Consider the following 144,179-nt stretch of genomic DNA (forward strand, 5'->3'; position numbering starts at 1 on the left):
TACTGACGTTGTGCCAGGTTGTTGCTGCGGCACCATTTCACTAGTTGGCATACCTCACTCCTGTACACCCTCTCGTCACTACCTGAGATTCTACCAACAATGGCTGTATTGTCAGCAAACTTATAGATGGTTTTCGAGCTACGCCTGGCAACACGGTCATGTGTATACAGAGAGCAGAGCAGTGGGCTAAGCACATACCCAAGCTGCGCCAGTGTTGATTGTCAGTGAGGAGGATATATTATCACTAATCGGCACAGACTGTGGTCTTCCGGTTAGGAAGCCAAGGATCCAATTGCAGGGGCCCAGGTTTTGCAACTTCTCAATCAGGATTGTGGGAATGATGGTGTTAAATGCTGAGCTATAGTTGATGAACACCATCCTGACGTAGGTGTTTGTGTTGTCTAGGTGGTCTAAAGCTGTGTGGAGAGCCATAGAGATTGCGTCTGCCATTGACCTATTGTGGCAATAAGCAAATTGCAGTAGGTCCAGGTCCTTGCTGAGGCAGTTCAGTCTAGTCATAACCAACCTCTTAAAACATTTCGTCACTGCTGATGTGAGTTCTACTGGGCGATAGTCATTAAGGCAGCCCAGATTATTCTTCTTAGGCACTTATTTCTTATACTCTGTGCATTCAGATATAACACTTTAACTGTATTTGCTACCATTTTTGGTTCTGCATCCCTAATGTACTGATGATCATCCTGCTGGCTACCATTTTGTACTATCACCTGCCTGCCTTTCTTGATGGCCAGATTGCATACTATCTTTGGTTTTTCACCATCTGTCCTATCCTGACTCCTTTCACTCTGGCTCCCATTTCGTCAGCTTAGTTCAAACCCTCCCCAATCACTCTAACAAACCAGCCCGCTAGAGTATTGGCCCCCTTTGGGTTCAAGTGCAACCCGTCCCTTTTGTATAAGTCATCCCTCCCCCAGAGGAGATCCCAATGAAGAACCTGAAGTTCTGCCCCAGCTTCTCAGCCAGGCATTCATCTGCCAAATCATCCTGTTTTTACCCTCACTGGCACATTGAAATTACTACTCTGGAGGTCCTGCTTTCTGCCTAGCTCTCTGAATTCTCTTCAGGACCTCTTTGCTTTTCCTTCCCATGTCATTGATATGAATACATTTGGCTGATCTCCTCCACCCCCTCAAAATGCAGTGGATGCAAACCAAGACATCCCTAACCCTGGCACCTGGGAGGCAACATACCATCCAGGTATCCCGTTCACATCCACACAATCTTCTGTCTGTTCTTCTGACTATTGAGCCCCATCATCACTACTGCTCTTCTCCTCCCCATCTGCACCACAGACCCATGCTCAATGCCAGTAAACTGGTTTCCGTGGTATTCCCCTGGGAGGTCATTCCCCCACAACAGTATTATTATAACGTGGGAGGGGGAAAGTTTTAAGATGTGCAAAAAGAATGTGAGTCAATTGTAGTTTTAAGAGTGGGGGGAAGACAATAATCATGTACTTACAGAAGAAATTCAGTTGGTTCAGTAGAAAATGAAAATTTATTGAATTGCTAAGCAGTCAAAACTGGTATGTCTGTCACATTGCTCTTTTTTATGTTGGAAGCTTATGAGAAGGAGTAATTTTTGTGAAAAGGTGTGGGTGTAATGTGAAAGAGAAAGCAGAATCAGAGGATGAGCTATTACTGAAATACAAGTCATAGTGCCATACAAAAAAAAGTACAGAAAGGTATAGAGGCCTTAGGTCCCACACCAACTGGTTCAAGAACAAATATAAGCTTGCAACCACAAGGCTCCTGAACTGGTGTGGTTAACTTCACTCATCACAACCCAGAATCAATTCTACAACCTACTCACTTTCAAGTGATCTTCAAAATTCATGTTCCGAATATCTTTTTTATTATTTGCACAATGTCTTATTTTGCACATTGGTTGTCAGTATCTATGTATGGTTTTCATAAATTCTGCTGTATTTTTAATTTTCCTCTAAATGTTTGCAAAATAATCTCAAGGTATCTGGTAACATGTATGCACTTTGAACTTCAGTAATGAAAACAGCTTTAATGATGGATCATTTTGGGACAACTTTTTATGAAGAAAATTCAAGACAGTGAGAAAGTTTCAATGACTGCAATCCACTGAAAGGTAAACATCCATGTCAATCAAAAAAAATTCAAATAGTAATTGCTCTGACAAAGACCTCCAATGGTTTTTAGACCAAACAGGCATAAGTAGTCTTTAGACCATATTGAAATGCAGTTCTGATGAAGGATCTTTGATGTGAACCATAGACTGTTTCTCATTCCACAGATGTTGTCCGATCTGCTGAGGCTTTCCAGTATTTTCAGTTTTGAATTAGGATATTTTCCATTATTTCAATTTTTTTCTGTAGAGTAGAATTTTAAACATAAAACATAAGAGGTGACCAAAGTAAGAACAGAGAGCTTTAATCAGAGTATTTGAGAACAAGCTAATATAAGAAAAGCTCTGCGGTAAAGGTATTATAGTGACAAGGAAGACGCAATGATGGACAGACTAAAACTTCATAACAGCTAACATTTCAGATCATTGACTTTTCTGATCTCAGACCCCATGTCCAAGGAGGCAACTGTATTTTGTAGGAACTTCAGAAAGCACACCTTTAACATCCCAATATGATTGACCTCTAACCAGCTGATCATTCCTATACATCAATTTATTTCCCCACCCCAAAATAACGAGTTTCTATCACTCAACCATTTTCTCATCTCCTCTATTCCATTCTAGCTCAGACTTAATCTTTCGGACTTTCATTAGTACCATCCAAAGCCTCCAGAATATTCAAATTAGGAAGGTCAAAAATCAAAGCAATTGCTAGCACTCTGCTTTGACATCCTCCATTGTTTCAGTGGGTAAATTTATTATAAAAGCCACACTATTTTCTATAATTTTCTCATCCTATTCTTTCAAAGTGAATACACTGTTCTCAGCCTCGTTGTTCACCTAGAAATCAGGTCATTTTAAGGCTTGTCAGATCAAATTCATTTGTCATTACTTATTCTTTGTTCAAATATTTTGCATATTCATGTATAATACTTTTAGTTTTGACATTTTCCCTACTTTTGAGTCTATTTACAGCAGCATACTGTCACTTGCTTTATAAACACAAAATCGCAGACTCAGGGCGACACAGTAGTGTAGAGATTAGTATATTATTTTACAGTACCAGTGATCATTGATCAGGGTTCAATTCCTGCCACTGCCTGTAAGGAGTTTGTACTTTTTCTGCATAACAAGTTTCCTCCCACATTCCAAAGACGTAGACTTTGGGTTTGAGAGTTGTGGGCACACTATGTTGGCCCCACTTGTGAGCTGCCCAGCACAATCCTCGCTGATTTGATGCAAACACATTTCACTGAATGTTTCGATGTACATGAATTTTGTTATTACTTGAAAACACTCTTAATTCACATTTTGAAATATCAAGAGAGAAGACAGAATTAGTTAATTATGTGCAAAGTATGTTAATTTAAATTTAGCATTGCCATGTTTGTAATGTACTCTGTTGCTGCAAAAAGTTAATTCTTGTGGCATTTATGCTATGTATGTATATATAGCTCTGAAAATTAATTTGAATATCAAGAGAAACAGTTGAGTTTAATGGGAGCATAGGAATTGGTTTGCGACCACCTTGTGCACTACCAAGTATTTGACTCTAACTGTCTTGCTCATCACATTTTCATAAACACAAGAGGTTCTCCAGATGCTTGAAATATTGAACACAAGTTCCAAGTCTAATTGTCACAACCAGACACAAATACACATAAATCTAGAACACAGCCAAACAAAACAGTCTTCCTCCAGGGCCAAGGTGCAGAATACAGTAAGACCATAAAACATAGGAGCAGAATTAAACCACTTGGCCCATCAAGTCTGCTCTACAGTACCAACAGTCATACACAGCACATAACAGTGAACAGTCACACAGGGGGAAAAGAAAAGGAGGCAACTGTATTCCCAAGTCCATGAACATTGTCAGCAAGAACAGTGCAGCTCATCTTCAACCAAGCGAACACTGGAGGGCAGCACTGACAGCCCCCAATCCAGCATGGACACCGCTGTCACCTCTCCTAGGCGGCTGCAATAGATGACACTGCAGCCTGATCTGGGCTACAACTGAGGCTGTGTAGCTTGTATCTCATTGTACACACGCATGTGAAAATAAACTCTACTTCTGTACAAGTTGCAAATGTTGCATGGTGAACAAAGTGCCGCAACATTGGTATTTCCAAATACAGCGGATTCCGGTTAACTGGGACACATTTGGGCCACCATATTTTGGCCCAATTAGCCGAATTTCCATGGAAACAGTTTTTAAAAAAGTGTAGAACAAATAGAGTTACAAATTACGTATTTAATTACAGAACAAATGAGAATGCCCATCAATAGTACTATAGTGCTATAAAACTGTATTAATTCATAATAGTTATTGACCAAGGAATTCACCCAGTGTACGTTATGAACAAAATCAGTTCAGATAATGGTCTGCCTTCATTCAATTGATGATTGCATCCTCCAAATCTTCATTTTCATTGTAGCATTCAAAATGACTGTTGATACCTTCAAATTCCTTGTAGTTTCTAACTGGCTGAAGCAATGAAATAGTTTCATTTTCACTCCTGGCCATTTCTGGCATCCCCAAGCCTGAATGCCTGAAACTGCATTGGGCAAAACAGTTCTGAGCTGCCTTGCTGCTTAATTCTCACCAACCATCAATGACAAAAATCACTTTTTTTAAAACAGAAAGGCACGCAGCTGCAGCTATTTGAAAACAGTGCACTCTCAGCAGGTTGGTGTCCTGGCCACACAAGTGTGAACAATTGACAGTACAGCACAGTTAGAACCTGTCCAGCAACACTCTCCTGTCCCAATTAAGCCAAACAGTGTCCCAAATAGGGCAGTGGCAGTAGGACGCTCCTTCCCTCTACCAACCTGCAGGTTACCCTTGGGCAGGGTGTAGCACCCGCTTAGCCCCCAGATCAGGGTCACACGAAGACATGGGACCAGGTGGTGGATGGTCGTATGAGCAACTGGTACACATCACAAGTCCTGGTTAAACGACCACTGACACAGTCTCTGAAGGGTATTGGTCATGGCTGGGGTCACCCGTCTTGTAAAGACACTGGCCAGAAGGCAAATTGCCAACAACGATCACAGTCGAGGAAAGACCATGATGTCCCACGTGATACGACACATAACGACGAGTATCCCAAATAAACCCAAGGGAATCCCGGCAATCCACTCGTTCCGATGTTGTCCTAAATAAGCGGCTGATCCGGAATCCACGATATCGGACTTTAGCTGGGACAACCCGCTCCCCACGGACTATCGTACCTGCCCCGCTTGCAGCCGAGAAGGAGCAGAGTGAACTTTCTGGAAAGCGCCTCCTCGGCGACACTCCGGGGAGGGCGGCAGCCGCGCACCCCCCCCCCGTCACGTGGTACCGCGCTCCGGCTTCAGTTGGAGGGCAGCGTTGCCGGGGAAACCGGGTTAGATTACTTTTTAATCCCGCGGCTGAAACGGCCGTTTGCGATCATGAGACTGACGGAGCCACCTCTACAGAAGAGGCTGGCGGTGTTAAGGAGAAAAATTAATGGGTTATTAATTTTGAAGTTAATTTATAGGGGGCGGGACTGAGCGTTTACCCAGCATACCACGGGGCTGACGTTACTGGAAACCATGGTGGCGGCTGGCGGAGCGGCGGCGACGAGTTGGGCTGACAGCGCAGGTAAAGCTCCGCTGGGGAGGGACACAGCCTCGGGAACCGGTTAACCAGGTCGGTAGCCCGAGGATTAGTCTTCGATTTAATGACTGACATAGCAGGTGGTAGGGTCTCCCGTGACAGGTCACTGGCCTGCTGTACCTGGGGCGGAGGGGTCGCCTTGGACCCCCGGCTGTCACTGGGGCCCACCGGGCGAAGCCGTGACAGCGGCCGGTCTGACAGCACTTCACGACAACGGGGAAACGTGTAGCTGCTCCTCCTACTGTAGTTCCAGCCACCTGGGTGTCGGGGCAGTGATTTGATCCAGTCCTACTGTATTTAATTTTCAGTACCCCCACCTCCCTATTACAACTTTCAGCTACTGGTATTCCGCTGGTGACTGTAACGACTTTTGATTTTATCCCTTGTGTCCATCCTGTATAGGTGGGATTTTGGGAACTTAAAATACCTTGTTGAATTTCTGGACTGTGGCGAAGGAATCTATCTCCGTGGTTCATCTGATTATCTCATTTAGGAATAGGCAAAATTAACGATCTTCATGAAAACATTTCCTTGACTGTCATTTCTTACTTGTTATGTTTCAGGCGGTTAAACGCTTTCGACGTTATCAAGAACAAATAGCTACCATGGGCGACTTCAGGCTAGAACTTTTTCGGGAGGATCTTCAGGGGGATTGTGGAGATTTAGGAAAGAACTTGTAGATTGTTCAGTCTGCATGGTTGGAGGCATAATTCTCAGTTGTTGCCTGAAGAGATTGGGAGATATGCCAATTCGGAGCTGAATTTATGCAAGTTGTAGGATGTTGAAAAAAGATTCTGAAATCCAGTGGCATGAACATAGATCTGTACATAGTAGATTTTTTTTTGCTGTTTGCATAAATGCACCAAACCATAGATTGTTCTGTTTTATTTTAAGGCCAATAATTGAAGGACACTCTTCATTAACTAGTTAATCTTGCATTGACATTTTACTATTTTTGTTGCTCAGAGAATAAGCTCAAATTTTTGCAGTTCAAAAAAAAATTGTTGAAATTAAATGTGTAGCAATAAGGGTTAAAGGTTTGTAAAATTCTTTGAGTTTATTAATGAGCTTTTGTAAATAAATAGTCTTCCTATACTCAATAGTTAACAGCTTTTCAAAGTTGACCTGTAAGCTCCAGTGACTTAAAACTAAATTTAAAGTAGAATTTTTGAGCTAATCTAAAAAGCATTGTATATTGTGTCAAAATAAAAATTTTCAAAACCTGTCAACAATTTACTAAAAATTAAAATCAAGATTGTGAGCCTGAAAATGTATTAATTCTCTTAGTAATTACTGTGCCAATTTTCCTCAGGAGTAATATAATTTATTTTAACTTGTTCATGTAGAAATTTGGAGGAGCACTTAGATAAATGCCCCCTCATTCTGTAAGGTCCATCAGTATGGTAGATTTTCAACAGACCAAACCAACATGAAGACAGAAGAGCACTCTGTGAGGGAAATGATAACAGAGAAGGTCAAATCTGGGAAAGGGCACAAGACCATCTCAAAGGCACTGAACAGACTTCACAGCATCATGAAAACATGGAAAAAATATGAAGCCGCAGCCACATGGACCAGATCAGGCCACCCCTCTAAACTTGGTTGCTGGAGAAGAATGGCACTTGTAAGAGATGCTACTGTAACCCCAACAGTCACTGTGCATGAGCTGCAGAAGTCAGTGGCGGTAACTACAGATGACGTTCATGGCTCCACAATCTCTTGAGGCCTTGCACAAAAGTATATTTGTGGAGGAGTGCAAGGAAGAACCCTTGACTTTAAAAATAGTATGTCCTTGCCCTTTAAGATTTTGCAAAGCATCACTTAAAAGATACTGTAAAGATGTGAAAGAATGTCTTGTAGTTGGATAAGAGCAAAATGGAACTTTGGCTTCAACTATAAGTGGTATGTGTGACATAAATCTAATGCAGCACATCAGTCAGGTTTATACCATCCCTCTGGTAAAATATGGTGGAGGGGGTATCATGCTATGGAAATGCTTTCAGTAGCAGCGACTGGAAATCTGGTCAGAGAAGATGAATGCTGCTAAATACAGAGAGATCCTGGATAAAAACCTGCTGGACTCTGCCAGAAAACTTGAACTGGGGAGGAAGTTTATCTTTCTGTAGGACAACAACCCAAAGCGCACTGCCAGAGCAACTTTGGATTGACTTCTAATGAAGAAAATTGATGCCCTTGAGTGGCTAAGTCAAAGTCCTGACCTTGATCATCTCCTGCAAAACCACAAGATTGCTGTCCACCGCTGCTTTCCAACTTGTCTGGAAGAGCTTGAGCAATTTTGCAAGGAAGAATGAGCAAATCTTGCTCCATCATGTTGTGCAAAACTAATAGAAACTTACTCAAAAAGAATAAGTAGCAGTAGTTGCGAGATGTGGTTCAACGAAGTACTGAGCAAAGGGGAATGAATACTTTTAAACTGTTGACTTTCAGTATTTGAATTTTTAGTTTTTGATGCTTTACAATTTAACCTTTTTTTTGTGCTCTACTGTGGGGGGGGGTAGAGAAGCATGTGATTCTCAAGTAAAAATTCTCAGTTAAATTGATCAAAATGAGTAATACTCATTGATGTGAACAAAGGCTCAAAAGTTTGGGTGTTGTATACTTTTACAAGGCTCTGTATATCTAGTTGTATCAAATTGTTACAATGAAGAAGTGACTGCAGCTGTTCAAGTGACCCAATATAGCTGCCGGGGCAATTGGGAATATGCATTCAGTACAGGCTTTGTCAATGTAGCCTTTATCCTGAGAATGAGTAATGGAAAAAATACCTGAAATCTTGTTATTTGTATCAAGTAAACTATGACCACTTACTAATTTCTCATTAACAATTGCAGTTTAACAAGATTTTCATTAGGTTATATTTTAGCTTATAGAACATAATCACTTTGACTCAGAAACTTTGGTAATGTAAATTTGAGATGTTTGTATTTTCTTTGGCATTTTGTAAATTCCATTTGCCAAGTGAAGCTAATTTCTTGGCTCAGGTTGTGTCACACGAGATCTATACCATGTATTTAAGTACCAACTGATTCTGTCTTTAAATATTAATCATGGTTCAAAACTTGTTATGTGGCAGGCCTTTACATTTAGTGTTCTTTAAATTTAGCTAACCTAACTCATCAGATGTGTGTAAAATCCTATTTGTGTGTTTATAAGGAGACATTGATCAAATAATTCTCTTAGCGTTCATACGTTTGTTATGTGACGTAGTGATCATGGTCTTTATATGACCCTGATCGTTCTTGGCAACAATGCTTAGCACAGAGCAATAAATGGAAGTAAAGCATTTGTCTTTGGATTAGAAATGGGTACAGAAATCTCATGTGTTGGGATTACTGAATCATATTGTATTTTAAACAATTGTTCATTAATCAGGAGCATGTTTTATGAAATGTATGATTGAAAGCTTCCATAGTAATGTTTACAATGGCTCAAAAAATCCAAGTATGCAGTTCTTTGTCCTGATGAAGGATTTCGGCCCAAAACGTCAGCTGATTACTCTTTTCCATAGATGCCGCCTGGCCTACAGAGTTCCTCCAGCTTTCTGTGTCTGTTGCTTGGATTTCCTGCATTTTCAGACTTTCTCAAGTTTATACAATGCTTTGCTGTCCTTTTTCCCTCTTCTTTGCCATTAAAGTGCTGGTACTTGGATAGCTAAATCTTTTGGATGTCACTGCTCTCTTGTGTAGCACGAGATAGTCATTCTTCATAAATCAATCTGTGATATGAGGCATCGAACTAGTATATTTCTAGTGGGGAACTAAAGACCTTTTTTTCCCCTTTCAGCTCAGGGGTGTTGTAGGTAGCTGTGTGACCTGACTGTAATGTTTGTTGCAGTTTAATTGGATATCAGTTAACAACAATTCCTGTCAAACACAAACTGCTTAAACAGCAACACAAACAATCATACTGTTTCTTGTCAATGCTGATTACACATTTAAACAATCACAGCCTAGGTTCAAAAAAAGTATGTGAACCTCTAAGGTAATGCCTTCCACAAAAGCTATTTGGAGTCGGGCATTCCAATCAATAAGATGAGTTGTAGAGGTGCCTTGCCCTATACAAGAGACACATAAAGTCCTGTTATTGGCAGCACCTGATCTTTTTAAGAAAGATCTGTATATGTGCATCATGCCTTGATCAAAACAACTTTCAGAGGACCTTAGAAGAAGAACTGTAGAAATGCATGAAGCTGGATAAGGTTACAGAAGCATTTCTAAAGGTCTGAGTGTTCATCAGTCCGCAGTAAGATAAATTGTCTGCAAATGGAGGAAATTCAGTACTGTTGCTACATTCCTTGGGAGCGGGCATCCTGCAAAGATCACACCAACAGCACAATGTGCAATACTGAAGGAGCTGGAAAAGGAACTCAATCTCTAGAACTTTCTAAAATCTTTGCTCATGTGTGCGCTATAAGAAAAACACTGAACAAGAATGGTGTTTGTGGCAGGTCACCATGGTGGAAACCACTGCAGCACATCTCAAGTCTGCAAAAGACCAACTGGATGTTCTGTAGACAGATGAGACAAAAGTTGAACTTTATGGCAGAAATGCACACCACTATGTTTGGAGGAAAAAGGGAACTACGTATCAACATCAAAACTTCATCCCAACTCTGAAGCATGGTGGAAGGAGCATCGGGATTTGGGGCTGCTTTGCTGCAATTTTTGAGGGAACAATTAATTCAAAATTGTATCAAGAAATTTTACAGGAGAATGTCAGGGTAGCAATCTTTCACTTGAAGCTTAACAGAAGTTGGATGTTGCATCAAGACAATAATCAGAAACAGAAGAGGAAATCAACAAGAGAATGATTTAAAAAGAAGAAAATTTGTGTTTTGGAATGGTCAAATCAGAGTCTAGACCTTAACCCAATTTAGATGCTGTGGCATGACCTGAAGAGAGCTGTTCATGCAAGCTATCCCAGAAATATTGACTAACTGTAACAGTTTTGTATGGAGGAATGATCCAAAATTCTTCCTTACCGTTGTGCAAGTCTGATCAGCAACTCCGGGAAACATTCGATAGAGGTTTTGCTGCGAAAGGAGGTTCTACCATATATTACGTATAAGGATTCACACTCATTTTCCAGCCTGAACTGTGAATGATTAAACAATGTGTTCAATAAAGACATGAAAATTACAATTGTGTGTTATTAATTTAGGCAGATTGTGTTTGTCTATTATTGTGACTTGGATGAAGATCAGATCATATTTTATGAGGAATTAGTGCAGAAAACCAGGTGATTACAAAGAGTTCACAAACTTTTTCTTGAAACTGTGTAGTCCTTAGGAAATCAATGGTTTCACTTGAGCTTGTAGTGAACAGGATATATTAATTGTCATATTTTTACCTTACAGCAGTGACTAAGGTATTTCATTCACTATGAAATGCTATTTGATGAAATCTGTTACGTAAACCTCTTTAGCATTTAACTTTTTTTTGTTCTTTGTGCTACTTTTCTCTGCATTAACAATTCTCTTTATCTGTTTCATTACCATTCAGAAAATTCCATTATCCTGGCATAATCTAGAATACAACATGGGTGACAATGACCCAGGAAAAGGCAAACTTGTGTCTGAGAATAACAATATCACATTCTATGAAACAGAAGACGATGAAGAGGAAATGACTAGAGAAGACAAGATGGGATTTTCTGGTAAAAATGGGCTTGTGTCCTCTTCCTCTGGTACAGTTTATGATCGGACAACTGTATTAATAGAACAAGACCCTATTGGCTTAGATGATGAGGAAGAAGATGAAGAAGTAGGAGGCAACAATAACAACTTGGTGTCTTTTTTATCAGAGAGTGGAGAGGATAACTTTTATTTGATATCAGATCCTGATGGAATGTCACAGGGTTATGTGCATCATACTATTTCACCTGATCAAATTCAGTTCACTATCAATCCTGGATCTACCCCAATGCCCAGGAATATTGAGGGAGCAACACTCACTTTGCAATCGGAGTGTCCTGAGACCAAGGTTAGAGAGGTAAGTAATTCTACTAAAATAGAATGGCAGTTCTGCTTTAAAGTTCAGTAAATTGATTTTCACCTGCCAGTATTTTTTTCAGGGTTTTCATTCTGTGAGAGCTTAGAGTGCCGCTGACGTATCAATTTGGTAGCTTTAAAATAATATATTTTTTTTGCAATTGCCTTTAGACGTAAGGACCAACTTCCAAGTCTGCGGGAGCAATAGGAAGTGAGTGTTATAGGCATATGATTTACCATGTGGTTGACACAAATCTGCAAATATTTTAAACTGCTTTTGATAAAATATAATAACCAGTTATCATATTAAAGAAAATATACCCTCAACAATTGGTTTGCCATTATGAATCACGATGGAATTTAATATTGCAGGGAAAAAAGGGAATACTTTCATGCAAATGCTGCTTTTAAAGATAATCTATTGTTTGAAGGACAGCTTTGAAATTTGTTCATTTAAATTGCCCACCTAAATTTACAGGCAACAGTGGAAAACATCCTAAACAGTGCGTGAAAATAAATTGGAAGAGTTGCTATATAATCTGGTTGCAGGAGGGACAGAACTGGCAGCTCAATATTCCAGGGTTCCGTCGTTTTAGTCGTGACAGAGCAGGAGGGATTAAAGGGGAAAGGATGGAATTACCAGTCAGGGAAAATATCACAACCGTCAGTCCTGACTGGAGAACTCATTTAGTGAGGTTTTAATGGGTGGAACAGAGGAATAGGAAAGTTATGACCACATTAATGAGTTATAGATCACTCAACAGTCCACAAGATTTTAGAGGAACAAATTTGTAGAGGGACTGCAGACTGTTGTAAGAAATATTTGATTGTTATATTAGGTGATTTAAAGTTTTTATATTGACTGGGACTCCCATACTGTGAAAGGATTAGATAGGATAGAACATAGAAATTTACAGCACATTACAGGCCCTTTGGCCCATAATGTTGTGCCAACCATGTAACCTACTCCAGAGACTCCCCAGAATTTCTGTAGTGCATAGCCCTCTGTTTTTCTGAGCTCCATGTACCTATCTAAGGAGTTCTTTAAAGACCTTATTGTATCTGCTTCCATCATTGCAGCCGGCAGTGCATTCCATGCACCCACCACTCTGTGTGAAAAAACCTACCCCTGACATCCCCTTGGTACCTATTTCCAAGCACCTTAAAATTATGCTCACTCAAGTTAGCCATTTCAGCCCTGGGGAAAAAAAGTGTCTGGCTATCCTCATGACCAATGCCCCTCATCATCTTGTACACCTTGAGTTTATTAAGTGTGTTCAGAAAAGTTTCCTTTATCAGTACGTAGAAGTCCTAATGAGAGAGTGTGTGATACTTGATCTCCTATTAGGGAATGAGACGTGGCAGGTGACAGAAGTTTGTGTAGGGAAACACTTGGCATCCAATGATCATAATGTCATTAATTTCAAACTAAATATGGAAAAAATAAGTCTGGGTCACAGATTGAGATTCTAAAAATGGATAATGGACAATTTTGATAATATTAGAAAGGATCTGGGAAGTGTGGATTTGAACAGGCTGTTTTCTGGCATAGGTGTACTTGGTAGGTGGGAGGCTTTCAAAAGTGAAAATTTGAGAGTAAAAAGCTTGTATGTGCCTGTGAGAATAAAAGGTAAAGAGAACAGGTTAATGGAACCTTGATTTTCAAGAGATATTGAGGCCCTGGTTAAGAAAAACAAGGAGGTGAGTAGCAGGTACAGGCAGGTAGGAACAAATGGGGTGCTGATGGAGTATAAAAAATACAAGAGTACACTTAATAAAGAATTCAGGATGGCTAAAAGAAGGCTTGAGGTTGCCCTAGCAGACAAGGCGAAGGAGAATCTTTTTTTGGTAATTTATTTCTTATTGAAATTCATCATCAAACAAACATTTCTGTAGGATGTATTTCAGATATTGTACATGTATATCATATAGTCATATATGCCATAAATCTCCACATAATATTTATGAGTATACACATAGAAAAGAGAGAAAAGAAAGAACAAGTGGAAGGAGAAAACTATGTACAAGTAGGGAGTGATTTTTTTTTAACAACATTCATTGGTTTGAAAGGATAAAATCAGGCCTATAAGGTGTAATGTAGTTAAACCATTTTTCCCAGTATGAATCAAATTGTTCCAACTTATGATTAACAGATGCTGTCATCTTCATTTTGTAAATGTCCATTGTAATTTCCCTCCATGCATTTAAGGTTGGGCTCTCCTGTGATAACCATTTCCTAGTAAGAGTCTTTTTACCTGCCACCAGCAGTATATTAATTAAATAGACAATAGGTGCAGAAGTAGACCATTCGGCCCTTCGAGCCTGCACAACCATTTTGAGATCATGGCTGATCAACTACTATCAATACCCGGTTCCTGCCTTGTCCCCATATCCCTTGATTCCCCTATCCATAAGATACCTATCTAGCTCCTTCTTGAAAGCATCCAGAGAATTGGCCTCCACTACCTTCCGAGACAGTGCATTCCAGACCCCCACAACTCTCTGGGAGAAGAAGTTTTTCCTTAACTCTGTCCTAAATGACCTACCCCATATTCTCAAACCATGCCCTCTGGTACTGGACTCTCACAGCATCTGGAACATATTTCCTGCCTCTATCTTGTCCAATCCCTTAATAATCTTATATGTTTCAATCAGATCCCTTCTCAATCTCCTTAATTCCAGCGTGTACAAGCCCAGTCTCTCTAACCTCTCTGCGTAAGACAGTCCAGACATCCCAGGATTGCTATCTGTGCCACGTGCGAGTGAGGCAAGGAACAGAAAGATTATAAAGATTAATACGTGGCTGAGAGGATGGTGCAAGAGGGAGGGCTTCAGGTTTGTAGATAATTGGGCTTTGTTCCAGGGAAGGTGGGATCTGTTCCGAACTGGAGCGGTACTAACATTCTTGCAGGGAAGTTTGCTAGTGCTTCTTGGGGGGTGGGGGGGGGGTTTAAACTAAATTTGCAGGGGGCGGGGATCCAGAATGTGAGAGAGGATAGTGAGAGGAAGAATAAAGGACAGGTGGGGACTACACGGTTCCAGAATATTAAGTGTGTAGTAGAGAAAGGTGAGGCGGAACAAGTGATAAGGAGGACACATGTACAGAGGGATGATCTGACGGAACATGGAGTTAAATGTGTTGAAAGAATAAGTAAATTTAGGAAGGACAACAAAATTCTAGGGGCGTATAGCCCGATGGGAGTTCGGCGAGCTGGGTTAAGCACAATAGGCAGCGATTCAAACAGAGAGAGGAGAAATGGGCTAAAAATTCTATACTGAATGCACGAAGTGTCAGAAATAAGATGGATGAGCTTGAAGCCCAGGTGTGAATGGGTAACTGTGATGTTGTTGGGATAACGGAGACATGGCTGCAGGGAGATCAGACCTGGGAAATGAATGTACAAGGGTATACGTGCTATCGTAGGGACAGAAATGTGGGCAGGGGGGTGGGGTGGCCCTGTTGGTGAGGAATGAGATTCAGTCCTTTGCAAGGGTGGACATAGGGTCAGGAGAAGTAGAGTCTGTGTGGATAGAACTGAGGAACAGTAAGGGCAAAAGGACCCAAATGGGTGTTGTCTACAGGCCACCAAACAGTAGCATGGATATTGGGTGCAAGTTGAATAGGGAGTTAACATTGGCATGTGGCAAAGGTAATGTCGCAGTAGTTATGGGGGATTTCAACATGCAGGTGAACTGGGAGAATCAGGTTGGTGCTGGACCACAGGATAGGGAGTTTGTATAGTGCCTACGGGATGCATTCTTGGAACAACTTGTACGAGAGCCGACCAGGGACAAGACTATTCCGGATTTAGTGTTATGTAATGAACAGGATTTGATAAGCGATCTCGCAGTAAAGGAGCCATTAGGAGGTAGTGATCATAATATGATAAGTTTTTATCTGCAATTTGAGAAGGATAAGGGCAGCTCGGAAGTGTCAGTGTTGCAGTTGAATGGGAAACTATGGAGCCATGAGTGTGGAGCTGGCCAAAGTTGACTGGACGCATAGTCTAGCAGAAAAGACAGTGGAACAGCAATGGCAGGTATTCTTGGGAATAATGCACAAGGTGCAAAATCAGTTCATCCCCCAGAGAAGGAAGGATTCAAAGGTGGGAAAGGGGCCACAGTGGTTGACAAAGGAAGACAGAGATTGCATAGCATTAAAAAAAAAAGGAAGTATGATGAGCGGGAGGACAGATGATTGGGAAGTTTTTACGGAACAACAGAACTTAACTAAAAAGACAATACAGGGAGAAAAAATGAGGTACGAACGCAAGCTAGCCAGGAATATAAAGAAAGATAGCAAAAGCTTTTTTAGGTATATATGAAGAGAAAGAAGATAGTTAAGAACAATGTTGGGCCCTTGAAGAATGAATTGGGTGAAATTGTTATGGGAAACAGAGAAACGGCAGAAGAATTTAATGAGTACTTTAGATCTGTTTTCACTAAGGAAGACACAAGCAATCTCCCAGATGTATGGATGGGCCAAGGACATAGGGTAACAGAGGAAATGAAACAGATTGACATTAGGAAGGAAACGGTGATGAGAAGACTGATGGGACTGAAGGCTGACAAATCCCAGGTCCAGATGGTCTGCATCCTAGGGTACTAAAGGAGGTGGCCCTGGAAATTGTGGATGCATTGGTAATCATTTTCCAATGTTCCTTAGATTCAGGATCAGTTCCTGAGGATTGGAGAATGGCTAATGTTATCCCACTTTTTAAGAAAGGAGGGAGGGAGAAAACAGAACTATCGACCTGTCAGCCTGACATCGGTGGTGGGGAAAATGCTGGAGTCCATTATTAAGGATGAAATAGTGGCATATCTAGATAGCAGTGATAGGATTGGGCCGAGCCAGCGTGGATTTACCAAGGGTAAATCATGCTTGACTAATCTGTTGGAGTTTTTCGAGGATGTAACCAGGAAGTTAGACGGGGGAGATCCAGTGGATGTAGTGTACCTTGATTTTCAGAAGGCATTTGATAAGGTCCCACATAGGAGATTGGTGGGCAAAATCAAAGCTCAGGGCATCGGGGGGAAGACATTGACATGGATAGAAAACTGGTTGGCGGATAGAAAGCAAAGGGTAGCGGTGAATGGGTGTTTCTCGGAATGGCAGGTGGTGACTAGTGGGGTGCCACAGAGCTCGGTATTAGGACCACAGCTGTTTACCATTTATGTTAACGATTTGGATGAAGGCATTGAAAATAATATCAGCAAATTTGCTGATGATACTAAGCTGGGTGGCAGTGTGACGTGATGAGGATGTTAGGAGAATTCAGGGTGACTTGGATAGGCTGGGCGAGTGGGCAGATACTTGGCAGATGACGTTTATAATAAGTGTGAAGTTATCCACTTTGGGAGTAAGAACAGGAAGGTAGATTATTATCTGAACGGTGTAGAGTTAGGTAAGGGAGAAATACAAAGAGATCCAGGAGTCCTTGTTCATCAGTCACTGAAGGTGAATGAGCAAGTGCAGCAAGCAGTGAAGAAGGCTAATGGAATGTTGGCCTTTATTTATCTCTTTTCAACCATTCTTGAGGTATATATCCAAAATATATGGTCTTACTATCTAAGGTTATTTCACTTTTAAAGATGTCTTGTAGGGCATTGTGTATCCCCCTCCAATAGTCGTTGGGCATTCCCAGAAAATATGATGGTTTGCATTTTGATTTCCACAATTTCTCCGGCAAACAGGGAGGTTACTATCATAATGGGATTTCTGAGAGGGTGTAATAAAATATCTTATCAAGTTTTTCCATCCGAACTCCCTCCATTTCTGTGAACTGGTATACTTCCATTGATACCTCCATATTATTGTCCATTCTTCCATATAATTATCCCTCCTTCCTTCTCCTGTTTTGTTTTAATGTGTGAAGTCAAATGTGTTTTAAGATTTGACAAACCCTTATACATGCTTGAAATTATTCTACTACCGTTATCTGAATTACATGCTTTTCTAAAGAGCTTTATCAAACGTACTTGCCTTGGTTACATTTTTAACCGTCCTGTTAACATATTGTTGCATATGTAAATACCGATAAAAGTCTTGTTTTTCTAATAAGTGTTTCTCTTTAAGCATTTCAAACTGAACAGTGTTCCTTCTTTTATTATATTGCAAAGAACTGTTATTCCTTTAGCTGTCTAGTCCTTAAATCCAGCACCCAGTTTATTCGTTGTAAAATCTGAGTCATATGCCCACCATTTAAGAATTGCAATATCTCCCTCTAGTTTATATTCTTTTATAATAGTTTTCCCTATTTTAAGAGTCCATTTCACCCATGGGTTATCAATAGTATTCATGTACCTTTGTAGGTTGTTATCAACCAAAGATGCCTGTATGGGGATGTGGAATATCCCCCCCTCAATGTTTTTCATATGATGGGTTGCACCAACATATCACAGCTCTCAACTGTGCTGCAAAATAATAATCTCTAAGAGAAGGTAGGCCCCACCCCCCCCCCCCCTTTTACTTTGCTAATTGCAAAGTTTTGAGACGAACTCTAGGCCTTTTACCTTGCCAAGTATATTTTGATAACATTTTGTTCCATACATTGAATTGATTTTGATTAATCTCTATTGGTAGGGTCTGAAAGAGATATAATAGTCTGGGCAGTATATTCATTTTAATAGATTCAATCCTTGAACTGAGACTAAAAAAAGGAATTAGGTTCCATCTTGTTATATTTTCCTTAATTTGTTTATATATAGGCTGATAATTGCATTTTGATAATTTTGCCAAATCTTTTGGCATAATGATGCCCAAATGATGTTTCCAGTAGAAGTTGTAAAGGCAGGTTCGGTATTGTCAATTAAAGTAAAATTGGATAGGTATATGGACAGGAAAGGAATGGGGGGTTATGGGCTGTGTGCAGGCCAGTAGGACTAGTTGAGTGTAAGCGTCGGCACAGACTAGAAGGGCCGAGATGGCCTGTTTCCGTGCTGTAATTGTTATATGGTTATATATAGTTAAATATTTGAAAGACTCTGTTTGCCATGCCCAGGGGTATCTACTTTCAATTTCTCTTGGTGGGCTACAGTTATATGAAAGTAATGAAGTTCTGTCTGTGTTGATCTTGTATCCTGATAATTGACCATATTGTTCAAAGGATTGCATCAATTTAGGTAAAAGTATGATGGTTGCCCCAGATAGGTCAAAATGTCATCTGTGTACCAGGCCAATTTATGCTCTGTCCCTTTAATAGTAATTCCCCTGATATCTTCATGTTGTCTGATGTATTGAGCTAATAGTTTCAGATATAATGTGAAGAGTAGCAGTGACCATGCACAACCCTGTCTCGTGCCCCTTTCTAGGGAAAACTATTTGATAAATAGCCATTGATTTTAATCTTAGCAGTAGGGTTGTCATATAGTGCCTGTATAGTTTTAATAATTGTGTCATGGAAACCAAATCTATGTAAAACTCTGTAAAGAAAATTCCAATTAACCAAATCAAATGTCTTTTCAGCATCCACGCTTATCACTATTGCTTCAATTTTATTTTTTTCTATATAATCCATAATGTGAAATGTCCTTTGTATATTATCTTGTGTTTGGCGTTGTATAAAACCTGTCTTATCGTTATGTATCAGTATGGGTAGAAACTCTTCTAATCATTTGGCCATGATGGAGGCAAATAATCTATAATATACATTAAGAATAGATATTGGTCTAAATGACCCACATTCCATTTTATCCTTGCCTTTCGGTATAGTTGAGATTATCGCTTCCTTCCAGCTGGGTGGCATTTGTGCCTTTTTTAGAGCCCAGTTCAGTGTGAAGAGTAAGACAGGAATTAACTCATTTTAAAATTCTTTGTACAACTCTGCCGTATACCCATCTGATCCTGGTGACTTGCTTAATTTAAGCCTGCTAATTGCAGCTTTTAGTTCAACTTCAGTTATCGTTCTGTTTTGTTCTTTGCTTAAAGTGGGTAACTCTAGAAAATTCAGGAAGGTGTCAATTTGGGTTATGCTTCCAGCTGTATCTTTGGAATATAGAGTTCTGTAAAATACTTCAAAAGCTTCTTGAATTTCACTTAGCTTATTTTTTTTTATCATTTTTGTTCTTGGATCCCTAATTCTATGAATTGTATTTTCTGCTATCTTTTTTTTCAGTTTCCTCGCCAGTATTTTCATAGACTTAGATCCACTTTCATAATGCCTCTGTTTCAGAAACATTAAATTTTTCCTGATTTCTTGCATAGCCAAACTATTAATTTCATTCCTAATTTTTTAAATTTCCTCTTATGTATCCTGTGCCAAATTCAATTTGTTTTTTTCTAGTTCCTTCAGCCTATGTTGTAATTCCTCTAATGTTTTATTGCTTTTTTTTCTTATATGAAGATATTGCTATAATTTTCCCTCTTAAAACAGCCTTCAGAGTTTCCCATTGAATAGGAGGTAAAACCTCTCTGTTATCATTGAATTCTACCTAAAGTCCAATTTCTTTTTTAATTTGTTCCTTAAAGTAAGGATCATTGAGTAGACTTGAATTTAGTTTCCAAATAGTATTCTTTGGTTGTAGGTCAAAAATCAACAGGTAAATATATAGGTGTATGGTCACTTACATCTATTGTCCCAATTCCACAGGTGTTTATTTTGTCTTTGTCTTTTTCAAATGTTATGAAATAGTCTATTCTTGTACATACAGAATGGGGTCAGAATAATGAGTGTAATCCCTACTGTTGGGGGGAAAAGTCCCTCCATATATCATTTAGACCAACATACTCAAGAAGTGTATTAACTTTCTTATGTAAGGATTTTGTTTCATGGATTTTTCTATTGGAAGAGTCTAACTTTGGTTGTAATTGTAAATTTAACTCTCCCCCACATATCAGGAGACTTTCTGTTTCCGTTACCATAATATCAGTAATTTTCTAAAAGAAAATAATATCACTTCTTGGGGGTGCATATATATTAATTTCCTTCTATACCCCCCCTTAGCAGATGTTACCAGAATACATCTGCCCTCCTTGTCTCCCATTTTGAATACTTTTTCAAAATTTAGCTTGCTTGAGATAAGAATAGCAACTCCTCTCCTATGTCCTAATTTATATGAGGAGAAAATCTAATTAGTAAACCCCTCTTAGTTTTCTCTTTAGTTTTCCATGCTCATTATCACTTTAGTGAGTTTCCTATAAATATACTACATGGGCTTGTTCTTTTTTTCATTTTGGATAAAATTCTATTGTTTGATTGGATTTAACAGCCCATTGGCATTAAAAGAAATGAATTTTACTTTGTCCTCAGCCATGTGTATTCATCTGTCAATATATCATTAAAATTAGCAAAATAAAGCTTCATCGATCTACTCCCTGAACAAATAAGAACCAAGAAATGTAAATAATAAAAAGGTAACGAAGGTGTGATTCAAGGCTGAGGTCTCTAGTAGATGACCCTGGGTTGAGCTAGAGGAAACGTCTAGCTGTGGGGGATAGCCCCTCCTACCTGTGAGTTGAGGGCCCCCATTGCAGTACCCATAAAACTAAGTGAACAAATCTATGTCCATCAATCTAGGTCCCAAATGGGAGGTTGGTCAAGAAGGTTCAGTCGCTTAGCATTCAAGATGAGGTAGTGAATTGGATTAGACATTAGTTTTGTGAGAGTAGACAGATTGTTGCTATCTGACTGGAGGCCTGTGACTACAGTGGAGTGTTGCAGGGATTGGTGCTGGGTCTGTTGTTTATCATCCATATTAATGATCTGGATGATAATGTGGTTAGCTGAATCAGCAAATCTGTGGATGACACCAAAATTCAGAGTAGTGGACAGCAAGGAAGGCTATCAGAGCTTTCAGCGGGATCAGGATCTTCATAAATCAAAGTATTGTGTACAAGAGGTGGTATGTTATGTTGAAGTTATATAAGATGTTGTTGAGGCCTAATTTGGAGTATTGTGTGCAGTTTTGGTCACCTATCTATAGGAAAGATGTAAATAAGGTTGAAAGAATGCAGAGAAAATTTACAAGGAAGTTGCCAGGACTGGAAAACCTGAGCGACAAGGAACGACTGAATAGGTGAGTACTTTATTCCTTGTAACATAGAAGATTGAGAGGAGATTTGATAGAGGTATGCAAAATTAAGAGGAGTATAGATAAGGTAAATGCAAGTAGGCTTTTTTCACTGAGGTTGGATGGGACTACAGCTAGAGGTCATGGGTTAAGGTTGAAAAGTGAAAAGTTTAAAGGGAAGATGAGGGGAAACTTCACTTAGAGGGTGGTGAGAGTGTGCAACGAGCTGCCAGCGCAAGTGATCCATCCAAGCTCAATCTCAATGTTTAAGAGCAGTTTGGATTGGTACATGGATGTGGTAAGGGTATGGATGGCTATGGTCCCAAAGCAGGTCGATGGGAGTAGGCAGTTTAAATGGTTTGGCACAGATAAGATGGGCAGAAAGGCCTTTTTCAGTGCTGTATTTTTCTATGACTCTAAAAATATAAGTACTAAACCTATGATTAACAATTCAGAGCAAATATTGAACAGAAATGTCTAGAGTCTTCTCTGGCTGATTTCATTTGCTAACTATGTCTTGCTAGCTGTGCAGTGACTGTAATCTGTACTTGGTTATTTCTTTAATTTCCACATCTGTAGATGCTTGTTTTGTAAAACAATGTAGGATTTGCTTTTATAACCATACAACAGAAATACTTGTATTGTGATGAACTATTATTGTCAGTCTTTTTGCCAGACTTATAGAATGTTCTTTTAGTTCACTATCCTGCAGTTTGAAAGAAGCCTAATCTTGCATGTTTTTGATAGCTGTGTAACCCCCTGGGTCACCTCAGGCTCGCTCAGCTCGTTCTCGTCTGGGGGAGCAACCTTCGGCCCCGCCAAGCTGGGTAATCAGCTGGTGTGGATGCTGTGAGATGTCCCCGCCTCACCCAAAAACAGACAGTACACCATAAGCGATTAAATGAGTACAATTTATAAAGGTTACTATAACTAAGTGATTAATAACGATGCAGTATATATGAAGAGAAAAAATAAAGAAAAGACGCCAAACTTATTAAAGTCCAAACTACTTCGTGCACAACCGTTGGAGCTCAATTACTGAAGTCTTCTGGCCACCATTCAATCCCCTCCGAACTCCTCGACTCGCAGCTCAGGACCCTCTGAGTGGTCAACCAAGCACATCTAGCTTCATCCCCCCTCCTCGGAGTACCTCCTGGCCTCAGACCCCCGCTTGGGGTCCGTTCCTCGCCCAGCTTACAGCATTGCGTCCTCTCTCTCGACCCCCTCGCGCCGATCTGCCCGAAAGCCCGTCAACAAAAGCTTACAGACTCAGAAGAAAGAACATTAATCTCCATTTGGTTTACAAAGGAATACAATTCTCCCAGCACTCTCTTGCAACAAAGAAACATTCCTGCTAGTTAACAAAACAAAGCCCTTTTAATTACATACACAGTAACAAAGAAAAAGAAGAAACCCCCCTTTACACTTGTATAATTCAGAAAGCTTCTTTATATAATGTAGAGAGCCCACTGTCCAATATTGACATTCTTGGTGCTTTGAGTTGGGTTCCAGTTTGTCTTGTGAATGGGAGAGAATTGGCACTTTTAAACAATAGTAATACAAACTGAAAATTCTCAATAATGAAATGATAGACATGAAATTTTGAAAAATAGACCAATACCTTTAAATATGGATGAACAGATTTGTGTAGTTTGCTGACAGACTGAAAAGTAAGTCTCCAAAGCTATGAAATATAAGTACTTTGGGAATCAGTGAAACAATAGTACTTCAATGTCTGCTTGAGGAGATGCCTGTTTATGTTTGAACTATTTCAGTCTGGTATCTTTAACCAGAGATTAATATGTATGAGTAGCATTTGACCCTGTGGAAGGTTGTGCTTTTATAACTGAGACATTGCCAAGGACCTTTTAAAGGGTATTGCTATCTCTGTAGGTGACCTGGTAAGTGTAATAGCACTGCTATTTATTTTATTAATCAATACAGTGTGGAGTAGGTCCATCCAACCCTTCAAGCCACGCCACCCCACAACCCCAATTACCCTAACCTAGCTGCATGACAGTTTACAATGACCATTTAAACTACGTTTTTGGACTGTGACTATTGCCTAGTAGCACTCACATCTAGAGTAATGAAATGCTTTGAGGGGTTGGTCATTACTAGACTGAACTCCTGCCTCTGCAAGGACCTGGACCCATCGCAATTTGCCTGTCGCCACAATAGATCAATGGCAGATGCAATCTCAATGGCTCTCCACACAGCTTTCAACACCTGGACTACACAAACACCTATGTCAGGATGCTGTTCATCGACCATGGCTCGGCATTTAATACCATCATTCCCACAATCCTGATTGAGAAGTTACAGAACCTGGGCCTCCGTACCTCCCCTCTGCAATTGGATCCTCGATTTCCTAACCGGAAGACCACAATCTGTGTGGATTAGTGATAACATTTCCTCCTCACTGATGATCAACACTGGTGCACCACAGGAGTGTTTGTGCTTATTAGCCCACTGCTCTACTCTCTATATACATATGACTGTGTGGTTAGGCATAGCTCAAATACCATCTATAAATTGGCTGACAATACATCCGTTGTTGGTAGAATCTCAGGTGGTGACAAGAGGGCATACATGAGTGAGATATGCCAACTAGTGGAGTGGTGCCACAGCAACAACCTGACACTCAGCATCAGTAAGACGAAAGAGCTGATTGTGGACCTCCAGAAGAGTAAGACGAAGGAACACATACCAATCCTCACGGAGGGATCAGAAATAGAGAGAGTGAGCAGTTTCAAGTTCCCAGGTGTCAAGATCTCTGAGGATCTAACTTGGTTCCAACATATCGGTGTAGTCATAAAGAAGGCAAGACAGCAGCTATACTTCATTAGGAGTTTGAAGAGATTTGGTATGTCAACAAATACACTCAAGAACTTCTATAGATGTAGTGTAGAGAGCATTCTGACAGGCTGCATCACTGTCTGGTATGGTTGAGGCTACTGCGCAGGACCGAAAGAAGCTACAGGTTTTACATTTAGTCAGCTCCATCTTGGATACTAACCTACAAAGTACCCAGGACATCTTCAAGGAGCGGTGACTCAAAAAGGCAGCCTCCATTATTAAGGACCTCTAGCACCCAGGGCATGCCCTTTCCTCACTGTTACCATCAGGTAGGAGATACAGAAGCCTGAAGGCGCACACTCAGCGATTCAGGAGTAGCTTTTTCCCCTCTGCCATCCGATTCCTAAATGGACATTGAAGCTTTGGACACTGTCGCATCTTTTAATATATAGTATTTCTGTTTTTTGCACGATATTTAATCTATTCAATATACGTATACTATATAAAGTGTACTGAATAAGATTATTTAGTACACTTTATGAATAAGAAGTTAACAAGTTTCACATCACATGCCGGTGATAATAAACCTGATTCTGATTCTGAAGGAAACTACCCACACGTTCCACAGGGAGTACATACAGGGGCTCCTTACACAATGGCGCCAGACATGAACTCCAAACTCTGGGACACCCGAGCTAGAATAGCATTGCACTAACTGTGTATAATGTGATAATATATATTAGTGATTCCATTGAGGTCTCTTTTTATTTGAATAGAATGGTAGTTCACTATTATGCTTTATTTTTATTATTTAAAATAAATGTTTGGGCTTAGAATACTGTATAATAAAGGAACAAAAGACTTCAGTTGAAAGAATAAGCAGTGTTAGATCCACTCCTAGTCTGTTGTCATTCCAAGGGAGCTTGAAGCAGAGACAAAAAGTCATTAACTACAGTGCCTTGAAAAATTCAGTGAGCGGCAGTTCTGTGGGCAACTTGTTAATGAGGGAGGTCAGAGGAGTGGGCAAGACAACAGAGAAGGAGATCTTTTTTAAATAGTGAAAAGATTGGGTAGTGTTAATGTTGAAAGAACCAGAGGGTGTCCTCAAACACAAGTCACTGAAACCGAATACGTGTTTTATAATAAGTGATTGGGAAGGCAAAATGTATGTTGGCCTTTATTGTGAGAAAATTTGAGTCTTGCTACAATTGTATAGACCATAGATGAGGAGATATATGCCATAGGAGTGCAGTGAAGATTCACTAGATTACTTCCTATATTCTTAGTTTAGAAGAATACATTTCAATCAATTTTCATCTTGGAGATGTATTACAGGATAGAGTTTTCTCTTGATAATGAAATCTAAAAATTGGGGGTCACAGCCTTACACTGAGGAATAGTCATTTTGGACAGAATGGAAAAGTCCTTGGTGTAAAGGATGGTGAATCTTCTGATTTTTTTTTATCCACTGTAGCTTAGTCACTGAGTTTGATAGATTTTTAGATATTGCAGAAATTCAAGTATTTGGGTATTGTGTAGCAAAATGTCCTTGAGGTAGAAGATCAACTCAAAGTTAAGTGGCCTCCTCTGACTTCACAAGTCCTTAAGATGCTCAGAGTTTCTCTGTATCCTCTGGTGCAAAAGTATGCATCGTATGTGGTGGATACGACAATCATTTGGGTTTCATTTGGGTGGTTGTCAGTATACAGAGTCTTTTGTACTGCTGATTGCAGTCAAATGGTTTCCTGGAAATGATACCAGAGATTGGTTTCCAGAAGTTACAGCAGCTAGCTAATCAGTGAGTCATTGGATTTACACATCAAATGCACACATCATTAAGTTATTGTTAAAGTACATCACAAAGTAAAGAAACCTTCAGTGTTTGGTCTGGTGGTCTTGTTTGGAAAGATGTTCATTCCATATGTAGAATTCACTGTTTGCTACAAGAGTGATCCTACTGCTTGCTTTTTAAAACTTCGCCTTATCTCCTCCTACACTAATTTCACTTCCTAAATACTTGTGAAGTTTAAAGAATAAGGACACCACATGTAGGTCTTTGACCTTAGGAGTTCCCTTCATGTTACACACCATCCTGCCTTGAAACTGCAAACCTCATTTCTTTTTATCAGAATCAGAATTGGATTTAATATCGTTGGTATATGTTGTGAAATGTGTTATAAAAAATTTTAAGGTCCTTTACAAGACCATAAGATATAGGACCAGAATTACATCATTTGGTCCATCAAGCCTGCTCCCCCATTTCACCATGGCTGATCCAATTTTCCCCCTCAGCTCCAATCTAATGCTTTCTTCCTGCATCCCTTCATGTCCTGACTAATCAAGGACCTATCAACCTCTGTCTTAAATACATCTGATGACTTGGACCCCACAGCCACCTGTGGCAATGAATTCCACAGGTTCACCACTTTCTGACCACACTATCTCTGTTCTAAATGTCACCCATCTATTCTGAGGCTGTATCTTCTGGTCTTGGACTCTCCCACCATAGGAAACATCCTCTCCACATCCACCCTATTGAGGCCAGCACCAGGAATATATTGGCAATGTGGTGGGCTGAGGTATGAGGAGAGATGATGCATAATCACGTCAATGAATAAGTGGAAATGAGAGTATATGCATTTCCTTTATCAATATACTACATGATGTAGCAGAATGCAGATTTAAACCATATTTCATGAATTCTTTTTTGTGCCAAATTACCATCTATTAGTAGAATGTGTATTTATGAACCATGCTTTTGGACAGTCCCATAAGTGGTAACACTCTTTCTACACCTATGTGTCAGCTTGCAAGGCTGTACTTTTAAACTGATATGACATATATTGCAGGGTGACAGGAAGCTAACGAGCAATGACATAGGACTGATGGGATTGCTCTGCTGGCAGCTAGCATGGAAAATGGGCCAACTGGCCCCCTTCTGCAATATAATTAAGTAGATAGTTTTCTTGAATGAAATAAAAGATCCAACCTCAATTTGCCTTCAGCCATAGTAATTTTTCCCCCATTGATATTTATCTCTGTTGAGGTCACCAGTTGTTGAGAGATACAGGGCTGTTGGTCACAATAGAAATATTCTGCTAGTACTAGCTGTTTTTCACATCATTTATACATTAAAAAAAGTAAAAGGCTGTTTACCTATGTGGTAGCTTAGTGGGGCTTTTAATGCCTTGGAGCAGCAAAGTCCTTGTGGGTTTACTGTTAAAGAAACTTTTTTTTATTTCACTCAGTTCTACATGTTTTTAATCGATGTTTGTTTTGATTAAGAACCTACAGGCTCATTCTAGTCTTTCATACTACTGCTCTGAGAATAGGCAACTTAACACAGTTCAAGAATCTCGTCAGATACTGTTTTGATTAATTGTCAGTTCTATTTAAATAGCAAGTAATGGCTTTTGTAATAACATAGCTTGGTAAAATGTAGATGAGGAACCACCTGCTTCTTAATCATGTTGAAGTAACTCACAAAATGACTTCAGACCTATGCCTGAGGTGAGCACATTAGCAATAGGTAAAAAATCATCTAGGTAACCACATAGATGAGAGGTTTAGAGGGCCACGGGCCAAACAAGTGTGGATAGGATTGACTTGCTGAGCAACACAGTTGGAATGGACAAGTTGGACGGATAGGCCTCTTTCATGCTATATGAGTCTTGTGACTATATGCTGGCTGTGGGGGAGGGCATACTTCAGGACGTTTATTTAGTGAAATACCAAGCAATCTTCCAAGTACCCACTGATTGTGTCAAGGTTTATCTTTCCAACACCATTACCCTGCACTATTCTGTGTTGTCAAACAATTTGTATATAGTGCACTATTGAATGACCAGTTTTTGTCATCTCATCATTTTCCACTAAAACATTTTGTCATGGTCATTGATTTTGCCATGTTTTTTTTCTCAGTTGTCAGCCTTGGTTTAAACAGACTGTGGCCTACACAGCTATCTGGCAATGAATTCCACAGATTCACCACTCTCTGCCTAAAGAAGTCATTCATTACCTCTTTCCTAAATGGATATCCCTCTATCCTGAAGTTGTGTCTTCTGCTCCTAGACTCCTCCACTATAGGAAATATCCACTTTGTCTAGGCATTTCAATATTTGGTAGGTTTCAATGACATACACCCTCATTCTTCTAAAAAAGGCTCCTCGTATGTTAAACCTTCCATTCCTTGGATCATTCTCATGAACCTCCTCTAGACCTCTCCAATGCCAGCGTATCTTTTCTTGGATAAGGGGCCCAAAACTCTTCACAATACTCTTAAGTGTGGTCTGACCAATGCTTTATAAAGTCTCAGCATTACATCCTTGGTTTTGTATTCTAATCCTCTTGAAATAAATGCTAACATTGCATTTGCCATCCTTACCACTGACTCAACCTGCAAGTTAACCAAAAGGGAATCCTGCACATGGACACCAAAGTCTTTTGCACTTATAATTTTTGAATTTTCTCCCCATTTAGAAAATAATTCATGCCTTTATGAAAATTTATGACCATGTAGTTCCCTACACTATATTCCATCTGTCACTTCTTTGCCCATTCTCCTAATTTATTTGTCCTTCTGCAGATACCCTTTTTCCTCAACACTACCTGCCTCTCCATCTACTATCTGTAAAACTGAGCACAAAGCTATCAGATGCTTCATCCAATCTGTTGACATATAACGTGGGGGAAAAAGCGGTTCAAGCACCAACCCCTGCGGAACAGAACTAGTCACTGACAGCCGACCAGAAACCCTTCATTCCCACTCTTTGTTTCCTGCCAGTCAGCCTGTCTTTTGTCCATGACCATATCTTTCATGTAATACCATGGGCTTTTATGTTAAGCAGTGTCATGTGCAGTACGTGTTGCAAGAGCGAGGCTGAGGACGAACACAGGCGCGGAGGCAGAGTCATGAGGCATTAGCACCATCGCGAACGGGGAACTGGTATCCAGGAGAGTTTTGACACAGAGACAAGGTTTGCATAGAGTGTCCAGGAAATGATGTGGAGCTTAGAGCTGACAGTACTAAAGAATCAGGAAGTGAGGTTTACTCACACTAGAATCGACCAACGAACTGGCACAGCATGGCTGTGACGCCTGAGTTTTATCCTATGTTCACTAATCGGAACCAAGTGTGCAGTAATTAATGGGACTGGCAGTCAGAGGGAAGCAGCCGACAGGAATTAAGGCACAATCAATGAGCTAATGGCAAAATGGGGAATTGCCAGTCAGGACCATGACAGAACGTTGACAAAGGCTTTCTTGAAATCCGAATAAACAATATCCCACTAACACTCCTTTGTCCATCCTTCCTGTTGTTTCCTCAGAGAATTCCAACAGAATTGTCAGGCAAAATTTCCCACAAGCAAATCATGCTGACTCTGGACTACTTTGTTATGTCCCTCCAAATACCTTGAAACCTCATCCTTAATAATAGACTCCAACATCAACTGAAGTCAGGGGTAACTGGCCTATAATTTCCTTTTTTCTGCCTCCCTCCTTTCTTAAAGATTGGAGTGACATTTGCAATTTTCCAGTTCTCTAGAACCATTCCAGAATCTAGTGATTCCTGGAAGATCACTACTAATGCTTGCACAGTCTCTTTAGCTACCTCTTTCAGAATCCTGGGGTGTATTCCATATCATCCAGTGATTTCTCTACCTTCAGATGTTTCAGCTTCCCAAGCACCTTCTCCTCAGTAATAGCATTGGAATTCACTTCTGACCCCTGACAATCTCATATTTCTGGCACTCTTCTAGTTCCTTCCACAGTGAAAACTGATGCAAAATTCTTATTAAGTTTGTCCGCCATTTCTTTGTCCCCCCTCTCCAGCAGTCCAATAACCACCCTCATCTCTTTTATTCTTTATATATCAGAAAAAAAACCTACAGAATCCTCTTTTATATTATTGGCTAGTTTACCTTCATATTTCTTTCTTTGTGGCTTTTTAATTGCCTTCCCTTTTTAAGAGCTTCCTAATCCTCTACTTTTCCTCTCATATTTGCTATGTCTTCTCATTTGCTTTTACGCTGTCTTTGGCTCCCTTGTTATCTACAGTTGCCTCATTCTCACTTTTAGAATACTTTTTCATCTTTGAGATATATCTCTCCTGTGTCTTTCAAATTTCATCCAGAAACTCCAGCCATTGCTGTTCTGCCACATACCTGCTTTTGTCCCCTTTCAGTTAACTTTGGCCAGCTCCTCTTTCATTCCTCTGTAATTCTCTTTACCCCACTGTAACACTGATGCATACGATTTTAGCTTTTCAAATTGCAGCATGAATTCACTGTCTCCCAAGGGTTCCTTTACCTTAAGCTCCCTAAACTAATCTGGGTCAATACCTAATACCCAATCTAGAATTGCTGTTGCCCTAGTAGGCTCTAAAAAGCCATGTTGTAGGCATTCTACAAATTCACTCTCTTTGGGGAAAGTCAAGTTGGTGCTGAGTCCCATCTACCTGCATACTGAAATCTCCCATGACTTTTTCAACATTTCCCTTTTTCTATCTCCTGTTGTAATTTGTATCCCACATCCTGGCCACTGTTCGGAGGCCTGTATATTACTTCCATCAGGGTCAGGGTCTTTTTACCCTTATAGTTTCTTAACTCTACCCATAAGGATATACCTCCTGTCCTATGTCACCTTCCTAAGGAATTAATTTAATGTTTTTACCAACAGTACCACCCCATACCCTCTGCCATTTGCCTATCCTTTCAAAATGGTGTATCCTTGGAAGTTAAGCTCCCAACTATGACCACCTTTCAGCCGCGACTCAGCGATGCCCACAACGTCATACCTTCCCATCTCTAACTGCGCTACAAGATCATCTACCATATTCTATGTACTGTATTCATCATCCTTTCAATTTTGGCCTCTGTTAAACTTTTAACTCGTTCCACCGATTGTAGTTTTGCACTGTCATATGAATATCCTGCCTCACAGTCTCAATACACACTGCACTTTTATTAAGAGACTATACGTTCGCCAGCAGGATAGTCGGGAGTGTGGGGTCTAACGGCTCTGTAATTCATTTCTGTCTGTAGCCCAGCAAGCCTTCCATGCTTCCTTTTTCCCAAAGGGGAACTGCACTCATAACCAGAGTCTGTTGTCCAGTGTCTGCTGATTTTCAGAATCAGGTTTATTATCACCGGCATGTGCCATGAAATTTTTTAACTTAGTAGCAGTTCAATGCAATGCATAATCTAGCAGAGAGAGAAAAATAAAATAAAACATAATAAATAAGTAAATCAGTTAGGTGTATTGAATAGATTTTAAAAAGTGCAAAAATCAAAAATACTGTATATTCTTAAAAAAAGTGAGGTAGTGTCCAAAGCTTCAATGTCCATTGAGGAATCGGATAGCAGAGGGGAAGAAGCTGTTACTGAATCACTGAGTGTGTGCCTTCAGGCTTCTGTATCTCCCACCTGATGGTAACAGTGAGAAAAGGGCATGCTCTGGGTGCTTGAGGTCCTTAATAATGGACACTGCCTTTCTGAGATACTGCTCCCTAAAGATGTCTGTAGGATAGTGCCCAAGACGGATCTGACTCAATTTATAACCTTCTGCAGCTTCGTTCAGTCCTGTGCAGTAGCCCCTCCATACCAGACAGTGATGCAGCCTATAGAAGTTGTTGAATGCATTCGTTGACATGCCGAATGTCTTCAAACTCCTATTGAAGTATAGCCGCTGTCTTGCCTTCTTTATAACTACATCGATATGTTTGGACCAGGTTAGATTCTCAAAGATCTTGACACCCATGAACTTGAAGCTGCTCACTCTCTCCACTTCTGATCCCTCTATGAGGATTGGTATGTGTTCCTTCATCTTACCCTTCCTGAAGTCCACAATCAACCCTTTCATCTTGCTGACGTTGAGTGTCAGCTTGTTGCTGCGGCAGCACTCCACAAGTTGGCATATCTCACTCCTGTACGCCATCTCGTCACCACCTGAAATTTTATCAACAATGGTTGTATCGTCAGCAAATTTGTAGATGGTATTTGAGCTATGCCTAGCCACACAGTTATATATACAGAGAGTAGAGCAGTAGGCTAAGCACACACCCCTGAGATGCACCAGTGATCTTTCGGTTAAGAAGTCGAGGATCCAATTGCAGAACGAGGTACAGAAACCCAGGTTCTACAACTTCTCATTCAGGTTTGTGGGAATGATGGTATTAAATGCTGAGCTATAGTCTAGGTGGTCTAAAGCTGTTTGGAGAGCCATTGAGATTGCATCTGCTGTTGACCTATTGTGGCGATAGGCAAAATGCAGTGGGTCCAGGTCCTTGCTAAGACAGGAGTTCCGTCTAGTCATAACCAATCTCTCAAAGCATTTCATCACTATCAATGTGAGTGCTATTGGGCGATAGCCATTATGGTAGCTCACATTATTCTTCCTAGGCACTGGTATAATTGTTGCCTTTTTGAAGCAAGTGGAACTTCTGCCTGTAGCAGTGAGAGGTTGAAAATGACCTTGAATACTCCCGCTAGCTGGTTGGCACAGGTTTTCAGAGCCTTACCTGGTACTAACTCCATCAGGACCTTCTGCCTTGCTCTCCCTTTAAAGACAGTCTAACATCGGCCTCTGAGACAGAGATCACAGAGTCTGTAGATTCATGATTTATAGATTTTTAACCACCTTTCAACAATGTTGCTTACTAAAATACCCATGGCTATTACTGGATTTCAGCTTTAGTAGTCCTAAATGGGAATATTTGATGATTCCCTTCGGAACTGCACACAGCCACCACTTACTGGCGCCATCTGGAGGTTGAGTTGCTTGTAATGTAGGCAAATGTAATGCTGGCATTCTTTTTCAGAAGAGTAGAATATAAAATGGCTTAGAATAATCCAAATGTGGTCTGACAAATTCCTTATCAGTTGAGGAGGAATTTTTTAGTCATAGAGAGCAGTGAATCTGTGGAAAGCTCTGTCGTAGACAGCTGTGGAGGCTACGATTGTGAGTATATTTAAAGCGAAAATTGATAGTTTGTTGATTGGTCAGGGCGTCAAAGGTTATGCCGAGAAGGCAAGTGTATAGAGTTGAGTGGGATCTGGAATCAGCCACGATGGAATGGCGGAGCAGTCTTGATGGACTGAATGGCCTAATCCTTTGTCCTATATCTTATAGTCAGACAGCACTTGGGGCTTTCTGAGCAGTTTTGAGCCTTTTCTCTTAGAAAAGATCAGCTGGCATTGAAGAGAGTCCAGAGGAGGTTCATGTAAATGATTGTGGAATGACAGGGTTAATGTATGAGGAGTATTTGATGGCTCTGAGCATGTATCCACTGGTTTTCAGGAGAATGGGTGGAGGGCTTGGTATCTCATTGAAACCTATTGAATATCAAAAGACGTAGATAGAGTGGATGTGGAGAGGATGTCTCCTACAGTGGGGGAGTCTAGGTCCAGAGGGCACAGACTCAGAATGTCCATTTAGAACAGAGATGAGGAATTTCTTTAGCCACAGTTGGTGAATCTGTGGAATTCATTTCTACAGTTGGCTGTGGAAGCCAAGTCATTGCATATATTTGAAGCAGATTGATAGGTTGAGAAGGTTAATAAATCGGCGAGGGATAGAATGGCAGAGCCAAATTCTACTCCTGTCTTTATGGTCTTTTGCCTAGCTTCTCTGTTAGTTCCCTCTTAGCCTCTTGATCCTCAACCTCATTATTTTAAACTATTTTTAATCATTTGTGCTAATTCCCTTGTCTTTTTGAAAGGCAATCAGTTGATATTTATGTACTTTTGAGCCATGTAAAGGCAAACACATGAGATTCTGCAAATGCTGGAAATCAGAGCAACACACAAAAAGTACTGGAGGAACATAGCTGATCAAGCATCTCTTTTTCAGACCAAGACCCTTCTTCAGGACTGGAAAGCAAGGAGGAAGGCATCAAAATAAAAGGGGGGGGTGGGTATAAGGGACAATCTAGAAGGTGATGGGTGAAGCCATATGGACGAGAGAAGAAGGAATTTGATAGGGGAAGAGAGTGGACCATGGGAGAAAGTGAAGAAGGAGGGCCACCAATGGGAAGTGGTAGGCAGGTGAGGAGAAGAGGTGAGAGGCCAGAGTGTAGCATAGAAGAAAGAAGTGGGAGGAAAAATATAAATTTACTGGAAGTCATTGACTTTCACCAATGTAGAAGAGGCCACATCGGGAACGACTGGTACAATAGGTGACCCCAACCAATTCACAGGTGAAGTGTTGCCTCATCTGGAAGGACTGTTTGGGGCTCTGAAAGAAGGTAAGAGAGGAGATGTATGAGCAGGTGTAGTATTTCTGTCACTACAGGGATGTGTGCCAGGACCAGGAGGGATGACTGGATAAGGGGATCAAGAAGGGAATGATCCCAGTGGAGAGTGGGGGGGGGTAGGTAAAGATGTGTTTGGTGGTAGGATCCAATTAAGGATGATGGAAGTTTTGGAGAGTAATGTGTTGGATCTGGAGGCTCATGGGGTGATGGGTGAGGACAGAATGAACTATATCCCGGTTAAAGCGGCAAGAAAATGGAGTGAGAATGGGTGTTTGGGAAATGGAGGAAATGCATATGAAGGAAGGATCATAAATGGAGGAAGGGAAACCCCATTCTTTGAAGAAGGTGGCTGGAAAGGAAAGCCTCATCCTTGGAACAGATGCGGCAAAGAAAACAGAACTGAGAAAAGAGAATAACATTTTTACAGGAGATGGTGGGAAATTCTGGGGGTTTTTTTTGCAAATTTTGGAAGTTTTACTCACTTGTAAATGTAAAGAATTGGTACTTCATTCAAACCTTTGCTTAGAGGTTGGGTGAAAGGAGAATTACCAAGTTTTCTCTGTTCTGCCTGTTGACATTGCAGTCTTGGATGAAAACTTTAAGATATTAGATAAAAATTTCTTATGGAATGGAAAACAGATGATTGAGCTGCTTATGAAACTCAATTTCAACATGCAGGTAGACTGAGAGAATCAGGATGGTACTGGACCCCAAGAAAGGGAGTTTGTGGAGTGCCTCCGAGATGGATTCTTAGAACAGGTACTGGAGCCTACCAGGGAGAAGGCAATTCTAGATTTAATGTTATGCAACAAACTGGATTTGATCAGGGACCTCGAGGTAAAGGAACCATTAGGAGGTATTGACCATAATATGATATGTTTTAACCTACAATTTGAGAAGGAGAAGTGAAAATTGGATGTGTCAGTATTACAGTTGAACAAAGGGAACTATGAAGCTATGAGGGAGGAGCTGGCCAAAGTTCAATGGAACAATACCCTAGCAGGGAAGACTGGAACAACAATGGCAGGTATTTCTGGGAATAATGCAGAAGGTGCAGGATTGGTTCATTCCTAAGAGGAGGAAAGATCCTAAGGGGAGTAAGGGGTGGCCGTGGCTAACAAGGGAAGTAAAGGGCAGTTTAAAAATAAAAGAGAAGAAGTATAACATAGCAAAGATGAGCTGGAAGCCGGAGGACTGGGAAGCTTTTAAAGAGCAACAGAAGATAACAAAAAAGGCAATACACGGAGAAAAAATGAGGTACGAAGGTAAACTAGCCAAGAATATAAAGGAGGATAATAAAAGCTTCTTCAGGTATGTGAAAAGAAAAAAATAGTTAAGACCAAAATTGGGCCATTGAAGACAGAAACGGGTGAATTTATTATGGGGAACAAGGAAATGGCAGATGAATTGAACAGGTACTTTGGATCCGTCTTCACTAGGGAAGACACAAACAACTTCCCAGATATAATAGTGGCCAAAGGAATTAGGGTAATGGATGAACTGAAGAAAATTTATATTAGGCAAGACACGGTGTTGGATAGACTGTTGGGTCTGAAGGCTGATAAGTCCCCAGGACCTGATGGTCTGCATCCCAGGGTACTTAAGGAGGTGGCTGGAGAAATCGTGGACGCTTTGGTAATCATTTTACAATGCTCTATAGATTCAGGATCATTTCCTGCAGAATGGAGGGTGGATAATGTCCCATTTTTCAAGAAAGGAGGGAGAGAGAAAACAGGAAATTACAGACCGGTTAGCCTGACGTCATTGGAGGGAAAGATGCTGGAGTCAATTATAAAAGAGGAAATTACGACACATTTGGATAGCAGTAGAAGGATCAGTCCAAGTCAGCATGGATTTACGAAGGGGAAATCATGCTTGACTAATCTTCTGGAGTTTTTTGAGGATGTAACTACAAAATGGACAAGGGAGAGCCAGTGGATGTAGTGTACCTGGACTTCCAGAAAGCTTTTGATAAAGTCCTACATAGGAGATTAGTGAGCAAAATTAGGGTACATTGTATTGGGGGCAGAGTACTGACATGGATTAAAAAATGGCTGGCTGATAGGAAACAAAGAGTAGTGATTAACAGGTCCCTTTCGGAATGGCAGGCTGAGACCAGTGGGGTACCGCAAGGTTCGGTGCTGGGACCGCAGCTGTTTACAATATACATTAATGATTTAGATGAAGGGATTAAAAGTAACATGAGCAAATTTGCTGATGACACAAAGCTGGGTGGCAGTGTGAAATGTCAGGAGGATGCAGGGTGAGTTGGACAGGCTAGGTGAGTGGGCAAATGTATGGCAGATGCAGTTTAATGTGGATAAATGTGAGGTTATCCACTTTGGTGGCAAGAACAGGAAGGCAGATTACTATCTAAATGAAGTCAAGTTAGAAAAAGGGGAAGTACAATGAGATCTAGGTGTTCTTGTATATCAGTCAATGAAAGCAAGCATGCAGGTACAGCAGGCAGTGAAGAAAGCTAATGGCATGCTGGCCTTTATAACAAGAGGAATTGAGTATAGGAGCAAAGAGGTCCTTCTGCAGCTGTACAGGGTCCTGGTGAGACCCCACCTGGAGTATTGAGTGCAGATTTGGTCTCCAAATTTGAGGAAGGACATTCTTGCTATTGAGGGAGTGCAGCGTAGGTTCACAAGGTTAATTCCCGGAATGGTGCGACTGTCATACGTTGAAAGATTGGAGCGACTGGGCTTGTATACACTGGAATTTAGAAGGATGAGAGGGGATCTGATTGAAACATATAAGATTATTAAAGGATTGGACACGCTGGAGGCAGGAAGCATGTTCCCGCTGATGGGTGAGTCCAGAACTAGAGGCCACAGTTTAAGAATAAGGGGTAGGCCATTTTGAACAGAGATGCGGAAAAACTTTTTCACCCAGAGAGTGATGGATATGTGGAATGCTCTGCCCCAGAAGGCAGTGGAGGCCAAGTCTCTGGATGCATTCAAGAGAGAGTTAGATAGAGCTCTTATAGATAGCGGGGTCAAGGGATATGGGGAGAGGGCAGGAACGGGGTACTGATTGTGTATGATCAACCATGATCACAGTGAATGGTGGTGCTGGCTAGAAGGGCTGAATGGCCTACTCCTGCACCTACTGTCTATTGAAACTGGCTGAATACCTGGAGATCGTATGAATTGTGAATATGTACTCAATTTGGCAGGCACTGGCTGGAAGTCTCGTCTCAGTTGCTTGCTGGATCTACAACTCTGTACTATTTTTAAATGAGAGAATGATATAGTAAACTTTATTCCTGTTTGATAATCCAAAATTCATACGGTGTTGTAAACTGCATAGGCAGAAGCGTTAAATACATATGTGTTGGCAGGTTAAATAATTAGTCTAAACTTTCAAAAGTAGATTTCTTCGTTTGCAGATTAAAGGCCTCCCATTTTATACATAGGAGATGGAACAGAGTACTTTCTTAAGGATAGAAGCAATAGTAATCCAAAATGACTGGAAGTTCATAAATCCTCGAGTACATGGACAGATATAGAAGATTAAGGAAAGTGATAATAGCATACTGGCTTTTATACCTGGAAGACTAAATGAGAAAACTGCACTAGAATGCAGAAGATAACTTACAGCAGTATTAATCTGACATGACCAAACCAAGTTCTAAAAGCATTTTGGGAAGGATATGTAATACTTGAATTGAGTATAGCTGAGTTGTTACCACAGTATTACTTGGATTTGACTAATGAAATTGTGAGGAGTATTTGCATAAGGTAGGATTATATTATTTGGAATAGGTTTCAACATGTTGAAGGAAGTTGATTTTAGTAGGTTCAACATTATTTCTACTAGTTGGGGAGTCTGAGATTAAGGGACAAAGTATGTAATGTCAATTTAAATGTTTTAGAAGTGAAGTTAGATAACATTTGCGCTAAAAATTTGGAGGACTTATCATTAGCTATTGATTCCAGGGCAATTACATTTAGAGCTAAGTGACAAATGTTCATCAACTAAAACTTGTAAAGGAATAAGGCTGGAGCTTGGTCACAGATGAGCATTGTATGGTAGAACTAGTTTGAGTGGTTGATTAAGCTAGATTTATTCTTTTGATTGTAATCAAAGTCACATTTATTATTACTGTCTTATGACATTAGATTTGTTGTCTTGTGGCAGCAGTACAGTGCAAATACATAAAATTTATTCTAACTTACAAAAAATGAAGTACAGTGGATTTCATTTAATTGAGACATATCACGACCAGCACATTTTGGCCCAATTAAGCAGCTGTCCCAATTAGCTGAAGTTTCATGGAAATAATTAAAAAGGTATAAAAAGACGAACTACCATTTAAATGAGTAACTAGTTATATATTTAAATGAAATACGAAACAAACTAGAACACTACCAATACTACTACAGTACTATAAAACTGTGGATTAGTTCCTGATAGTTATTGACGGATTGACATTCTTTTGATTGACTGTAGATGAACAAAATCAGTGCAGATTAGTGCAGATAATGGACTGCCTTCATAAAATGCTATTGATGATCGCATAGTCAATCTTCATTTTCATTCGAGCATTCAAGATGATTGTTGATATCTTCAAATTCTTCATAGTATCTAACTTGTTGAAATAGTGAAATCATTTAATTTTCCCTCCTTGCAGTTTCTGACATCTCCAAGCCTGTATGCTTGAAACCGCAGTAAGCAAAACAGTTCCAAATAGTCTTGCAACACACACAAAATGCTGGTGGAACGCAGCAGGCCAGGCAGCATCTATAGGGAGAAGCACTGTCAACGTTTTGGGCCAAGACCCTTCGTCAGGACTAACTGAAAGGAAAGATAGTAAGAGATTTGTAAGAGATCTTCCTGCTTCTTTCGTGCCAACTATTAGTGACAAAAATCACAGCTTTTTTTTAAACACAAACGCAGCGAATTAATGCTATTTAAAAACAATTCACTCTAAGCAATGTCTAGGGTCTAACAGCAGCACAAGTATACACAATTGACACAAGTTAAAAGCTGTTGAGCAATAGTCTCTTGTCCCAATTAAGTTGTACAGTTGCCCAAATAAACAAAAGGAATCCGGCCATTTCCTTGAATAGTTTTTGTTCTTTAAGAATTGACGCAAATAAGTAGGTGCCCCAATTAACCAATGGCCCAATTAGCCAGAATCCACGGAATGCATGAGCCTTTCGAGCTGCACCATCAGCAATCCCCGATTTAACATTAGCCGAATCACAAGGTAGTTTAAAATGACCGATTAACCTACTAACTGGAACGCCTTTGGACTTTGGGAAGAAATCAGAGGGCCTAGAGGAAACCCATCATTCCACAGCAAGGACATGTAACTTAGAGGATGTTGGGATTGAAGGATTGAATTCCAAACTCTGATGTCCAGAGCTGTTACAGCGTCATACTAACTGCTACATTGCCGTAGCACCCTGTGGATTCATAGATCATTCAAAAATCTGATGGTGGGGAAAAAAGCATAACTAAATCACTGAGTGTGGGTTTTCATGCTCCTGTATCTCCTCACTGATAGTAGTAAAGAGGTCATGTCCTGGATAGTAAGGGTCCTTAATGATGGATACTTCCTTCTTGAGGTGCTGCCTGTTGAACAGGCCCTCGATGATGGGGAGGGTTCTGCCTGTGAAAGAGTAGGCTGAGTTTACACCCTGTGCAGCCTCTTGCAATCTTGTGTATTGGAAGCTATATACATGGCTATGTTTCAATCAGTGAGAATTCTCTCCACCATACATCTGTAGAAAGTTGTAAGAGTCTTTGGTGACATATCAAATCTCTTCAAGGTGGAACTTGAAACTCCGCACTATTCCCACTACTGACTCCTCATTGAGGACTGATGTAACTTCTTCTGACTTCCCCTCCTGAAGTCCACAGTCAAATCCTTCATCTTGCTGACTTTGAGATTGTTGTTCCTGTGACACCACTCAATCAGCTGACCTGTCTCACTCTTATAAACCCCCTGAGATTCTACCAAACAACAATACTGTCAAGAGCAAATTTATAGATGGCATTTGCGCTGTATCTATTCATGAGTGTAGAGTAGAACAGAGCAGTGAGACTATGCACATAGCCCTGAGGTGCATCTGTTCTGATAGTCAACAAGGAGGCGATATTATTACCAATCTCTACTGACTGTGGTCTCCCAATAAGGATCCAGTTGCATTTGGAAGTTCAGAGTTTGAAATTTTGAAGCTTTGTTATTACTACTGAGGGAATGATGGTTTTAAGCACCAAGCTGTAATTATTGTACACATCTTGATGATCTTGCCCTGCTCAAAAGTGGAGTGGAGAACCAGTGAAATTTCACCTTGCTGTATGTAGATCTGTTGTTGTGGTTTTATTCAACTATGGGGTTATATGTGTGTTACAAAGACGGAAAAGGGAAGATTATACTTGGGGAGAGCTAAATAACTTCTATAATTCAACTGATGATGGCATCTTTCAAAACTTATTCAGCTGTGTTCTGTGTTCTTAGTTTATTCTGTTTTAATTTTGTGGTTTAGTACAGATGACATTGATAAATCCCAATCAAAGCAAAAGTGTTTAATTGTTTGCCACTTGAGAAGCACAATTCAAGGCACTGTGAGCAGAGAGGAATGGTGATAGATTGAAAATGAATAATTATAATTCAAAAACCAAAAATGTGTGGGCATACTTCCATTATGAAATCTATTTGCCAAAGAATAAGTGGGACTTTCTGTATTCTTCCATTGTTCATAGTTCCGATTCATGCAATTGTAACAATCTAATTTCAATGTGGAATTTGACCCAATTTTGGGGAAAAGGGCATGAGTCTTTGGTTGTCAGTATCATCCCCCATCCTCCTCTCCTCCCTCCTAATTTAAGTGTAAAGGAATGTGTCATGGAAAGTATTGTTGGCTTTGTGCACATTTTGTATGGCCTCATGGAACACTTGCAGATCTGCTCAGGTAAATACAAGATCTATTGATGAGCGTTGATGAGTTTTGGGTGTACTAACATTTGAGGCTACCTACATTTATAAATACACTTCGAGTACTCCTTATCTGAAATTCCAAAATCCGAAAACTTCCGAAATCTGATTTTTTTCTGTTGGTTGACATGATGTTACAAATAGAAAATTCCACAAGGTGCTGGGAACGTTCCCAGGTGATACACAGGTCTCTGCGCATCACAGGCAGTTCTGAAGAAGTATAGTGAACAGAAGCTAATGAGAACAAGTTTACAATGCTGATTGTTTTTGTACCTTACATAGAACCTAAAAATAGTAAAATACGAAAACAGTGTACAGTAACCTTTTAATCAAAACACAGCATTGTAGGTGGAGACTGAAAGCCTACCGTTGTTTGTTGTTCAGCAGCTGATTCAGGTATGCACCCAATGCTTCTGTGCTGCTTTTGTTATATTATAATTTCATTATATTAATGGTATATAAAAAAAATTGTACTGTTAAGTACTTATTTGTGATTAACAAGTGTAAGACAAAGACTGTTTACTGTTAACACATAAAATCAGAATTGGAAATGATGGCAATCTCAAGCTATGTCATAATGTATATACTAATATCCCAAAAAAATCCAAAATACTTAAAGCCCCAAGCATTTCCAATAAGGAGTACTCAGTGTTTACTAATTAATATTTGGAATAGACATTTGATTGGTAGGTGTATGGGCACATTGTAAACTGATGACTGGTATTTTAAAATAAGAAATGGTTGAGACAGAGTATTTTGCATCAGTAATTGTATTAGACAAAGAAGGAAGTAAAAGCAAAATACTAAAGATCTTAAAATTTGAAATTAAATAATGCTAGAGGTACCTTAAGACATAGGAGCAGAATTAGGCCATTCAGACCATCAAGTGCTCTGCCATTCCATCATGGCTGATTTATTATCCCTCTCAACCCTATTCTCCTGACTTCTCCCTGTAACCTTTAATGCCTCAACTAATCAAAAATCTGTCAAACTCTGATTTAAATATACTAATTGTCGTGGCCTCCACAGCTGTCCATGGCAATGATTTCCACAGATTCACCACCCTCAGCCTAAAGAAACTTCTCATCTCTGTTCTAAAAGGACACCCTTCTATTCTGAAGCTGTTCCCTCTGGTTTTAGACTCACCTACTATAGAAAATATCCTCTCCACATCCACTCTATCAAGGATTTTCAATATTCGATAGCATTCAATGAGATCCTTGATCCTTTTTAATTCTAGTGAGAACAGGCCCAGAGCCATCAAACACTCCTCATACATTAATCCTTTCTTCTGGGGATCATTGTTGTGGACCTTCTTTCCAATGCCAGCACATCTGTTCTTAGATGAGGGGCCCAAAATTGCTCACAATACTCAAATGTGGTCTGACCAATGCCTTATAAAGCATCAGTGTAACATCCTTCCTCTTGTATTGTTGTCCTCTTGAAATGAATGCTAACATTGCATTTGACTTCCTTACCACTGATTGAATGTGCAAGTTTATCTTTAGGGAATCCTGCACAAGAACTCCTGGTTCCCTTTGCACCTTTAATTTTTGAATTTTCTCCCCATTTAAAAAAAATAGTCTTTGCCTTTATTCCTTCTAAAGTGCATGACTCTACATCCCCCTACATTGTATTCCATGTGCCACTTTTTTGCCCAGTCTCCTAATTTATTTAAGTCCTTCTTCAGACTCTCTACTTCCTCAACACCACCTGCCCTTCCACCTATCTTCGTATTGTTTTCAAACTTGGCTGTAAGCCATCAATTCTGTCATCCAAACCTTTGACATGTGAAAGGAGGTGGTCCCAATACCAATGCCTGTGGAACACCGCTAGTCACTGGCAACCAAGCAGAATAGGCCCCGTTTGTTCCCACTCTTTATCTCCTGACAGCATTCTTTTATCCATGCTAATATCATTCCTGTAATATCATGGGTTCTTAACTTGTTAAGGAGCCTCATGTGTGGCAACTTGTCAAAGGCCTTCTGAACACCTAAGTAAACAACATCCACTGACTCTCCTTTGTCTATCCTGCTTTTCATTTCCTCCAACAGATTTGTCAGGCAAGATTTTCCCGTAAGGTAATCATGCTGTCTTTGGCCTCGAAGTACTCCAAAACCTTATTCTTAATAATACACATCAACATCTCACCAACTACTGGTAAGGCTAACTAGCCTATATTTTCCTCCTACTTCCCTCCCTTAAAGAGTGATGTGACATATGTCATTTTCCAGTTCTCCAGCATACAGCTGGTGTCTTTCACAGTGAAGACGGATGAAAATTCTTAATGAGTTTGCCTTTCCCAAGTAGACTCAACCACAGAAAACTTCAATGTTCAAAGTATTTTTTATATCCAAGTGCTTACAGTACTGTGCAAAAGTCTTATACATACACACAGGCACAGACACAGAGAGACACACACAGACAAATATAAGTATGCATGTTAATTTTACTGCCTTGCAGAAACTGCTCTTCAGCTACTTCCATAACTCCCTATACTCACTGCACAGGATCTCTTCCCTCTTTGTACCTATGTCATTAGCACCAGTGTGCTCCACAACCTCCCTCTTGAGAATCCTCTGCAGCTGCTCTGAAACATCCTGAACCCTAGCACCTGGGATGGCATCCTGGTGTATTTTATGCAACCACAGAACTTCACATCCGACCTTCTAACTGTAGTCTCCTCTTACTATTTTTGTTTGACTTCTCCCTTCCCCGCTGAACCTTAGAGCCACCAGGATACCACTGCTACTGCTGCTGTGCCCTGATGGGTCATCCTACTCCTCAGCCCCCCCCCCCCCACCCCAGCATTATCCAAAGAGATATAATCGTTGCTAAGGGAAATGGCTGTAAGGGGACACTGGATTGATGGCTTGCTTAATTTATTCATCCTGTGGTCACCTATCTGCTTTCCGAAGCCTACATTCTGGGTGTGACCACCTCAGTAGAAGTCTCATCTATGATGTTTTCAGCCTCTGATTATCTTGAGTACATCCAGCTCCAGCTACAATTCCTTGACCTTGTCAGTCAGGAGCTGCATCTGGGTGTACTTACTGTAGGTGTGGTCATCAGGGAGATTGTCAGGTACTCTGAAATCCCACAGGAGGAGCATTCCACTGCATGAACTACCACCATCCCTACACTTGTTATACCTTAATTTCTCAAGCTCTACCCTGTGCCTGTTCCCACCCAACCCTGTTGAGCCAAAGCTTGATCATTCTAAAACTGGCCAACTCCAACAATAGCTGCTCCACTTACACCTCACTTCTTTTTTTTGGCCCTTGCTAAGTTACTAATAACCCAAGTAATCTCCCATTCCGCAACAGGTCTTGACAGGCCCCAGTCACTTTTTAAACCTGGTATGTAAAGTCCACAATGGAGTGTCTGTGATCTCGCACTCTGCAGACTCAGCAAGTCAGGTAGCAGATGTGGGGGGAGAGAGAAAAGGAAAGCTAGAATTAGCATTTGAGTTTGACTTGATGAAAGAGTCAGCAATGAGGGTAACAGGTTCACGGTCTGATAAAAACTAGGTGAATTTTGAAAATGCAACTTAGTATAGTTAACATAATTATAATGTAATTTCATGTAAAATATTATGTCACTAAAGTGTGATATGCTTCCAAAACTAGAGGTTATTACTACAAAGTTTTAAAAGATCAGAAATGTTGACCGCTAACTGTGGTCATCCTAACTGATTTTGCTAAGGTGTGGAGAGGGCTTTTCCTTTTGAATGGAAAATTGGCTTATCAAAGAACTTTCTTAGTTGATTTAAATAAATGAAGAAAAGTTATTATGGGCAATTTAGCCTGGTATCTGTTGACGTGAAATTGCAAAAGTGAGAAGCATTTGTTCTACGTCTTTCTATAGAGGCTTTTGAATATTTCCAACTTTTTTCTATCTTTATTTTAGTTTTTAACATTTTTCACCTTTTAGTTGAATAGATAATTGAATGTTTTTCTTTGAGTAATAATTGATATAGAAAATAGATTTCCTTCTCTTTTCCTGAGTACTGATTTGGAATGTCTTTTTATCTCTGTTGAAAAGCAGACATGTTTGACAACTAAAAGACGTCATCTTCAGTGGTTCAAAATTCCCTCCATACTGCATTGAAATAGGAGCATAGATTTTTGTGCTTGGATCTCTTTGGGTGCAGGAACAATAATAGTATTCCGATTCAATCTATCATTAACTTTAGTACTAAATAGTTTGCTTAATCTGTTTCTTTTGGTGAGACTGTTGATCGTCTTTGAGATAGCAGAGAAACTAGTGGCTTAGTATTTACTATTTATGTGAATTTTGCCAAACAAGCATCACAGTCTTGTAATTGAGAAGTGTTAAAATAGGTTGCATTGGAGTAGTAAGAAGAATTATTTTAGAAAAGTGTTTAACACACAGTCTCTATAATGTTATTTTAGTATTTTGTCTAAGTATTGAATACTACTGCAGCAAAACAACTTCCCCTCAGATTATAAACATGAGAAATACTGCAGATGTTGGAAATCCCCTTTCTGAATCTCTCTGTCTCCATCTCTGGAGACACTGTTGACTCACATCTTTTATGAATCTATTAATTACCGTGACTACCTCTTCATGCTCTGTGTCCTGTAAAAATTACATTCCCTTTTCTTAGTTCCTTCGTCTCTGCTGCATCTGTTCCCAGGATGCCGCTTTCCTTTCCAGGATATCAGAGATGTCTTCCTTCTTCAAATAATGGAGTCTCCCTTCCCCAACCATTGATGCTGCCCTCACCTGCATATCCTCCAATTTTCCAAATATCCTCACTCACCACACCTTCCCACCTCTTTGACAGGCCATGAGTCTCCATATCCAACACATTATTCTCTACAACTTATGCTGTCCCCAAAGAGATCCTACCACCAAACACATCTTTACCTTACCACACCTGCTTTCCACAGGGATCACTCCCTCGATGATTCCCTTGTCCATTCATCACTCCCCATTAATCTCCCTCTGAGCACTTAACCCTACAAACAGCCAAAGTGCTATCCCTATCTTTTCACCTCCATTCAGGGCTCCAGACAGACTTTCCAAGTCAGTCAACATTTTACTGTGAATCTGCTGGGATTATCTATTGTGTCTGGTGCTCCTGATGCAGCTTCCTCATAAACTGGGGGACAGCTTCATCGAGCACCTCCGCTCCTTTTGCCAAAAGCGGAACTTCCTAGTAGCCAAACCAATTCTTATTCCAATATGTCTGTCCATGGCCTCCTCTTGTGCCACAATGAGACCACCCTCGTGCTGGAAGAGCAGCATCTTATATTCTGTCTGGGTAGCCTTCAACATGAATGCAAGAATATCGATTTCTCTTTCTGGTTAAAAAAAAATTATTCCTTCCTCCTCTTCTGTTCCCCACTCTGGCCCCGTACCTCTTCACACCTTCCTATCACCACCTCCAGGTGCCCCTCCTCCTTTCTTTCTCCTCTGGTCTCTCTCCTCTCCTATCAGATTCCTTCCTCTCTACCCCTTTACCTTTCCTACACAACTGGCTTCATCTATTACTTTCTAGCTATCCTCCATCCCCTACACCCACCTTTTAATTCTATCATCTTCCTCCTTCCTTTCCAATCCCGAAGAAGGGTCTCAGTCTGAAATGTTGATTGTTCTCTTATCTCTGTAGATGCTGTCTAGCCTGAGTTCTTTCAATATTTTGTGTTGCTTCCCCTCAGAAAAATATTTTCATCTGAAATTTTTAAATAAATTTCAAAAATGTAATGAATGATTAAAACGTTTCCTTTGATGCCATGTTTTAAATATTTTTTCCTTTGGTTAAGATCAAGAATTAATATGTTTCAGTGTCTTGCGCACATCATTGATTCTAGACATGTTCTTCATTTATTACTTTAGTTCCCTTTCTTGTTCATTTCCAGATTACCTTTGTATTTGATGTATTACATTGCTGGTATTTTAGAAAATTCTCAACATTCAATCCCTACATATTAAGGTTTAATATTATTGTGAATACCGTCTTATTTTCCAACCAAACCCAGGGCAAAAGTTCAAATTAAACCAGCCCCAACATCAATAAGCAATTTTGTTGTTCTTATACCCATTAACTGAAAATATAGAAACTAACTCTTGTAGTAATTTACTGGAAAAGGGGATTAATGTGTGCTTGCTTCCACCTGTGGGTTGGCATTTAGAATGAATCTGCTAACTTCCTCAAACCTGGTACCAATGTGATCATAGAGTTTAACAGCATAGAAACAGCTTGTCTCTGTGGACCAAGATACCTCTCTGAGCCTACACAGCTTCCTCTGGCAGCTTGTTTCATATGCCCACCACCTGAGGATCCTTTCCAAATTTTTTCCCTCTCACCTTAAATCTAAGTCTTGTAAATTTAGACTCCCCGACCCTGGGAAAAGGACCTTATCTACACACCTCATTATTTTATATACCTCTATAAAGTCATCTTTTAGCCTCCTGAGCTCCAGGGAATAAAAGTTCCAGCCCAGCCAGCCCATCATTACAACCCATCAGTTCTATTAGTATTATTGTGAATCTTTTCAACGTCCTTCATTAAAAAAAAAGCCTTCCAATTGTCAATTGCATCATACAGCTGAATCTACATAAGCTCTAGCCACTCATGTCTTGGCAACTGGCTGAATCAGGCTTCATGTTTTTTTTAATTGAGGCACAGTGTGGAGCAGGCCCATCCAGCCCTTTGAGCCATTCCACTCAACAATTCCCCCAATTTAATCGTAGCCTAATCACGCGGCAGTTTACAATGACCAATTAACTTACCAACCAGTACATCTTTGGACTGTGGAAAGAAACCCACATGGTGACAGGGAGAACATACAAACTCCTTACAGGCAGTGGCAGGAATTGAACCAGTACCGTAAAGCAATGTGCTAACCACTATGCTACTGCGTGTGCCCAAAGTTTCGGACATTAATAAACATTTACTGTCATTTAAAGGCTATTCTAAATTAATCTCACTACTTAATGAATACAAAAACACAACAAAGAAACACCATTATATTTAACCATTATAAAATCAGTAGAGCTGCCACCTGCCCTGGCAGGTTTTGTGATCTACAAAAAAGATCAGGATCCACAGAAGTAGAACCAGCCACAGCATTGATTCAGTGTACATCCTATAGGCAAATTCTTTCATGGTAGCTGAATTGCAGGAAGTTGCTATTCTGTCACCTGACTTCAAATGCATATGGGAAATCGCTGCCAATTGCCTCTTAATTGGACTTCTGCATGTTGCACAGAATGCTTCAACTTCCTGATGGTTATGGAAGGAATCTGTGGTGGAATTTTTTGAAACAAACTAACCTTCTAGTTACCTTCCTCAGCTAATGGAATGAACTTGAGCACTAGTTTTTAAAATAGAAGAATAAGTTGTGATGATCTTCCCAAGTTAGAGAGGTTGTTCACATTGTTCCAAATGCTATGGTATACAGTTACAAGAAAAAGTTTGTGAATGAACCCTTTGCAATTACCTGGTTTTCTGCATTAATTACTTATAAAATCTGATTTCATCTTCATCTAAGTCTCAATAATACATAAACACAATCTGTCTAAACTAATAGCACACAAACAATAGTACTACTTGTCAATACTGAGTACACTATTTAAACAATCATAACCTAGGTTCAAACAAGTATGTGAACCTCTGGGGTAATATGTTCTACAAAAACTTTGGAGTCAGGTGTTTCATTCAAAGAGTTGATATTTGAGGTGTGGGTCGTAGAGGTGCCTTCCCTACTTAAAAAAAAGACACGCAAAGTCAGGTTACAGACAGTGCTTGCTCTTCTCAAGAAAGAACTGTTTACATGTACCATGCCTCAATCAAAACAACTTTCAGAAGACCTTAGAAGAAGAACTGTAGACATGCCTGAAGCTGGAGAAGGCTACAAAATCATTCCTAAGGACTTGAGTGTTGATCATTCTGCAGAGATCACACCAAAAACAAAGCACAATGTGCAATGCTGAAGGAGGTGGAAAAAGAAACCAAGGGTACCAGCAAAAAGGGTGCAGAAATCTCCAGAATCTCTGTTATGTGTCCTTTGCACAGTACAAGAATGGTGTTCATGGAAGGTCTCCAAGGAGGAAACCACTGCTTTCCAACCAAACATTGCTGTACATCTCAAGTATGCAAAAGACCTCTTGGATATTCCGCAACACTTCTGGGGCATTGTTCTATGGACAGAAGAGACAAAAGTGAATTGTTTTGGCAGAAGTGCACACCTCGATGTTTGAAGGTTTAAAAAAGAAAGGCACTGCACACCAACACTCAAATCTCATCTCAACTGTAAAGCATGGTGAAAACAGCATCAGGGTTTGGGGCTGCTATGTTGCCTCAGGGTCTGAACAGCTTGTAATCATTGAGGAATCAAATTCAAAATTGTATCAAAATTTTACAGAATGTCAGAATAGCAGTCAGTCACCTGAAACTTAATAGTTCAATGGTGTAACAAGACAATGATCTGAAATGCAAGAGTAAATCAACAACAGAATTGTTTAAAAAGATGATACTTAGTGATTTAGAATGGCCAAGTCAGAGTCCAGACCATAAAACAATTGAAATGCTATGGATGACATGACTTGAAGAGGGCTGTTCATGCAAGGGATCTCAGAGATGTTGATGAACTGAAACAGTTTTATATGGAGGAATGGTCTAAAATTCCTCCTTGCCATTGTACAAGTCTATTCAGCAGCTCTAGGAAATGTTTGGTGGAGGTTATTGCTGCTAAAGGAGGGTCTACCAGTTATTAAATAGAAGAGTTCACATACTTTTTCCAGTCTGGACTATGAATGATTAAACAATCTGTTCAACAAAGACATGAAAAGTACAATTGTGTGTTATTAGTTTAGGCACATTATGTTTGTCTATTATTGTGACTTAGATGAAGATCAGACCACATTTTACATGTAATTAATGTAGAAAACCAGGTAATTGCAAAAAGTTCACAAACTTATTCTTGCAATTTTAAGTCAGTAATCATTACAATTGCAGAGATTGCTGCCCATGTCTGTACAACAAAGTGCTGTAAATAGCTTTCTGTGTTTGAGGGGTCTCCTTTGGCAAGTTTATTAGTTTGTGATGAACTTGCTGCTGTCTCTGAACACATTTGTTCTAGTGTTCAATAATTCATGCAAATTATTCATAATTTCAATGACTCATTTGAAAGGGGGTTCCTCTTAAAGTTCCATTATTGCATTGAAATACCATTTTTAGATTATGTTGTGGAATAGAATTTAATGTTGAAATGGTGCTACTGAAATTGTTAATTCTGAAAATTTTAACAAAGTTTTGAGCTGAATCCCAGATTATCTATCTGACCAGCACTGTGTTTTGTCTCAAATGTGGGCTCATAGTTGCAGATTTGAATTCTCTGCTGATGAATTTGACACTAAAGAAAACTTGAAGCAATAGATGTTTTCAATAGTGAGAGCAATAATTGTTGGTAGAGCTAAATAGATGTTCATAATTTTCAAAATGTATATAGAATAAAGTTATTGTTTCAATGCATAAATATCAGCCTACATTCTTCATATTTAAGCTAATCACTTGAAAATTTGTTGAGACATCAGTTTCAATCCTCTACTACTGTGATTGACTTTCATGTTTGATTTTACTGCTTTGTAGGGTGTGTGTTTAATTTGGAAGATGTTGAGCCACTACTGTAGTTTTTATGGAGCAATAATTATATCTGATGGTCAGCAGGGAGAAAATGATAAACTAGCAAGGGCAGGAATGCTGAGTTTATTGCACTTGGCACAGGATAGAGGCAGCAAAATTTTGAATGCTCTAATTGATCTACTCTGATAGTTTGGATATATTTTTCATTCTAATAGTATTTACGCTAATGAATGTCAATTGGACATGTTCAAATGTTAGTGTTGTACTTGAAGATTGCTTGTACTGACAGACTGTATTTGGTTATACCAATGCATTTCTTTTGTCCTCTATTTGCGTATTTGTGGATATTTAATATCATGTTAGTCTTAACGTGCTTCAGTGGGTTGACATTAGAATGTTTCTTCTTAGAACATCTATAGAATTGACCAATGATGGTTCCAAATTATATTAAGAAAGTATTGAATGAGTATTCCAAATGGAAAGTGTATAATTTGACATTGTTAACATTTTTTGCACCCACAGGTAAAACGATATCAGTGTACATTTGAAGGCTGTCCACGAACATATAGCACAGCAGGGAATCTGCGGACGCATCAGAAGACTCACCGTGGTGAATACACTTTTGTTTGCAACCAGCAAGGCTGTGGCAAAGCCTTTCTCACCTCCTACAGCCTACGAATCCATGTCCGAGTCCATACCAAGGAAAAGCCATTTGAATGTGATGTACAGGGTTGTGAAAAAGCATTTAACACACTGTATAGGTAAGAGAGTGCATTACCACAGCAAGTGATTCTCTTTTGGATGAGTTCCATAAGCTCACTCATAATCTGGACTGGAATCTTAAAAATAATTTTTTTTTCTATAAAATGCTTTGTAATGAAGGGAACTTACTTTCTTCTCCCTACCACCCCCCCCCCCCCCCCAGTAAATTCAGATTTTATTCCTGGCTAAATGGTACAGTTTAATCTGAAATGTAACCGATTTATGAGAATTTAATACTAAAAAAAACAGTAGAAATAAAAGAGAAATTATATATATTTAATATTATAATATTATAAATTATAATATTATTATAATATAATCCCAATTATATTATACATTGTTCGCTATTTTTAAAATTTACCTTGCATACCTTGCATTATTAGTTGGTATATTGAGCATTAGTCTTCACAATCATTTTACAGAAAGCTTCCATAATTGCAGCAGTGGCGTCTCCTTTACTGATTGACTAGTGGCATTCTGCAGGGGTTGGTATTGGGACCACTTTTCACATTATATGTCAATAATTTTGGATGACAGAATTGAAGGTTTTGTGGCCAGGTTTGTGGTTGATACAATGATAGGTGGAGAGGCAGGTAGTGTTGAGGATGCAGAAAGTCTGCCGAAGGGCTTAGACAGATTGGGAGAATGTGCAAAGAAGTGGCAGATGGAAAACAGTGTATAGAAATGTATAGACATACACTTTTTAGAAAGAATAAAGGTGTAGACTGTTTAATAAATGGGGAGCAAATTCAGAAATCAGAAGTGCAAAGGGACATTAGAGTCCATGTGCAGGATTCTCTAAAGGCCAATTTGCCAGTTAAGTCAATGGTAAGGAAGACAAATGCAAAGTTAGCACTAATTTCAAGAGGATTAGAATATAAAAGCAAGGATTTACTGCTAACATTTTATAAAGCATTAGTCTATCTGCACTTGGAATATTGTGAGTAGTCTTGGGCCCCTTTTCTAAGTGAGGGTGTGCTGGCATTGGGGAAGGTCTAGAGGATGTTCACGAGAATGATTCCAGGAATTAAAGGATTAATGTATGAAGAGCATTTGATGCTGTACACGCTGTACTTTGGAAAAATCTGTGGGGATTATATTAAAACATATTGAAAGGCTTAATTAAAGTGGATCTGGAGAGTGTTTCCTATAGTTGGGTCGTCTAGGATCAAAATACATGGATGCCCCTTTACAATAGAAATGAGGAATTTCTTTAGGCAGAGAGTAGTGAATTTGTGGAATTCATTGTCACAGGCAACTACGGAGGCCAAGTCAGTGAATATATTTAAAGCGCAGATGGTTGATAAGTTCTTGATTAATAAGAGTGTCAAAGGTTACAGGGAGAAGGCAGAAGAATGTCATCAATGGGGATAATATATCTGCCATGATGGAATGGGGGAGCTGGCATGATGGGCCAAATGGCCTAGTTCTGCTTCTATGTCTTGGGGTATTATAAGTGGTAATTGATTTTCATTAGTGCACAATTTTACTGAATTTGCCTAGAAATCACTCGAGGCCTTTAAGGCTTTTTGTTAAATTTTATATTATGACATCATAGGTTTACACACATTTCTCACAGCTGTGAAGGACTTGTAATATTACTATTTTTTCCACGTATACTGTTTGACCTGCTGATTGGTACCAGCATTTTCTCTTTTATTTCAGACTTTTATCATCTATTGTTTTTTTTAAGTTTTTATTATTTCTACCGTGTGAATTGTAACTCTGATGTGGATTTATATTTGGATTGGTGGACATTTTTTTTTAAATTGAGCAACGGTTAAAAATTTCTACAATGAATCTAGGTCATGCATTTTGACAATTTCTATAACTTGTCCATTTCACTCTTTAAAACGGGGTTCCCAATCTTTCTTACACCATTAGCAAGGGAACCATGAACCCCAGGTTGGGAACCCCTGCTTCAAAATACAATTTAATAATAGCTGATCTAAACTGACCCAAAGTATTATCTCAAGTTAGTTTTCCCATAGTTGCTAGTCATTAAATTAATTTTAAAATATGTGCTTCTGGAGTTTTCTTCTTCCAGAAGCTTGGCTTCCCCTCCAGCATGGTTGATGTGCCCTTACGCATACTTGCTCCATTTCCCACATGCCTGATCTGACCCTCACTCCTCCTCCCTAGGCAGACTAGCAATAGAGTTGATTTGGTCTTCAACTTTCACCCCACCAGACTCTGCAATGAAAATTATCCTCTGTCATTTCAAAGGATCTGCCCTGTGTTCCAGAATATAAGTACCATTATAAAGAGCATGGCGTTGCCTCTACTTAGAAGTTTACAAAGATTTGGTATATCATCTGAAACCTCAACAAATTACTATAGATGTGCAGTGGAAAGTATACTGGCTGGTTGCATCACAGCCTGGTATGGAAACAGCAATGCCCTTGAACGGAAAAGCGTACAAATACGGCTCAGTCCATCAAGGGGAAAGCCCTTCCACCATTAAGCACATCTAGAAGGAGTGCTGTTGCAGAAAAGAAGCATCCATCATCAAGGACCCCCACCATCCAGGCTATGCTTTCTTCTTAACACACACAAAATGCTGGAGGAATTCCGCAGGCCAGGCAGCATCTATGGAAAAAAGAATTGTTGATATTTTGGGCTGAAACCCTTCGGCAGGAATGGTGTTGCTTGGATTTCCAGTATCTGCAAACTCTCTCTTGTTTATGCTCTCTTCTCATTGCCGCCATCAGGAAGAAGGTGCGGGAGCCTGAGGAGCCAGTTATTACCCTTCAACCATCAGGCATTTGAACCAGAGGGGATAACTTCACTCACCCCAGTAGTGAACTAATTCCACAACCTATGGTCTCACTTTCAAGGATTCTTCATCTCATGTTATTTATTGCATATTTATTCATGTATGTATGTATTTGCACAGCTTGTTGTCTTTTGCATGCTGGTTGTCGGCCCAGTTGGTGCAGCCTTACATTGATTCTATTATGGTTGTTACTCTATTATGGATTTATTGAGTATGCCCTTAAGAAAATGAATCTCTGTGTTGTATGTGGTGATATATATGTACTTTGATACTTTAATAAATTTACTTTGAACTTTGCTGTTTCTACCAGTTCCACATAATCTTGCTACCGGTCATATCTTCCCTCTCCCCAAGCCACTACTCCTTTGTGATTTCTGCAGCAATTATGCTCTTCTAGACTTCTTGCTCCACTCATCCCACCTTTCCCATTTTCTGGCATGTTCCCCTGCAAACAAACGTGATATAACACCTGTCCACCATGTCACCATCCAGGGTTCAGATAAAGCAAAGATTCACCTGCACTTCTTCTAACCTGCTGTACTGCATTAGGTACTCATAATGTAGCCTGCTCTACATCAGTGAAACCATGCAAATGAGGCAATAGTTCTGCAGAATACCTGCACTCTGTCAACAGTGGCCATCTTGGGCTTCCAACAGTGTGTCATTTTAACTCCTTTCCACTACCCCCTCCCCTCCCACCAATCTGTTTACTCTCATCTTCTCCACTGCAAACACAACTTGGGAGAACAACATCTCATTCTGCTTGGATAGCTTACAATCCAATACTATGAGTATGGAATTGTCCAATTTCAGTTTACCTACACCATTGCTGCTCTCCTACACACACTTGCCTTTCTACCTAGTTTTCTTCTCCCTTTCTTTCATATCTGTCAACCCTCCCTCAAAACCTGGTTCTAATTGTCCATCATCCCCCTACCCACCTGCTTCCACCTATCATCTATCAACATAACTTACACATCCTCCTACCTAACCATGTACATACTCTATGTACTATCAATCTTTCTTGTTCCTTCTCAGTCCTGGTGCAGGGCTTAACATAACATGTTAATTTACACTTTTTGTCTTTACATATGCTGCTTAACCCACTGTGTCTTTTTCATTGTTCTATTTTTTTTTGTTCTAGCTTCCTGCATCTGCACAATATTGCCTTAAGTTACTTTTGAGTACTTAGATTTTAATTTCAGATCTCCCCGTGTTTTATCTCCATGTGTGTGTTTTTCCAAAGGTATTTACAACAGGAGTACAGAAATTAATACAGCTTTGCCACTTCTGTATAGCAAAGCTAAATTTAGTTTACTTGTCTAAAATATAATGCTACATCTGCTTACAGTTCCTAAATTAGCTGCTGATACACAAAGGGAACCAAACTTGTTAAATCAACATCTTTATTTCTCCTGCAGGCTGAGTACTAATGAGTGCTCATGTTCCCTTGGCACTTAAATTATACAGGCAAGCAGGCTTGATTGCTTGAGGCCTGTGTCCAATGGGCAACATTGTTTTCATTGACACCATGACCATGCATGAGGGAATAAAATATGATCAAATTTGTTTTTCACTTAGTTATTTGCTTGATGCATTACATAACCAAGTTTAGCATTAGCTATCAGTTTTAGGAAAATGGTGGTTTTTATTAAAGACCTCTGTTAATTCATGAGGCACCAAATGATTCACAAGTATATTTTGAAAAAAATTCCACTCACTTGTAAGATATGGAAGCAAACTTCAAAGTAATGAATTTCCACAAAAAATTTTGTATGACCTTGTAACAAAAATATTTATAAATTAATTCCTTGTACTTTTCTGATTCAGCAGCAAGAGGGATTTGCAAATAAATGAGGCAATGTACATGTGTGAAAGATTATATTTTTTTTAAAAAAGTTTCATGTTAAGTTCAAAGTAAACAATGTGCAAATGTAAGTAAATAGCAATAAATAAACTGTGCAAGACAACAAACTGTGCAAATGCAAATGTAAGTAAATAACAATAAATAATGAGAACATGAAATAACAAGATAAAGAATCCTTAGAGTGAGATAATTTGTTCAAGAGTCTGATGGTTGAGGGATACCAACTGTTCTGGAACCTGATGCTGTGAGCCCTGAGGCTCTTGTACCATCTACCTGATGGCAGCAATGAGAAAAGAGCATGCCCTGGGAGTGAGGATCTCTGCTGATCAATGCTTCTTTCCAACGACAGTATTTTATGTACTTTATTAGAATTGTATAAAGATAAAATGCAGAATGAAGGAAGAATGGCTGTGGACTGGTTCCCTTGTACTTAGAACATTCTCACATCCCAAACTATCACCATTTTGTCTTACAAACTTTCATTTTGCATTATATGTTTTAACATATACAAAAGTGGAATCAAATTTAACTCTTTCCTTACAGGTCATTTAAATTGTTCTTTAGTTGGCCAAGGCACTATGTGAACACCTTGCTTACAGTGTGTTAAACATGTGTATTAAGCAGAATCTGTTTCCCTTTTGGTGATAGTAACATAGTAGAGAATGAACAAGTAAAAATCTATGTCTGCATAATATTTAGATCCAGTAACAATTAACTTTTATTAAAACACTGGAAATATAATTTTACATTCTCTTGCTAGATACAGTACTCAAGCTATTGTGAAAAAAAAATTGTCCTGAACATAAGGGGGATATAAAAATAAACTACCCCTTTTTATTCTTACTCCCAAACTGTACATATCAAATCTCCTATCCTGGTTTTACCCCAACTTGAACTCTAGTTAAGATTTCCCCCCAAAAATCCACACACCCTCTTGTTGCCGCCTTCTGAATAGCAATTCCATCTATACAATACTACTTGCTAATCAACAAATGCCCCTTCTGTTGTCATTACCCAGTCTAGTTTTCATTTGACTCCAAATACAGCCATGTTGTTAAGCCATGAGTGCTCTTTGAAATGGCTTAGCAAGCAATTTATTCAATGGGTTTCTATGCTGTATTATTATGGCTCTATACCTCCTAAAATAAGGAGACCAAAACTTGGCAGTCCACTAAATGTACTCTCTCCTAAACAGCCTGAAGAGCTGCAGTGAGACTTCCCTAGTTTTACATTTCATTGCCCTTGTTGTGAAGGCCATCGTTCATTTCTTTTTCTAATTGCTTGCTGTAACTGCACACTGACTTTCTCATTTGGATAAGAGGATATTTGGATCCCTCTGTAGAGCGGCATTCTGTTATCTTTCTCTAATTAACCTTCTGATTTACTTTTGTTCTAATCAAAATGGATTACCCTGCATTCCGTATCTTTTACTGCATTTACAGCTGTTCCATATTTTTGGAAGATATTTCTGAGGGAAGCAATTAGAAGTGAGGTGATGCTGAATGATTATTGAGATCAATTGTTTTGAAGTTCCCTTGACTTTCAGCAGTGTTAATTTCATTACAATCACATTGGAGGATTAAGTTGGCAGAGAAAAATTACCAGAATAAGGACTATGCTCATCTTCCATTTGATAGTTTTACTCTTCTGTAGACAAAGGATGGTGGTGATGATTTATTGTGAGATTAGTCATGCTTGAACACATACATATACCCACACAATTTAACTCCTGAGATGACCATGCAGGCAATTCACTTCCAAAGACTTTGTAAGCTGGAATAAGGAAGTCCTTTAGTTTAGATAATGAATCCTTCATTATCAGAATGTGTTAGAATGCTCCTTTGTTATTTTATTTGCGTGGTAACAGGAGAAATTTGGCAACTGATAGAGCATGGCTAATAGTACTTAAACTTTCTAGTATCTTCTAGGCATGTTTGTACAGAAGCAGCTGCACATATACTTAATTATATCTTGTTTATCTCAACAAAATATATACTTTCAATTTTCACCAATCAGAATTAGGTTTAATATCACTGACATATTTCATGAAATTTGTTGTTTTGCAGCAGCAGTACATAACAATAAAAACCATGTTATAATAATTATATATACAAAAGAAAATTACGTAACTAGCGCAAAAAGAAAGGGGATTAAAAATAATGAAGTGGTGTTCATGGGTTCACTTTCCATTCAGAAATCTGATGGCAGTAGGAAGAAGCTGTTCCTCAAACATTGAAAGTGTCTTCTGGCTCCTATGCTTCCTCCTTCATGGTAGTAATGAGAAGAAGGCATATTGTGAATGGTAAGGATCCTTAATGATGGATGCTGCCTTTTTGGAGCATCGCTCTTTGAAAGGGACTTTGTATGCTGGGAAGGCTCGCACCCATGATGGAACTCATTGAGTTTAAAACTTCTTGCAGCTTTTTTCGATCTTGTCTTGTGCAGTGGCCCCTCTGTACCAGAATGCAATGCAGCCAGTTAGAATACTCCCCACAATAGTTCTGTATAATTTTGTGTATTTTTGGTGACATAACAATTCTCTTCAAGCTCCTAATGAAATATAGTTGCTGTCTTGCCACCTTTGAAATTGCATCAATATATTGCACTCGGGATAGATCTTCAGACATATTGACATCCAGGAACTTGAAGCCACTTACCCTTTCCACTGCTAATACCTCAATGAGGATTGGTGTGTGCTCCCTTAACTTTCACTTCCTGAAGTCCACAATTCATTCCTTAGTCTTACTAACACTGAGTGTAATGCTGTTGCTGCATCACCACTCACCCAAATGATCTCTCTCGCCTATATGCGTCCTCATCACCATCTGAAATTCTGCCAGCTATCGTTGTGTCATTGGCAAATTTATAAATGACATTTGCGCTGTGCCCAGCCACACAATTGTGAGTGGAGAAAGAGTAGGGCAGTGGGCAAAGCATGCATTCTTGAGGTGTACCATGTTACGGATTCAAGCAACAATAAATATATGAGTTAGGCAAGGGTTTTTATAACAAATAACACGTTTATTAAACACTATAACAAACCCCCATAAAGTAAACAAATCACTAACGTAACTGGAAATCAGCTGCTGTGCGGCAGCTTAAACAGTTCTTAAAGCAATGAAGCTTAAGCAGTTCTTAAAGCAATGTTGCAAAAACAGTTCTTTAAAGTAGTATTGCCAAAAGTTCAAAATGCTCACAGTCCATTTAAGGGAGAGACTTTTAAAGACGATTTAAATTCTCTTTCACGTCGTGTTGCTTCAGTTCCCAAGATCGAACTTTTTCCCACGAAGAATTTACGAAATGAAACTGCTTAAAAGCACTGACCTTTCCTTTACAGAACTATTCCCAATCCTTTCTGCTATTTCGCAGGGATTAGCACAAGAACAGTCAACGAATTCCTTCCGAATAAGGATCAAACAAGGTCGAACTTGTTTCACCGTCAAAATCGATTCTCCTCGATCTTTAACTCCCGAACTCCGATCTTCACTCTCCACTGATTCTCAACTAGCAGTATTGTAAAGAAACTGCGGGCAATGACCTTTTAAACTTTAGGCATTAGATAAAACTTCATCTTTCAACTAAACTGCGTCATCACATTAAATCACACAGTGGCATATAGTCAACATGGCAAATCCAGCCACGAACTGCCCCTCCTCACAGGGAGGGGTCCTCCTTTTATACCCTGTAAAAAAAAACCTGTCACGTGACCTCTGCTGGCGGGAAAATGAAGTCACTCCACCATCACAAGACCATTACCTCAAGTCCATTATAGCTTCAACCCCAGTCACGTGACAAGGGTACCACTGTCACGTGTCACGAGTACATAACAACCAGTATTGATTGTCAGTGGGGAAGAGAGATTATTTCTAATTCAGTGAATTGTTTCTTTTTGGATTTTTTTCCTGCAAAATTTAACAAATCATGTTGATGTTACATGATCATTGATGGAGTTCCAGAAAACCTTTGGAAATAACAAAAATCAAACTTGATTGATGTATCTAGCCACAGGTGAGGTTCTAAAACACTGGTTAGTTGCTAATGTTCTGTTGTTCAAGAAGGCGAAATAGGGATAGGCCTGGAAACCCTAGACTGGTAAATCACTTATCAGTGGTAGGAAAGCTATTGGAGACGAGTCTTAGAGATGGGATTTATGAGCATTTGGAAAACTATGGTGTAATTATGGACAAGCCAGCATGTCTTTGTGAGGGGCAAGTCATGAGTTTTCAGGAAATGAAGCTGACCAATGAAGGTAGAGCTGTGCTTATTGTCAAATAGTGTGTTAAAATCTACTTAGACAAGGTTTCTCATGATAGGCCCATCCAGAAAATTAAGGTGCACGTAATCTATGTTGACTTGGCCATTGAATTGAGCTATCACCTTTGTAAGAGCTGGAAAGCAATCTGAAGCAAGAGTATAGCCACCCACAGGAATTCTGGCACCTGTTCACGACTGGCCTGGAGAAACAACTAAAGTTTCCATGGCACATTGTCAAGACCACTTTGAGACCAAGTATCCTCCTAATCTCAGGCAAAATAACACATTAACTTGCTGGAGCTGATAGTATCATGGGAGGAGCATCTGGAGGAGGCTCATGAGAGTAAGCTTGTCAGATACGAGAAACTGGTCAGCGACTGTCGGAGGCAGGGATGGAAAGCAAAGTGTATGCTCTTTGAAGTGGGCTTCCAGGGCTTTACTGGGCAGTCTCTTCACAGAGCCCTCAGCGTATTGGACATCACTGGTACAAAGAGGCAAAGAGCGATCAACAACATTACCGAGGCAGCAGAGAAAGCCTCAAGATGACTCCGGATGAAGAGAGCAAGTCCATGGGGATTTGCAGCACATGCTACCTGAACACCAGCCCTGACTTGATCAACCACAGCTGGGTCTCCTGGGTGAGGGTGCCTGATATTGAAAGACCTGAAACACCCGATGACCTCAGGTTACATCACTGGTGATGTGTTCAGAGCACCGTGTGATGTATTCTTCAAACATAGCTGATCCCATTATCCTAAAAGTCAAAAACCCACTTTCACTTGCTATTTCTGCAGCAGCAATATTACTACAGGCAGGCAACTAACCGTTTACTAATACTGTAAAATAATTTGCATGTTAAAGCTAACTACAAATTTAAAATTAAATTCTAACTGCATAACAGCAATAGTAGAGTGAGAGAACCCTTTCACCTATTTATATACTTATCACATTCCCAAGCTTCTTAAAAATTTTAAGCTACATTCTGTGACCATTTGATAAAATGTGTCCTGTTTCATCAGTATTTGAGAACCACAGATATTTGTCAATAAATTTTACCAGAAATATAAGGACTTCATATATCTACCTCAATTACTTATGACATTTTGTCCACTTGTTAAATTTTAGTTTGCGGTCCTCTTTCTAAGTAATAATGTATCGTGAGATGATGCATGCTGGATGCACCAGTTTACTTGTAATTTTTATTTGTTTAATGACAGCATGAGCCGAAATGATTTGGCGAGGACTTTTTGCTGTGGTTGACGGAGAAGTCTTGATCTATGCTCTTGTTCTCTTAGTGGTTTGTCAGTCTTCACTGTAAATTCTTTATAGTTCAGTATCAATATTTTATTTAATCAGAAAACTGAATTCATTCTGAGGAACCATTGTAAAGCCAGGAATGTAAGAAACATGATTTGAATTGAATCGACTTTATTTCTTACATCCTTCACATGCAGGAGGAGTAAAAATCTTTACGTTACGTCTCCATCTAAATGTACAATATGCAATCATAGTAATTTATAATGAATAGAACAGGTAATGTAATATAGAGTACACTCTAATCAACATGAGTTAATCAGTCCAATGGTCTGGTGGAGGAAGCTGTACCCAGAACTTGTTGGTCCTGGCTTTTATGTTGCGGTACCATTTCCCAGATGGATTTAATGAAATCATAAGCAATGCCCTTTATAATTTCAAAATATTTACTTAAGCACTGAATTATGAATTCCAAGAACAGTTTTTTTTAACACTTTTATAACAAATAACAAATTGATAGTTGAAAATCTGACAAAATAAGGCTGTTCTAATTGATTGACAAACTCAAATGATTCTTTGGTCCATGTCTTTCTGGGTTTTGCATAATAAGTCCCTATATCAGAGATGGGAAAGTTAGATATAGATGAATTTTATCATCACTTTCAAAGACACAATTGTGGTTTGTTCAGTATGTTATTACATGGAGAAAGTCGCTGGCCGGAAGTAATTTATCATTTGAAATTCATTGTAGTATTTTGTATAAGTCAGTATTCTCCCTGACTTACAAATAGAAATATTTGTATCAAAAATGTTGGGGTTTAACAGATGAACATAATATCCAGTATTTGCTTAATTGATGCACAGGAGAATGAATGACTTGAAAATGTCACTCAATATACTTCTAAACAGAAGTCTAAATTATTGGAGACATTTTAAGTATTAGTGCACTATAATGGTGAGATTCAGAGAGGATGTATTATATAGAGGCTGCTGATATAAAGGGAGATATGCAAATTTTTTGAATGACGTTGAACATGGGAAAATTCTTTGTTGCGACATCTACAATTTAGTACATATTTTGTATTTTAATCCGTTTATCCAAATTTTGGACAAGTGACACTACAATTCATACAGTGTCAATACTTGTCTCTCCCTGCCTGATCCTCACTGAGTGGTATTATTTTTTAATTTGAGATTTTTCTCACTTTAATTAAGTAAGATTTAAATTTCTGGATCCTGGCTTTCAAAACATTGATTACGTATTGTTCATGCTGGAAATTAATTTTAACAGTGTAAAGATACAGACAGTGCACAAAAATCATGAGTAAAAAGTGTCAATAAATTTTAAAACAAGAGTATTGCTCCCAAATAGAGAGGATATTTAGGGTGAGCTCTTAGTTTATATTAGAATACTAGTGACTTGGGGGAGATAAAAATTTGATTATTCAGCACTTTTGCGTTGAACTAAGTAGCTGATATTGAAGAGTTTTGTTCAATCATTGATGAAGATAGTGTGCCACAGCTCTTCACCTCAGTAAAAGGATGCTTTTGAAGGCAAGGAACATTTCCACACTCAACAAGCTAGTCAAAGTTTCAAAGCAACATAGAAATATCCCTGGTGTGATCTTTCATCTTAGCAGGAAAGAAAAAAATTAAAGATAAACATCATGTTAAAAAGAACAGAACTAAGGGAAGGTTCAGCTAGGGAAGGAAAATAAATACATGCTCAAGGGAGAGTATGGAAAATGGAGAGAAAGCATCATGCTGAAAATGAGAAATGACTAGGGGGGAAAAAAACCGAATGCCTACCTGGAATATATATTTTTTAAAAACATTGGCAACTGATAATGTTCCAGCTAATAAAGTCCATAAAATCCGGAGAGACATTTCAGTGCAGTGAGGGAACTGTACTGCACTATTAGAAGTGTAATGCTTCAGGTCCATCTTCAAGCAAAACTTCCTTACACCACTGCATTTCAAATCATAGTCGGCGACTTTATCCAGGCCTATTCGAAGAAAACCCTACATAATTATCACCAGCATGTAACCTGTTGCACCAGAGGTCCCAACACACACCACTGCTACACTATGACAAGGAAAGCCTAACATTCCTTTCCAAGATCACATTTTGGCAAATCAGACTACTTGGCTTTTCTCCTGATAGCTGTATACAAACAGAGCCGAAAAGCAAGGCACCAGAGATCAAGACAACTAAGATGTGATCGTTGGAGGCAGAGTAATGGCTACAGGATTGCCTTGAGTAGATGGACTGGGTCGTGTTCAAGAACTCATCTGTGGACCTGAATGACTACAATGAATAGCAGACTTTATTAAAACAACTGTAGATGAGTGTGTCCCCATGAAATTGTTCACGGTTTATTCCAATCAGAAACCCTGGATAAACCATGAAATCAGAATTTGCTGAGAGTCAGATCAGAGGCATTCAAGTCTGGAGATCAAGAATGCTACAAGAGGTGCAGGTATGTGCACAGAACTGTGCTCAGTTCTGGTCGCCTCACTACAGGAAGGATGTGGAAACCGTAGAAAGGGTGCAGAGGAGATTTACAAGGATTTTGCCTGGATTGGGGAGCATGCCTTATGAAGACAGGTTGAGTGAACTTGGCCTTTTCTCCTTGGAGCGACAGAGGATGAGTGAGAGGTGACCTGATAGAGGTGTATAAGATGATGAAATGCATTGATTGTGTGGATAGTCAGAGGCTTTGTCCCATGGCTGAAATGGCTGCCACAAGAGGGCATAGGTTTAGGTGCTTGGGAGCAGGTACAGAGGAGATGTCAGGGGTAAGTCTTTTACGCAGAGAGTGGTGAGTGCATGGAATGGGCTACTGGCAATGGTGGTGGAGGCGAATACTGGTGGTGGTGGAGGTGGAGGATCTTTTAAGAGACTTTTGGATAGGTGCATGGATCTTAGAAAAATAGAGAGCTGTGGGTAACCCTAGTAATTTCTAAGGTAGGGACATGTTCGGTACAACTTTGTGGGCTGAAGGGCCTGTATTGTGCTGTAGGTTTTCTGTGTTTTCTATGTCTCTGTTTTTCTATGATCTCCAGAAAGCCATCTCAAGGGTGAAGTGAAGATTCTGGAATCAACAGGGGATGTTCAACAGCTGTGGCAGGATTTGAATGCCACAATCTCTTACAAAGTTAAATCTTGCGACAAAGGGGATGGCAAAACTTTGCTTCTGAATGGGCTAAATGCCTTAAATGCTTGCTTTATCCACCAGAACAGAGAGGAATCATCGCACACCCCCATGTCTTAAGATGATCGTTTGGTCTCAGTATCTGAAGATGACTTGCGGGCTGTCCTTCAAAAGAGTGAATCCAAGGAAAGCATCTGGTCCAGTCCGAGTACCTGGTCAAGTACTGAAGACCTGTGCTGACCAACTAGCTGGTGTCTTCAAGCTCTTGCTTCAGCAGTGTGTGGTACCCACCTACTTCAAGCAGGCTTCAATTATACCAGTGCCCAAAAAGAACACCTCTACACAACCACACCACAGTAACCATTCCCTTATTAAATTAATGAATACAAAATAAATACCTGGTTGTTCCTCAACAAAATTTGTCTTATCAAATGACAATTTAGCAGGAAATTGTAATATGGATGAGCCTGTGTTACTTGCAATATGGAGACATTGAGTATTGAAGAACCTGCCTCAATAGCTATTGCCCAGTTGCACTTTCATCCACAATGAAGTGTTTTGAGAGGCTGATGTTAAGGCATGTCAGCTTCTGTCTTAATGGTGACTTGGATCTGCTCCAGTTTGCCTGCCAGAGCAACAGGTCTATAGCGATGCCATCTCATTGGCTCTGCATATAGCCCTGGAACATCTGGACATCAAAAATGCATACACCAGGGTGCTCTTTATCAGCTACAGCTCAGCATTTAATCATCCTCTCAAAACTAAGCAGTATACTCGAAGACATGGGTCTCGGTACCCCCTCGTGCAATTGAACCTCAGTCAATTTGGATTGACAAAAGCATCTCCACAATATCCATCAGCACTGGAGCACTGCGGGGATGTGTACTTAGCCTTCTGCTCTACTCACTTTGCACCTGTGACTGTGTGCTTAGATACAACTCCAACACCATGTACAAGTTTGCTGACAACACCACTGTTGTGGGCTCTATCAAAGGGAGTGATGAATCAGCATACAAGAGGGAGATTGAAAACTTGGCTGAGTGGTGTAATAACAACAACCTCTCAATGTCAATAAAACCAAGGAACTGACTGTAGACTTCAGGAGAGGGAAAGCAGAGGTTCATTGGCCAGTAATCATCAGAGGAACAAAGGTGAAGGGGGTCAGTAACTTTAAATTCCTGGGTGTCACTAGCTCAAAGGACCTGTCCTGGACCCATCATATAACTATAATTTCAAAGACAGCATCACAGTGCCTCTGCTTCTACGGGAGTCTAGGGTTATTTGCCCTGTCATCAAAAACACTGCCAAATTTCTATAGACATGTGGTGGAAAATGTGCTGACTGATTGCATTACAGCCTGGTATGGAGATATCAATGTCTTTGAGCGGAAAATCCTACAAAAGGTAGTGGATTCTGCCCAGTACATCACGGTAAACTCCTCATTGAGCACATCTACGTGAAATGCTGCCATAGAAAAGCAGCAGCATCATCATCAAACATCCTCATCACCCAAGCCGTGCTCTTGTTTTCACTGATGCCTTCAGGTAGAAGGTACAAGTGCCTCAGGACTGGCACCACCAGGTTCAAGAACAGTTGCTATCCCTCAACCATTGGGCTCTTGAACAAAAAGGGATAAATATGCTCATTCTATTTATGGTGTTTTCTCAACCGATGGTCTCAGTTTTAGGAATTTATCGTGTTATTGTGTAGTTGTCACTTATCACTATTTATTTATATTTGCATTTGCACAATTGTTCATTGATCCTGTTTACAGTTACTGTTCTATAGATTTGCAAAGTATGCCTGCAGGGAAAAGAATGTCAGGGTTGTATGTGGTGACATGTATTTACACTGATAATAAATTTTACTTTGAAATTTGAGAAGAACATAAGAGATCCAATGATTATTTTGAAGCCTGATGGAGTTTCCTCTGTTGTGCAGGTTGATACTTAGACTATCATTAGTATGACCTTGCAGAAAGCAAATCCACTGCTATATTCTTCTCCTTGTTACAGCAAAAGATTATGCCATTTAACCACCCAGTCAGTGCTGGCTCCTGATAGAGCAATCTCAGTAGTCCCATTTGCCTTTTCCTTATTTTTCTGCAGCCCTAAAAGACTTAAAAGTGTAATTCACAGTTGTCAATTTCTACATTAAACAATGCTAAGATTTCAGAATTGGAATCTTGGAGCTGATCTATCAAAGGCACACTTACACATCAAGTCATCTACTCCAAAGCTTAGTTCTGCACCCAAGGTGCTCTAAGCTAAAATGTGACCTATTCAGATTCTGTGGAAGCCACAGTGAGAGGCTTGCCAATGTGATGCTGTGTTCCCCATGCACTCAGGTCATTACTTGCAATGTGATTTACAAAATTCCCTGCCACCTCAGTCAGTCTGAACTCTGCCAACGCATGTCAATATTGCATGGGAGCCTTGGAAGTCAGAAACTGCTGCAAGATGAGAGGGTGTAGAATGAACAAAGGTACAACTTGTAGCTTGTATTTTTTGAACTGTGTTGCAGAAAATTGGTTTTGTTAACCTTGGTAATAAAGAATTATAAAGAAAGGAATCACTGCCAGGGTGATGTTGCCACTAGAAGTTAATGATCAACTGTTATTTTATTATTCGTTGTACTAATTTAGTTAATTAATAGTTAATTATAGCAAAATCCAAATGTTTATGTCATGCATTTAAATAAATATCTAAGTTCTGAATGCAGCATGATAAGTGAGAAAGGGGGGCATGGACCTTTTGCAGTTAGCAAAAATTCTGATGCCACTAAGGCCATCATGTCATACTCCTTTAAACGCAATACACTCCCACCCTAATAAGCATAACTGTCACATAGTTTGAAAAGCATTACTGTGTATTAATAAAGATATTAAAACATTTAAATACATAAAAGTTAATGATATTAGCTAGCAAGCTCTTGTGGGCTGAATATATTGACCTTAGAAGCAGTAATATAGCTTTGAAATTGTGAAATGGAACTCTTAAACAAAGACATCTCTGTTTGACAGTGCCTAGCAGGCAGTCATCTGCAATAAGTGGTTTCAGACATCTGACCACAATACCCTACAAAAGATTGTGAGGACTGCTGAGAGGTTCATCGGGATCTCTCTTCAGCTCATCTGAGATGCATCTCAGGAGCGTTGTGTACACGAGGCTCATAGTACATTTCAAAGTAGAGAGTCTATTTGAAATTTGCAAATCTATCTCTTCAGAAGCTCTGGTTGTTACTAATTCTATTGAATTCTCAAAAAGGTTTGTTCTATAGCATAAGTTTTCATCAGGCAGGAGGTACCATACCATTAGGACAAGGCCAGTTAGGATAGGAAACAGCTTTTTCCCCAGATCATAAGGCTACTGAACTCCTGCCACCACCCAGGTCTCATTAAGTATGAAGCGCCAGTAGCATAGGCTATTTACTTTTTTGATATGTGTTGTAAATTCTCCTTAATTATTTGTGGTAATATTGCGTTATATATCGTGTGAGAGTTATGTGTACTGTGTTGAAATTTGCTTTGTTGGAACTGTTATAAATGGAGTTCTCCAAGAAATTATTTATGACAGCTCTAACATGCAAAGCTGGGTATAACCAGTGACATAATAATCTAGGTACTAGTGGTAACTAATTTCTGTTTCATTTTCAGGCTGAAAGCCCATCAAAGACTTCACACAGGGAAAACGTTTAACTGTGAATCAGAAGGCTGCACTAAGTACTTTACTACACTCAGTGACCTGAGGAAGCATGTCCGAACGCATACAGGAGAGAAGCCATTTAGGTAAACGTGTTCTCTGGTTCCTCCATTGTTTTGCAAAGTTAATTTATATGTAGTTTGGGTTAGAAAGTGATGCTAGAGTAGAAGATGAGGAATCTTGTTTCTGCTGCCAACTTGATTTACCCATTTTCAAACCAAGAAAGCTATTCTAATGGAATAACACACTACTTTTTCCAAATAAGTACATTTCAAAGTAGAGAGTCTGTATGAAATTTGCAGATCTATCTCTTCAGAAGCTCTGGTTGTTACTAATTCTATTGAATTCTCAAAAGGTTTGTTTCATACCATAAGTTTTCATTGTTAATCCCTGTTTTTTTTTTATAATGCAGGTCTTCAGAAATACAAACCCCATTTCCAGAAAAGTTGGGATATTTTCCAAAATGCAATAAAAACAAAAATCTGTGATATGTTAATTCACGTGAACCTTTATTTAACTGACAAAGTACAAAAAAAAAGATTTTCAATAGTTTTACTGACCAACTTAATTGTATTTTGTAAATATACACAAATTTAGAATTTGATGGCTGCAACACACTCAACAAAAGTTGGGACAGAGGTATGTTTACCATTACCTTTCCTTTTATTAATACTTTTTAATCGTTTTGGAATTGAGGATGCTAATTGTAGTAGATTTGCAATTGGAAATTTTGTCCATTCTTGCTTGATATAAGATTTCAGCTGCTCAACAGTCCGTGGTTTCCGTTGTCTGATTCTCTTCTTCATGATGCACCATACATTTTCAATAGGAGACAGATCTGGACTGGCAGCAGGCCAGTCAAGCACACACACTCTGTGTCTACAAAGCCATGCTGTTGTAGCCCATGCAGAATGTGGTCTGGCATTATCCTGCTGAAATAAGCATGGACGTCCCAGGAAGAGACATCGCCTTGATGGCAACATATGTCTCTCTAAAATCCTAATATACGCCTCAGAGTCAATGGTACCTTCACATACATGCAACTCACCCATGCCATGGGCACTGATGCACCCCCATACCATCACAGATGCTGGCTTTTGCACCTTTCGCTGATAACAATCAGGATGGTCATTTTCATCTTTGGCACGGAGAAGTCAACACCCGTTTTTTCCAAAACCTAGCTGAAATGTGGACTCATCTGACCACAGCACATGGTTCCACAGTCTTTCAGTCCATCTGAGATGAGCTTGGGCCCAGAGAACTCTCTAGTGTTTCTGCATAGAGTTGATGTATGGCTTCCTCCTTGCATAATACAGTTTCAAGTTGCATTTCTGGATGCAGCGACGGACTGTGTTAAGTGACAATGGTTTTCCGAAGTACTCCCGAGCCCAGGTGGCTATAATTGTCACAGTAGCATGGCGGTTTCTTAGGCAGTGCCGCCTGAGGGCTCGAGGATCACGTGCATTCAACAGTGGTTTCCGACCTTGCCCTTTACGCACTGAGATGTCTCTGAATTCTCTGAATCTTTTCACAATATTATGTACTGTAGGTGTTGAAAGACCTAAATTCTCTGCAATCTTGCGTTGAGAAATGTTCCTTTTGAACTGACTAACAATTCTCTCACGAATTTTGGCACAAAGGGGTGAGCCACGACCCATCCTTGCTTGCAAAGACTGAGCCTTTGATGGATGCTACTTTTATACACAGTCATGATACCTCACCTGCTACCAATTAGCCTGCTTAATGTGGAGTCTTCCAAACCGGTGTTACTTGAATATTCTATGCACTTTTCAATCTTATTTTAACTCTGCCCCAACTTTTGTTGAGTGTGTTGCAGCCATCAAATTCTAAATTTGTGTATATTTACAAAATACAATTAAGTTGGTCGGTAAAACTATTGAAAATCTTTCCTTTGTACTTTTGTCAGTTAAATAAAGGTTCACATGAATTAACATATCTCAGACTTCTGTTTTTATTGCATTTTGGAAAATATCCCAACTTTCCTGGAAATGGGGTTTGTACATTTGAATAGTTTTCAAATACATTCATAATAAGTATTTCTGTACATAGAGGAAGTAAATATTATTGATCCAAGACAAATGTCAAATCGTCATGTGAAATGAAGCAAATTTAATGAAAAACTGTGTGTAATATTCTCTCACTTGAAAATTCACGCCTCCACAACTGTACTCACTCCCACGCGCCATCACACAACTAGTACTGCCCATTGGCTGCTCACCTTTCAAACAAAATGGTAGCTACTTTTTAGGACATTATTTATTGATCTCACTTGACGTGGATATTTTTGTGGTTCTGCTATCTTATTGTTGTGTCGTCTGATGGATAATGAAATTGCTCTTTTTGAATGAGTTGTTAATTGCATTAGAGATATCACTTTTACAAAATTTGACCTGATCTGAGGAAGCTTGGGTATAGATGGAAACTCTTGTGCCTTCTTGTCTCCTCTTAATTCATGTTCTCTGATTTTTTTTTTGTAAAAGTTTAAACCTCCAACTTAACCACAAGAATTTAATCTTCAAACAATGCTTCAAATAAAGGAAATTTAATGCTTCTACCCCCCTCATCCCTGCATCCATAATCTTTCTAGTAATATCTATTTTGCTCCCTTTGCCACCGTCTGACAGCCAGCGTCAACATTTTGTCATTGTTCATTGCAGCATAGGGTGTAGTGTCATTCCATCCTCTGAGTCAATTCCACTGTTCAGTGAGGTTGTTGAACTGTATCCTAACTCCATCCAGTTGTCTTGGCTCCATGTCCATATGTTGCATTTGTAGGTGTGATCATGATGGCTGTGGGAAGGCCTTTGCTGCCAGTCACCATCTCAGAACTCACGTCAGAACACACACAGGTAATCAGTCTTTTTCTTCTAACCCTCTCTCTTTCACTCCTTACGATAAAGTTTACTGAATTATGTCCAGCCTACTCTTAGATGGTAGAAATATTTAGTGCAAATATTTCCACAAACCCTCCCAATTTCTGCTGGGTTTAGTTTTGTATAGGTGAGTTTTACAATTGAAAGTTCAAGTAATACAACAAATCACTAGAATGAATGGTACTGCAGGTCTTCTATCCTTAATACGTTAACATTTTTTTAAATTAAAGTTTGGGGAGAGAACAGAAAGACCTACTCTGACACCAAGTGCCAAATTGCAGTCTGAATAATAGCAACTTAAGATATTTAGATGAATGTGAAATTAAATTCTCCACCTCAGTATTCCCTGTAGCATTGGTCTTGATGCTGTCTGTTCATCATTACATTCCACAGCCACATTTCAGGCAGCAGGGGAAATTTTTAACATCTAATTTAATTGAAAATCTTGGCAATATTAAGAAAGAATTCATTTGCATAAATCCGTACACTATACTATATTGTTGAAAATAGCTTCTTGTAATAAAACACAAAAGTAACCACTTCTGCATGCTTCACTCCAGAAATTGAGTTATATATCACACTTGTGCAAGAGATGTGATTTCTACCTTTGGACACAGCACATAACATGCCAACTCAGGGTAACAACGTCTTAGTAGCTATCACTGTTGAGCACACTTGAGACAACATGAACATCCCAGTAAAGAGGCTGTTATTTATTTCAATTTCATACTTAAAATAAACCCCTTGGATGCTTTATACTTCAGAAGGTGCCAGGTAATTTCAGCTGTAGCAGGCAAGCCTGCCTCCCAAGCTTTAAGATAGGAGACCTCCAACATTTTTGTTTTCCACCCAGCATCGGCCACATCACTGCTGGCCAGCCCCTTAATAGAGCACGTGCACATTGATAACTTCCTTTCCCCACTACAGTAATTACACAGGATCTAATGCCTCCTAACCCTTAAAACCACCCTGAGCCCACTTTCCAGCCTAGAAAAACTGCTTAGCAGCATAGAGCCCAGTGAAGTTTGCATCAGAGCAAAACACCATCTCTAGGAGCAAGTATAAGCTTCATTCATACATTCAGTACAAAAAAATTAGGCAGGTTTTGTGGATTTTAAGATATTTTCCATATTTAGGAAGTTTTAGGAAATGAAAAGCATTACTTTGTAATGGCATACTCAAAACAATCGTTCTTAAAATGTATGACCACTTTATTTTTAGTTGCTGTACGTTTTTCATAGATGCAGACCCAATGCTGGTGGATCAAAATCTCTAATAAAATTGGAGGCTATTTTAAGGATCCTTTGCTGTGTTTTGTTCACTTAGCATTAATTACATTGATGGGATGCAAAACTAAAAATTAAAGGTGAATAATGCACTCTATTTGTGCTAAATTAAGACACATAGTGCTGTTTATTTCAGTACACCCTACTTGAAAATTGTTCATTATCTGAATGAAATATGATTGTATCCATTTTCAAATGACACCACCAGTCTTGTGTGACTACATCATCCACATTCAAGTGATGCAATTTCAGTATCGTGCATGGGGGATTTTGAACACTCACAGAGAAGCAATATTTACACAATTGTTTAAACAGTGTTTCCATGAGCAATGCCCAGTCAGTGCAGGGAAACTGACATGATTTGATATTTTTTATAATTTCTTTTCTCACGGACTCCATCCAACCACCATTCATTCAAACCCCATACCATCCAGGCTCTGCTTAGGGGTCCCAAGCCACATGTTCTCTTGGCCTGCCATTGATGTTGAGCCTTGAGCATGACTGTATTTTGTTATGGTTTGGCCTTTAATTATGCCAGTAAAGAAGCAGAAACTTTAGGCTATGGTATTTGTATTAGAAGTATTTAAACAATATTGTCTTGCCAAATGCTCCACGACCTTTTTAAATAAAAAAATTCACACATGATGATTTTACATTGTAAAGTTGCCAGCACCCCTGCTTTGTACTGTTATATTGCTGTTGGCAATTATTCTGACTACAAGTTATTTATAGCAGCAATCATCACAGAATGCAAGCAGACCCCAGTGGGATATTGCCTGCACTTTTCTACTTGAGTTATCTTTCCTGGGAAGTCTATTGAAGAATGTAGAAACATGAAAAGGGGAATTATTCAGAGTTGTATGTAGTGCAGAGCCAGCTACTGTCAGTTTAAATGTATTCATTTATTTAAATGCTATTGCAAATGTTTTTGTTTTGCTCTATTTGACGGAATTTGAGTGAAACTGTAGACATGTTTACAACTTAAAAACCAGATTGGTATTGTGTTGTGATAGGTGAGCGACCCTTCTTATGCCCTAGTGATGGCTGTGAAAAGACTTTCAGCACACAGTATAGTCTCAAGAGCCACATGAAGGCCCACGATAAAGATAACTCATTTACTGCATCGAACCAGAATTCTGTGAATGAGGTTAGTAACTGTATATTGTTGTTCTTTTGGAATCCTCTGCTAAAAGTGTACTTAGCTACGGACCAGTGTTTCATACTGCATACATTGCACTTGATCAACATTTGCAAAGTGTGGAGAAGTTAAGTGGTAGAGGTAACAGTGTTTGAAATAACACACTAACACTAAGTGTTAAGTGCTGTTATGTTTAAAAATGGAAATAGATTACTGTGTAGAATGGAGATGTCTTCTGAGATGTATTTTCAGAAATAACAGTAATATTGAGCTTTGTAAATATTTGACATTGCAAACTGTACTTTTCTATTGAAAATTTTAAATATTTAAAGTCATTGCAACATTGAATTAAATTATTGTGAAGAGGTTGGAATTAGTTTTCTATTTACCACGTTAACTTATGAGAGAGAGATACCATCTTATCTTAATATTGGAATTAGTGCAGTGCAATCCCTCTACTGAACTGTGTTGGTGTTCGAGATTTAATATTTTTTATGACTCTTCATTCCTTTGTCAAGTCTGCAAATATTGCAATGTAAATATACCTGCTTCTGTTAAAAGAATCATAGGACATTAAGTATTGCTTATCATGGATTCTCTCCATTCTATTAAAAACAGCTTTGAGTTGTATTTGAATTTTGTATGTAGATTTCTAAGTGCTGTTTTCACTTGTGTCTATAGGAAACAAACCATTCACTTTGTTTGAGTGATCTGAGCTTGATATCCACGGATTCAGAACTCAGAGAAAATTCACAGTTGGTAAGATTCTACATGTTGATGATTAAGCAGTATTCAGATCCTTAGATGCAATTATGTTTAATCTAAGGCTTTTTAAAAAGCACATTTGTAGCTCCAGTAAGACATCATTGAACTGTTTGATGGTTGGCTAAATTGAAAAAAGTAACAAGCCAATTCTTTCAACATACACTGAATATATAATTCACCTTCATTTGTATTCTTTTAGTCATTTCAAAAGACAGAAGAGGTACCTGATTAATGCAAAATGACAAATGCAGCACTTCTTTTTAAAAAGGGCTGTAAGAATATGCCTGGAAACTACAGACCATTTTAATAATAAAGGAAAAAACTGATATAACAACACTTTATGTAGATTTATAAATTTGATTGATAAAGGAGACCCAACGTGGATTTGTAAAATAAAAGTATGTTTGATTAAATTGATGGAATGTTTTGATGGTGATAATGGAATCTCCTCCCTCTTTGGGCACTCCCTGTGGTTACAGCTTAGCTTGCTTCCCCACCAGTTTATGAGTTCACAGGTGGCTGATGAAGCCACTGTGGGAACACCAGACTCCTTTATAGATGGGACAGGATGTGCCTGATGATGCGGATGGGTGGTTAGTTTCTGAGGTAGTGTGCGCCTTCCACCATTTACACCAGACTTTAGTGCACTGCCAATCTAGAATGAGTCTACACTGATTGGCCTAATCTCAGATAATAATGAGGCAGCCTACAGAGAAGAAGTCATCACCCTGAGACAGTGGTGTCAAGAAGACAACCTCTCCCTCAATGTCGCAAAAACAAAGGAGCTGGTCGTGGACTACAGGAGGAATGGAGACAGGCTAGCCCCTATTGACATTAATGGATCTGGGGTTGAGAGGATGAACAGCTTGAAGTTACTTGGCATCCACATCACTGAGGATCTCAAGTAATTTGTACATACTGGCAGTGTGTTTAAAAAAAAAAGCACTACAGCGCTTCTTTCTCCTCAGACGGTCGAAGAAGTTTGGTATGGGCCCCCAAATCCTAAGAACTTTCTACAGGGGCACAATTGAGAGCACCCTGACTGGCTGCATCATTTACTGGTATAGGAACTGTACTTTCCTCAATTGCAGGACTCTGCAGAGAGTGTGTGGACAGCCCAGCGCATCTGTAGGTGTGAACTTCCTACTATTCAGGACATTTACAAAGACAGCTGTGCAAAAGGGCCCAAAGAATCATTGGGGACCCGAGTCACCCCAACCACAACCTGTTCAGCTGCTACCATCCAGGAAACGGTACCACAGCATAAAAGCTAGGACCAACAAGCTCCAGGACAGCTTCTTCCACCAAGCCATCAGACAGATTAATTCACGCTAACACAATTGTATTACTATGCTATATTGACTATCCTGCTGTAAATAATATTTATTATAAATTACTAGGTTGCACATGGCACATATTTACTCCTCACATATATGAAGGATGTAAGTAATAAAGTCAATTCAATTCAATTCATCAGCGAGGATGTTTTTCCCACAGAAACCTTGATTACAATTTTAATATTTCTGTGTGGTGATCTCTTTTAAGGGCAGTTGGAGACGATGTTGAGAGTCCAATGTAAGACATTTGAATAGTGTGATGTGCTCAGTATAAACAATTGAGTGTAGTTCAACATCAAGGCTGGGGATTTAGCCAGGAAGAGAATGTTGACATTTTGTATAACTTTCCAGTTGGTTGGAAAGTTTGAACATTGAATATCAGAGACCAAGGTGTTTAGTGGAAATAGACTGGTAGAGGCTCTTTGTCTTGCAGAGACTGAGTGTAATACACATCCTTGCTTGTGCTTCAGTGAAGAAGTCAATAAGTCTTGAGCACAATCTTCAGACACAAGCATATTGCAGCTTAGTTATTCCAAGTTGGGGCGACTTTGCCTTTTCTTTTTTTTTGAGTTGGGAAAAGGCTTTATTTCCTTAAAATGTACACGGGAAACCCGACTTTGCCTTTTCTGTCGCTTTAGGTTGAATAGTTTCCTATTAATTTTGAAGGTTAACTCCACTCTTGTAGGAGCGTGATTAAAAGTGAGTTTCAACATAGTGGTGGGAAAGATTAAAGTGTTTGGGCAATGACAGTCTTGTTTGACACTTTTAAAATTGGTTCTGTTGCAAACCCATTGATTAATTTCATAGCTTGTGTATGTCAATATAAGACAAATCAGAAGGATAATAAATTAGAATAAAGGAGTTGGCAATAACAGGTCATTTGTCAGAATGAAAGATAGCATATAGTGATTGAAAAGTGCAGCGGGGGGGAACTGGTACTGTAAAACTGATGTTAAAAATGGGTAAAACGGAAATGCCCAGCAAGACAGACAGTATTACAGACAGAAATTTTTGGGTTGATATGCATGTTTGGAGTATAATGTTATTGGTGCAGCATAACTCTAAGTTGTTGGAGAACTTTTTGAAGTCAAAAGTTGAATTACTTTTCTATGATTCCCTCAGTCTTTTCCCCAAACTGTTTTCCAACCATACCAATCGTCGTGCATGTTAATACCTAATTTTGTTTCTGTTTAGACCCAAGGACGTGACCTGAGCACAATTTCAGCAGAAAGCATCTTTGAATCCATGTTTCATAATACTGATAGCTGCAACAGCCCCAATGGCTCTCAGCAGACTGGTAAGAACGAGTTAATCTGTGTTTGCTTTTGTCATTGTTTATTTAAATTTAATTACATCTTGTCTATTCTAGTCAATGTTTTCAACATCTGTGGATTTTGTATTTAATGATTTACTACTTCAAAAACAATTCTTTGGTAGCTTACTAATTATAAGAACAGTTTTAACATTCATGCTAGGGCAATTTTTAGACATGATTTTCAGGAATAAGACCATAAGATAAAGGAGTGGGATTAATCCATTAGGCCCATTGAGTCTACTGCCATTTCATCATGACTGATCCATTTTCCCTCTCAGCCCCTATTTCCTGCCTTCTCCTCTTATCCCTTCATTCCCTGATTAATCAAGAATTTATCAATGTCTGCCTTAAGTATACATAAACATTTAGCATACATGGCAGCCAGTAGCAACAAATTCCACAGATTCACCACTCTCTGGCTAAAGAATTTCCTCCTCATCTCTGTTCTAAAGAGACGCTCCTCTATTCTGAGGATGTGCCCTGGGGTCTTAAATTCTCCCACCAGAGGAAACATTATCTCCACATCCACTGTATCGAGGCCTTTCAACATTCAGTAGGTTTCAATGAGGTCCCCCCCATTCTTCTGAATTCTAGTGAATACAGGCGCAGTCATCAAACGTTCTTCATACGACAAGCCATTCAATCCTGGAATCATTTTTGTGAGCTTCCTTTGAAATCTCTCCTGTCAGCACATCCTTTCTAAAATAGAGGACCCAAATTTGCTCACAATACTCCCAAGTGATGCTTTACCAATGCTTTATAAAGCCTCAACATTACATATTTGCTCTTAGATTCCAGTCCACATTTGCCTTCTTCACCACTGACTCAGCCTGAAAATTAATCTTTGGGGAGTCATACACAAGGACTCTCAAATCCCTTTGCGCCTCAGATTTTTAAATTTTCTCTCCATATACAAAATATTCTACCCTTTTATTTATTCTACTTAAGTGCATGGCCGTGCACTTGTCAACAATATTCCATTTGCCACTTCTTTGCCAGTTTTCCTAAAGTCTGAGTCCTTTTGTAGCCTTTCTACTTCCTCAAAGCTATCTGCCCCTCCATCTATCTGTGTATTATCCATAAACTTGGCAACAAAGCCATCAATTCCGTCATCCAGGTCATTGACGTATAATGTTAAAAGAAGTGATCCCAACAACACCCCTGTGCATCACCACTAGTCACCAGCAACCAAGCAGAAAAGGCTCCCTTTATTCCCACTCTTTGCCTCCTGCCAATCTGCTACTGCTTTATCCATGCTAGTATTTTCCTGTAATACCATGAGCTTTTACCTTGTTAAACAGCCTCACGCTGGGCATCTTGTCAAAGGTCTTCTGAAAATCCATGTAAGCAACATCCACTGATTTTCCCTTGTCTATCCTGATTGTTATTTCTTCAAAGAATTTCAACAGATTTCCATGCCGACTATGACCTTTTTTATCACATGCCTCCAAGTACCCCAAAACCACATTCCATCCTTCACAATCGATTCCAACATCTTCCGAACCACTGAGGTCAGACTAACTGGCTTATAATTTCTTTTCTCCTGCCTCTCTCCCTTCTTGAAGAGTGGAGTGACATTTGCAATTTTCCAGTCTTCTAAAACCATTCCAAAATCAAGTGATTCTTAACAGATTGTGTCTAATATCTCCACAATCTCTTCAACCATCTTGTTCAGAACCCTGGGTGTAGTCCATCTGGTTAAGGTGACTTCAGACCTTTCAATTTCCCAAGAACTTTTTGCCTAGCAATGGCAACTTCACACACTTCTGAACCCTGAAACTCTGGAACTTCCACCATACCGCTAGTGTCCTCCACAGTGAAGACTGATGCAAAGTACTTATTCAGTTCATCTGCCATTTTCTTGTCTCCCATTACTACCTCTCTAGCATCATCTTCCAGCCGTCGGATACCCACTTTTGCCTCCCTTTTACACTTCTGTATCTGAAGAAAGTTTTGACATCCTCTTTAATATTATTGGCTATCTTACTTTAGTATTATATCTTTACCTTAATGACTTTTTTTAGTTGCCTTCTGTTGTTTGTTTTTTTAAAAACTTCCCAATCCTCTAATTTCCCACTGATTTTTGCTCTATTATGTACCTTCCCTTTGACTTTAATGTTGCCTTAGATTTCTCTTGTTAGCCATGGTTGTGTCATTTTGCCTTTCTTCCTCTTTGGGATGTATATATCCTGTGCCTTCCAAATTGATTCCAGAAATTCCAGCCATTGCTGTTCTGCCGTCATCTGTGTGTTCTTTTCCAATCAATTCTGGCCAACTGCTTTCTCATGTCTCTGTAATCCCTTTGCTCCACTCTAATACTGATACATCTGATTTAACTTCTCCTTTTCAAATTTCAAGGTGAATTTGTTCATATTTTTATCATTTCTTTTGAAGGGTAAGCTCTCTAATCAAGTCCACTTCATTGCACAACACCCAGTCCGGAATAGCTGTTCCCTGAGTGGACTCAACCACAAGCTGCTCTAAAAAGCCATCTCGCAGGAATTCTAGAAAAATCCCCCTCTTGGGATCCAGTGCTGACCTTAGTTTTCCAATCTACCTGTTTATTGAAATCCCCCATGACTATTGTGCCATTGTTCTTTTGGCATTACATTTTCTACTTCCTGTTGTAATTTATAAACCATATCCTTACTACTGTTTGCTGGTCTGTACACATCTCCCATCAGGTTCTTTTTACCTTTAGCTCTACTCACAACAATTCAACACCTTGCAACCCTATGTCATCTCTTTCTAATGATTTGATTTAATTTTTTACCAACAGAGCCATGCCACAACCTCTTGCTTCCTGCCTATCCTTTTGATACGTGTATCCATGGATTTTAAGCTCCCAACTATAATTCTTTCAGCCATGATTCTATGATGCCTACAGCATCATACATGCAATCTGTAGCTTTGCTACGTTCATCGCCCTCTTCCATGTGAATTCAAATATAACACCTTCAGTCCTGTATTCACCTTTTTCGATTTTGTCCACCTTTTACATTGTGACTCATCCCGTTGACTGCAATTTTGCCTTGTCATCAGCCTCTGTTTGCTAGGAGTCTCACTACATATTGCTTCTGTTTCTAAACCATCTACTCATCCTCTGGACTAACTCTGGTTCCCATTCCCCTGCCAAATTAGTTTAAGGATAAGAATAATTTTAAGGATTTATATTTACCTGCTTATAAATGTAAACTTTTAATGTTAAAATATATGGATTAATAATTTTGGATGGGTTAAGTTTACATAAGCTTGCTTATTTAGATATTTTACTAAACAGACTTGTACAGTGGCATGAAAAAGTTTGGGCACCCCATTTAAAATTTCTGTTACTGTGAATGGTTAAGTGAGTAGAAGATGAACTGAGCTCCAAAAGTCATAAAGTTAAAAATGAAACATTCATTTCAACATTCTAAGCAAGATTAGTGTGTTTTTTTGAAATAAAGGAAAGGAGCACTATGCAAAAGTTTGGGCACCCCAAGAGATTTGAGCTCTCAGATAACAGGTCAAAGGCCTTATTTGGCTTGTTAGGGCTATGGCTTGTTCACAATCATAATTAGGAAAGGCCAGTGTGAGAGTAAGTGTTCAGCATAGACTAGAAGCGCCGAGATGGCCTGTTTCCATGCTGTAATTGTTATATAGTTATATGATGCAAATTTCAAAGCAAATACCCTGACTCCTCAAACCTTGTCCCAACAATCAGCAGCCATAGGCTCCTCTAAGCAGCTGCCTAGACCTCTGAAAATTAAAATAAATAATGCCCACAAAGCAGGAGAAGGCTATAAGAAGATAGAAATATGTACACAATGCTGGAAGAACTCAGCAGGTCAGGCAGCATCCGTGAGAAAAGAATAGCCAACGTTTCGGGCCGAGACCCTTCATCAGGATGAAGTGTATACCCTGCGGTATACACCCTGCATATGAACTGCAGAGTCCTCGAAAAATGAGTACAATCCACAAATCCCACAGATAAAACCTTGCCCAAGACCTGAGACTCCTGCACCTTCCTCCAGCAGTGGCAAGGGAGAAGGAGTCCAGGCAAGTGCAGAAGATGGTGCCAAGCACCCGCTTGCTTTCCGCTCTCGTTCTCGATGATTTCAACCTTGCTCAACGCTTTAATGAGTGAGTTGGTGGGGAATTGAAGCCGATCATGGGTTTGCACTCTGCCAATACACTCCATTCTCAACCAAGCCGAATTCCCTTGGAGCCACAGATCACTTCGTCAACCCAGAAACTCATAATCAAAATATAAATTACAGGCTCCAATTGTATACATTAGTAGTCAAAGTTTATTTAAAAAATGGAGAAGGAAAAGTAGTTTTTTGAATTATCTGCAGGCTGTTGCCTTTTGTTGCGTTGGTCACTGACGCCATCTCCCGTGACCCAAATTATTTAGGAAATAAGCTGTTCCAGTAAAAGTCTCATTTTGCATTTCTTACTAGTCTGTGAATTTTAAGCTTTAATGTCCTATTGTGTGTTTATGGGTGGTCATTTTATCACAATGATGCATTTCACTGTGGTTTTATGTTTAATTGCTTGTGTTAATGACTTACGCACATGTTTAAAAAAAGCAGTACATAGACACTCCTGTTAAATGGAGAAATCTATCAGAGAAGAATGAACCCTGATTTAGTGCTCCCTATAGCCAAATGTTTGAAACTATTATTCTAATAATTGTTATGCTAGAATTCCCATCATGCTAATCAACTGATTTGCAAAAATAATAATTATCCTGTTGAATGTATACAAAATTCTGTGAAACACAAAGTAATTGCATTTGAATATTATTTTAATATTTTTTTATTTAAATAGTTATAAAAGAATTGAAAATGTATCAAACTCTCCTCTACAAATATTAAGTATTTAAGTTGCATTATTTGCAGCTTAGTATTATCTTATATTTTGTATACTGTGATTAGGCCACCCAATCTACCCTTTTTGGCTAGAATTTTGCTGGAATGAACCTACTGTTTTCCAAGCAGTGATAGCTGGAGTAACAATTAATTGTACTAGCCATGAGCAGATCCCACATGCAAGGTACCATGTTACTGTGGCTTCAGTCAAACCGTATGTTTCAGCCTTGCTGATCAGAGTGATCTTTGCAATGTATTTTGTTTTGCTGTCTGCTATGAGGGTGACATCAGAAAATTGGCTGAAAACTAATGTGTGTGTCCAAACTATTACACAACATGCCACACAGCCATCAATAATGGAAAACAGTCATGTAGGAGAGGCTGCGGTTGTAAGAATATAGAGAACTGAATTTTGTAGTTCTCATATAAGAATGAGAAAATTTAACTACAATGTTAGCTGCTAAAAGGTGAATTACTATCACATGACTAGTCAATTAAATGTGTTTTCCGTTGGAAATTTCAAAAATACACTGTAGCTATTAATGTTAAACTCTACTCATTATTTTTTAATCTCTACGTGGACCTATTTTGTAGCAGGTTGACTAGAAAGAAATTTGGTTTAAAGGGTTAAGAAATAGTATTAAGTTTGAAACTTGTTTGAAAGTTCCTTGTAAATTGATAAATTGTGATTTTGTTTTAAATAATTTTGGGGGAAAAATTGTTCTTTTCTCTCCTAAAACTAAAGATGGAGTATGTGGAATAGCTGGAACGTTTGGGACTGACCCTCAGCCCGCACCCATTGTTAATACGGCTCTAGAAGATTCTGGATCGTTGTTGTCATTTCCCATCCCACTTCAAACCATGTCACAGCCAAATATTGAGAGACAATTCCAGCAAGCAGCAGACACCACCTCCACATCATTGGATGCTTTGGCTACCAACTCTCATCAAACAGCATTTGGGAATCCTGTTGGCATTTTACAGACACCTCAAGTGCCTGTCCCACCAGTGACACAGTTTTCAACTACTCAACAAGAGTTTGTTCAGCCTTGCTCAACACCACAACAGCCGACGCAAGGACTTTCAGCTATGTCTAGTAATGGCCTTGCATCATCCAGTAACACAGAACCAATGCCACCTATGGTACAGACTGTGCCTTTAGCTACTAATAGTTCTTCTATAACCATTAATCCGTCACAAAACGCCACTATTCTTCAGCCCAGCATTGTAATGGCCGACCAGAACTTGCAATGGATCATAAATGGAGCCAATACAGTTCAACAAAATTCTGAGAAAACGGTGAGTGTTTTGAAAAACATTACTGATCTGTTGGACAAATAACTCAGGTGTTTTGCTAAAATCTACTGTAATCAGCCTGATAAACTTAGAAAAAAACATGATATAGAAGTCGGTGGAGAATCATTTGATTTGCTCTTCCAATATAGACTAATCCTGCATTTGTTAAATATTGCTTTTGGATAAGGTTTGTCCTTCTGCTTGATGGGATTAGAGGTTGAACACCATCAGGCATGAGTGAGCCAAATGTCCTCTTGTTTGGTTTCATTGGTACTTTCTTTAAAGCTCGGCATGGATTTGCCCCCAATTCTCTGGCAAATATTAGTCATAGTAATACAGCAGAGCAGCAAACCCTTCAGCCCGTATTTGGGCTATCAAGTACAGATTATCTCATTTAACTGCACTTGGGCTGTGTACAGATGCTGCTCAAATGTGTCAAGGATACCTGCCTCAACCATCTTTTCAGGCAGTTCATTTCATAGATTCCAACCATCCTGTGGGTAAATGTTTTTCCTGAGACCCCCTGTATACCTCTTGCAACTCTTCCAGTCACCTCTACTATCCCTGCTACACTATCCTATCTCTAAAGAAAAACCTTTCATAATGATATATATTGGGTCCCTTCCTGTTTCTGTCCCCCAGCCCCCCTCCTTAGCTTCCTCTGCTCAGAGGAAAACAAATCTTTGTATCCCCACCCATGCAATCTTCCTAAAATGTAACAACCAGAAATAAACATAATGCTCCACTGTGGCCTAACCAACCTTTTATAAAGTTGTACCATGACTTCTGGCTAGTAAGAGCAAGCAGTCTATAAGCTGCCTTCACCTCCCTGTCAACCTGTGCTGCTGCCATCTTCAGGGATCGTCGACCATACATACATCAAAGCCCCTCCTTGTGTTGAACCATTCATAGTGTTTTCTTTACTTTTGTTAGGTGCATAAAGTACATAACCTCATACTTGTTGAGATTAAGTTTCATCTGTCATTGCCCTATCCAGTTTACCATAGCATTCTGTAGTCTAAGTCAGACCCTCATATTTATCCCTCAGTCTTTAACATGCTGCCTGGATTAGAGAGCCTGTCCTATTAGGATAGGCTAAGTAAGCTAGGGCTTTTCTTTTTGGAGTGAAGAAAGATGAGCGGTGACTTAATGGAGGTGTATAAGATGAAAAGAAACAGTGAATACCCAAAGACTTTTCCCCAGAGTGAAGAAATGGTTAATATAAGGGGGCGTAATTTTAAGGTGATTAGAAGAAAGAATAAGGGAGATGTCAGAGGTAAGGTTTTTTTTACGCACAGTGGTGGATGCATGGAACGCCCTGCAAAAGGTGCTGGTAGAGACAGATACATTAGGGACATTTAAGAAACTCTTACATAGGCACATGGATGATAGAAAGACGGAGGGCTATGTCACAGGAAAGAGCTGGATTGACCTTACAGTAGATTGAAAGCTTGTCCCAATATCTTGGGCTGACTGGGCTATACTGTGCTGTAATGTTCTATGTTCTCTTATCAAACAAGCAGAGTTAACTATGTCATTCATTAGTTGCTATCCAGCACATTGCTAAGAACAAGTATATTTTTAACTTCAAATAACTGCCACTAACCAAAAATAATTTTTGACGTATATTAATAGCCAGGCATTAATGCCATATTATTGTTCTGTTTGTCTGGAAAAGCTTAAAACTGTGAGGTTTATTATTGTCTTAGATTTTTCTTGTAGTTTTTGTCCTTTGTACAATCGCCCAGTGATTCAATGGTGACAAAAAATCATCACGGTTTTTAAAGCTTCCAAATGATTTCTAGATAGAAAAATGTTATATTAATGCTAGGTGTCTCTGTTGAATACATGCATTTTGCCAGTTACCTGTTTTAGTTTATAAAATCTTATTTTCAGAGTTGTATTTGATCGTAGCAAATTGTATATGAGATAACATAAATGAGGGGGTTTCCAGTGAATTGGGTCCTCTAGTAAAGGGTTCATTGTTAGAAATGAACTGCACTCATTACAACCAAGTTTGGAATTGCAAGGTTGCTCATCATGTCTGCACAATTTGCATATATGGATGTTGTTATTTAATCTCCTACATAGATGGAAAAGCCATGGGGAAATTACTTGCATTAGGAAATTCAAATTCTCAGAAGCAATAGATCATAGCTATGTTGGTTCTAATACAATATTTTATACCCTCAGCCCATCTCATTGCAGAGGCAAGATCCTGTGGCACCTTCAAAGCTGATTCCAAACAATTTTTGGGTATTCATCATGACTGCCTCTCTGTAGTTTTATCTACAGTTCCCTAGATGTAATTAAAACCTTTCACAAAAGGTCTGGTGTAGACGCTGGTGATGGGGGAGGGTGAGGGCAGATTCAAACTCTGATCTCATTTCAAGTGTGCTTTTCTTTGGTTAAATCTGTGGAGATTAGGATTTGAAACCAGTCCCTAAATTCTGTAATTTAAAATGAGAGTAGATTATCAGTTAATAAGGAAAAATCACATAAAATACAGCAGCATGTTGTTAGCCCACTTGCACCTTAGAGTCATAGAGCACTACAGCACCAAAGCAGGCCCTTCGGCCCATTGTCCATGCTGAACTGTTATTCTGCCCAGAACCATTGGCCCACGCCTGAACTATACCTTCTATACCTCCCCCATTCTTGTTCTTATCCAATTTTTTCCTAAATGTATAACCTTTAATACCATGCCTGAGCATTCTGTTACTCTTGGAGATCCCTGTCAATCTCATAGAAGGGTTGTAGCTTACAGAAACTGGCCCTTCGGCCCATCTGGTCTTTTCTGTACACTAAAAATCATTTATTAGTACCTCATTAATTCTGGAACCAACCAATATTTTAAATACATAATTTTCATAAAGTAGCAGCTTGCAATGCTCTATTTTATGCACAATAATCTTGCCCAGTGTTTTCCCAATGTTTGCTTGCAGAGTTTTGTGTTAGATGAAATCTATTTCTAAAACCAGGTGTAAAAGGTCCTTTTGTATTAATTCAGAGAGAATTATTCTCTCTGCCCTTCTAGTGCTTAACTCTGAGTCAACATCATTAAAGTGGTTATAATTGCATTAGTTTGTGGGGATGGTAGTGGTAAGGCGACCATCCAGAAAACATTTTATTCTCTTTCTGAGGGAATCCTGAGTGCTGTGTTACTATTTTTTAACTTATTTTATGAGACTAAAATGTTATAAGTGATTCTCAGTTATTTCTGCTTCCTCAAATCCAGGAAGGTGAGTTCAGTTGTCAGGTGCTGTCTGTGTCAAGTGTTCACATTCTCTTCGTGACTAAAGACGTCTGTCTCCTCTCGGTGCTTCAGTTTGCTCCAAGTTCCAAACGCAAGTTGTAGGTTAATTGGCTGCTGTAAATTACCCTTGTCACTAAGACAAATTGTTCTGCCATTTATTAGTGGAATATTGGTGTATGAATGTGGCCCACATGTTTCTTTTGTATTTTACCAGATTTCAAAAACATTATTCCTGTTAATAAAGAAGGACAAGACTTGTGTTTACCGAGTGTTTTTCGGGACCTTAGAATCTCCCAAAGCAATTTATAAACCTTGAAATGCATAGGATGCAGAGTTGCTACGCATTGCAAGAAACAAAATGTGCTAATTTCTTGCATCCAGATTGCACAAACTGAAATCTAATGAGGGCCATATGATCTGCTTTTGGGGTGTTAATTGAAAGAAAAATATTGGTCATGTACAAGGGGGAGTTCCCCTGCTTTTTTTTGTAAGGAAATATGCAATGGAGTCTTTGTATTTACCCAGGAGTCACCAACCTTTTACACACCTCGGACTGGTTTAATATTGACAATATTCTTGCGGACCGGCCAACGGGGGTGGTGGGGGGTGGGTGATAATCACAACAGGAATATAAGTGATAAGTCAACTATAAGTCACTTATAAGTGGCTAATACACTGAATTTCGTTTCTAAAAGGGTTTATGTAACGAATTCAATATTAAACACACAGTGCATATTTTCCTCACATGAACATAGTGATATGTCAATTATAACTCACTTATAAGCCAAAAGCATCCATAACTTTTTATGTAGCATTTGGATATTAAACACACAGCACATAGTTTCCTTGTATGAACATATAAAATTATTGCAACACACCAGTGAGAGGATGGGTAAGGGCCAGAGGTCCCTGTGCCGGGACCGCGGTGGTCGCAGTCCAGAGCGACTGACCGAGCGAGGAGTGTGACAGGGCACCCCCCCCCCCCCCCCCCGGGTAGGTAGGATCTATCGGCTGACAAAAGTTTGGCTCGAGGGATGACTTTCTGTAGGTCGCAGCAAGGTAGCTGCTCTGCTACTTACGAAACCCTGAGCCCAAATTAGGTCATCTGTGTATATTTTAGCACTGGGTTCCCCACAAATATTCGATGTGCTAAACAGGTTTAGAGGCGGTGCCCATCTGTTAGCGCTCCAGGCCAGTACAAACAGCAATTCTTGCCGGCCGCATGAGGCGGCCGGTTAACAGAGGCCAACCAGTGATCCCTGGCGCTGGGGTATCGTAATGACCTCATGTGCGTTCAAGTTCAGCAGTGGGCAGACAGGGAATGAGGAAAGGTGCAGCTGACTCATATCATTTCATATCGCCAAATCATATCCTTGCGGCCTGGTGGTTGGGGACCACTGTATTTACCTGAAGAGAGCATAAAGGGGTTTCAGGAGTGCAGTGGCAACACTGGAGACTTGACCTTGAACTTGTGGTTGGGTCTCTAGACTGGGGCTTCAGTTTACAACCTTGTGACTCAGAGGCAAATATGTTATCAAAACAGGCATGCTTATAATGCAACGTGCATTGGAATGTCCTGTGTTTGTGCAAGCAGGACTTCCCTTTTTTCCCCATTTATCTATAATGCTCACTTGCCTACCTTTATTTATTAATAAAGGTGCAATTGAAGAGATTATTTCCAGTGTGTGGGTGTGTGTACAGTTGCAAGAAAAAGTTTGTCAACCCTTAGCAATTATCTGGTTTTCTGCATTAATTACTCATAAAATGTGGTTTGAACTTCACCTAAGTCACAATAATAGACAAACACAATCTGCCTTAACTAATGACACAAAAACAATTGTACTACTTCTCGTCAGCACTGAGTACACCATTTAAACAATCACAGTCTAAGTTCAAAAAACTTTGTGAACCTCTGGGGTAATGTCTTCTACAAAAGCTGTTTGGAGTCAAGTGTTCCAGTCAATAAATTGAGATTGGAGGCGTGGATTGTACAGGTGCACTGCCCTATAAAAAAGACACACAAAGTCCCGTTACTGACAGAGCCTGCCCTGAGGAAAGTCCTATTTCACAGCCAGAGTGGAGAATAAATGTTTTGATGACTGAACAATTCCATCATTAATTGCTATTAAGTAAATAATTACTTTGTAAAATGATTAACATTAAAGTGCATTGTTCATTTTTTGTAACAGTATTTTTTTTTCTCCAGCAACAGGGTCCTAAAGTAGAAAAGGTGTTTTTTACCACAGCAATACCAGTTACGGGCAATACAGGTAACAGTTCTTATTTTTGCACTGTTTTTAAATGTTTTAGGTATTGAGTAAACATTGGAATGGATTAATTCATGCTAAAGTGGATGCAAGCTTCAGTTTTTCCACTTAGATAAATGGTAAAATACTTCAGCTGTAATATTTTATGTAGGATTTCTCTTTGAGCCATAGGATCCTTTCCAAACTTGGCTAACTATTTATTCTTGTGATGTCATAATGCCAGCCACCTAACTTGTTGCCTGAGGATATATTGAGGTCTCTTTGATCAGATAGTAGCCTTGGGTTATGATACTACACTTGCATAACAAATGTGTTATAGTTTGAAATTAACACATTGTAATTAAAACGAAAATCCAGGAAACACTCAGACACATGAGATTTTGGAAATCTTGAGCGTCACCCGCCATATGTGGAAAAACTCATCAAATCAGGCAGCATCTATGGAGGTGTAAAAAAAACTCAATATTTTAGACTAAGACTCTTCATCAGGACTAGAAAAGACGGGGACAGAAGCCAGAATAAGATGAGGGGAGGGGTAAGGAGTACAAAGTAGTGGATGATAAGTGACACCTGCTGAGAGAGAAGGTGGGTGAAGTAAGAAGCTAGGGATTAATATCACATCTTACTACATCTTACACCCTCTAGCTTCTTACTTCATATCCCTCTCCACCCATCTGCCTTCCACCTCACCTGGTCTCTCCTATCACCTGTGAGCTTGTACTCCTTCCCCCCTTCACCCCCCATCTTATTTTGGCCTCTTCCTCTTCCTTTCCAGTCCTGATGAAGGGTTGCAGCCTGAAACATTGATTGTTTATTCCCCTCTATAGATGCTGCCTGACCTGCTGAGTTCCTTCAGTATTTTGTCTGTTGCTCAGGTCAGGTAACATCTATTGCCAGGGTATCGGTTAACATTTCAGGCCCTGTGTCTGGTAGTTGCTAAGTCCACACAGTAGTTGTTAAGCTGAGTAGATTAGTTTGGTTGCCATGCATTTCCCACTTGTAGATACCTCCAGAAAGGTGAAGCTTGTGGAATTGCCTTTCATTAACTTTGCATCTTTCTATCTAAACTGACCAGGTTGTCACATTGGGTGGTTGGAATTGATGTTCAGCAACAATCTGCTCGGGGTCAGGCAGTGTCTGTGTGAGGAAAAGAGTTGTCAGCATTTTGGGTCAAATCCTTGCATTAGAACAGTCCTGATGCAGGGTCTCAACCTGATGTGTCAACAATTTCCTATCCTCATTGCTGCTTGATCCACTAAACTCCTTTAGCTGTTCACTTGTTGCTCCAGATTCCAGCAATTGCAGTCTCTTGTGTGTCTCCTTGGAATCAATGCACTAATTTCTTTATTTCTATAGCTGCAGATTCAGCACAGTTTATATTCTGATGTCAATATTATCTAGAGTTGGGTAACTGCAAATTATTTTTTGAGACTTCAAGCTCCAACAGTGCAAACTGGAGACCAGCGGCATGGTAGCTTAGTGGTTAGCATAACTCTTTACAGCTCCAGCAGTTAGAGTTCAATTCCCACCGTCTGTAGGGAGTATGTACTTTCTGTTCATGACCACATGGATATCCTGTGGGTGCTCCTGTTACCAATGACATTCCATCGATGTGTAGGTTAGGGTTAGTAGGTTATGGACATGCTACGTTGGCAATGGAAGCATGTCAGTACTTGTAGGCTGCCCCAGCACATCTTCAGACTGTGTTGGAGTTGACGCAAATGACACATTTCACTTTATATTTCAATGTACATGCAAAAAATAAAGCTCATGTTACCTTACTCTAAGTATGATGTCAGCAGTCTCCCACTGATTTTTAAATGTGCCTGGTGTTCTATTTCTCATTCCTGCAGGAAACCCAGTGCAGCAGATAGGATTGAGTGTTCCTGTCATAATCATCAAGCAAGAAGAGTCATGTCAGTGTCAATGTGCCTGCCGTGATGCAAGTAAAGAGAAACACACCAACAACAAGGAAAATCTGTCACGGGAAGCTGATACTTCCCAGATTACATCGGATCAGGAGCAGGCCCACCTGCAGTCTCAGACTTTTCCTACCAGCTCGAAGGGAGGCAGTCAAGCAGCACAGTCACCCTTGCAGACTGAACTCCAACCAGATATGAGCAATATGGATGTTACTTCCTTTCTTTCTCTTGAGAGTCCGAGAACCCCTTCAACTTTGTCTGACATCGAGACAAGTGACATTCAGGCACTGCTGCAGAAGGTAAAAGGGGACTTGAGCAGCAATTTCTCCAAATAATTATGCTCAAAAGAGGTTGATTTTCTAAATTAAAAAATACTTGTTTTTTATTTATGCAGAAGGGTAAAGAGTAGGGCCATTTTTATGCAGAACATCACTTGCTCTGAGCAATTTTGTGCAAAAATACTTCCAGTTTTTTTTTTGTGCAAGCTGATAGGGTAACTTCTACTCCAGGTTCACTCTAGAGTTTATATCTTCAACAGTTTTGGGAAAGTTTATCTGGACTTGGATTGTTTCTAGAGTCTCAATTGGGCAAAAAAGGGAGATACGTACTAAGAACAAATCCACTGAGAATAAATGGCAAACATCAGTGTGCTGGTGCAAATGAAGCCCCTATTGATTGACTTGTAAGAAGTTTTTGATGTTCACCCAAATTTTCTGTAACATAGATTGACAGACCACAGGCTTAAGAACTGATGGGTTTGGATTATGCCACTGGTTCATTGTTTGAGAGCTGCTTTTCCTTCACCAACAGAAAATCCTGGTGCCAAACTAGTAAATTGAGTAAATTTTACGGTAGTGTTTGATTTCTGTCACAAAAGGCATTTTATTTCCTTTACACAGCTCACTTGGAGCCCCTGGTGACCAAAGGCAGCATTGCAGAGTATGAAGTGAGCAAATCTGCATCATCTTTGATCTAACCATGGTCAAGTGCATGATCAAGCCTGCAGTGAATTATCAATCTTCTGGAAAAGTATAATCAAAAAATACAGTTTGCTTCAGTTCTTGTGTTGTGTTTTCCAGGATTACAGTGGGTGAGAATCTCAATGGATTATGCTGCATTGCTAAGTAGCTGGATCTGGATCCTATCCAAAGCTGTTGCAAAAGCTGCTCGGTATTCAGATTATTTCCATTTTACTTCGGAAGGACAAAGAAATAATCGAACGGAACTTGTTACAATTGAGCATTGTTTGCCCTGCACAGGCAAATCTCTGTCATAACAATGGCAATGTCATGCTGGTAGAATTAAAAAAAATGTTTTGAGCTTAAATCAAAACAGAGGATTTTAGTGTGCTTACTGTAGCTCTAAAATATATATACCACAGTGACATTTCCAGGGAAGTAAATATTTTCTCTCTACATGCTCAACACTCTTGTATTTTTATTTAATTTAATAAGATTTGTTCAAGAAAAATCATTGAGGAAAAATGAAACTCATTGTTTTCCAAAATTAGAACACATAACTGGGTACTGTACATCCATAGGATGCCCAATACATTTCAAAATGTATTGTAATTTATTCCCAACTGTTATCAATTGAGAACTTGGTGTTTGATAGTCTACACACTTACTGCTGTGGCACTGTGTAAATGTAATGTACATGGACAATGCATGCACATTAAATAACTGCTTCCAAATGATACTGGTCAACTGCATAAAGTTGCTAGTCATGCAGATTCCATGTGTACTGTCGTGAAGTACCGTGTGAGGCTACCAATGGAAAGTGGGAGCTGAAAGCATTGGAATATGAGAAATATTTCAGTACTTTGTGAAAGCGTCCTTATCTGGTAGGTCACAGACACAAGCTTTGCAGTGCTTTCAGCAGAATTTCACATTGTGTTTACTTATCAACACCAGATATTCTTATTGCAATCAGTTTGGGATGACTCTGCTTCTACTTTGCATTTGCTGTGTTGCATTCTGAGATTGAAAACTTCTGGAGGAACAAAAGTGAAGAGGATAAAGGATGAAATAAATAATCATGCTGCTATATGACCTCAAAATTTAAAATAACACCATAAAACAACTTTTTTAATCAAGTTTCCTTAAGTGTATGTGTTACAGCAATTAACTAATGAAATTGCTCTATGGTAAAGTAAGTCTGTGTAAAACAACTTTTTTTTCTTTTAAATCTCTTAGTTCAAGTTTTCACAAAAAAGTGTAAACTCAACCCTGGTACAGTCACTTTTACTTTTCAAATTTTGTTCACAGGGATTATACTGAAAATCTTTCCTGTAAATTGTTAGAAGTTCTGTGGTGCTTGGGCAGCATCAGACTAGTTTGTGTCTGAGTTGGAAAACTCAGTTTAATGTTATGCAAATGGTACAGTTAATCCAGGGCCACAATGTCTGATGTTAGATGCACAAAGCTTGTAATGCATTTGGGGTGCTTTTCTAATGACTGATAGATCACTGTAGGACAGAAGGTGTCTTAGTCTGAACCTGGGTGTGTTATACTCAACCTGTGAATTGGTGCTGGCACTTGATGCAAAAGTTTTGAACATTAATTGTGATTTGAGAAGGGAAAAGTAAATTTTGTGATGGGGTGGGAAGTAATGCAGTAAAGTGGAAATCAAGAAAGTATAGATGTTGAAGACTGCGTAGTCAACATTTGAAAGTAAGTGTGCTCTTGAGCTCGGACATCCATCAAACCCAAAAGTCAGTATATTCCCTTGTTTTTGTTCAAAGTAATAGTCTTAATAAAATGTCACAATTGTTAAAACTTTAATAACCTAAAGTATATGAATGTAGCTTACAAATTTTGTAAGAAGCTGATTTGGATTTTGTCTTGTTAGGATTATTTTACCTCAGAAGTCATTTACTAAATCAATTAAATTCTTTTTGAGGGAAAGTCATTATTCAGAAAGAATATCTAATAGTAAACTTCCAGCCTGGTTCTGGACTTCCCCTTAATGGATGAACAGAAGTCCTTCTTTTACCACATATGAAACCTAATAACGGGTGTTGAGCTGATAAATATTTTAATAAATAACTGAGAAAAGTTTAAATTATGTGCAGGCTGAAAAAATGTTTAATTAATTACCTAAAGTCCAAAACTACCCTATTGTTGCACATGTCACAATGGGGTAAATTTTAAACAGAGGACCAGTTCTATAACAGGGACGTATTGGCATTAGAGGCCAGCATCAGTGCTTTCTCTTTATTAACAGATTTTGGTTGGTTTGTGATTTATAGCTTTTGTACAGCACTATTGATTGGATCAGGCATTGTCTAGCAGCTTTATGGTTTGTTTAGCTTCAAGGTACAGGTGCTATCACTAAACTTAAGTCTTTTCAATAGCCTGATTTAAAAAGAGTTATGGTGTGCTTTGGACAACTCAATGTGTTTATTGTGTTATACAAATATTGAGCTGTCTTAAGTTGAAACAAGAAATACTAGGAGGAAAGTGAAATTCAGAATTAAAAAGTTATCTAATTTGGAGGAGAGATTTAAACTAATTGCCTAAAATTATTCCTTGGTAAGTTTGTGCAATAGCAGCAGTTTTCTTTTTGGTGTTACTGAGCTGGAAGGTGCAATTAAAATGCAATTAAATGATTGTTTGTATTCAGAGTTTATTCTGGTGTCATTTTATAATACAAATCTAAATATATTTTGATTGAGTATTAATTTAGTGTAATTTGCATTGGGAAATGTAAAGCCATACTAATAAATCTGCTTTCCTATTAATTGTAGACAAAATTTGCAGTACATTTGCTGCAATTTATCAAAATTCAGATTTGATCTAGGCATCCGGAATAAAATAACTTTCTTGAATTTCTTCTCTGCTGCAATTTAATTTGAATATTATTCTTAATAGAACCAGCAGCAATCAGGATATAACAGTCCTCAGAAGTGTTTATTCATTGCCGAAATGATTGGAGGCTAGGAGTCTTAGGAACATTTCAGATGGTGGCATTCCATGTGTCTGGTGCCTTTTGTTCTTTCAAGTGGTGGTTAAAGAGTACTGAATGTGTAATTTCTAAAAACTATACTTTTATTTTTTCCCTTCCATTTCTCACAGACTTCCCTCCCCTGCCACTCCCCCCCATAAATTCATTCTCACTTAGGCAAAATAAAAATTGCAGAAGTTGGTGGTCTTTTATGGTTCCTTTCTCACAGTATATTGGAGTTGTTCATTTGAACTGTGTGCTCGTTAATGTAAAAGACTTTTAGTTTGTGGTTGAACTTCCATTAATATTATCTGATTAGCAACTGGCTGGTAGACACATTTTACCTGTATTCTAATATACAAGGTAAACGTAATGCAACATTTTTAGATAATGTAAGTTCTGTGTCACGGCTCAGTTATCATTTGCATGGTAATATTTTGCTCTACAGTGGCTATAAATGTATCTGGGTATTGCTCAAGTCTGAGTAGTACCAGCTTTGGTCTTCCCTACTGAGATGAAATGTGTAACTTTCATGAGGTCTTTAACAAAGCAATATAATTAAGATTGACATCTCTGATTTTCAGTACAGACCAGTGTTCTGCCAGTGTTATAGCACTTCATTAGTAATCGTAGTTCATTAGAAATTTGGAAGGCACTATTGGTCCCATTGAATACATACTGTCTTGCCAGTTTGGTCTAGTCAGCAAATGCTCTCCTGCTCTTTGTTCAATGCCCTGCAAATATTTTCATTCAAGTTCTATTCCCTTTTGTAAGACCAACTGGACTGACTTTCTATCATTCTTGCAGTTCTGGTGATCTGCAAAATGTATAGCAAAAATGTGATGTTTATTGTACTATTTTAAATTTATTTAGACTTTGATTATTTAATTCCAGAAATTCATTGCAGAAATTTATCCCATTATCCTTCACTCTATTTTTGTAGACTTCATATTATTTCTAAGCTATTTCCCATGTTTTAAATAGGCTTGTTTCTTTATTTATCCAATCTTTTACCCTGAGAGTCATGAGTTTAAAAGTACATCTGATAGAATTCACATGAATTTTTTTGAGTAAAGTTTCCAAGTTGCAGGTGGTAGTGGTATCCTAAAATACGTTAGGCAGTGCCTAATATTGACATAGCTGTTGACTATCTGTAGGTATCTGTCAAATACCTTGATAGATGTGTAAGCCTGCCGTTAATTCTGTTTTTGGAAATTATTGAGATTTAGAAGGTTCTAATAATCTGAAGTTGAAATGATACAGGAATGTATATAAAATAATCTACTGTGTACTTTGAATTTTGAATACAGATCATTAGAATATGCAATAGATTATCGTAATAAAAAGTAAATTGTCAAAATGATTTGTTAAAAAATGTAGTAATTTCAAATCTTTCTAATTTTACCACTTTGACTAATAAATCAAAACTGTTAATCAGGAATGCATAGGCTGATATAACTTTGGGTTTGCACCTTTATCGGTCTATTCAATACAACTTGATACAAAATGAGTAGAAAGGAAAACCATGCTGAGCTCACTAAATTTATAGTTTAAACTGTAGTATAATTTGAATTCAAATGTTTGTATATCAATAAAGCTTTCAAAGCTTAATATGTAAGAATTTCTAAAACAATTGAATATTTAAACTTTAAAAATCTACAGTAGTGAGGATGATGTATTATCTTCCGATCCACAATAAGACCATTATCATCGCCGTTTAACACGATTTCTTGCATCCATTTTTACAGTTTTTCATTCTTTAAATATCAAAAGGACTAAATTATTTTATTTATCTGTAGCATATACCTGGATGATGGTAAAGGGTAGTCTGTTCATTATTTTTGATTAAAATTGATTTCCAGCTAGAAATTTTTATTAGAAGCAGTGTCTAATTATAAACAAATGCATCTCTTAATCATGTATTTATATAAATAATAAACCTTTGAAATTTAATCTATCTGTGCATCCCTCCAACTCCAAATTGTGATAGGATACATAGATTTTAAAGTACTGTAGTCTTTCAGTGGCAAGGGGGAAGAGAGGTGAGCATAGTAAATTGAGATTCTGAGTTCACCCACCTTGCTTAAACTTGTTTTTTTGTTGAAGAGCAGTGGTTTCTTATGAACTTGAGTTTGTAAGAAGTGTGAAACATTAAAGTGGCAATCTCAATCATTTGCATTAGGAATAATAAAGCTTCATATATTCTCAGTGAACCTGTTGGCCTTGAATATTTTGAGGGAAAATCAGCTACTAGATTTCATTTCAAAACCCAAGAAGAAGTCAGTTGAGAACAAACCACTGGCCTGAGCATACATGACAACTTATCCTGGCAGAGAGAGGGCGATTCATTGTCAGATTAAAACAGCATCATATTTAATGAGAAGTTGCAAGAGAGAGCTCCAGCTGTAATAAATTTCCTGCTTTCTACCATTGCAGCTACCTACCTATAATACAGGTAAAGTGACAACAATTCACTACAAAGTAAGTGATGTTGTTGCAAATTTAATTTTCAGACAACCCCAAAGATTGTCTGTCAGTGTTATACATCAGCTACATAACATTTAGACTTATGGCTTGATATACTTAATGCACCTTAGTGGAAGACCTCATTCTTGATGCAATGTGCACTGATGTTGTGAGTTTTAATCTCTTGTTGCTATATATTGAGACTTCCCTGGTTCCCCTAATGTAGTTAGGAACACTGTATAATATCAAAGTCTGAGTCACTGATTCCTTTGCTTTTTAAAAACCTGGAGTTGGAATATTGCCAATTATAGTTAATACAGGTTCACTGGCCTAACTTGCTGATTTATTATAGGTTCAGCCACCTTTTTTATGCCTCTTGATTTATCAAATGAGGTACAGAAATAGTTCATCTGTGCAGTGACAATATTAGAACATAGAACAATACAGCTCAGTACAGGCCCTTTGGCCCACAATGTTGTGCTGACCCTTAAACCCTGCCTCCCATATAACCCTCCACCTTAAATTCCTCCATATACCTGTCTAGTAGTCTCTTAAACTTCACTAGTGAATCTGCCTCCACCACTGACTCAGGCAGTGCATTCCACGCACCAACCACTCTTGAGTAAAAAAAACCTTCCTCTAATATCCATCTTGAACTTCACACCCCTTACCTTAAAGCCATGTCCTCTTGTACTGAGCAGTGGTGCCCTGGGGAAGAGGCATTGGCTGTCCACTCTATCTGTTCCTCTTAATATCTTGTGTACCTCTATCATGTCTCCTCTCATCCTCCTCTCCAGAGAGTAAAATCCTAGCTCCCTTAATCTCTGATTGGGGTTGTCCTCACCCAAATGCAACTGGCAGCATGAAGCTTTGTCATAGAGATACAGAAGACAAAAAAAAATTGTAAAAGCTGTCTAGAAATCACATTTAAAAGTTATAGAACAACTCCCTGTGCCAAAACCTCATTAAAATGACAACCATTTTGTTCCATTGTGTAAGTGACCTGTAGTATGAATTAGATGCTGGAAAATCTTTGCATACATGTCTGCTGACCGTCAGTCAAAATCTTCTCTTTCTCTACCCTTCCTTCTTTTGGAACATCTTTTACTCACTTTAATTTGAAAGTTCTTAGAAACATTATTAGGAGACTTGTTTAGAATTTCATTTGAACATTATTCTGTGGCACTGTGTAATTGCTGATAGCAAATGAATTTACATTTCATCCAAATATCTACTATTTAGTTTAATCTATACACACTAGGAAAACTATATGCGTTCCTTGCAACATTTATTTTTTTAATTCCTTTAAGTTGAAGCACTTTAGGTTGGTTAATTTGCAATTGTGTTGTGCTTTTGCACACTTTGCTAAGAGGACTTTAGTTTTGCAAACTCTGTGTAAATGGTTTGCTTTAATTTGTACATGTTACTTTTGAAATATTGTGATCATATGAAGAATAGAGTATGTAATTTTATATTATAGTTCATTTGTTGAAAAATACCCATTAATGTCAACATAAGTGGTTTAAGTACTAGGGAGAGCACTGTAACATAATTATATTTTCTAAGTACTGTTTCGTTCCATACCCCTTGCTCATTTACTACAGATGGTTTGCCTGCTTTCTTAGTGGCACTGTTGCTTTTGAGGAAGCTCTTTGCAACCTAAGAGTCAAACCACTTTGTTGTATTAAATTATCATTTAACTGGACACCTGTTGCAGAAACTGTTTCCTAAATTTTATTTTTTAAATGTATATTAGTATAAATTGCATAGAGTGAGCTAGATTCTGTTTTATTTTTATTGCACATAACAGCTGGTTAAACCAATCGGGATTCTCTTGCCTACATTGGGAAACTAACAGTGAAATGAGCTGAAACTTCAGTGTAAAGATTTTAAAGTGGACTGAGGCAAATGGGCCTTATTACTGAAAATATTTGATTTGGAGAGTCACTCTTCCAAGCCCCAGGTACAATGTGCAACAGGAGTGGGTCTTCAGAGGTGAATGTGCACCTGGGTTTCCCCTTGCTAACTTGGTTTTTACCTTTAAAAATCTAAGAATGCTACACATTCTGTCAAGTTTGTTGATATCTCTAGTAGGTATGTAGGAAATTGGCTGTTTGTACAGCAGTGATATCAGGGCCTTTATAAGATAGATTACTGACATATTGAGGATGACAAACTGCCTGTCTTGTCAAAAGGTGGCTACTATCATCGATAACCATTTATTTTTAAACAACTTTGTTTTTCTGGTGATTTTTAGCCTTCCTTGTAGCTCTTATTCTCCAGATTAGGGACAACATTAGGTTTCTGGCATCCCTTCCTCAATGCTACCTGAAACGTATTTTATATTTTTTTTGTAAAAATGTTGGGAAAAATGGAAAAACTGCCCTGGAGTGCAAGCTAAAACTATATGAGTTGAAATATTGCTTTGCGGGCTCAGTAATGTGATGTCCTCATTCTTATTGGAAGAGATGTTCTGATCCTGTGCATTTTCTTCTAGAAGATTAACCAGGCATAGGAAATAAATACTGCTCTAGACATTATGCTCATCCTGAAGATGGATATTTCCTGGAAACTGATTCTTTTTTTAAGTTATAATTCACAATATGGCGATAATAAAGTGAGCTCTTTGCTACAGACCTTCGCAATATTTATGCCGCACATGATATAGATGTAACTTATTTATCCTGTCATTTGTTGATACAGCACAATTGGTTCATGATTGGATTGTTGCCTCTTGACTGTATATGCAACATCAAAAACAAAGCAAAGCACACCACAATGTAGCGTGTAGAGTGGGAATAGAGAAAGCTTCTCTAGTGCTGACTTTTTGTAATATTCCACAGGCCTTACATGGTGAAGCCAAGGGTTTGGGGCAGAAGAATTGGAGATCAAAAAAAATGCAGCATGTACTGTATTAATGAATCTATTTAAATGTGTAGTTGGGAGTGTCTTCATTCCTGAATTCTGATGTGAAAACAAAAAAAGTTACAGTTGCTTCCAAAGGAAGAGAATGTCTCCAAAACCCAAAGAGTGAAGAATAACAATGGATTTGTATTTTTGAAGAATGTAAATGTAAAAAAAAGTTTGCTGAATTGCTTGTTTTTGTACTAAATTAATATTGTACTTTGGTTTGGAAAATCTGCTAATATGTGGGAAGATTTAACATTTTTGAAATTGAGCAATATGATGCATAAGAGCCTGATTAATAAATACTGACTTACTATGAGCAGTAAGTGTTTTATTGAAACATTATTTAGATTCTCTTCATTTGTTTAAAAAGAAAGTCCTGAAGGAATCATCAGCTTGAGTTATATATTAATTATTTTACTTGATATAAATTGTAGGGTGAATCATTAGTTAGAAAATGTAATTAAGATCATCAACACAAAGCCTCTTCCAGTGTTTAAATAATCATTTTCTAGAGAATTTTATTCTCAGATATGAGAGGCTACATTTGGAGATGAGGCTCAATCATTTGAAAATCTTATCCAGCCTCTCCTCTTCAGACACCTTCGTGAATTCCATATATTCCAGCTTTATCAGCCCCGTCTCAGGTGATACAATTAGTTATCAGCTATACTGGAGAGTTCAACTCACCCATAACCTACAACATTGAGAGAATTCACTCCACCTCAATGCAATTGGTGGCAAGGACCTTTGTATTGGAAAAAAATCAGATCATGAATTCATTTGAAATGCTTTTAATAGGTCATTTCATTACTGCACAATAAATCAGTTCTGTCCACATGCTTTCTTGGTACACTGTAGTTGCACTTTGGACATACTAGCTGAGCCAGAAATCAAAAAGGTATACAAGAACACGTTTCCAGTCGGTTCAGCAACACTATTCTAATGTGAGTTGGAAGGACAGAAGGTAGGTTAGTACTGAATGTCTGATTTACCATTTTTAAAACATTTGAAACATCATTTCCCTAGGTACCCAGATCTGCGAATATTAGAACAGAGGTAACAATTAGCTTAAGTAAATCTGGTTGCTCTTCATAAACTTCACCCCATTGATTTACTCTAATTATAAGCAATATTAAGGAACCATTAGGAAGAGGAAAGTAATGTTTCAGCTCAATAATCTATCATAATGCACTGGAAACAAACATCTCTTAAAATTATCTGAGGGTCAGGGTTAGTGTGGATAAAATGTAACTCTATATTCTTATTGGTAGGGGTATGTTCTATGTAGCAAAAGTAGCTGCAACAGTCCATACATTCAGGCTGTCGGTCACTCGTACAAAATGGAATAGAGTTGGCAATTTCTTTTGTCCTGGTAAGTCAGAAACAATATTAGTCAAGTCACTTTTTATTGTTATTTTGACCATAACTGCTGGTACAGTACACAACAAAAATGAGACATTTTTCAGGACCATAGTGCTATATGAAACAATACAAAAATTACACTAGACTACAGACCTATCCAGGACTGCATAAAGTGCACAAAAACTGTGCAGGCATTACAATAAATAATAAACACAACAATAGGCACAGTGGAAGGCACTAAGTTGGTATTGAGGAGTCTGGGGGCTTGGGGGAAGAAACTGTTACATAATCTGGTCGTGAGAGCCAGAATGCTCTGGTGCCTTTTCTCAGATGGCAGGAGGGAGAAGAATTTGTATGAGGGGTGTGTGGGGGTCCTTCATAATGCTGTTTGCTTTGCGGATGCAGCATGTAGTGTAAATGTCTGTAATGGCAAGAAGAGAGACCCCGATGATCTTAACAGCTGACCTCACTATCCACTGCAGGGTCTTGCAATCTGAGGTGGTGCAATTTCCAAACCAGGCAGTGATGCAGCTGCTCAGGATGCTCTCAATACAACCCCTGTAGAATGTGGTGAGGATGGGGTGGTGGGAGATGGACTTTCCTCAACCTTCATAGAAAGTAGAGACGCTGCTGGGCTTTCTTTGCTATGGAGCTGGTGTTGAGGGACCAGGTGAACACCAAGAAATTTGGTGCTCTTAACAATCTGTGCCGAGGAGCCGTCGATGTTCAGTGGGGAGTGGTCGCTCTGTGCCACTCCATGGGAGAATTATTGACATTATGTGTAGCAAAGTGGGCTTTGACCATAAGCACTGCAAACAAACACTGGGACATATCCAATAGAAAAGAAAGCCATTAAAGAAGTTCTTAAAGCTCCTTTAATTGGTGATTGCTCCTCATTTCCAATAACAGCAATGAGCATCTCTAGTTGTTGAATAATTGTTCAAAATTGTACCAAAAGGCCCTCGATTAAAAGTCAGATTTCTGTGAGTGTATCCCTGTGTGCTGATGAATAAAGAGTATGAAACATAAGGTTTGGCAATTTCCTGTCATTACATAGTAGATTTTCTGTGAGACAACGGTTATCTGCAACTTGTGTTTGTGTAACTGGCCCTATCCATCATTGTCAGTCACTGAGAGCCAGGGATGATAGTGTCACAAAAAAAGAGGAAAAAGTGACTGCAGATGCCGGAAGTCTCCAGCAGAATATGCAACAGATCTTGAGAGATAAAATCTAGTTATTGTTTGAGATAAATGGCTTTTCATCAGAACAAGAAAAATTTGGAAAACAGGTTTTATATCAGCAAGGAGGAGTTTGGAGAAATGAAGAATGTGATAGGATGGAGACTGAGTGAGACTACAAGTGGTGACACAGGCCTTTAATTGCAGATTATTGGACTAAGAAGGACAGAGGAGAGGGGAAAATAGCATGGTGGGACTGACATACAGATCACTGCAGTTGCTGGAAATAGAAAATAAAAAGGTAATTGTAGAAATACTCAGCAGGTTAGGCAGTGTTTGTAGAAGGTCAAATACTAGGCTCTTGTTACAAGCTGATAATCTTTCATCAAAGTTGTCAGTTCTGGAAGCTGGCAATACTGTTCTGCAGAAACCTACAGCACAGATCTGAAAAAACTGTCTGTTGACCCAAACAAAGAGTTAAGCTAGCCTCCATGCAAAAGATTATTGAGTGAAGCCACCTGTAGACAGGAAGTATCAAGACAGGTACTCAAATTTCTTTTCACAAGTAAAATTTTCATAAATTGTAGAAAAGGGAAATGAATCATGAGGGTGACGTTTACAAAATTCTCTGCCCAATATCCAAGTTATGCCTGCTGAATTACAGAAGTTACCTTGATGTATCAGGCAAAGACACAAAAACTGATATACACATCAAGGCACATTTTGCTGACCACCACAGCAGTTGTTATTGGAAACAATGAGACAAATCCTAAGTCGGATGGAATGACAAGCAAGAGAAAATCTGCAGATCCTGGAAATCCAAGTGACACACAAAATTGTTGCTCAAATGGAATGAAGTGACTTATGGTTCAGAATAATAGAATGTTTAAAAGTTTTAAAAAGTACTTTGATGAAGTGTAGTGTCCTTTGAGTACAAAATAGATGATGAGAAAACTTATTTTTAAAAAATCATAATGGACCAACATGAGCAACATTTCCCAGAACAGATGAAGCTTATTGATATAATATATTGTTAAAGGGAAGAAAGCCATTGCTTGGTACCGTATTAATGTTAAAAACAGTATCCAATATTACAGATAAATCTGATGAAAAAGCCTTCTCTTGATTTAAGGACCATAGTGAAAAGAAGATCATGGTTACAGTGAAGTGTCAAGTGAGCACTATATAAATGAAAATGGAAGCAGAAGAGGGAAAAATGGAAACTGAAAAAGGTAATCAGAAATGGATATTCACTTAATGGTTATCCATTTAAGGAACAAAATGAATTAAAAAGGCAAGAGTTAAGAGAACATATGAAGGATAGAGAGGGTGAGAAATGGCTGGAGTTATTTGGGTCTGGAATGGCTAAAACTAAAGCGAGATGTATTTACCTTGGCCTATTAGAATGCAATAAAATTGGGGATCCTTTGAAGTCCGCACTCAGAAGTGTGATTCCCCTTCACGTATGGGTGGGGTACTAAGGGCTAGTGTTAGGACTGGAACAGCATGAGCACTACTGAAATAAATGGAAGAGAGTGGAAAGGATATTGCATGAATAGAAGTGACGGATATCCTAAGGTTACTTGACTCCAATAAGTACATTAGTAGCTTTACTAATGTATCAGTCATCATTCTAATATGCAATAATATGTGAAATAAAATGAGCTGTAATAAGACTATAAGACACAGGAACATTCCACCAATTGAATCTGCTCTGCCATTCCATCATAGTTGATTTATTATCCCCCTCAACACCATTCTCCTGCCTTCTCATAATCTTTGATGCCCTTTCTAATCAAAAACCTATAAACAACCACCCAATACCACAAATTCACCACCCTCTTACTAAAGAAATTCCTCCTTACCTCTTGTAAGGGATGTCCTATTCTAAGGCTGTGCCCTTTGATGCTAGACTCTCCCATTATTGGATATATCCTCTCTGCGCTCTATTTTTTTCTTTCTTTTTACAATATTTTTATTCAGAAGAAAAAAAAAGATTTACAGAGTGCAACACATAGATACATCTCAACATAACTTGTGTACATTCATATATTGTAATAAAATTGATCAAAATGTTATAGCATAACACATAAAGGTATACCACTCTGTAATCCAAAATTTAAAGATAAGTCATACATCATAAAAGAAATTTTTTATATAAAAAAGTCAACCCCCTACCAACTACCAAAGAAAAAAGCTGATGGATGACAATGGATAATTAGAAAAAAAAAGACATTCACTTAAGAAGAGAAGATAAAAATATACATAAAATTCTGTGCACTGTTAAACTTTATAAACTAGAAAAGTAATTTAGGAAAGGTCTCCAAATATCATAGAATTTAAGACTGAGCAGCGGATCTTTTCTAAATTTAAATACGACATAATATCATGTAGCCATTGAAGATGTGTAGGAGGGGTAGACTCCTTCCATTTAAGCAAGATTGCTCTTCTTGCTAAAAGAGAGGTAAAAACTAAAACCTGTAGGTTAGGAGTATTTAAAGTTATATCTTCATTTGCAATAATACCAAACAAGGCAGTAAGGGGATTTGGGTCAAATTGGACCCTAAAAAGTTGTGAGAAGGTATGAAATACTTCCTGCCAAAACTTTTCAATTGTAGGCCAAAACCAAAACATATGAATTAAATTATCAATTAATTATCAAAGTTCTTTAAGTCAGGTAAAGTCCCTCAATCTTTTTATGAAGCTTTTATTTCTCTTATTCTTTAAAAAAAATAAAAATCCAGCTGAATGTTCTTCATACAGACCAATTTCTTTATTAAATGTTGATGCAAAAATTTTATCCAAAATCTTAGCTCAAAGACTTGAAAATATTCTACCATCTATTATATCACATGACCAGACAAGCTTTATTAAAAATCGTTACTCACATTTTAATATACGTCGGTTATTGAATGTGATATATTCACCATCCAAAAAAATATCAGAGTGTATATTATCCTTAGATGCATAAAAAGCCTTTGATAGGATTTAGTGGAATTATCCTTTTAAGACCTTAGAAAAGTTTAATTTTAGGCCTAATTTTTATTCATTGGGTTAAATTAATCTACTTGTCTCCTACCGCTCAGGTTACTACTAACTCCCAAATTTCTAAGCCCTTTAAATTACAGCGGGGAATTAGACAAGGTTGTCCTCTTAGTCCTTTACTTTTTGCTTTAGCTATAGAACCCTTAGCAATAGCACTTCGAGAATCTAAGGACATTTCCGGTATACTAAGGGAAGGTATGTCTCATAAAATTTCATTATACGCTGATGATATTTTACTTTTTATCTCTAACACTGAAACTTCTTTACCTTTGGTTCTTTCTTTAATCTCCCAGTTTAGTTCTTTTTCAGGATATAAGCTGAACCTACATAAAAGTGAGCTATTTCCTATAAATGACCTAATGTCATCAAATGCCAAATTTCCATTCAAAGTTGTTACAAGTCAATTTACATATCTAAGTGTAACAATTACTAAAAACTTCAAAAACTTAATTAAAGAAAACTTAAACCCCTTATTGAATTATGTGAAAAAGACGTTTTCTAAATAGTCCCCTCTTTCTTTATCCCTAATTGGCTGAATTAATTGGATTAAAATGAAGATTCTTCCTAAATTTTTATATCTTTTTCAGGCCTTGCCTATTTTTATTCCTAAGACGTACTTTGATTCTTTAGATTCAATTTTAACCTCTTATATTTGGAATAATAAACAAGCTCGTTTAAGTAAAGTTTACTTACAAAGAAATAAAGAGATGGGTGGACTAGCCCTACCCAATTTTAGGTTTTACTATTGGGCTGCCAATATAAGGAATATTACTTTCTGGTCCTATTATATTTATCATAAAGATTGCCCATCATGGGTCTCCTTAGAAGTTAATTCTGTAAAAAATTCCTCTATTGTCTCTCTTCTTGGATCATACTCTTCTTTTTCAGCAAATAAAACAACAGATAACATAATTGTTAAGCAAACTTTAAGGATATGGTCTCAAATTAGAAAATTTTTTGGTTTAGTGAATTTTTCATTATCATCTCCCATTCTCCTTAATTTTTTTTATCCCTTCCATGACTGACAAAGTCTTTAAGGATTGGGATGAACTAGGTATTAAGTGTTTTTGGGACCTGTTTATCTCAGGATCTCTTGCTTCATTTGACCAATTGTCAAATAAATTTGCATTCTGCGCTCTATCTAATCCTTTTAATATTCAATAGATTTCATAAGTTCAAGATAAGTTTATTATGAAAATACATATGTCACCATATACTACCCTAAGATTAATTTTCTTGCAGGCATTCACAGTAAATAGAAAGAAACACAATAGAATCAACGAAAAATTGCACATGACAGAAATGGGCAAAGAACCAGTGTGCAAAAGACATCAAACTATGCAAATACAAAAATATAATAAATAAATAAGCAATAAATATTGAGAACAGGAGTTGCAAAGTCCTTAAAAGTGAGTCCATAGGTTGTGGAATTAGTTTATAGTGTTGGAGTGAGTGAAGTTATCCCCTCTGGTTCAAGAACCTGATGGTTGAGGGGGAATAACTGTTCCTGAACCTGATGGTGAGGGACACAAGGCTTCCATACTTCCTTCCTGGTGGCAGCAGTGAGAAGAGAGCATGGCCAGGATGGTGGGGGTCCTTAATGATGGATGCTGCTTTCCTGTGACAGCGCTTCTTGTAAATACGCTCAATGGTGAATAGGACTTTACCTGAGATGGGCTGGGCAACTGCTTGTAGTTTTTTCTGTTCAACTGCATTGGTGTCTCTAAACCAGACCATGATGCAACCAGTCAGTATACTCTCCACTGCACTTCTATAGAAGTTTGTCAAAGTTTTAGATTACATGCCAAATCTGCGCAAACTTCTAAGAAAGTAAAGGCACTGCCATGCTTTCTTTGTTATGGCACCAAATGCAGGGCCCAGGACAGATACTCTGAAATGATATCGCTGAGGCGTTTAAAGTTGCTGATTCTCTCCACCTCTGAACTGCTGGTGAGGACTAGCTCACGGATCTCCCCTGATCAATTATCAGCTCTGTGGTTTCCTAACATTGAGTGAGAGATTGTTATTGTGGCACTATTCAGCCAGATTTTCAAAATCCATCCTATATGCTGATTCATCACACCTTTAATAGTGGTGTATTCAGCAAACTTAACAATGATGTTGAAACTGTGCTTAGCCTCACATTCATAAGTATAAAGCGAGTAGAGCACGGGGCTAAGCACGCAGCCTTATACTGACCCTGTGTCTTGGTGATGGTGGAGGAGATGTTGTCGCCAATCCAAACTGACTGGGGTCTGCAAGTGAGGAAATTGAGGATCCAGTGGCATAAGGAGGTATGGAGGCCCTGTCTTGGGGCTTATTGATTAGTTTTGAGGGTATGATAATATTGAATGCAGAGCGAGCATCCTGATGTCCAGATGTTCCAGAACAGAGTGGAGAGCCAGTTAAATGGCATCTGCTGTTGACCTGCTGTGAAGGATTTCAATGAGATCCCTCCTCCTCCTCCTTCTAACCTCCAGTAAGTTGAAGCCCAGAGCCATCAAATGGTCCTCATAAGTTAACCCTTTCATTCTTGGGATCATTCATTTGAACCTCCTCTGAACCTTCTCCAACGCCAACACATTCTTTCTTAGAAATGGGGCCGAAAACTGCTCACAATACTCCAAATGTGGTCAGAACAATGCCTTATAAAGCTTCATCCCTGATTCAATATTCTAGATCTCATGAAATGAATCCTAACATTGTATTTGCTTTCCTTATCACTGACTCAACCTGAAAATTAACCTTCTGGGAAACCTACACTAGAACTCCCAAGTCCCTTTGCATCTCTGATTTCCAAATTCACTCCTCACTTAGAAAATAGCCTATACCTTTATTCCTTCATCCAAAGTGCATGACCATACAATTTCTTCACTGTATTCCATCTGTCATTGTCCATTCTCCTAATCTGTTCATCCCTATGCAGACTCCCTGCTTCCTGAACACTACCTGCCCCTCCACCTACCTTTGTGTCATCCGCAAGCCTAGCCACAAAGCCGTCAATTGTGTCATCTGAATGATTGGCATATGACGTGAAACACCAATCCCTGTGGAGCACCACTTGTTACCTGCAGCCAGAGAAAGCCCCCTTTATTCCCAATTTTTGCCACCCACCAGTCAACCAGTCTTCTTTCCATGCTAGTATCCTCCCTGTAATACCATGGGCTCTTACCTTGTTTAGTGGTCTCATGTGTGACACTTGCTCAAAGGCCTTCTGAAAATCAAAGTATGCAACACCACTGACACTCTTGCCTGTTATTTCCTTAAATAATTTGAACGGATTTGTCAGACATATCTTCTCCTTAAGCAAATCATACTGCCTTCAGCTTATTTTATCCTGTGCCTCCAAGTACATCAAAGCCTCATCCTTAATAATGACTCCAACTTCCCAACTACTGAAGTCAGGCTAATTAGTCTAAAATATCCTGCATTTTGCCTCCTTCCTTCTTAAAGAGTGGAGTTACATTTATGATTTTTCAGTCCACTGGAACCATTCCAGAATCTAATGATCCTTGAAAGGTCCTTACTAATGTCTCCACCATCTCTTCAGCTACCTCTTTCAGAAACTTGTGGCATAGTCCACCTGGTCCAAGCGACTTCAGACCTCTCAGCTTCCCAAGCACCTTCTCCTTAGTCATTGTGACCACAGCCACTACTACTCCCGAATTTCTCTTGAATTACTACTCTCGAATTTCTGGATGTTGAATAGTAGATTTGATTGAGATTTAATTGTTAAAAAAATTCTGAGGTATGGTTACAAATAATCATGGCACTACAAATGATATTGTAGCGGTGTGCTACATGCAGCGCTAAAATGACGACACAGAGTCGGTAACTGCAGTCGAAGGAAAAAACTTTATTCGAAATCCTCAGCCTCACTTTTAAGCCTCCCTCAACCTGCCCCCCGTGGTGCAGAGGCTCCAAAGCTCTGTGCTCGCAAACCCCCGTAGGCTATCTCATTGTGAGCTGGTTCGGATGCGCCAGGAAAAGGGTCGCCACATAACCCCCCCCCCCCACCCCCAGAACCGGCGATACACCCCCCAATGTCCACAGTCTGGGCCGGAACCTGCTTGGGAGGTCGGCCTCTGCGCCGAGGTGCCGGAAACTCGGCCGGTTGCGCCAGGTCCACATGGGCCGGTTTGAGGCGGTCCACCGTGAAAACCTCCTCTTTCCCCCCAACGTCCAGCACGAACGTGGACCTGTTGTTCCAGAGCACCATAAACGGCCCCTCATATGGCCGCTGCAGCAGTGGCCGATGCCCGCCCCTTCGTACAAACACAAACTTACAGTTCTGCAGGTCTTTGGGTACGCAGGTCGGGTTCCGCCCGTGCTGTGAAGTGGGTATGGGGGCCAGGTTACCGAGCTTCCCGCGTAGTCTGCCCAGGACTGCTGCTGGATCTTCCTCTTGCCCCCTTGGGGCTGGTAGGAACTCCCCGGGGACGACCAGGGGTGCGCTGTATACCAACTCGGCCGACGAGGCGTGCAGGTCATCCTTGGGCGCTGTGCGGATGCCGAGTAGGACCCAGGGAAGCTCGTCCGCCCAGTTGGCTCCTCGCAGGCGGGCCATGAGGGCCGACTTCAGGTGATGGTGGAAACGCTCCACTAGCCCGTTCGACTGTGGGTGGTAGGCAGTTGTGTGGTGCAGCTGAGTCCCCAAAAGGCTGGCCATAGCTGACTACAGGCTAGAGGTGAACTGGGCACCTCTGTCAGAGGTAATGTGGGCCGGTACACCAAAGCGAGATATCCAGGTGGTGATCAGGGCTCGGGCGCAAGATTCGGAGGTGGTGTCGGTGAGCGGGACCGCCTCTGGCCATCTTGTGAACCGGTCCACGATAGTCAGGAGGTGCCGCGCTCCGCGCAACACTGGCAGGGGGCCCACGATATCCACATGAATGTGGTCGAAACGCCGGTGGGCAGGATAGAATTGCTGCGGTGGGGCTTTGGTGAGCCGCTGCACCTTGGCCGTCTGGCAGTGCATGCACGTTTTGGCCCATTCACTGACCTGCTTGCGGAGTCCGTGCCAAACGAACCTGCTGGAAACCATCCGGACGACTGTCCGGATGGAGGGATGCGCCAAGTTATGAATGGAGTTGAAAACACGGCGCCGCCAGGCTGTCGGGACGACGGGACGGGGCTGGCCGGTGGCGATGTCACAGAGTAGGGTCCTCTCACCTGGGCCCACGGGGAGGTCCTGGAGCTGCAAACCGGAGACTGCAGTTCTGTAACTCGGAATCTCCTCATCCGCCTGCTGCGCCTCTGCCAGTGCCTCAAAGTCTACCCCTTGGGAAAGGGCATGAACGGTAGAGCGAGAGAGCGCATCCGCCACGACATTGTCCTTACCCGAGACGTGCCGGACATCCGTTGTGTATTCAGAGATGTAGGACAGGTGGCGTTGCTGGCGGGACGACCAGGGGTCGGACGCTTTCGTAAACGCAAAGGTAAGCGGTTTGTGGTCCGTGAACGCGGTGAAGGGCCGACCTTCTAGGAAGTACCTGAAATGCCGGATTGCCAGGTAGAGCGCCAACAGTTCCCGGTCGAAAGCACTGTACTTGAGCTCGGGTGGCCGCAGGTGTTTGCTGAAAAACGCCAGGGGTTGCCAGCGACCTGCGATGAGTTGCTCCAGCACCCCACCGACTGCCGTGTTAGATGCTTCCACTGTGAGGGCGGTAGGGGTGTCCATTCTGGGATGTACTAGCATTGCGGCGTCCGCCAAAGCTTCCTTCGTTTGAACGAAAGCGGCGGCGGACTCCTCGTCCCAGGTAATGTCTTTGCTCGGACCCGACATCAGGGCGAACAGGGGGCGCATGATCCGGGCAGCTGAAGGGAGGAAGCGGCGGTAGAAATTGACCATACCTACGAATTCCTGAAGTCCTTTGATCGTGGTGGTCTACCTTAGCGGGCAGAGGGGTTGCCCCGTCTTTAGTAATCCTGTGGCCCAGGAAGTCAATGGTATCGAGTCCGAACTGGCATTTGGCGGGGTTGATTGTAAGACCGTACTCACTCAGTCGGGCGCAGAGTTGACGGAGGTGGGACAGATGCTCCTGACGACTGCTGCTGGCTATGAGGATGTCATCCAAATAGATGAACGCGAAGTCCAGGTCGCGTCCCACCGCGTCCATTAACCGCTGGAACGTCTGTGCGGCATTCTTCAGGCCGAACGGCATGCGGAGGAACTCGAAAAGGCCGAAAGGGGTGACGAGAGCCGTTTTGGGGACGTCGTCAGGACGCATCGGGATTTGATGGTATTCCCGGACGAGGTCTACCTTGGAGAAGATCCGTGCGCCGTGCAGGTTTGCTGCAAAGTCCTGACTGTGCGGCACAGGGTAGCGGTCCGGTGTGGTAGCCTCGTTCAGCCTGGGGTAGTCGCCGCACGGTCTCCAGCCTCCTGTCGCTTTGGGCACCATGTGCAGGGGGGAGGCCCATGGGCTGTCGGACAGCCGGATGATCCCCAATTCCTCCATCCTCTGGAACTCCTCCTTCGCCAGTCGGAGCTTGTCCGGGGGAAACCGCCGAGCGCGGGCGTGGAGGGGTGGTCCCTGGGTCGGGGTGTGGTGCTGTACGCCATGTCGGGGCATGGCCGCTGTGAACTGTGGTGCCAGAACCGATGGGAAATCCGCCAGGACCCTGGTTGAGTCGTTGTTGGACAGTGTGATGGAGCCGAGGTGAGGGGCTGGCAACTGGGCTGCACCCAGGGAGAACGTCTGAAAGGTCTCGGCGTGTACCAGTCTCTTCCTGGGCAGGTCGACCAGCAGGCTGTGAGCCCGCAAAAAATCCGCACCCAGAAGCGGTTGGGCTACGGTGGCCAGTGTAAAGTCCCACGTGAACTGGCTGGAGCTGAACTGTAGCTGCACCTGACGGGTGCCATAGGTCCTTACTGTGCTGCCGTTCACGGCCCTCAGGGGGGGCCCGGTGCCCTGCTGCGGGTGTCGTAACTCGTCGGAGGTAAAACGCTGATCTCGGCACCAGTGTTGACCAAAAACCGGCGTCCCGACCTTCTGTCCCACACATACAGGAGGCTATCCCGATGGCCAGCCGCCGTAGCCATCAGCGGTGGCTGGCCCTGGCGTTTCCCGGGAACTTGCAGGGTGGGCAACAACGGCGGGCTTCTGCGCCCCACCGCTGGTGGTAGAAGCACCAGTGTTCATTAGGCCGGGGGTTGGCGGGCTCTGCGGCTGGGCCTGGACTGGTTTGCTGCTGGGAGCGTGGCTGGGAGAACTGTGCGAACACCTTTTTGGTGTTCCACAGCAAATCTGCCCAGGCTGCCACCTTCCAGGGGTCACTGAAATCCGCGTCGGACAGCAGCAGGCGTATGTCCTCGGGCAGCTGCTCCAGGAATGCCTGCTCAAACATGAGGCATGTGTGTCCGCCAGCCAGAGACAACATCTCATTCATTAAAGCCGAAGGAGGTCTGTCGCCCAAGCCGTCCAGGTGCAGTAAACGGGCAGCCCGCTCTCGCCGTGAGAGTCCGAAAGTCCTGAGGAGCAGGGCTTTGAATTCCGTGTACCAGTCTGCTGGGGGCGACTGTACGAACTCCGCAACCTGGGCCGCTGTGTCCTGGTCGAGGGAGCTCACCACGTAGTAGTAGCGGGTGTCTTCTGAGGTGATCTGGCGAACGTGGAATTGGGCTTCGGCTTGCTGGAACCATAGTCAATGAAACTGCATGAACAGAGGCGGCGTCGGTCATTTCTGGTCCAAAAATTGTTTGGACCGGGGTCACCAATTGTAGCGGTGTGCTACATGCAGTGCTAAAATTACGACACGGAGTCGGTAACTGCAGTCGAAGGAAAAAACTTTATTCGAAATCCTCAGCCTCACTTTTAAGCCTCCCTCAACCTGCCCCCCGTGGCGCAGAGGCTCCAAAGCTCTGTGCCCGCAAACCCCCGTAGGCTATCTAATTGTGAGCCGGTTCAGATGTGCCAGGAAATGGGTCGCCACAATATCATGGATAAATTTTAAATGATGAAATTATCACCTGAATTAAGAGAATTGATTGATAATTAAATGGAAAGTATCTTACCTTTTTGCTTGTTCTTTCTTTCCTCTCTTTTCCGTAAGTGTATACCTCAGATAAATATTAAGTGGAGATTTGTGGCAAATAGACAACAGACAATAGATGCAGGAGTAGGCCATTCGGCCCTTCGAGCCAGCACCATCAGTCAATGTGATCACGGCTGATCATCCACAATCAGTACGCCGTTCCTGCCTTCTCCCCATATCCCTTGACATCGCTATCTTTAAGAGCTCTATCTAACTCTTTCTTGAAAGCATCCAGAGAATTGGCCTCCACTGCCTTCTGAGGCAGAGCTTTCCACAGATCCACAACTCTCTGGGTGAAGAAGTTTTTCCTGAACTCCATTCTAAATGGCCTACCTCTTATTCTTAAACTGTGGCCTCTAGTCCTGGACTCCCCCAACATCAGGAACATGTTTCCTGCCTCTAGCATGTCCAATCCCTTAATAATCTTATATGTTTCAATCAGATCCCCTCTCATCCTTCTAAATTCCAGTGTATACAAGCCCAGTCGCTCCAATCTTTGAACATATGACAGTCCCACCATCCCGGGAATTAACCTCGTGAACCTACGCTGCACTCCCTCAATAGCAAGAATATCCTTCCTCAAATTTGGAGACCAACACTGAAGACAATACTCCAGGTGTGGTCTCACCAGGGCCCTGTACAGCTGCAGAAGGACCTCTTTGCTCCTATACTCAATTCCTCTTGTTATGAAGGCCAACATGCCATTAGCTTTCTTCACTGCTTGCTGTACCTGCTTACTTTCAGTGACTGATGTACAAGAACACCTAGATCTAGTTGTACTTCCCCTCTTCCTAACTTGACACCATTCAGATAGTAATCTGCCTTCCTGTTCTTGCCACCAAAGTGGATAACCTCACATTTATCCACATTAAACTGCATCTGCCATGCATCTGCCCACTCACCCAACCTGTCCAAGATACCCTTGCATTCTCCTAACATCCTCCTCATATTTCACACTGCCACCCAGCTTTGTGTCATCTGCAAACTTGCTAATGTTACCTTTAATCCCTTCATCTAAATCATTAATGTATATTGTAAATGGCTGCGGTCCCAGCACCGAGCCTTGCGGTACCCCACTAGTCACTGCCTGACATTCTGAAAAGGACCTGTTAATCCCTACTCTTTGTTTCCTATATGACTATATGATATATATGTATAGTATCTGAAATACATCTTATGGAAGTGTATGTTTGATGATGAACTTCAATAAAAAATAAATTACAAAAAAAAGAATAAGTTATAGAGGGCTATGATAATTTCTAGATAATTTCTAAAGTAAGTACATGTTCGGCACAGCATTGTGGGCCGAAGGGCCTGTATGATGCTGTAGGTTTTCTATGTTTCTATGGTTTTTTAAATGAGATTCTCAGTAACCCAAATATCATGTTCCCTCCTGAGCATAGATCAGTGCACCACAGGAATAGGCGATTAGACTCACAACTTTGTGCCAAACCAGCTGAGAAGTAAACCAAAGGCATCTAAACACTAGTCCCTCCCACCTACACCATGTCCATATCCCTTCATCTTCCTTGCATCCATATGCCTATCCAAACCTCTCTTAAAAGCCTCTAATGAATTTGCCTCTACCACCAGACCAGGCAGCGCATTCCACACATCCACGACTCTCTGAGTAAAAACTCGCCCCTCACATCTGCCTTGAACCTACCCCCCTCTCCCCGTCAATGCATGCCATCTGGTGCTAGTCATTTCTACCCTGAGAAACAGATGCTCTTTGTCCACTCTATCTACGCCTCTGCCAGATCTCCCCTCAGCCTCCGCTGCTCCAGAGAAAGCAACCCAAGACGCGCTCTCTAAACCAGGCAGCATCCTGGTAAACCTCTTCTGCACCCTAAGGTGCAGTTACTTGGCTGGTATTGTTCTAGGACGGAATGGTTGTTGAAGGGCTAAAAGAAATGTCGGAAAGGAATTTACAGTTGGATTGATAGAGTGCAACCACAAGTTTGAGGACTTAAAGAAGTTAATGAGTTGGAATATGTTAGTGCCTGTGTATTAAGCATTGCCTGGGAGATCATGTTGATTATTGCAACTCCTCTTGGCACCTATATTTTGTCAAAAGAAGCATAAGGCATCATACAAGTTACAGCAAGTCTTGTAGGCTTCCCTGGTTGTTCCCTTTATTACTGTGAAGCTGGTAGCTCACAGGAGTAGGAGATATAGTACTGGAGGATTGAATGGTGTACATTGAGGGCTGTAGTTAGGAAAACTGAAAACATCAGATTTTGTGCTAGAGAGAACGTTAGTAAATGGATCACCATCTACTCTGTACCTAATAAATTGGCCACTGACTGAGTGTATGTTTCTAGACTTCTGCTGCTGTAGGCCACCCACTACAAAGGTCAACTTGTTGTACGTTCAGCGGTGCTCTTCTGCACACCACTGTTGTTACGGATGTTCACTTGAGTTACTGTCGCCCTCCTGTCAGCTTGAAGCAGTCTGGCCGATCTCCTCTGACTTCTCTCATTAACAAGGCACGTTTGTCCACAGAACTGATGCTCACTGGACACTTTTTGTTTCTTGCATCATGCTCCGTAAAGTCTAGAGACTATTGTGCTTGGAAAGGAGATCAGCAGCTTCGGAGATACTCAAACCACCCAGTCTGGCACCAACAATCATTCCACAGTCAAAGCCTCTTAGATTGCACTTTTCCCTCATTCTTATGTATGGCACTACAATGAGGTGCATAGTGGAACAAAGGGACTTGGGAATACAGATACATTGTTTCTTGAACGTGGCATCACACGTAGATAGGGCTGTAATGAGAGCTTTCGGCATATTGGGCTCCATAAATTAGGGCACTGAGTACAGGAGTTGGCGTGTTATGTTGAGGTTGTACAAAACATTGGTGAGGGCAAAGAAGAATTATTTAGTGTGGATTCTGGTCATTGATCTACAGGACAGATTTCGTTAAGCTTGAAAAAGTGCGGAGAAAATCTACAAGGGAATTGTTGGGGCTTAAGGACCTGAGTTGCAGGGATGGGTTGAATGGGCTAGGACTTTATTTACTGGAGCACAGGAAGTGAAGGGAGAACTTACAGAGGTATGCAAAATAATTAGGGGTAAAAATAGGGTGAATGTATACAGGCTTTTCCCCCTCAGGTTGGGTGAGACAAGTACTAGAAGTCACAGGTTTAGGTGAAAGGTAAGGTATTTAAGGGGAATATGGGGGTGGGGGAGCTTTTTCACTCAGAAACTGGTGTAATTGTGGAACAAGCTACTGGAGCAAGTGATAGGTGTGAATTCATTTGTGACATTCAAGAGAAGGTTGGATAGGTACGTGGATGAGAGTACAGAGAACTGTGGACTGGTGTAGGTAGAAGAGATTAGGAAGAAGACTAGACTGGATGGGCCAAACTGCCCCTTCCTTGCTGTAGTGAAGCAGTTCACCCATGCCTTATCATTCAGGTAGCAAGTAATTGCCCGTTTAAACCAAATATCAGATTTGGTATTTAACAAAAATCAGAAATGAATTAATGTCAAGTTGATTGGGCAGGTTAGAATATGGAGTCCTAAAAGAAAGTTAGATCTTTCCGGGATAATTGAAGACAACAGACACTGGAATGTAATAGATATACATTAGATTGTGGAATATTCATCAATTTTATCAGGGGGCAACACACCAAAAAATGGCAGGGAGAAGACTGGGAGACTGTTTTGCTGAACACCTACGCTCTATTTACCACAGAAAACAGGATCACCCAGTGGCCACACATTTTAATTCCACGTCCCATTCCCATTCTGATATGTCTATCCATGGCTCCCTCTACTGTCAAGATGAAGCCACACTCAGGTTGGAGGAACAACACCTTATATACCAGCTGGGTAGCCTCCAACCTGATGGCATGAACATTGACTTCTCTAACTTCCGTTAATGCCCCTCCTCCCCTTCTTACACCATCCCTGACATATTTAGTTTTTCTCTCCCTCTTTTTTTCTTCTCTTTCTGCCCATCACTCTGCCTGTTCTCCATCTCCCTCTGGTGCTCCCCTCCCTCTTTCTTTCTCCCTAGGCCTCCCGTCCCATGATCCTTTCCCTTCTCCAGCTCTGTATCCCTTTTCCCAATCACCTTTCCAGCTCTCAGCTTCACCCCACTCCCCTCCAGTCTTCTCCTATCATTTTGCATTCCCCCTCCCCCTCCTACTTTCAAATCTCTTACTATCTTTCCTTTCAGTTAGTCCTGACGAAGGGTCTCGACCCGAAACGTCAACAGTGCTTTTCCCTCCCTATAGATGCTGCCTGACATGCTGCATTCCACCAGCATTTTGTGTGTGTTGTTAGAATATATTGTTTTACTACCTAGAAAACAGCTTCAAATTCCAAAGTTCAAATTTATTATCAAAGTATGTATACCATATGCAGCCTTGAGATTCATCTTCTTGCAGGCACTCTCAAAACAAAGAAACACTATAGATTTCATGAAGAAACACACGAAACGAGGCCACCACATATCCAATGTGTTAAAAGGACAAACCTTGTAAAAAGTAAACAAACAACACATGGAACATGAACTGCAGAGTCTGCGAAAGTGAGTCCACAGCTGTGGAGCCTGTTCAGCGCTGAGTGAGTGAAGCGGGTCCAGGAGCCCAGTGGCTGCAGGGAAACTACTGCTCAAACCCGGTGGTGTGCGACTCAGGACTCCTGCAGCTCCTGCCGGGTGGTAGTAGCAGGAAGAGGAGGAGACTGGTCAAATACATGCCAAGAGCGCTGAGCGCCTATTTGTTTTCCACTCTCTTACTCTGATGTCATCAGACACAAGATGCGTTATGGGGAAAAGAAAGTTCATAGTAAATTTATTATCAAAGTACATTCATTTTCCTGTGGGTACACTCAACATATCTATAGGATAATAACTATAACAGAATCAATGAAAAACCGCACAACGAGAGCGTTCAACCAGAGTGCAGAAGACAACAAACTGTGCAAGGACAAAAAGATGAAAGAATAATAATAAATAAATAAGCAATAAATATTGAGAACATGAGGTGAAGAGCCCTTGAAAGTGAGTCCATTGGTTGTGGGATCATTTCAACAAGTGAGGTAAAAGAAGTTGAGTGAAGATTTTCCCCTTTAGTTCCAGAGTCTGATGGTTGAGGGGTAATAATTGTTCCTGAACCTGGTGGTGTGAGTCCTGAGGCTCCTGTAACTTCTTCCTGGTGATAACAGCAAGAAGAGAACATGTCTTGGGTGGAGGGTTTCCCTGAAGATGGAAGTTGCTTTCCTGCAACAGTATTTCATGTAGATCTGCTCAATGGTTGGGAGGGTGTTACCCTGTGATGGACTGGGCTATATCCACTACTTTTTGTAAGATTTTCTGTCCAAGGGCATTGGTGTTTCCTTACCAATTGAAAATTGTTTGTGATGATATAAACTAGTGGAATGTCAGCCCAGTCCGTGAGCTACAGATAACAGTGCTGCGGAGAGGAACTAGCGTCAACTGCTTCACAATTTACGAAAGGAAACATTTGTAGTCAGTCAGCACACAAAATGCTGAAGGAACTCAGAACGTCAGGCAGCATCTGTGGAAATGAATAGATAATTGACATTTTGGGCGAAGACCCTTTTTCAGAACTGAAGGAATGGGGATGATGCCAGATTAGAAAGGTGGGGAAAGGGAGGGAGGCCAGCTGGAAGGTGATGGGTGAAGCCAGGTGGGTGGGAAAGGTAAGGGACTGGAGGATAAAGAAGCTGATAGAGGAGAGTGGGCGATCAGAGAAAAGGAAGGTGGAGGGAACCCGGGGGGGGGGGGGGGAGGTAATAGGCAGGTGAGAAGAAGTAAAAGGTCAGAGTGGGGAATTGGGAGGGGGGTGGAATTTGATTAAACTCTCTTCCTCAAAGAAAGGTCACATGAAGGATTAGAGAACAATGAGGAACTATGTATGATGCTGGAAAATTTTGCAAGCCAGCGATTCAGATCACTTCATTGCATCAATACGTCTAGAAAGCAGGTCACCTGGAGTCAGCGGAAGTACGAGCATAGAGGGTTGAAAATTGAATTGCCCCGCCACTGTGGCAGGTACTTGCGATTTTTCATAATAATCCTTGCATCTTGGTCGGTTGTGTTAACTTTAAGTTTTGTCATCATTTTAGAACTAATGATCTATTTATATGAAGCAAATTCTTACAGCTAGAACTATTGTTATCCTTGTGATTATAGTTAATGAATGTGTTGCAGAACAGATTTAGTTTTTCTGTTCTCTGCAATTCCTTCATCCCTTATAACATTCGACAGCCATTTCCGATTATCCCTGAAATTGGAGCCATAACCCATTACAGGTTAAGCAGCTTATCTGAAATACTTGGGGACAGGGGAGTTCTGGACTTTACCACTCTGTCACTAGCAGCTTGTCTGAGAGGGAGCACAAAAACCAACTAATCTCCCCAAGCCCAAAACATGACCAGAAAATGCTGGTGGATATCAATAAACAAACTCGCCTTTCCACCAGAAACTGCTACCATTAACCTCAGGCCAGACTCTGTTCTCCGGCCTAATTCATTGCAGATCGTCTATGCTATGCAGATCTAGCAGCTGGAGCACACGGACGGGGCTGGAACAAAAAAAAATCAGTGTTTGCCCTGTGGAAGTGGGTTGAAGGGGATGCATAGCCACATCCACCATCAAATTGCTGAAGGAGGTAGGGATCCACAGTCAGACTTTACAGAAAACCATCAGAGGCCATGGAAAGAAGCAATTGCTTTGGATCGAGTGAAAAGCTCTTTCTCGGGAACCAAGACAGCATCAAGAGAGTGGGAGGACGCAGAGAAGGTAGGTAACTCCATTGGGCTCTTTGGAGATGTAGTGGGCTAATTGATGAAACATTGAGGAAGGAGGGTGTCCACTTGAGAACTTCTGTGTGTCAACCCCTGTGCCACTTAAAACATCCAAGCACTCTTGAGCAAGTGCTCACGACCCATTGGCACCAGGGATATTAACGTCTCATCCTGCATTTTTTTTAAGTTTGGAACATATAATCAGATAGCTTGGGAACATCATCATTTCCAACTCTATATTTACCAGCTACTAGTAAGCAGTCACTTGTTCAACACACATGTATGTACTTAAAACAGTAAATAAGATTACATAGCATTAAATTTCTGCAATCAGCCGACTGAATAGTCACAATTACCTTCAATTTTCAGTTTCTTGTGATAAATTTTTGCTTGTTTCATACTGTGGTACAATCCATTGTTTTGCTCATTTCTTCTAGTCATTAACTTAATAGATGACATTTTAAACCAGCTTTTCAACATTACATTATTAAGGATTTATATTATTGGAGACAACAAGACCTCTGTTCCATGTTAGATTTCCTAACGAGTACCATCTCTGACTTCACATTGTTGAACTTGTCTGCAATGCACCCACCTATTTCACTTTTCTCATTACTATCTACTGCATTGACGAACTTTGTATCTTTGGCAATTTCCATAACGCTGCTCCCAAGACAAAAGCAACTTATGTGGGCTCTAGTTCACCAAAATCAGTAAAAGAGGCCTCTGTTACACTATCACCTTTAGAAAGGAAAAGGATTTAGGGATATGCTTGGGAAAGATGTCAAACTTTTCCCAGGAGATCATGATTATTTAATACAAGGCCTCATAGCATCCATATTCACCTCCCCACCCCACCCAAGAGGAAAAAGCATCATACAAGATGCAATAGGTTTTCATGCTTAAGTAAACAGATTTCCTTTACTATGAAGTTGTTAAAACCTCCTTTAAAAGTATGAGTTCAACTGGGACTCCATAACTCAATTGTTCAAAGATGGGAAGGAGTTTCGGAGAGCAAGAACACTAGGGTGGAGGGGGGGAAAGGGGTATTTGATATTGAGGATGGTAAACCCATGCATCAGAGACCCAAAGAAAATCATTTAAATAGTGAAAGGATGCACCATTTCACAAAAAGTCAAAATAAATTTGTACAGATACAAAGTATAGATAGGTCATCATATACTGCCTAGTCATTTTCTTGCAGCTATTTACAGGAAAATGGAGAAATAAAATAGAATTTGCATAAACAAATACCGTCAGAAAATTTCTGTCCCATCAGTGGAGGAGTTGGGGTTCTCAGTAATGATCTTATCATTTGCCTCTGAACTCACAGAACCAGAAGCGAAATGAGCCATCATCAATCTCAAGAGACTGATTAAGAATTTAGATATTCACTGGCTTCCTCTACCAGCAATGTAACAACAAAACCTTAAATTATCAAGGCAACAGTCCTTCAAAAAGCTCTGCCATTCTAATGGTAGATTTTTTTTAATCGAAAGGCACTTCAAGAGAATCCTCACTGATGTCATGGCTGAAAGAACAAAGACTTCATGCAAGAGGATCTGATGGTGATTTGCCTTCAGGAATGAAAAGATGCTTTGTTTAAAGAGATTTCTTTCTCATGAACAATTCCAGCAGCAGATAGTTAGCAATTAGTTCACACTGCAAGATGACAACTGCCTGCAAATTACAAGAATTACATTACTTGTGTATTATTTAATTTGAAGAGTTTTAACAAATTATCTCTTCATTGTTGCTTATGCTGAGAGTTATTCTATATTGTTGAATAGCAAACTCCCACATCATCACAATATACAACTGCTAAATGGAATGGCAGTGTTTAATAGCAAAATATATAATATGAATTCCCATACAAATCAAACATTATAAATGCAAACATCTTTATTGATTTGTTCATAATATTCATCTTAAAATTTACATTTTCCATGTACCAGTTCTATTTTGCATTTTATACCAGCTCTATACTCATGGAAAATAGACCAGGTTGAGAGCATTTAAAAGTAGTCACATGATTGTTTCTTTTCAGTTTAACAGTTTCTGCTGTTATTTTTCTAAATTACGGAGAAGTTGGGTTTGAAGTGCATCAGAAGATGTCTGGTGATCTTCACCGGAATCCTCGTCCTCTTGGATGGTACTTTGATCACCCCTTTCACGTTGCTCCTCTAACTTGGCTGGATTTAGCTAGAGGCATTTTTTTTTAAAAAAAAAGATGTTGATTCAGTATTCCAGAAAAAAAATGCTTGCAAACAATGAATAAATATATTTGTACCAACCTTCAACACTTGTGTGCTTCTGCGTCCTCCCCATTACAGGAAGAATGTAGAAAAAGTAGAGCTTTATCAGGACACTGCTTGGATTAGAGGGCATGAGTTACAAGGGGAGGTTGGACAAACTTGGGTTGTTTTCACTGGGGCCTTGGAGGGTGAAAGGAGGCACGATAGGAACTTTTACATTATGAGAGGCATAGGTAGAGTAGGCAGGCAGAATATTTTTCCTGGGGTTGAACTGTCTGATACTAGGCTCAGATTGATATAACACACATATGTCAAAACATAGTGAAATGCGCCATTAGCATTAACAAGGGTGTGCTGGAGACAGCAGGCAAATGTCAGCACACATTCCAGCACCAACACATCATGCCCACAGGGCAACACAAGCAACAACAAAAAAAAACCACTGGCCCTAGGATAGACAGCTTTTGGAGCCAGCCTAGTGACTGTAGTCATGTTTTGCCAGCGAGTCTACAGCGGAGCAGAATAGTGAACGTTCCACCTGCATATATTGAATTTTCAAGTTAAAAATCAGCACGAGTCAAAGAACGAAAGTTTAAAGGGGATCCTTTTAGAAACATAGGTAGGTGCCACAAAGGGCTGCCAGGGATAGCAGCTGAAAGATGCAATTGTGGCATTCTCAAGATGCAGGGGTTCCTAATCTTTTTTATGCTGTGGACCCCAACCATTAACCTGAGGACCCCAGGATGGGAACACCGGAGATAGATGAATATTCAGAGAATGGAAGCAATGAAGTAATGGACCATCTGCAGGCAGAGTCTAGTTTGATTGGGCACAAACGTGGTAGACCATAGGGCCGGTTCCTGTGCTGTAGTGATCTGGGCTCCAGGTTCAAAGTTGCAATGCAAGAGATTGATTGTACAATGGTGTTGGGGGGGGGGTCCACAATTAAAAAAAAATCAGAAGTACCTGACTTAAAATCCAGATTAGAGAGAGCAACATTACTTATTGATAAACATTATTCATTCACTAGAGCGCCAACTGATATTTCATTGCCTGCCAATAAATTGGAGATAGGCTAGAACTTGGAGAAAAATTCTTATTCAAACATCTCTCCAAACAAAACTACAACCACATAATACGATTAAAAAGTAGGATCATTTATCCAGCAGAAAACAATTGTAACAACTTAACCCATGTCAGAAGCAAGTTTTTTAAAAAAAAACCAGAATGATGGGTGCATAGAACGCATTGCCGGACATGGTGGTAAGGGCAAATATATTAGGGGCATTTAAGACTATTAGATAGGCACATGGATGATAAAAAATGGAGACCTATGTAGGAGGGAAGGATTAGCTTGATCTTGGTGTACGTTAAAAGGTTGGTACATCATGAGCCAAAAGTTGTGTGTGCTGTTAAATTCTTGGTTCCACATGATCACAGGCTGCCCCAAGGCACTTCACAGCCAATGGAAGAGTTTTGAAATGTATTCTGTCAACATGTCAGAAACAATGAAATCCTATCCCAATTTGATAATGATTGATTGGTTGTGAGATTCCTTTTGGTTGCATAGGATCCCCCCCACTTGTCTCTTCCAATAAAAGAGGGAGTACAAAGAAGTTTCACCAGATTGATTCCAGGGATGGCAGGACTTTCATATGAAGAAAGATTGGATCGACTAGGCTTATACTCACTGGAATTTAGAAGATTGAGAAGGGGATCTTATTGAAATGTATAAAATTCTAAAGGGATTGGACAGGCTAGATGCAGGAAGATTGTTTCCGATGTTGGGGAAGTCCAGAACGAGGGGTCACAGTTTAAGGATAAAGGGGAAGCCTTTTAAGACCGAGATGAGGAAAAACTTCTTCACACAGAGAGTAGTGAATCTGTGGAATTCTCCGCCATAGGAAACAGTTGAGGCCAGTTCATTGGCTATATTTAAGAGGAAGTTAGATATGTTCCTTGTGGCTAAAGGGATCATGGGGTATGGAGAGAAAGCAGGTACAGGGTTCTGAGTTGGATGATCAGCCATGATCATACTGAATGGCAGTGCAGGCTCAAAGGGCTGAATGGCCTACTCCTGCACCTATTGTCTATGTTTCTAAAAGGAGTCAAACTGAAAATTGATCCAAAAGCTTACTATTTCAGTAAAGAAATATAATGAAGGAAAACACATGTTGCAATACACTATAGCTCAAGATATCAATACTTGCTTATATAACATTCATGTAGGAAACTAAACTGATCATTGCACAGTGACTTGTCCGGCAACAGAAGAATGTTTGGAGAATCAAAATCTATTTGATATTTTGTGACTGATGTCTGCAAAGGAAACTTTAGAGGAACCTGTGTCAGGAAAGGTTCACAGATAAGATGCATTTTACTAGTGGTACAACATATTGCCCATCACTCTGCAGGGAGATGAGTCAGAGTTACACAGCAAGGAAACAGACATTGACACATTAAGTAAGAACCCACTTGAATGTTGTAATATAGAATGATTACCACAGTCTGATATCCTAAACTTTGTTATAATATTTCCAGTTGCAACACAAAAATTGGCAATTACTTTATTACTGGCACATGTACAATGGCGGGGGGAGGGGGTGGGGGGGGGGGGTCCTCACCAAAACCCATCGAATGTTGTTAGGTCGCAATAGAGTAGATGTGAAGAGGATGTTTCCTATGGTGGGGGAGCCTCAGAATAGAGGGGTGTTCATTTAGAATGGAGAAGAGAAATTTCTTTAGCCAGAGAGCAGTGAATCTATGGAATTTGTTGCCACAGGTGGCTATAGAGTGGATTTAATTCGGCTTTTTTGACACTGATCAACAGAAAAAGACTTGTGTCAAAGTGAAAATATATTTCTACAAAGTGATCCAAATTAGCTACAAATCTAGAACACAAAATAATTGATTGCTCAAGTATTTACCCCATTTCAAGTCAGTATTTAGGAGATGCACCTTCAGCAGCAATTACAGCCTTGAGTCTATGTGGATGGGTCTCTATCAGCTTTGCACATCTGGACACTGCAATTTTCCCCGCCCCCCATTCTTTTTTACAAAACTGCTCAAGCTCTGTCAGATTGCATGGGGATCATGAGTGAACAGCCCTTTTCACGTCTAGCCACAAATTACAAATTGGATTGAGGTCTGGACTCTGACTTCGCCACTCCAGATATTAACTTCATTGTTTTCAAGCCATTCCTGTGTAGCTTTGGCTTTGTGCTTGGTGTCATTGTCTTGCTGGAAAACAAATCTCCCGAGTCACAGTTCTCTTGCAGACTGCATTAGGTTTTCCTCCAGGATTTCTGTATTTTGCTTCATTCATTTTACCCTCTACCTTCAGGACCTGCTGCACTGAAGCATCCCCACAGCAGGATGCAGCCATGCTTCACAGTAGGGATGGTGTGTTTTTGATGATGCGTGGTGTTCGGCTTACGCCAAACATAGCATTTAGTCTGATGGCCAGAAAAACTAAATCTTGGTTACATCAGACCATAGAACCTTTAAGCTGACTTCAGAGTCTCCCACTTGCCTTCTGGCAAATTCTAGCCTCGATTTGTGAGTTCCCACAACCCCTTCCCCAAGCAAACACTGGCTTTCTCTTTGCTACTCTCCCATAAAGCTGTGACTGGTGAAGCACCCGGGCAACATTTGTTGTATGCGCAGTTTCTCCCATCTCAGCCTCTGAAGCTTGCAACTCCTCCGGGGTTGTCATAGGTTTCTTGGTGGCCTCCCTCACTAGTCCCCTCTTGCACGGTCACTCAGTTTTTGAGGACAGCCTGCTCTAGGCAGATTTACAGCTGAGCTGTATTCTTGCCATTTCTTAATGATTGACTTAACTGTACTCCAGGGGATATTTTGTGACTTTGAAATTTTCTTGCAACCATCTCCTGACTTGTGCTTTTCAATAACCTTTTTGTGGAGTTCCCTGCAGTATTCTTTTGTCTTCACGGTGTCGTTCTTGTCAGGATACAGACTCACCAGCAGATACAGGTGTATTTTCACTACAATCAGTTGAAACACCTTGACTCCACACAGGTCTCCAAGAGCAGATCTCCATTTAACTAAAGATGCAACTTCTAAAACCATTTGGCTGCACCAGTGATGATCGGGTGTGTCATATTAAATGGGGTGACTACTTATGCAAACAATAATTGTGTTTTATGTTTGTAATTAATTTAGATCACTTTGTAGAGATCTGTTTTCACTTTCACACAAGAGTTTTTTTTTTCTGTTGATCGGTGTCAAAAAGCCAAATTAAATCCACTGTGATTCAATGTAGTAAAACAATAAGACATGAAAACTTTCAAGGGGGGGTGAAAAGCTTTTAGAGGCACTGTACAGAATGCACCTTGATAACAAATTTGCTTTGAACTTTGTTTTGTTATCCTGCCAAGCATGCAATGGCAGCATTGGAATAAGTGGCAACGCTTGTGGGCAGATCCCAGTGTATCCTAGCGTGTGTTGGTTGTTAATGCAAATTATGCAGTTCACCGCGTGTTTCAATGTATAGTGCCATGCAAAAGTCACTGGTGTATATTATATATCTGGGCACTGGAGTTTCCACCCCCCCCCCCATTCTTCTTTACAAAGCTGGTCAACCTCCGTCAGATTACATAGGGATCTGAGAGAAGACAAATGAACTAGGAGTTCTATTTTATAGCATATAGAGAGCGAGCTGTGGTGCCCAAGACAAATTTCATGGTGTGAGTGATGATAAACCTGATTCTGATACGAGTCTCCATTGTGGACCGAAAGTAAAAGAGGCAGGGAGAGGGAAGTATCAGAGAGACATTCTGTGATGATTTATAAACCCGTTTGAAATCAAATTGGACAAGGCATTGGTGAGGCCAAATTTGGAGTATTGTGTACAGTTCTGGTCACCAAATTATAGGAAGGATGTCAACAAAATAGAGAGAGTACAGAGGAGATTTACTAGAATGTTACCTGGGTTTCAGCACCTAAGTTACAGAGAAAGGTTGAACAAGTTAGGTCTTTATTCTTTGGAGCGTAGAAGGTTGATTGGGGGGGAGGGGGGACTTGATAGAGGTATTTAAAATTATGAGGGGATAGATAGAGTTGACATGGATAGGTTTTTTCCATTGAGAGTAGGGGAGATTCAAACGAGAGGACATGAGTTGAGAGGTGGCAAAAGTTTTAGGGTAACACGAGGGGGAACTTCTTTACTCAGAGAGTGGTAGCTGTGTGGAATGAGCTTCCAGTTGAAGTGGTAGAGCCAGGTTCGATATTGTCATTTAAAGTAAAATTGGATAGGTATACGGACAGGAAAGGAATGGAGGGTTATGGGCTGAGTACAGGTCAGTGGGACTAGGTGAGAGTAAGCGTTCGGCATGGACTAGAAGGGCCGAGATGGCCTGTTTCCATGCTGTAATTGTTATATGGTTATAAATCACCTTGCCTGGGGCTGCACGTGCACAGCCCACCCCTGGCACTCTTTCTCTGCCACCATGCCCACACCCCTCCAGTGGTGCTGCACCCTTGTCATTCCCAGCATCCTTAGCTCCTGCCCGATTTACAAACCCGCTCTCTGCGCCACGTTGACAAACACGGGTGCAAAAGTCTTAGACAAATCCCACCACAGCTGGGGTGCCAAAGATATTTGCACTGCACTGAATACGAAGGTGTAAATGAACTGCGCTTCTCAAACTACCACACACACAAAGCAAAGCATATAGTGCTGCAGTCATTCGTCACTCACCTCGGTCATGCTGAGCAGTCTCTGTTCCAGTAGCTCCAACATCCGATTGCAGCATCTGATGTTGCTCAGCAAGACCTGCTGTCGGGCCTCAATGTATTCCAGCAGTGGTTGGTATGTGAGGTGGGCAGCCTCAGCCTAGAGATTTGTGAGAGATGCCAAGGAGTCATGAAGCCATGTTTTACAGGAACAAACCCTTCAGCCCATCAAGTCTGTGCTGACCATCAGCCACACATGTTTAACTCCAATTCCATTTTATTCCTCTCACTTCGCCACTCACCTACATTAAGGTACACTTGTGGTGGCCAATTAACCTAACAATCCACTCAACTTTGGGACTTGGGAGGAAATCCGTGTTGTAGGGAAAACCTGCAAACCCAACATGGACGATGCAGGAGGTTAGGATTTGAATCTCTGTCTCGCCCTCTGAGGCAAGCATCTCCACCATCTGCACTACAGTGTCACACACGGAACACCAGAAGGTTTTGCAAAGTTGTTGCTTCTCTCCAGCAAATTCCTATTTTTAGGAAGATTTATTCCATTTAAAAGAATGTTGAATAGCAGTGAAAGCAAACCGTTTCTTCACCAAAGCCCCGCTGAGAATTTGGAACTCTTCCTCCAGGGTTACTGTTGAACTGAAAACTTTAGAATCAAAAATCAGTAATTTTTTTAAAAAATGGGCAGAGGTTTTCCCAGAGTTAAGAAACCAGGTGGGGTAATGGAGTGCAAATCCAGCTGAGGAAATGAATGTACCTCTGAGGTAATGTGAAGGGCTGCCTGGTTTAAACCCAGTTGATTATCAAATGACATGTGCCTCAATGATTACATAGAATATGAAGTTCCATTGTTCAGAAACAGGTCACTCAGGTAACTGAACAACACCCAAAACGCTGGTGGAACTTCGTTTTGTAGCTCCAGAACTAAATTGAAAGACAAACATGGGAGAACCAGGGATAAACGTGTGTTTACTCTTTTTGTTTTTATTGTTTAATGAGGTGAGCACATGATGCAGTGGCATGATACCTTCACATACTTTTACATATAACCCATTATGAATTATTTTAACTAAGGCTTAATCAAATATATTTACAATATTACTCTAATATTTTTTAAATATTAAAGACACAATAGAACGCAGCAAGTTCCTCCAGGATTGTGTGCGTTGCTTAAGATAGTTACCATGGTAACGTGGCAGTTAGCATGATACTATTACAACTTGGGGTGCTCCAGAGTTTGGAATTCAATTCCAGTGCTGTTCTTCAAGGAGTCTCTGTGTCCTCCCTGTGGAATGCACTAGTTTTCCCCAGCTCCTCTGGTTTCTTCCCACAGTCCAAAGCCCTGCTGGGTAGGTTAATTTGTATATTGTCCGGTGATTAGGTTCGGGTTAATGGGGATTGTGGATTGCTCAGGCAGCATGGCTCAAAGAGCCAGAAAGGCCCAATCTGTGTTATATCATTAATAAATTCCAGCATCTGTTACATTTATGATTCAGACAACCAATTCATGCCATGACTCAAATCTCTTCCCATTTTACACCCAGTGTACTCTATTCCTTCCATTCGAATCAACCCTATTCATTTCGTTCTGGGTTCCCCATTCCATCAGCCCTGTGTGCACAAATCCTGAATTACTTCAAGGCTTTACTGGAGTCAACTTTTATTTGTATCCAGTTTTGGGCTTGCCCTCCACATTTCCTGGAGCGCAGGAGAATTGGGAATGTGTGATACAACATTATGAGGGGCACAGATTGGGGTGGTGCACCAGCACAGTGGTAGTGCAGTGCTTTACAGTGCCAACTGTAAGACTGGGGTTCAATTCCCACCACTATCTGTAAGAAGTCTGTATATTCTCCCTGTTACTGTTCCCTCTAACATTCCAAAGACACATTATTAGAGTTAGGGTTAATGAGTTGTGGGGATGACATGTTGGTGTTGGAAGTGTGGTGACACTTGCAGCCTAGCATAATCCTTGTTGCTTTGATGAAAACAATGCACTCCACTGTATGTTTCAATGCAACTGTTAAGCTAATATTTAGGGTAAATGCAAACAGACTTTTTCAAACCGTGATTGGGTGAGACCAGAACTAGAGGTCTAGGTGAAAGGTGAAAGCTGAAATACCCAGGGGAACAGTGAACAGGGGAGGGCTAAGGCACCGGTGACCCCTGTTTCCATCCAAGGGGTCAGTGTGGACATGGTGGAGGATTACAAATACCTGGGGATACGAATTGACGATAAGCTGGACTGGTCAAATAACACTGAGGCTGTCTACAAGAAGGGTCAGAGCCGTCTCTATTTCCTGAGGTCCTTTAACATCTGCCAGACGATGCTGAGGATGTTCTACGAGGCTGTGGTGGCCAGTGCTATCATGTTTGCTGTTGTGTGCTGGGGCAGCAGGCTGAGGGTAGCAGACACCAACAGAATCAACAAACTCTTTTGTAAGGCCAGTGATGTTGTGGGGGTGGAACTGGACTCTGACAGTGGTGGCTGAAAAGAGGATGCTGTCCAAGTTGCATGCCATCTTGGACAATGTCTCCCATCCACTCCATAATGTACTGGTTAGGCACAGGAGTACATTCAGCCAGAGACTCATTCCACCGAGATGTAACACTGAGTGTCATAGGAAGTCATTCCTACCTGTGGCCATCAAACTTTTCAACTCCTCCCTCAGAGTGTCAGATGCCCTGAGCCAATAGGCTGGTCCTGGACTTATTTCCACTTGGCATAATTTATTTATTATTATTTAATTATTTATGGTTATATATTGCTATATTTCTACACTATTCTTGGCTGGTGCGACTGTAACAAAACCCAATTTCCCTCGGGATCAATAAAGCATGTCTGTCTGTCTGTGATTGAGACGGTGGTGTGAGAGTGAATTAGCAGCCAGCAGGAGTGGTGAAAACAGGTTTGACTGCAACATTCTGGATAAGTACATGAGGGGAATGGTGTGGACGGCTATGATCCACATGTGGGTCGATGGGACTAGTCAGAAATAGTTCTACATGTACTAGATGGGCTGAAGGGCCTGTTTAGTGCTCTATGATGCCAAGGCCTTCAAATGAATCATCTCTATGACTGTGTTGTAGAAACAAAGATCCTAAAGGTTAATATTAATCTTCTATTTAGTAAAAGAATTTCTTGTCCATCTGATGTTTCCACTAGTTTTCCTGTCATCATTTTTGACTTTTTGATCCTTGCTTTAGTATAGTTTTCAGTTTAATTGTAAAATTAAAACCCTACCCCTAACTGAAATCAGTCAAGACCAATCTAAACCCAAACTGAGCCCAAAACATCTTTTGGAGGACCCTGACATTTATTGTCAGATGCCATTAGGCTAGAATCAGTATGGAGAGCAGAACTCTGCACTCTACTCCTTGGAATCCAACCTAGTGTTTTTACAGATTTAATAAAACCCATTATACAAACCACTTATAGCCAGGGGATGGTGAATCTGTGGATCACCCTCCATAGGCAGCTGTGGAGGCCAAGTCATTGGATATATTTACAGCTGAAGTTGATAGGTTCTTGATTATCAAAGGTTATATGGAAAAGTTGAGAGATTGGGATTGAGAAGGGGAGAAATGTCAGAGCAGATTTGCTGGGCCAAACAGTCAAGCCCTGCTTTTATAATCCTGTTGCAAGAAATAATCTGCTGGAGGAAATCGGCAGGTCAAGCAGCATCCCTAGGAGGAGAGGAATTGTCCCACGATAGGGAATTCTAGGACAAGAGGGCACGACTTCAGGATTGAAGGATGTCCTTTTAGAACTGAGATACGGAGAAATTACTTTAGTCAGAGGGTGGTAAATCTGTGGAATTTGTTGCCACGAGTGGCTGTGGAGGCCAAGTTATTGGGTGTATTTAAGGCAGAGATAGATAGGTTCTAGATTAGCCAGGACATCAAAGGTTCTAGATTAGCCAGGAAATCAGGGGACTGGGGATGACTGGAAGAACTGGATCAGCCCATGATTGAATGGTGGAGCAGAATTGATGGGCCAAATGGCCTAACTCTGCTCCTATGTCTTATGGTCTACATTTTGGGACAAAACCCTGCATCAGGGGTAAGAGTGGAGAAGCGAGGTTAGAGAGGATTCTGAGGTAATTGGTGAATGAGGTAGGTGGGGAGCAGAATAGGATGGGAGTGCAAAGTGAATGATGGATGAGGCAGATAAAGACAGAGGGGGCAAAAAAAAAGAGAGAAAACATCAGACGAACCCAAGTGGGGTGAGAGAAGTGTGAAAGTTAGCAGCTGGGAGCAGATAAACAGGAACATGACCAAAACACTACCAATACCAGATTCTGATAAGGACGTAAAACTAATTAACAAATTTCCAACTTTGCTTTTACCATTTATTGTATTAGTAATCTGCTTTACTGCTTTTAATAACTTGTGAATCTATGAATGATGGATAGGGTCAAGGTTTACTGTGTATACATTGAGGTGGAATTGTCACAGCCAAGACTAGAATGAAAATTATGATTTTTATAAGCAACACGAGTGATCTGCAGATGCTGGAAATAAATAAAAAAAAACACAAAATGCTGGCAGAACTCAGCAGGCCAGACAACATCTATGCGAGGAGGTAATAACGACATTTTGGGCCAAAACCCTTCATCAGGAGTGAAGTAACATGGGATGGTCAAGGGGGATAAGAAATGGGGTGAGGGATAAAGTAGAGAGCTGGGAAGTGATAGGCTGAAGGGAAATGGGCTGGGGGGGGGGAAGGTGGAGAATTATGGGAAATAAAAGAGAAAGAAAGGTAGGGCTTGGGGGGGGAGGAGAGAGATTATAGTGAGGGGGGAAAAGAGAGGGAAAGAGAACCAGACTACAATAATAGATAGTGATGGGGGTAAGGGTGGGGGGCAGGGGTATCAACGGAGGTCAGTGAGTTGGATGTTCATGCCGGCAGGAAGGAGGCTACCTAGGCGGGAGATAAGGTATTGCTCCATCGACCTGCGTGTGGCCTCATCTTGACGGTAGAGGAGGCCATGGACAGACATATCGGAGTGGAAGTGGTCTGTGGAATTGGAGTGTGGCCACAGGGAGATCCCGTCACTGCTGGAGGACTGAGCGCCAGTGTTCGGCGAAACGGTCTCCCAGTCTGCGGCGGGTCTCCCCAATATATAAATGGCCACATCGGGAGCACCGGATACAGTATATCACCCCAGTTGACTCACAGGTGGAGTGGTGCCTCACCTGAAAGGACTGTCTGGGGCCTGGGATGGTGGTGAGGGATGAAGTGTGGGGGCAGGTGTAACACTTCTTCCATTTGCAGGGATGAGTGCCCAGAGGGAGGTTGGTGGGGGGGGATGGGGGGATGAATGGACAAGGGAGTCGCATAGGGAGCAATCCCTGCGGAAAGCTGAGTGGGGCGGGGAAGAGGAAGATGTGGCTTGTGGTGGGATCATGTAAGAGGTAGCGGAAGTTACGGAGGATTATACGTTGGATCTGTAGGCTGGTAGGGTGATAGGTGAGGACCAGGGGGACTCTATCCCTGGTGGGCTAGCGGGGGGGGGATGGAGTGAGGGCAGAGGTGCGTGAAATACGGGAGACGCGATGGAGGGCAGAGTTGATAGTGGATGAAGGGAAGTCCCTTTCTTTAAAAAAGGAAGACATCTCCTTTGTCCTAGAATGAAAGGCTTCATCCTGAGAGCAGATGCGACGAAGGCGGAGGAATTGAGAGAAAAGGATAGCATTTTTGCAGGAGACAGGGTGGGAGGAGGAATAGTCCAGGTAGCTGTGGGAGTTAGTACGTTTGTAGTAGATGTCGTTGGATAGGCTGTCTCTAGAGATAGAAACAGAGAGATCTAGAAAGGGGAGGGAGGTATCGGAAATAGACCAGGTGAATTTGGGGGCGGGGTGAAAGTTGGAGGCAAAGTTAATGAAGTTGACAAGCTCAGCATGTGTGCAGGAAGCAGTGCCGATGCAGTTGTCGATATAATGTAAGAAAAGAGGAGGACAGATACCGGTGTAGGCTTGGAACATAGATTGCTCCACATGGCCGACAAAAAGGCAGGCATAGCTAGGACCCATGGCTACACCTTCAGTTTGGAGGAACCAAAGGAGAAATTGTTAAGGGTGAGGACTAATTCCACAAGGCGGAGAAGAGTGGTGGTGGAAGGTGACTGGCTGGGTCTGGAATCCAGGAAGAAACGGAGAGCTTGGAGACCTTCCTGGTGGGGGATAGAGGTATATAGGGACTGGACGTCCATGGTGAAAATGAGGCGGTGGGGGCCAGGGAACTTAACCTTTGAAGAGATGTAAAGCATGGGAAATATCACAGACATAGGTGGGAAGGGATTGAACAAGGGGAGATAAAACAGTCGAGATAGGCAGAAATGAGTTCAGTGGGGCAGGAGCAAGCAGAGACAATGGGTCTGCCTGGGCAGGCAGGTTTGTGAACCTTAGGTGGGAGGTAGAAACGGGAAGTGCAGGGTGTAGGAGCTATAAGTTTGGTGGCCGTGGATGGGAGATCTCCTGAGCTGATGAGATCAGAAATGGTTTGGGAGACAATGAACTGGTGCTCCCTACTGGGGTCACGGTCCAGGGGTAGATAAGAGGAGGTGTCAGCGAGTTGTCGTCGTGCCTCCGCTATGTTCAGGTCGGTGCGCCAGACAAAAACAGCACCCCCCTTATCAGCGGGTTTGATGGTAAGGTTGGGATTGTTGCGGAAGGAATGGAGAGCAGAGCGTTCAGAGGGGGGTGAGGTTGGAATCGGAGCAAGGGGTGGTGAAGTCGAGACGGTTAACGTCCCGACGTCAATTAGAGATTAACAGATTTTTATAAACTGAGCTACTTCCAACACACACCTCTGGAGCAGCATCGATTGCTGGTTGTGGGATGGAATCGGGAGTCACTTCCTTACGGATCTGAGCGGCCTGCTCTTGATAATGAGGTGGATTGTTCCCCGTTTCGTCAGCCATTTTTAACGTAGAATGGAATTTCCCAACTGCAAGAGACACCAAAGAGGAAAATTAATTTTGGAGCAACACTGATGTACAAACCTGTGGAAAGGGCAAGAGTGCCCACTGAGGCCTTTATCTAAAAAATGTCTACCTCCATACACGATACCATGGGACAGCATAATGCTTTACATCACCAGCGATCAGAAGGCCCAGGGTACAATTCCCACTGCCATTTGTACGTACTCCACATAATCCTATGGGTTTCCACTGGGAGCTCTGGTTTCCCCCCACAAGAGACGTACAGGTTGGGGTTAGTAAATTGTGAGCTTGCTTTGCAGGTGTCAGAACATTGGCAATGCTTGCAGGCTGTCCTCAGCACATTGCAAAGTGCAGTTTGTGTCATCGTTTGCAATGTACCTAGGACAAATAAAGCTAGTATTTTAAAGGATGCAACCCAGTGAATAAATATGCAAGATGCCATTAACAACTTTACCATTGTTTCTTCAATGCCAATTAGCATTGAGGGAGCTAAATCAATTAGAATTAGTCTTTCAATTTGAACGTGCAAATGTATCAATACATGCAAAACAGAATGCTACAGCACAATCAGGCCCTTCAGCCCACAATGTAGTACTGACCTTTTAACTTACTTCACAGTCAGTTAGTCCACTTTCCTCCCACACAGTCCGCCATTTTCTATCAGCCATGTGTCTATCTTCTAAATGTCCCTAATGTACTTGCCACTAACACCACTCCTGGTAGTGCATTGCACAATCCCAGCAACCCATGTAAAAAAAAAATTACCTTTTGACATTCCCACTATACTTTCCTCTAATCGCCTTAAAATTATGCCCTCTCACTTTGCTATTTCTGCCCTGAGGCTGTAGCTGTCCACTCAATCTATGCCTCTTATCACCTACACTTCTATCTAATCACCTCCTGTCCATTTTAGCTCCAGAGAGAAAAGATCTAGTTCATCCAAACTATCCAAAATGTGGAGGAAGGATTAAGGATTAACAGAATCATGGGGATAGCAGAATGATTAACAGGATGGGTTCCTTCCTTGTTCTAATGAACAATAGATCACATCATCAATGAGGCACCAATTATCTGAGCGGCAAGGTGATTAGTGGCTTGTTTGGCACTCTGAGCAATGAACTAATTTTGTGTAAATTGGGGAAACAGTGTCTGGAGACTGGCTGACCTAGTGGGATTAGATTTACTTTATAAACTTGAATTGTAACCTTGCGTTGGGGGCAGACATGAGGAACGGCTCCCTATGAATTCACGGAATAAAGGCGATAACTAGTTTCGCGGTCTTTGCTTGCTGTGTGTTTGATCCTGTACTAAATTTTCTAGCATAGAACATACTCTCTAATCCAGACAATAGACAGTAGGTGCAGGAGTAGGCCATTCGGCCCTCCTAGCCAGCACCGCCATTCACTGTGATCATGGCTGATCATACACAATCAGTACCCCGTTCCTGCCCTCTCTCCATATCCCTTGAACCCGCTATCTACAAGACAGCAGGAGAAGTTGAACAGTGATCAGTTACTAAACCAACTACACAAATTCAGCGTACATACAGTACATGTCACCCCATACTACCCCGAGATTCAGTTTCTTGCCAGCAGGAACCCCATCTTAACTCTGTCAACACAAATGCCCACACGGTCACACTGAAACTGTTCTCTCAGCCCCAATGGCATTACCATGCAGAGTTGTCCATTGTCTGCATTCTGGAGATAAACACTGGAACAGCCCGACTAATACTGGAACTGAGGTCCCCTCCTGATATGTCAAAGCTTTTTCACTAGTGACTAACCAGAAATCTTGAACATAATGGAGTAATTCCTGATTGAGAGCGGTTCCAACAGCTCAATGCCATACAAGACAAAGCAATCATCTGTTTGGCATTCCATGGATTACCTGTGGCTGCAGGGTGAACTATATATAAAATGTGATGCAATTAGTTGCCTAGGCTACGCAAACTGGATCTCCCATATCCATCAGCTCTTTGGCCAAAGACAAGAGCAGCAGGCTTACAGATTTCTCCTTCAGTTGCTCAGTCCTTGTCAAAGTTGATAATATGTACACTTTACTACCTTGCGACTCAAGGTCAGACACAAAATGCTGGAGAAAACCAACAGGCCAGGATCCATATTGATCCATAGATGCTGCCCGGCCTGCTGAGTTCCTCCAGTATTTTGCATCTGTTACTTGGACTTCCAGCATCTGCAGATCTTCTCTTGTTTGAGATTCATTTTCTTGGTGTTCACAGGCAAATAAAGAAATACAACAGAATATCTGCAAAACTATATATATTGACTGACAAACAACAAAAGACAACAAACTATGCAAGTTAAGAAAATAAATAATACTGAGAACACGAGCTTTGGAGTCCTTGAAAGTGAGTCTTGTGGAATCAGTTCAGAGTTACGGTGAATGAAGTTATCCACATTGGCTCAGGAGCCTGATGGTTGTAGGGTAATAATGCTCCTGAACCTGATGCTGTAGAAGCTAAGGGTCCTGTACTTCTTGCTTGATAGTAGTGACAAGAAGAGCGCATGGCCTGAATGGTGGGGGCCCTTGGTAATGGATGCTGCTTTCTATAGCAGCCCATCCACCATGTAAGTGTGCTCAATGATGGAGAGGGCTTTGCCTGTAATGGACTGGACTGTATCCACCACTTTCTGCAGATGGTCTTGGAAATATATCACACGATCCTTTATGGACAGCAGCTCTGAATGCAGGAGCCTCTCTCCTAATGGCACCTTTACTAAACATGCAGCAGTTTAAGACAACAGCTCACCACCTTCTCAAGGAAGCTCAGTGATGGCCAACAAACATCAGATTTGAGAGCAATGACCACATCCCAAAATACGAGACTAGTCAATTAGCTTTGTCTTTTTCAGCTCAATGACTTAGATTTGACTTCATTGAATGTCAGTAACTGGATTTAAACCATAACTTAACTTCCCCTCATCCAATACATTTATAAAAGTCCTACATTTTCTGATTAAATATTCCAGATATGCACAAGCAATAATTTGATTAAATTATCTGTAGCTTTGTTTCTAAGGCTACGTCCACACTACACCAGATAAATCTGTAACCGAAGCTTTTTCTCTTCATCTTTACCCTCCATCCACACTAAATTGGTATTTTCGTCCCTCAGAAACGCTCTCCAAAGTGTGTATTTTTGAAAATGCTGGATTGGCCAGGGCAGTGTGGATGGAGTAACCGGAGAAATCTGAAAATGCTGTCAGCTGGCAGTGCGCCATTTCATTGTTTTCTTGAAGGCACCCCCCCACACAACCTAACAATTTCAGAACAGACAGCAACAAGACTGAAGACAGAAGAGTTAGAAATATATTTGCCAAATACTTTGACCCACAACTTACTGAATAAGTAAGTATACTCACTTTGCCCTGTTTTCTGTCCTTGCTTGTATGAAGGTGGTTTACCTATTTTTGCAAGTACTTCTCTGACAATAGATGTTTAACAGATGTGTAACATTGTATGGAAATACAAGATAACACTGATGCAGATATGCTTTATACATTTAACAAGGTGTTTTATTAATGCAATAGAGTTAGTCAGTTTTTCAGTGTTCGTCGTCAGCTGGAATAATCTGTCCATGAACCCCCTGTCTGTTGCCTCTGTACGCTCCAGTATTTGTTTCTTTTTTCTTATAAGCTCTCCTGCACAACAGCCAACAGCTGTCTGTCCATCGTTTAAGTTTTTCTAGTCCGTAACTGCACAAACGCACACTTTCACAGCGAGATTTGACCCCAAACATGTTGCTTGTTTTCAGTAGGTCTACTGTGCACGCACAGTAGAAGGAGAATTGCCGAAATCTCCGTTTCGACGTGGACAGAGATATTTTTAAAAACGCATAGTGTGGGTGCCTATCGTGTTTACGTGAAACCGGCGTTTTCAAAATTATCCGGTCTAGTGTGGACATAGCCAAAGCCTTCTGTAACACCTCAACTCCTCAATCCTGTTTTCATACCGGGCACACATTGGTCAGCTTCTGCAAAGCATCTTTACCCAGTAAAAATTAAAATTCCTGTTATTGAACATCTGAATTTTCCCCCCAAGAATGAATAAAACAAAGTTTCTATTAAAATTATAAGCATCTTTTTGCCTACAGATTAAGTAACTGAACAGAAGTAAACTTTAGGAATACAACAAACCTGAAGGAATGCTGCGTAGATCACTTCCTTTCTGAGCTGTTAAGCCTGTGATTACAGCGCCATTCTCCTCTGTAACTCAGATGAAAGCTAAAGGTAACAAGAAGGAGAACACAATTGGATCACCTTACTCCAGAGAAAAATTGATCTTCACATATACTCAGTCTTCAATAAAATTGTGCCCAAAATATATTCAGTTATAGTCTTTATCAGGGAGCATTTTCATCTGAAATAAATATTTTAATTATAATTCTCTAAATAATAGGAAATGCAGGAAACCTTAAGTACAAAAGATGGTGTTAGCAAAATGAACAACTTTGTAGTACTCTCCAAACCATGTGCATAATGTCTCCAATAAAAAGCTATACTCTCTATTTGATTGATATAATTTTGTCCCAGATTAGAGTATATTGTAACTCATTGGATTTTAACCACTTGTCCTAATTAAAAGTGACTGGAAGGAGAGTTAGTTAATTCTTAATTTAAAAACTTAACAAGTCTCCAATTAACACCTGGGAGATTTGAGGTGGAGCTCAGGCTAATTACCTTTGTACAAAAATTGCAACTGTTTATCTTCATCTAAAACAAAAGCTGAAGCTGGTGGATGGATAATATGACTGAATTATTTTAAATTACAGAGAATTTCTTTATCAAATCTTATCTCCTCAAGTGTTTTACATGGACCAGAAGTTAATAGCAATGTGGCAGTTCTACTATCTCACAGCCCCAAGAATCTGGGTTTGATCCTGACCAGTTAGACCAGGGGTCAGCAACCTTTACCACTGAAAGAGCCACTTGGACCCGTTTCCCACAGAAAAGAAAACACTGGGAGCCGCAAAACCCGTTTGACATTTAAAATGAAATAACACTGCATACAACGTTTTTTTTTGCCTTTATGCTATGTATAAACAAACTATAATGTGTTGCATTTATGAAATTGATGAACTCCTGCAGAGAAAACGAAATTACATTTCTGCATGCAACAAAAACATTTTGAACTCCGAAAAAAAGACGTTGGGTTGAAGGTTACTTTTAAGTAAAATACTCAATGTCTATTTGAGTCCTTCTTGTATTTATGAAAAACGCCGAACTTAAATTTTCCGCCAGCAGCAAACCAAAAATAACATCAGCCAGCTGTCAGCCTGAAAAATTAAAGGACTATTTCACTGAACAATGAAAAAATATGAATATACGTAAAATAATAGGCAATTAAAATATTTATCATACTTGGTTAATGGGATTTCTGCTCCTGGACCTCAGCGCACAGCGTCTGCACATCAGGGCTGTATGATGTCACCTTCATCTTTACACAGGATCGCAAGCTGTCATCTGTGAGGCGTGCGCGATGTTTGTTTTTAATAAAGTTCATGTTGGAGAACACCTGCTCACATACATATGTGGATCCAAAGATCGACAGGACTCCAAGCGCATACTTTTTCATGTTTACATAAATGTCGGGCATAGCATTCCATGTTTCGAACACAAGTTTGTCCGGTTTTGGAAGGTTTTCAATATCACTCCATTTGTGATTCTGAGCAAGAACGGCCTTCTGACGGGCAACATCTTCAAGGTCTGCTGTCAAGCGTCTAAACTTGGACACCCATATGTCTTTGTCGGCTATGTCGGCCAGTTCCATCTCAAGATCAGGTTGACTCACACCTGCCAATGCAGTCGTATTCAGTAGGGAAGGATCGATGCTTAAGGGAGTGACCGGGAAGGATAATGTGTTTTTTTCCTCTCTGAACTCACAGAAGCGTTTCCCAAACGATGTTTGCATTGCGATGATTGCAGAATGTAAATACTCCGAAATTATCATGTCGTGACCTTGTTTGAACTCTTGTCAAATTGGGGAAGTGAGACAATGTGCCTTTCTGTAAATCTCTGGCAAGCACTGTCAACTTGCGCTCGAATGCCAAAACATCCTCCAACATGTGCAGGGCTGTGCGTCCTTACCCCTGAAGAGCTGTGTTCAGCGTGTTCAGGTGTGCTGTCATGTCTACCATGAAGTGTAGCTTTTCCAGCCACTCTGGCTGTTCCAGCTCAGGAAAGGTGAGCCCTTTGCTGCCCAGGAAAGTTTTCACTTCTTCCAGACACGCGACAAAGCGTTTCAGCACCTCCCCTTTGGACAGCCACCGGACTTTGTTGTGCAGCAGGAGATCAGAATATGCGCTTTCCAGCTAGTCCAGTAACAAACGGAATTGACGGTGATTTAAACTTTTTGCCATTATTTTATTGACAATCTGAATGACAACATCCATTACTTCTGTGCATTCCGGAGGAAATGTTTGAGCGCACAGTGCCTCTTGGTGCAAGATGCAGTGAAAAGTCAGCAGCTTTCTGTCCAGCGACTTCTGCAGTAAAGCCACAAATCCCTTGTGCGTTCCCGTCATATTCGGCGCCCCATCAGTAGCTACTGACACCAGATGGGTGGTCTTTATTCCTTTGGCTCTTAAACAATTCAAGACAGCCTCACAGATGTCCTCCCCCCGTGTTTGGTCTTTTAGAGGTATCAACTCAATCAGTTCTTCCTGTGGCCCGGCAGAGTTTACATACCGGCAGAACAACGCTATTTGTTCAATATCACCTTTGTCTTTAGACTCGTCATAGGCAATCGAGTAGGCCACAGCTGAATTGATGTCTTTAATTTGCTGTCTTGTGATGTCTTCTGCCATTTTTATGGTTCTGTCTTTGACAGTCTTTGCAGAGAGGGGCATATCCCTGATTTTCTGCACAATTTCACTCTTGTTTTTAAAGTCCGTGAATAGATGTTCTGAAATCTTAATGAAAGATTCTTTTATATATTCACCATCTGTAAACTGCTTCCCGTGCCTGACTATTTCCTGAGCGGCAATATAACTAGCGTATGTCGTTGGTTTTCCGGACTTCATCCATTGCTTGAAATGATTTTTGCTCAGATCAACCTTCCGCATCAGTTCCGAAACGGCTTTTTTTCTCTCATCTCCATCCGGATATTTTTGAGCAAAGGCTGCGTGTTTATTCTGGAAATGCCTTGCGACATTTGACTTTTTGTTGTTTGCTAGTTTCTCATTGCATATTAAGCATACCGGTAAACCAGTCTCGTCAACAGTGAAAGCAAATGAATCTGCCCACGTATCATTAAACGTTCTGTTTTCTTCAGTCACTTTTCTTTTTTTAGAATTCTCCATAGTTGGCTTACCTTGGATCAAAAAATTAAAGAAATCGCGCACTGGCGGGTGTCAGATATTGGCAGTGGTGACGTATATTAATAGCGATAAAAACACGTTGTAGCGGTGTGCTCACGCAGTCAGTAAACTGCAGTCGAATAACTTTATTCGAACTAAACAGCCTTGCTTTTAAGCCTCCCTCAACCCAGCCCCCATGGACGCAGATGCTGCAAAAGACGCGTACTCACAAACCCCCGTAGGCTATCTCCCTTAGCCGGAATGCTGGCTAATTGTGAGGAAATGTGTCGCCACACTTAGATTGTACAAGATCACCATAATCTTCAAATTTAGAATTACATTTCAAAAGCTAACAAACTAACATAAAATACATTTTAATTAAATACTGACCAATTATTTCCCAAAGCCACAGGGAGCCGCAGCACAGAGGTGAAAGAGCCACAAATGGCTCGGGAGCCGCAGGTTGCCGACCCCCGAGTTAGACCAACTTCTGCTGGCTGCTCTAGTATCCCCCATCCTAATGTGATTAGTTCCTTATCTTTCAGTGCAGGTAAATCATGAGGTGGCATGGTAGTTTAGAGGTTAGCACAATTGTTTAGGCAAGCTGTAAGTTCAGGGTTCAATTCCCACTGCTGTCTGTAAAGAGTCATACATTCTCCCTGTGACCACATGGCATTTCTCTGGTCATTCCAGTTTCCTCCCACATTTCAAAAAATCCAGT

The 144,179-nt window shown here is 40.3% G+C and overlaps 1 protein-coding gene across 5 annotated transcripts; it reads left to right on the forward strand.

The window, feature by feature from the left end:
- The first annotated feature begins 1,595 nt into the window (after positions 1–1,595).
- mtf1 (metal-regulatory transcription factor 1) lies at positions 1,596–101,151 on the forward strand. 5 transcript variants are annotated; one of them, XM_059954335.1, is made up of 12 exons: positions 1,596–5,743; positions 11,281–11,769; positions 51,918–52,156; positions 69,119–69,250; positions 71,961–72,034; positions 74,358–74,491; positions 75,164–75,241; positions 77,779–77,881; positions 83,498–84,051; positions 89,511–89,574; positions 91,425–91,792; positions 92,393–101,151. In XM_059954335.1, the coding sequence occupies exons 2-12, from the start codon at positions 11,317–11,319 to the stop codon at positions 92,411–92,413; spliced, it is 2,220 nt and encodes a 739-aa protein (XP_059810318.1). In that variant the 5' UTR covers positions 1,596–5,743; positions 11,281–11,316; the 3' UTR covers positions 92,414–101,151. The 5 variants fall into 5 exon arrangements, with proteins under 5 accessions (XP_059810318.1, XP_059810316.1, XP_059810315.1 ...); XM_059954336.1 differs by having other exon boundaries at positions 1,597–5,743; positions 92,573–101,151; XM_059954333.1 differs by having other exon boundaries at positions 1,596–5,791; positions 91,425–101,151.
- Positions 101,152–144,179: the final 43,028 nt, after the last annotated feature.

This window comes from Hypanus sabinus, chromosome 30, assembly GCF_030144855.1.
Source record: "Hypanus sabinus isolate sHypSab1 chromosome 30, sHypSab1.hap1, whole genome shotgun sequence".
Classification (NCBI taxonomy): domain Eukaryota; kingdom Metazoa; phylum Chordata; class Chondrichthyes; order Myliobatiformes; family Dasyatidae; genus Hypanus; species Hypanus sabinus.

Excerpts from the sequence above, each read along its gene's own strand:
- mtf1 (XM_059954333.1), top strand. The coding sequence starts at position 11,317 with ATGGGTGACAATGACCCAGGAAAAGGCAAACTTGTGTCTGAGAATAAC. Across the intron at positions 52,157-69,118 it reads GCATTTAACACACTGTATAG|GCTGAAAGCCCATCAAAGAC; the intron begins GTAAGAGAGTGC and ends TTTCATTTTCAG. Across the intron at positions 84,052-89,510 it reads AACAAAATTCTGAGAAAACG|CAACAGGGTCCTAAAGTAGA; the intron begins GTGAGTGTTTTG and ends TTTTTTCTCCAG.